Source organism: Pagrus pagrus (genome assembly GCF_965226575.1).
Source record: "Pagrus pagrus genome assembly, chromosome: 15".
NCBI lineage: Eukaryota > Metazoa > Chordata > Actinopteri > Spariformes > Sparidae > Pagrus > Pagrus pagrus.
This window is the reverse complement of record NC_140199.1, coordinates 8,380,410-8,502,305: the sequence shown is the minus strand read 5'-3', so window position 1 is coordinate 8,502,305 and position 121,896 is coordinate 8,380,410. Positions and strand designations below refer to the sequence as shown.

Sequence of the window (121,896 nt, the reverse complement as noted above, 5' to 3'; positions counted from 1 at the left end):
AGTCGTCTGAAAGTGATGAAGGCGGCCGCACTGACAAAGGTCTTTGTTTGAAAAGAGCGGCGTATAAAATAAACCCATTTAACTGTCATTGCAGATTTCACGCCTTATGTGTAACCACCATAAATCCAGCATCCGCCCCCGACTGCCCTCATATATTCGCCCCCCTTCAGTAAAGCCTCCCCTGCGTAAGCGTTTTGTTAAGATCGTTAAGCAGCTGCTGGCCCCGCTGCCAAGTTGACGATATTTACGCGCGGATCCAGATGCTTCTGTCTGGCTGATGACGACAGAAGCTCCCACCATCATCATCATCATCATCACCACCACCATCATCATCATCATCACCAGCGTCCAAAGCCGCCGCCGTCTTCTCCCCTTCTCTCCACCGGTGACATGATGATTAAAGCTGACCATTTGTAATGTGTCTGGGGCTCCCTTACAAAGCAGTAAAAAGAGGGGTAATGTGCCCGAACCGCCAGCTCAAGCCCCGCAGCTGTCCCGCAGCCAGACACACACACACACACACACACACACACACACACACACACACACACACACACACACAGAGAGCATGGGGTGGTGGAGGTGGGAGGAAGCGCGCCACCCCCACTCCTCTCTCTCTCTCTCTCTCTCTGTCTCTCTCTCCCTTCCCCTCTCTCTCTCACACACACGCGCGCGCACACACACACACACGCGCACAGCCCCCACCACCTCCAATCAATTAGTCAATCAATTAGCCGGCCTCCACTCCACGCGCGGTCATCACGAGGCAGATTAGCTCAGTAATGATCAAATTAATTCTTAATCGCAGATAATGGACGCGGAATGAGTTTATTATTTTCAGGAAAAATGAGCGAGGCCTCTGTATTAGTTCCAAGGCTGCGTGCGTGTTGCCGTCAGCCCGGACGATTTAGCATGCAGAGGATAATAGAAAAAAAAAAGCGACATGACAGTTCGTGCATGAGGTCATCCTCAGCTGACTGAGCTGTACAGGTTGTGTGAAGGATTAGAGGCAAGTTGGTTTTAATTTGTTTTGTTTGCAACTTAAGTGGATATTGCAGGAAAAAATTTATTATATTCCATAAATAAACATATTTTTCAAGCTATGATTTATCTTTAATTTACCCAGAACCACATTGCTTTTGTTTCACAAAATAAAAAGTAAAGGCTGCTGTTTCCCTGAGTTATGACTATATTAATATACTTATTAATTTAAGTGTTCCGAGTGAAACTAAAGGCAGAAGTGAGCCCTGCTGCTCTTCCTCGACTCTCCCCCTCTCTAATCTCATCTCAGAAAAACCTTGACAGGAGTTTGAAATTTCCGGGCTCGTGTCGGACGCAGCGATTGGTCCAGGAGGAGCTTACCTACATGCAAATGAAGCAACGCAACCTTGCTGCCTCCGATCCAGAGCGTGAGGAGGAGGACCAGGAATACACTCATGTTCCCCGAGCTCTAGAAAAAACACCTTCAACTCCCTCAATGTTAAAACTCCACAATTAAGCAGGCAAGAGGGGGGAAGAGAGAGGGGGAAAAAAACAACAACACCACACACAGGAAGACAAAAACCCGCCGCTTTCGTAATTTTTACGCACCAATCGTGTAGAAACCAATAACGGAATACAAGGAGGCAGACAGATTCAGTCAATACTTCAATACTGGTATGAGGCGAGAATGAGTAGCGCAGAAGACAGCGGGAGCAAGTGCTCGTCGGGCCCGATTTCCAGCTTTACCATCCAGTCGATTTTAGGCACGCCGTCCGATGCGCCGCGCTCCGGGACCAAAGAGCTCTCCAAGGGGCCGCCGCCGCCGCCGCGGAGGCGCTCACTGTCGGTGTCCTCCGAGGAGGAGTGCAGCGGCGGGGAGGACTCAGCGGACTGCTTCTGCTCCGACACGGGTCACAGCGAGCCGTGCAGACAGCACCAGAACTTCTCATGTTTAGGTAAGGCTATTATATTATTATTATTATTATTATTATTATTATTATTAGAGAAAATGGGAGGAAACCTGTTTTTTTTTATCTTATTACACAGATTTTAATATTTTTTATTTACTCTGACATTAGTTCCTATTTTCTGGCCTCCAGTTTTTTGTTTTTGTTTGCACTTCAGCTCACATTTCATTAGCTCGTGTTTGTGACTGTAACACTCACATGCAGCTCATCCAGCGCCACTTGTTTGTCATGTGCAGACTATCATCATCATCATCATCATCGCAGCAGCAGCAGCAGCAGCAGCGGAAGAGTGGAAGGTCGAATAATTAGCCCTCTGTCTTTTCCTCTCGTTTCAAATTTAATTGAGCCTGCTAATTGATGAAACATGTTTCTAAAATGGCTGCACTACACGTCGTCAATTGAGCGTTAAATAGAGCGGGATTTAATTAATAGCTTACTGTACACCGAGCATACTCGTGCTGAATTGTTTATTTAAAAAGTCACCGGCTTTCAGCTGCCGATTTAGGGAGTCAGAGTTCACACTTGACGAACTCTCAAACTGAGTATGTGGAAAAACTGTGAAGGGATTTTTTTTTTCCCTTTCTCAGGCGCTGTTTAAATGGAAGCCTAAAAAACATAGATGCATGTGTCGGATCAGATATTTCACCTCCTCCTTCTCCTCCTCCTGCTCGCGTTTAGGTCCCGCTAAAGGACTCCTGTCTGGGAACGACGGGCTGGCGCGGCGGGCGCACCTGCCGCAGCCTCTGCTGCAGGATTACAAGGAGGAGCGGGAGAGACCGTGCCATCAAATGTCACCTCTGTCCGAGGAGAGACAGTCGGACGGTGCGGACAAGCAGGGCAACTCGGCCAAGAAGAAGACGCGCACGGTTTTCTCCCGGAGTCAGGTGTACCAGCTGGAGTCCACCTTCGACATGAAGCGCTACCTGAGCAGCTCGGAGCGGGCCTGCTTAGCCTCCAGCCTGCAGCTGACGGAGACTCAGGTCAAGACGTGGTTTCAGAACAGGAGGAACAAATGGAAACGGCAGCTATCAGCCGAACTGGAGGCGGCCAACATGGCCCACGCCTCCGCACAGACTCTAGTGGGGATGCCGCTGGTTTTCAGAGATAACTCCTTACTGCGCGTCCCGGTGCCCCGCTCTATCGCCTTTCCGACGCCCCTGTATTACCCCGGGAGCAACCTGCCAGCGTTACCTTTATACAACCTGTACAACAAGATCGAGTACTGATTGACTCTGCTGTATGTTCACCACTGCAGTCCACGTTAAAAAGAAAAAAAAAGAAAAAAAGACAAAACAATACAACATGCTCATAAATGTCTCCACATAACCGCTGTATATTAATTGTATCACTTTATTTGTTGAGGAAATTCTTATTATGCAGCAACCGTGCGTCTCACAAGAAAGCAATCAAGCTTCCCTTAATGTATAAAATACACCATGTGTATAATTAATTATAATAATTTTTTGTACTTATTATTTTTCCTTCCCCTCCCTGAAGATGAAACCATGGAGTTCAAGCATTCATATCACATCCACCCTGTTTTTTATTGATGATTTGGTTTGTTGGAAATATTCAAAGCATCCACATTTTTATTTCACCTGACAGGGAGAAAAAAAGCAACATAATTATTCCATTTAAAGGAAAAACATCATTGTTTCTATTGTAATTTAGACCTTCAATAACCTTCTCATTCAATAAATTTTCTATTTCAGTGAAGATTGGGCTTGCTTGGTTTTATTTTTTATGCACTGCAGGTTTGAAGATTTTAACACAGGAAGTATTTTGCAGTTGTGTGTTAAATTCTGCTGAACTGTGTTGACACAAACTAATAATGATCCATGAAGTCAGAATGGATGGTGGATTTTTTGTCTCGTAGAGCTGCAGTTATTCTCACTGGGATGTTTTTTTAAAAACTAAGAACAGCTGAGCTTTAACCACAAAGAACCTGGAAGACGCTGGCGTTAATTAACATACATGACATTTACTGTTTATACTGTAGTTTACATTGCTTTTGGCTCACACCTCTCACCCCCACATCTTCTATTATTACATCAAATATGAGGTTGGGAGCTTCTCGACAGGTGCATTTTATAAATTATATCTGTGCAAGGAAGAAGTGTTTGCAGGAATGCAGGTGTGTAAAATACACAGCTCAGCTTTTGTTAGCCTCACAAGCAGAATTAAATATGAAGCTGTATGTTGGTTTCATTATTAAAGGACCTTTAAGTCGTACTTCCAGATTAAAGGTGCACTAGAAATTTTTATCAGACGAGAACAATCAGACTGATTTTTTTTTTTATGTCTTAACTAAATAAATAAATAAACTCTCTCTGTTTTCATGACTGAATAAACTGAATAAACAAACTGACCTTAAAGGATAATTTCATACCGTCTTACTTTGTTTATATTTGGCGGACCCTGCCACCTTTCTAGCTTAAAACTGTGTTCTGGCGACCTTATTTTACTCTGAGATCAGCTTGTTTATTCAGTTACGGCAAAAAAAATATATTTCAGAGTTTGTATTATTACCTCATTAATATTGTAAATATTAAATTTCTCAGTTTGAATTTCCTCTCCAAAACTACATAGTGTCCCTTTAATTTTTGAACTTATAAACACTGCTGTTAGGACTCAGGAGGTGAACGAGCAGGCTGCCTTTAAGGTAACACATACAGAGGTAACTAAGAAGCAGATAAAGCACACTGCAGGGTGTAAAAGAGATGCACACTATCACAAGCTAATCGTGCCTCCGGGTCGGATCCTCTCTCGTCTGAAGTCTGCCTCCCAGCATCGGGCCATGTAAGGGGAAACATAATAAAGAGGCATATTGTCAAAGTTCGAGACTCTCATTAATCGAAGCCGCTCTCTTTTCTCCATCTGCGTAATTAATTACTGTATCAGTTACACTTTGAGTTCTAGACTCCACACACACACACACACACACACACACACACACACTCAGAAGCTAGTTTAGATTTTCAAAAACAGGGGTCCAGCACAGTAAGTCACCTCACATTGTCAGGATTGAGTATTTCATAACAATGCAATGCATCTAAACACTAAACACAAGCCTGAGCACAATCACACACACTCCCAGAAGGCACACACACACACACGGACACACACACACACAGATGTCCTGTTGTTGATGGGAAGCGATAAAACCGTGTCATTTGCCAGCTTTTCTTGGGTGTCACATCATGTACAAGGGACCCCCACCACCACCACCACCACCACCACCCAACCCCTTCCACCCATCCAACCAATCTCTCCCTGTGTGCTAATGGCTACATTACCTAGCAGAATCATGACTAGCCAGGCTCTGCTGCCCTGCAGATTATGCCTGACCCAATTTCTGCAACAGCCGCCCTGTGTTTCTGGGAAAATGGATAGCGTTAGACAACAGCAGTGATTTATGGGTAACTCCGGCACCAGCACCAGCGGTGAGGTGAGGTGCAGGAGGATGAATTTGTGACAGATAGGAGAGGGGAGAGAAAAGAGAGATAGAGAGAGGGATGGGGGAGCGTAACGCTTATGAAAAGGAGCAATAGCTTTGGTTGAATGAAGCTGTTTATTAGTTTCCAAGTGGTCATTATGTCATCAGGTGTGACGGCAACGCGCCGCTCTTTTCGATGGATGTTTGCACCCCAGTGACTTGTGGGAAATCTGCATGACCTGTCACCTGAGGTTTGTTTGATTTACAGGAAGACAGGGAGAGAGAGCGAGAAGGAGGGGAAGTGAAAGAGAGGGATAGGTGGGGGTGGAGAGGAGGGGGTTGGATGTAACTATGTATCACTGCAATGGCAGGTGTGAATTACAAATTTTAATAGCAGGGCAATGAAAATGATTTGAAGTGGTTTAAACTGCAAAGAGACAGCGACTGGCATGGTGATGAAGATTTGTTGAGATGATGTGTTGTGCCTTAGGATTCATCAAACCTGCCTGGTAAGGTGAAAAGCAAGTGTAATTCACTCTGTGGTATAATTTATGATGGGAGTAATGGAAACTGTGGGCTACACACAGTGTGGAGAGGGAGAGGCAAAGACACAGAGCGCGGGGCAAATTGATTCTCAGGATAGTTTTTAGAGCATATTTACAGGATCATAATGAATTATACTAAAAACCCGCGGATATCACCTGTTTTACGTCTTGAGATAAAAAGATGTAGATGAAAACTAACTTAATAGAGACCCCATTAAATTTAAACAGGCTGCAACAACACCGGCGTTCGCCTCTAATATTTGAAGAACTCTCCCCATATTCCAGCCCTCCATCGTGTGTTTGGATGTAGGCTTTTCAACTACCTCCCATTATATTTACAGCCATTTGATTTAAAGAGGGTGTGTTCTATGTGTGGCTTCATATTAGAGCCGGGGACGGTTATGGAGTATAACACCAGCAAGGAGCAGATGCAGAGCCCCGGGTCTGCTGCCTCAAGACAAGAGTTTTAAAAGCGATCGCGATGCATTAAGCCAGACAACTCTCAAGACCTGTTTGCTCCCTAAATGAATTTGAGGGGAGCGTAACAAGGTTTTTGAGGCAGGCCCTGTCATCCGCTGGCTTTAACCAGCTTCTGTATTTATGGGTTAATGGTTAAAAAGGAGAGCTCGGACCAGAAGTGATTTTTCATGATTCTGTTTTATATCAACTGGAAATGAAGGAGCTGAAGGGAAATTGTGTTTGTCCCTCTCCTCCTCCTCCTCCTCCTCCTCCTCCCTAACCCCCTACCCATAATCCTTAACAGTAGAGGAATATGCTTCTGTAGAAAGGGAAATGCAACATATGAATAAAGTACGTTAAGTTGGATATGGTGAGGTCAAAGATTTGGAAATTATTTGGGGTTCTTGTGTGAATACTCAGCCCAGTTGCCGGGATATAATGTTAGCAGTTTCTGCTAAGATACGTCCAAGGTTGACATCTGTAGGAAACGTGGCACTTCACATTACATGTTTATTAGCTGACGTCCACATGAGGAGGTGGAGGAGATGGTGGTGGTTTTTACGCTTGTGCCGATATTAGATATTATCGAGTATCGCAATATATATCGCGACTTATGCAATATTTTTCACAAGCAGCCGTGTGATTCTTCACCCGAGAGGAACTTCTTTTGACTGTATTTTAACTTTTAATTTGAATTTTATGACAGTGTTATTTATAATCTGACTGGTTTTTAAAAGTTTAGGGGGAAGGAAACCAGAGACAGACTAGCTGCACCCGATCTATTATGCTTGCAATTCATTCTTAGCACTTAAGCTCTTATTTAAAATTTCTTCTTTAATATTATTTTGTTATTGTTGTTAAAGTGTTGTATGTGTTGCTGCAAAGCGTGAAGTAAAGAAGTGAGCAGCATATCAACCTCTCAATCCTTTATTTATTCATACTATTCACGCCGCTAATTAACATAAAATACAAACGATGCTATCGTGTATCGTGATATTCGGACGGGACAATATCATGATATAAAATTTTGGATATGGTGGTGCTACTACAAGCCAACAACGCTGCCAAATGGCCGACTGCAGTTTGAGTCACACAAGTGGATATTTTTAAAGATACCCGGGGACGTTTCCAGCTGTTTTAGTGGCGACATGAAGCAGCTATTTTTCACAGGAAGTTGGACCATCTCCATCTGTGATCGAGGCGACTAAAATTAAAGCCAAAGCATAATGTTTTCCTGGCCCTAAACCTAAGTAGAGGATAAGTACGGCATTGTGACAATAGAGGAATACAACATAAACAAATGTTCTGTTTTAACATATCTGTATTTATGCAGAAATGTACTCAGCTAACATTTATTCTGGCGACCGGGTTGAAATCCTAATGTGAATGTGTAGTGAAACAAGCATAAAAACACCAAGCTTTGAATAAAAATTGCTTTTGACGCTCGCCATTTGGTTAAATCCAAACCAAAGAATGGGTTTAGTCTTAAAATCCATTTGTTTTAACTCATAATTCTGTGACTGACAGAATCAACGCAACATATTTTGAGACGTGTATAACCAAAGGTCAAACACAACACAGCTCTGCTATTTGAACCACAATGAAAGCCTTTCCATCTCCAAATTGAACTCCCCGAGAACAATATTTAACCAAAAATCCAGATTAGGGCTTTAATGGCAAAATGCATTATGCTTCATTGTTAAATTACCAACCATTTCTTGAACTGCCTGTTCTGAAGTGCCATTCGCTGTCCAATATGCATCAAACTATTACAGGCTACAGCAGAGAACTCGGCTATTACTCTCGAGATAAGTCCATTAGCATTACCTTTGACACAATAGTGGATGTGAGATACAATTCTCTGCTCTCCATTTTGTATTTGTAGGGATAATAGGGGGATTATCTTGAAGGCCTTATGCTACACACTCAAGAGTGAGACCACACTGAGGACAGAGGGCTCTGCAACAGTTGTTTTCACATCCTCCCCTCCTCTCTCCCTCTGCTCCAAGACCCTCTCAGAGAAGATAAAGCATGTCATTATTCTATTAAAGACCTACAATTTTTGTAATGGGACTTGCAGCGGTCGGCAGAAGTGCAGGCAGCTTCTTCAATATCCTGGACATTATTTGCTCGTTTAGTTAAATGATGTTTCTAATTCCCTCATAATTACTTGTAATGAGGCTGCCTCCCTCGTTTTGATGCGGCTACATCTTAATACAGCATGGCATTCTTTTTTAGGGATAATTACCTCTCATGAGGCCGGGGAGCAAGGCTGGGGTTTGTTGTGCGCTGCACACGTGGCAAATTGGCTTGTTTCCTGCCATCTTGTCTTCCTGCAAATTGGTAAATTAAGTTTCTCGGCTGGAGCATTAGAACTGTTAAGTTTGCTTTCTCGGCTCCTTCAAATTATTGGCTTCACTGACAGAGAGATGGCTGTGTGTTCTGCGTTTCGCCTTATTTACCTTTTGTGCCGTTTTATTTACAGTATGCAGCTGATGTAAGGAGAGCTGAGTGTTGGAGAGATTTGATAAGGGAGCGGTTTTTAAAATGAATGAGCAACAAACACACATATATATTCATAAAATTATATAAATCATGATCTTGCATGCTTCATTTTCAAGACAAATCCTTGTAACCGGAGAGCTTAACCTGTTATCGAAAGTCATTAGAAAAAATACCCTTCATTTATTGCAGGGCTAACAGACAACGATGTAGTGCCATAAAATGCACCTGCACTGCGGCTGTGTCAACAAAGTCAGTGAAGCAGTTCCATGATATTTATCTTTATGATATCATCAAGTGAGATCTGCAACTCTTTTTAATCGAATACTTAATAAATAAATAAATAAATGCTTTTTTACATATAAATGTTCAAATTGGAAGAATTCAAATACAGAACTCAGATGTACGTATGGATTTTCCCTTTCCTGTTTCCCGTCTACCGGCAGAGCTGTCTGTGTTGTCTGAAATGATCCAGCTGCCGTTCTCCAACCGCAGCCGTCGCAGGGTTGGCTGAGGGGTTTTTATTTCTAAGTGCTGATGTGTCGCAGACAGTTTGGCTCTACAAGGGCCTGTTATACGCCGATTAAAGAGAGGGAAGGAGTGCTCCCGCAGGGCGGCCTTGTACATTTACCCTGACCACAAAAAGGTCTAACGTTTACGCCCCGGTGCTGACATGACCTTCAAACAAGGTCCCTCTGCTGCCCGGGTGGATACTGGAACTGTCTGGAGGAGACCTGCAGTGAGACTAACAGACAGACAGGAAGAAATCATATCTTTTATATCAGGAATTACCTGTCTGCCATATCCTGTGAAGCTAGAAGATACGGCTTTTATTGGGGAATACAGGAAAGGATAGTTATTTTTCGCACTTAAATGGCAAAATGTGATTGTGATTTTCCAAAAAGCTTTTGTCAGATTCACTGAATGTTGGAACATGATATAAGAAGTATCTTTTCTCCATTAAAATCACCAACATTGAACAAACTGACAAACACAAAGCGCCACTAAATAATTCACATCCGAATCCAGTCATCAGTCGTTTATTGGTGCAGACAAACACATCACTGGCTGTTGTTTTTATTTGTGAGACGCGCAGACGGACTCTCAAGTGATCCTCTTGTCTTTTCTGGGTCAGTGATCTGTTTGTTATGAGATTTGATATCGAGTTCTTCTTAATATGGAGCGTTGGGATCTCTTTGTAAGGACCAAGTGGTCTCTTTCAGCTGCAGGGGTCTGCTGTATAGAGAGATGATCTGTCACTTCAGTCTGAGACTGACTGCTGACCACATAGCCTGCAGCGCAGCAGCGGGGAACACAATGAAAGCAGCACACTATCACCTGACAGCTAATTAGGGATCACTCCCCTGGAAGGGAATACATTCTCTTTGAGGGAATGAGAGAAAGAAAGCAAGAGGTCGCTGAAATCCGTGTGATGTGTCAGTCAAAGCCACAAGCCACCTGCAGTTTCTAAAGGCGATTCCTCCAATAGTCGACTTGCTGATATGTTTGATTATCATTGCAGTAAATTGTTGATGTATTATTGTTTCTAATGACCTGACATCAGTTCAAATATAAAGTGTTTTTCCCTTTCTGTCTTTCCTCCCACAGGACTGAACTAAAATAAGAACCTCATATCTTGATATTCATGCACTCCTTTTAAATCTCCCAGTTCAGCAACAATAATTGTCCCCAACTGTGTGTGCCAATGAGTGTGTGTGCACATACAGTATATGCTCATCCAGCAGTGTGAGTCTATGGTTTTTACGGGAGACTTGGGACTTCTTTGAAAACACATTTGTAACCATTAGTTGAGTGTAAGGTTTCATGTGCAGAGTGCATCCTCTGGACTGGTGTCAGGGTTTCTGCGAGGCTCTGCGGCAGCCTCTCTTGGAGGGACAGTGCTGAGAGCAGGAGGAGGAGGAGGAGGAGGATGGAGGTGGCGGTGGTTGAGGAGGAGGAGGGGGAGCACTGGAGCCTAGGCGTCCCACCAACAATGCATCACGGCAGGCAGGGTGTAACCTGAGCCCCCCCTCTGGCCCTGGTGTGGCCTGCCACAGTGCACTCCCTCTCGGCCCTCTTTGCACCCCCAAGATGCTTTTAAAGGGATCTGGTCAGCAAGAAAACATCTCTTCAAAAGAATTGTCGTCACATTAGAAAGTAATTAGCCCAGCCTGAGGCCGAGGATTCCCTGACCTGACTAATTCTGCACCCCTAAACAATCCGTCTTGGTGCGAGGCAGCTGGTCAGGCACGTTCTCGGCGTACTGGGGAGGAGGTATTTGCACTGGGGAGATTCCCATGGTCCTGCAGGTGAACAAACCCTACAGAGGTCATCGGGAAAGGTTACCGGGTAATCCATCTGAGTAACGGTCTGCAGGTAGATTTAAAAGATGTCTCAGGTACAGGTTGAACTGTAGTCACGATACAAGGAAACAGTCGCAGAATTACAGTTACCAAACTCAAAATTTGTTACGACTGATTCAATAAAGAAGAAGTATTGTCGGAAAAGGTTTGCTTCAAAGTTGTGAATACTCCGATCTCATAAAGCTGCACTAACACTCGGATATTTGCGATCCAGGATCAAACACAGATGCAGACCGCCACACTGTTTTTTGCAGCTCAATGCAGAGAAACCATTTCAGCACTCGGCCACCTGTTCTTCCGAGCCTGCAGGGCCCACTGACAACAACCTTTCCTCTCACTATTAGACAAACTAATCTGATTGGGAAAAAGATGGAGGTGGGGAGGGGCAGAAACTTACAAACCACATGCTGCAGGGTGGGACTCGACACCGCCAGTCCTCTCTTCCAATGTCTCTGATGGTTTAAGAGCTACTATAGCCTTCAGCAATATCAGGCTAACACACAGTGGGAGGTAGAGTGAAAGAGAGAAAAGAGAGAGAACATGCGGGAATCCCAACGGCATACACAAACAACACTGATTTGAACAGATTTCAAAGATTGGACAGAGTGGTCCTGAGACTTCAGGGAAGGCTTCACTTATAACTGTAAAAGAACCTTTTCCTTGCATGATGACCCTGTAGACTCCTTCAGCAGAGTGTATGAGTCTATATTGCGGGGGGAAAGACTCACTTCAAAGCCATCAGCACTGATGTGGTAAGACACTGGAGAGCGGGAAGGAAAACATACACTTGTTAAACCAGCAGGACCCAGAAATGAGGCACTGAGCAATTGGCCAATTAGGAAGTGGTCCATCATGTCAAACTCATTTGCAAAGGGAAGGCTTAACCCTTAGGGTTCGAAGGTCGGGATCAAAGGGTGTCCCCCATGGGACCGCACAGAGATCCTTGAAGAAACGCTGATCCCAAGCTTTTGTAAAGGAATCTTCTAATTACAATAAATCTCCACTGCAAGGTAAAGACAGGAGAGCTGGGTACAGTGGCTATATGATAGCTCTGGCCCGAGGGCCTGCAGGTAGCCTATAGATGTCTGGAGAGAAGACTGATAGGAGATAGTGGTTGCCACTAGGGTAGTGGCCTCTCATTTGCCCAGGTCAGAACCTCAGAGAGTGATCACAGCTTTGGCGGCTGAGGCTGACCAGCACCTCTGAGCCTTTATAGCCTCTGGTCTGTAACCGGGTCTTTGACCTTGCCCACAGATTAGTATCAGTATCAGTATTAGTACTGGCTTTAACTCTTGCATTGTTCGCCCTCTTTCTTTCATTGTCTTGTTTTCTCGCACCGGCATTTCATGGTTGGGTTCCTCTGAATGGAGCACAATCTTTAAATAGGGATTTTAGCCTCTCTTCTATGAAATTTAGTGGATTGGTTTGTTTTGCCTACTGATCTCTTTGGCCATACTTTGATTATTTCAAAGAGATTTTTGTGTGTGAGAGTTGATCACAAAGTACCATCACTGAGTTTCATCAATCTTATCTGCATAAAAATAAGTTCTTAATGTGAAAAGATTAGCAGATGTTTTCATCTTACTACACCTGCAATCCTAAATACTTACATATAATGTTCCTTTGAGAGGAAATGTCTTTCAAAGGCTGCCACTTGAAAGGAGACCAATAAATATACAGTATTTCAATCCAACCACTAGAATATATTTGTCCCTTTACATTTCAACTTTTCTGTTTCTTAAGATTAAGTGTTAGCGCAGAACCCACTTGGTTATGGTGAGGAAAAGGTCTTGTTTTCACTGAAAGTACACGACTTTGTTATTTCCTGGCAAACGCGACGGGAAAATGTTCTTATGTCTCATTAAATACATACTGTTTTTTTGCCACAAAGACGGCTGCAAAATGTCCCGATGTTCGCTAAAATGACTGGATATAACAGGAAGCGAACATCCCCTCCTTCTCCCAATGAGAAAGTCAGCGCAGTGTGAATGTGATATGACTGAATTGTAGAAATGTTGATCTGATATGTGAAACTTGCAAATTTACTGTATTCGTGGTTTGCAGAAAGGTACAGTATAATGCCAACATTTTATTCAGAGTATTTAACCTGACATGGTCAAGTTAAAACTGATGCCTTAGCTTAAAAAAAAGGAAGATTTCCACTGATCAAGTGTAAGTGTACTGTTAGACTGTTGTGTGAACCCTCACTCTGTACACTCTCATTGAAGGGCATTGAAGACAACATGATCGGGGGATATCGACAGCTGTATGTTCAACTGTGTTTTCCCTCTACATATTGAATCTCGCTCGCAGAACAACCTTCTTTGTTCCTGCTCTGAGCAGCGCTGTATGACACTCTCAGTGCTTCTCAGCCGGCTCTGCTGTCGGCCAAGGGGGAGGAGAGAGGAAAAGGAGGGGAGAGTAGTAGTTTGTTCTTCCTGCAATTAGCATTCACGGTTAGCTAAGCAGAACTAATGCAGCGAATCTTTGAGTCTCGCGTTACCTGTCCTCCAGTTGCCGGAGTACCTGCAGGCCAGATTAAACTGTAGCGAGATGACAAACCCTCTATGTATCCGTTACAAGCCTTTTGTAGTGTTATTGGTAATTCCCTTTGAATGGCCATGACAAAAACTATGCATTGGCTAAGGCGGACTTCAAAAAAACAGGATACTGCATGGGTGTGGATAATGTGCTACTGATACTGTAATTATGAAAACAAACTGAGAGTGAGAATTACGCCTCCATTGGCGGTGGTATTGTTTGGGAGCGCTGACAGAAGGTTTAAGTCCCAGCGGCACATTTTGATCTGACCTGTTTTAAGTGATAGTGACGCCAGTCAGCGCTGTCACACGTCAACACGAGAGGCATCTGCCCTCAGATGTCACTCCCTCGTTGACTTCATTCATATTTCATGGTCCCTTCCCTCCACAAACATTTTTATTTTTTCACAACCAATAAAAGCTCGTCCTCATTCAAATGTTCTGTGCATCCGTTTTATGTATAACTTTTGTGTCTGGGAGGGTCATCTCCGGTACGTTCTTAAGCATCTAGGTCAAGACTGAATGATCTCATGGGTCCCTTTTCATCCGGGGCAGGATCAGGATATGGGCTCTTCGTGTCACCATTATGGGCTGTGGATGAAACGGCAATGATCTCATGAGTCTTAAGTGACACAACAACATGGCCGCTCAGTAGACCTTGTCACGCATTTCCGAGAAACGCAACGCAGTTTTTAGCACCAGGATTAAGGTTCTTGTTGGCGATTCTTTTTCTGTAGTTAAATATATTAATGTTTAATTGGATTAATAATTATGAAGAGCGTAGTGAAATAGTGCTGCATTTTATTTTCTGTCGTAAAAGAAAAAAAATGTTCAACACGGATGTGCCAGGCCAATTCTCTTCCATGTTTCAGCCCAGTCGGAAGAATGAAATGTTGGCTTTTTTACGTTTCTGCAAGCACGATACATGACTTTTTTTAACAACATGGCAGGACATTTTCCAGCAGTGTTGGAGGCAACCAAAACAGATATTTTTGATGAGATTGGGACATTTTCAAGCCATGCTAATGGCAACAAAACCTTATATTTTTGACTATACGTGGGGACATTTTCCAGCGGTGTTGGTGGTAACAAAACCAGATATTTCTGATGAGACGTCGGGAAGATTTTTGTCTGTGTTTGTAGCAACAAAACTGGATATCTTGGTGAGGTGTTGGGACATTTTCAAGCCATGTTAATGACAACAAAACTGCATATTTTTGACAGAACATTGGGACATTTTCAGGCCGCGCCAGGGGCAACAACACAGGAAAGGTTTGATGAGGCGACGTGACAATTTCCAGCTGTATTTTTGGCGACAGAAAATTTTACGTAAAATTTTAAATGTAAAGTTTCAGAAATTGACAACATTTATTCTGGCAATCATATTTTTCTTCCTTTTCTCCTCCCCACTATGTTGATTAGCTGTGTTTATCCTCAGCTAATCATTATCAGTCCTCTGAAGTGTTGTCTTATCAGTTACAAAACAGGTACAAGTGGCGCAAGTGATCCCAATTGATCCACTAAAGACTCCCACCGTGATGAGGACACTGTCTAGTCACACAGAGCCTGAGGAAGACACTGCTCAAAATCAATAAGTCTCCCGGTGACACTGGCTCTGCTAAAGTCTACACTTCTAGTAGCCCATCGCTGTGAATGTGGGAGGCGGTGTAGGAAATCATTGAAACAGCAGTGATACTCTGTGCCGCGATACAGCTGCATTGATGATTTTAATTGCATAAGTTGTGCAAGATTTGAAACCAAACTGCTGCAAATACAAACAGGCTTTTTTCTGACCTCGGGGACATGATCTGGATATATACTTGGTTTTTCACTCCTTTGCATTAAACATTTATCTTTTTGTGACCAAACAAAGGTCACACTTAATCACAAACACGTCTACTGCTTTGCCCACACCGTGAATTCTCCCATCTATTATCGTAAAGGGCTAAAATTTGCTGTTCAGGTTTAAAAAAAAAAAAAAAAGTAATAGTGTCTGCAATCAATGCGCTGTAATTTCGGGAAAAGATTGAGGCGCATTCTACCAAATGGTTTGGGGCACTCTCATTTAATTAATGTTGTATGTCTGTGTTTAACGTACATGGTTTTAGCAGAAAATTGATAATGTGGCTGGACAGCCGGGCTCGGAAAACTGAAGCTATTTGCAGGGGAATTACAGGAGAAGCTCATGGCAGCGTATGGGTGACAAAAATTCACATTTCGCCGCAGGGCTTTTATTGCCCAGCGGACACAGTTTGAATTTGACTTTAGTTTGAATCAGAGACATTTTGACGGGCATTAGACACGAGTATTTCATGAATACATTTCAGTTTCAAATCAAGACTGAGGTGCAACTCCAAGTGCTTCTGTATCTCACTCTAATATTTCTGTTTGTATCACCCTGCCTCCTTGTTGAACCACAGCTACTTGCCTCTACTTGATGTCCAATCTAAATAAAAAAGATTGTAATATAATAAAGGACCCATAGTCCCTACTTATGCAGTACTTATTGAGTGGGACATTGAGATTTATATAACTCCTCTCAATGAGAGAGAAAGAGAGAAAAGGAGAGAAAGAGGGAAAGAGAGTTTCTCTATGATTGCGAGGGGGGTTTAAGGTTACCGACTAATTTCCCAGTCGTTACCTGCCGACAACGCCACATCCGGTCTCCTCAGTGTTTTTCAACAGGGAACAGTACAATCTGTTATACTGTAGTGATCATCAGCTCTTCCTCGACCAATGATTACCAGTAATTACCTGTTTTTCTCTCCATCCATCCATCCCTCCTCCTCCTCCCTCTCTGTCTCTCTCTCTCTCTCTTCCCCTTTCTCCCTTGAGCTATTACCCTAACTGGCTGTTGTGGAGCAAAGAGGAGGTGTGTAGAGAACAAGGCAGGCTTTTATGGACTCCCCACCAGCGCCACTCCACACCGCTCCATTTTGAAATTATCGGGTCCCCTTGCTTTTGAAGTCTCTGTAAGCGCACCCTCCTATTTACGAGATGGCTATGTACTTAAAGGTCACAGATTGATCAAGAGGTCCTAAAGATGGCCTTTTCCCTGAAAGCACCGCAATACTGTGGCTTCCACAGGCCACATCTGTGGGAGAAAGAGGGAAAATAAAATGTATCACTCCCCCAAAGTCAGGCATATTCAGACTTTAATGTACAATTCCATTTACCCTGGAAAATGCCACAATTGAGGATGGAATTCACAATGAGCACAGCAATTTATCAGTGCTTTTTTGTCCATTTCTGTTGTCTCGGGGCTTAAGCATATTTTACTTACTGATTACCCGCAGGTCATTTTGTAAAATGTGTCAGACTGTAACTTTGGTTGAACGCGAGACCTTCGCTACATTGTTTTGTCCATTTCAAAACTACATTTGACACAGACAGAAAACAGCAGCATCGATATTTTGACGGCATCCACGCAGGAAAACAACGAAGACCAGGTGGCGGTGTTCTTATTTAAATATTTAAAGAAATTGTTATTATAAAAGCCCTGGTTACTGTATGTTTAAGCACTTATTGTGCATATATCTACATTTTCTAAGAATGAATAAGAGTTATTTACTTGCTATACTTGAATTTACAGCAACCACGGACACAGTTTGCGCTGTTTCTTTAGATAACATGATAATCTGTTTTAACGACGAGGTGTTATTTTTTATGTCTAGCGAGATTTTTTTTAATGACTTAATAATTTTAATGGGTTGCTGTTGGCACAAGTTTGTGTTGTAAAACATGCAGTTAAAGCCTGTTTGTATGTGGTTGTGGGCTCTCTGGTCTGTTCTACTTTTGATGTGTTTTTGCATTTATATTAATAGCTTTTACTAAATCACAGAATAAATTGTGACACATTACATTACATAAAATGACGAGTGCAGAGCGTTTTGTCATTATAGAAATGGCAGAAAATGAAATAAAAATTAAAATAAATACATATGTCACAGCAGTTTAGCCTCAGTCAGTTGCATACATGTTATAATGACATAATTGGAAACTCAAAAGGATACACTGAGCAAGAAATACATGAGGAGTTGACGTTCCTTCAAAGCATTATCTCCACAAAATCAAGTCTCAAAGGTTTGACGAACTGTACCCAGTGTTTTATGAAAGTCTCCATTCAAGTTAAGAGAAAAAGTGACCTTTTCCATAATATACATATCCATTATCACATCTATCCAATTATTTATCATAAGCCCAACATACCTCATCCGTCTTTTGGTCAGAGCCTTTTTCTTCCAGCTGCCAGCAATGCACCCATTAGATATTTGTCATTTCCTTTTAGTTCTGGGGAGATATAGCCTGAATATATCTATTATAGAAATCTAATGGTATATGTGTACTAAAGATGTATGTCTGTATTGCCTTAACAAGGTTTTAATATGAACAACAAACTGAACAGTACAGATGGAGTAAGAGAGAGATGATTCAGTTATATATTTGTTTAACTAATGTAATCCCCTGAATCAGAGTGTTTGTCTGAGACTCACTTGCTCATAACACCGATGTATTATCGCCAAACAAAGCTGTACAAAAGCGCGCAGGCTTCATTCATCATAGGGTCCCAAACTAAACTCACTCTGTTATTATTATTGATAGTCAGTGCCTTCAGCCTGTCTTATTTATTAGTCAGCTGGGGATGAATGAGAGAAGGCCAGACGGCACGTACGATGCCAATTTGACCCTGTGTTTTAAAATATGCACGCTGCGAACACCAAGCCGGCTAGCCTGGCAGCAGCACGGACTTAAAAACTTTATTGATTGCATCACTCGCCGATAATATGACGCACGTCACATTTGACAACACTATAAGAAGAGGGGTCAGAGCGCCAGGACTAATGAAACTGTTTTGAGATGGGGGAGCGGAGAGATGGATGTTGTTTTCTACAACATTAACCTTGCAAATGGCTGCCAGAGAGCAATGATGCCTCACGCCACACACACACATACACACACACTCGCTGTCAACTCTGGCAACTTCCTGATGGTTGACATTAACACCGAGCCAAAAATCTCAAACCATTAAAAATACCTGTACTCATGCAGGGAGCTAAAATGAAGTCATATATTTCCAAATAAATGAAAATCTTATTAGCATCACAACAGCGCACGTGGCAAAATACTGGGTGATTTGAAAAGTGTCCCTGCTGTCTGCGAGTGGGGAAGACAGATGAGGTGAGGACGATGTAAAGGGATTGGTGTGGAGCTGGGGGGGTGGGGGGGGAACAGAAGGAACAGACCCCGAGTTAAATCTCTTGAAAATGAGTAATCTTACATAATAATATCCTCATGTGTCTTGATAAGAGCAAACCCCGAACAAGCCGACAGCATCCGTCAGCGTGGTCTATGAAAACTCACTAACAACGTTATGGATCCTGAAGGCAGCTATTGCCCTGGCAAATATGCTCTGTGAACCTCTAATTTGGCAGCTATATCTTCTTTAACGACACCATTACCAGTGGCTATCACCATAACCGCATCCACAGCAACAATCCTCACAAAACCCATAATGTGAAACCACATCGAGATGGCTCCCGTGGACTCGTATCGGAGTGCTGCTGTGCTGTTACACACATGAACAGGCTGCTAACCCACACAACCACAGGCATTAAATTGTCTCTGCTGACTACATTAGCTATTTGGTATTGTTTTAACTGGGAAGTAATTAACTGACTTGGTCAATAGGTGCGATGGAGAGCCAGTCTGAGAGGTGTTTATAGGTCCCAAGAGTCATGGCTGGTGAAAGAAGGCACGACAGAGCTCATCTATCCAAACTCAATGACCTGACAGATCCTCCACTAAAGGCTCACACTCATATCAATTATTGATAAGAAAAAAAGAGACTTTATTTGAAAAAAAAAAATACGACAGATAGAGCTGCTGCACAATTTGAAAGATACAGATTTGTGCCTCTTTCAAACTGTGCCCATGTGTGCTGCATGTTTGTTTGAGAGTTCGCGTATGAATGTGCGCAACTGTGTAGGTGTGTGTTAATCAGACAAGCTGAATGCGCTCCCTTTTTATTTTTTAACACGCTGTACGGAAAGGCGCCGCGGATCAGTAAATGGCTCCCTTTGCTAATCATCTCTGCTGTAGCAAGGGAAAAAGGGAGAGATAAATGTTTGAGTGGAGAGGTTGAGGGCGTCTCTTTCAGACCTGCCCCTACTGTCTGCGAATAAAAGCCTGAAAAGGAGCCACAACGACAGGCTAGAAGTGAATCCAACTGGGCTTTGAAAACGCTGCCTCTTCTCCGGGCCTTGGTGCTAATGCATCTGACTCAAAGGCTGTAAGCCAGCGAGAGAGAGCGAGAGAAAGGCGGAAAGAAAGAAAAAAGAAAAGAAAAAAGGGAGAGAGAGAGGGAACTGGTGCTACAGAGGACAAAGAGCTCCAAGGTGTGCACTCGGTATTCAGTAATTGGTAAAAGAAGCTTCATTTCTTACAGTGATTTCCTGTCTTTTTACCGTCTCTGACAATCCTGATGCTTTTAATAGGGGTATGAGTAGGGGCTATTCTGTGCACCCACACCCCCCCCCCCCTGCTCAGTCCCCTCGAACACCAACCTGTCTGGCTGCTCAGCCTGACCACCCCTCCCGTCTCCTTCTCGCCTCACAAAATGGAAAAAGAAAAAAAGGCATTAACCATATTCTTTCTGCCGTTCTCTCTCTTTGAATACCTCAAACCCCTTTAGCTTTAATCATTTCTGGATCAGGCTCAGTCCAAATAAGCCAAGCCATTTTCTGCACTCAATTACTCCCTTAACAGCATCAAAAAGAGAAAGGATTCAGGTATAGTGAGGAGAGAAAAGAGGGTGAGAGGGAGAAAATTGTGAAGCATCTTCATCCGCCGAAATGCTTTGAATGCTTCGAAAGGCTTTCTTTTTTAATGAAAAACCAGTAATAAGAGATGGTTCTGACTATAACAAAATGTTTACTGTCTGTTCGCTAGCTGTGAGCTCTTCACTCTCCCCAGATAAATCGTTGAAGAGGGAGAGGGGGAATAAAGGCTTGAAGAAATGGGCCCCCAAATTACTACATTTCCACCGAATCCTGCTTTCATTACCAAGGAAAATATATCTGAAGGTACTTCACTCCGAAAGGTATTTTAATAATACATTACTTTTCTCATAACTACTCTTAACCTTTAAATACAATGCATTTTGGATGAATGCAGCTGTCACGGCTTGGTGATCAGATAATGAGACATCCAACTCTTATTTACTGTTGTCTGCCTGAGTTACAGGAGATTTCAAACATTGCACGGCGAGTCTGGCTCCTATGCAGCCATATATATATATCTATACTGCAAGTCAGTCCAAGCCACAAATATTCTCTGATGGGCCTGAATGAGGGCACAGCTCCATCCAACGCTCCTGGGTATTTCATAAAATGTATGCAGGAAGTGCATCTAAATAGGTTGCTCTTTTTCGTAAAGTAGCACTCAATCCATAAGCATGGGCTTCAGGCTCGAAAATGCTGCCCTGTTTTTCCTCATTGCCCAAATTGCCCACATTGTTCTAAACGCCCGCCAGTAGATACAAATCAAGTATGAAATGTGTGAACACCAACAGAGGTCAATAAAGCATGTCCACAGTAATATAATGTGATTGATTTTTCTCTGCAGCCCTTTCCATACGGGACTCTGCTGCTGTGTGCACGTTGCCGATGATTACACAAAAACTGCTGATGGTTAATCATAATGGCTCAGGGTGAGCACTTTACTTTGGTGCTCCCTCCTTCTCATACCCTGCGCTCATTTCCCCTCTTAGCCAGCCGATGGTCAGCGAGGTCAACGTGACACGCATGCATCCCAAAACGGCATCCACAGTAGGGGCGAGAGTGGAAGCCGCTGTTCGCATGCCGCACCAAGAGCCTCTACTGGCGCCGCTAGTTTCTCTCCACAGTCTCTCATTATATCAGTAGTGCTACAGCGGGTGCCGGGGTCGAACACTGAGCGCAGGGTGGCCGCTTTTCTAGGGTCCTCGACGGAGAAATAATATCTTTGCCTGCCAGAGGAATGCAAACAGTAAACAGAGAAAGTAAACAGGTAGATGTGAACCTCTTGTGTTGCAATCAATACTCAGGTCTGGACCGGCGAAGGAACAATTCCATGAAGTGTCAACATATTCTGTTCGAAGCTAGTTTTTCACGTTCTGCATAGCCGGATGTCCAAACACATTCTTCCTGTCATAGTGAAAAAACTTTTCTATCTCCCGTTCAATTTGTTGTTGCACTTCTGTGAAATATCTTCGGCTGGAGTCAGGAAGTTGCGTGCCTGTTGCAAACAAACCCCTGATGACCACACACATTCTACAAATGAAGGCAAATTACGAAAAAAGAACAGGATGAGGAAAGGTTACTTTTGGCATCAAAGTGGGTGAAGAGAAGTTGGGCTGTGAAAAGAAAAAGGCCTCTGCAAAGCACCTTTTAAAAACATACTCAAAATTATAGCACTGTCCTTTTCTAAGATGATCATTTACAGCACATGAACAAAGCTGCCAGCTATCTCGGGTGTTAATTAAATCTAGATGCCTTTAATGCATTTAAACACCCACTTTATATTTTCCACTTTTCATCTGTCCACAACATATTTTTACCATTCCCTTATTATGCTCTTTAAAGACGAAAATCCAGGCCAAATGAATGTTCGCAGAAAAGAACAGAAGCTTTGACTCTTAATGGGCACGTTAGCTCAGCAAAGTCGCTAATGGACGATGCTAATTATCACAAGCTTGGAAGGCCTCACAAAGGGAGTGGATCAATATGTGACGTGGCGTGCTCCACTCATTCATAGATGTTGGATGATGACATTCGCTCGAAACATGGCACTAGACAAGAGTGCATTGTAGGGGGTGGGATGGTGCTGGGGGGGCGGGGGAGGGCGAGGACCAAGAGTGTTCGGCTCTTTCATTTCCAATGCGCGTTGGCTCAAAGAGGATACCTAATGCTTTCATAAAGGCAGACAACAGGCGAGGGGAAGAGCAATGTGTGCTGGTGAATAAAGGAAAACAAGAGAGTCTGGGTCTTATTGAAACTGGTTGTACTGGAAGGTTAACAGGTAGTCTCTGGAGAGGAAAGTGGTGGAAAAACTGTTGAAGTAAACTTTGTTAGCGAGGGTTAGGAGCAGATTCACCATTTTTTCATAAGTTACAGCGTATTCATAAATGCTTTATGGAAATACTTGTTAATGGACTACAGAAAATGCCTCTTCAGAAAGAAAACAGCAGGTATCGGTAGTCCTTTTTACACAGCCTGTTCATGGCTGGGAATGTTGTGCCGTTATACAATCTTGGCGTTCTGTATAAACCATACAAACACGGAACGGGGAGTAGGTTGTCCCGCCTCTGAGGCGGCAACGGAGGTAGTCACAGAGCTGAATGAAAACGTGACATGCCGGGACAGGAGACTCGCTGTTACATGCACTGTTGTGGCAGATGTCCAAAGCACTGGCATGCTTTCCAAAATCACTCACTTGGGCAGCATCGTGCCGCCGATGTTTGGGTCAGTGTAAAAAAGCAAAACCGTGACATGGTGACAGGTCTTCTTTCCGGCAGTTTTGCTGGATCTCTGTTTTCAGAGGGTTACTAAAATCTTGAAATACAGAAGGAAGGCTGGTTAAGTTGTAGATCCATGAGGACAAAACACCGTTTATAAAACCTATGATTCTAAGTTATCAAAGTGACAGTTATTTTATCCTCTATCTCAACTATTTTGAGGTGGAGTGGTAAGGTTACATCAGTGTGCGCTTGCATGTGTTTGATTGGCCAACACTGTCAGATGACACTGCATTTTATTGTGGCAAAAGTTGTGCAAGGTTGAACGTTTGACAGATGACCATACACTTTTTTCATTGAAATAAATGAGTGCACTGCAAATCATCCCTTTGAATTAAACTTAAATTTTTTACTTCATGTTTATCAAACCATTTTTAAAATGTTGGCTGTCATGATGGCGGCCTTAACACAAGCGAAGAAAAACGTTTTCGTGTTTCTGTCGATCAACACAATCACAACTTAGTGCTGTTTGTAAAGAGCACCAGCTATGACAGATAAAAAGATGAATTCTGAAGCACAATTAGGGACTGTTATTTGTTCAATCCAAAGTCTTTTACCAATAACAGTTTCCATTAAGATCTAAAGATGCATAGATGTCTAGTTCTCAACTTGTGCTTTACGTAACGTTGTGGACCTCAATGGAACAAAGTTGCTGGACAACTCTGTCACTATAATCTGTAATATTGGTTCCAAAGCCAAATCCTTGGTAGGTGTGGCATGGGCATGCAGCCAAAACCAGCAAGTGAACATTCAAACTAAAACATCTGAACAGGTAACAGAATCCCCACACAACTTTGGGGGTAATTTGGACACAGCGTGGCACACTTTCTTTGGTGCAATATCCTGCTCTGGACCCCTCCTTCTTCCTTCTCCTCCCCAGAGAGACCCATTGATCCGCTGTCTGGTGAGCCCTGTGTCTCCAGTATCAGGATAATTCCAGGAGGGATTGGTTTTCCCTTGTTACCTTGTAGTTGGGAGCCCTGTTCCTGCCCCTTCCTAATTCTCCCCGCCTTAACTTCCCAATGGCACTGGGCACGACCAGCAGACAAGGATGTCTTTGTCCCCCAGTTTGAGGCAGGAAATGGAAGAGATGTAGCTGAAAGGTCTGAAGATGCTTCTCTGCCTCTATCAGCGGCATACAGCAGTAAAATCTAAAATGTTTCATAAAAGGATTGCCATGGTATATTTTCATTTTGAAAATCCATGTGAAGTGTCGATCTCCCAATCGTGTCACTGTGTGTTTGATTACTACAACCTCCCTTAACGAAATTCACCGCCGGCCGTCCTCCCTTCAAATGAAGCAATTTTCTAGCAGTTTTTTATGACCCATATTTGTGTTTATTGCTAGACAGTAACTTCTAGTGGCTGTAGTAAGTATGACAGGAGCAAAGGAGGTAGTCAGGTGACATTGTATGAAGGGTGACAAGGTCTGCATAGGAAGTAGGTTGGGGTTGAACAGATGAGACAAACACAGGACTATCAAAAAAGTAAATGTCAACATTAGATTATTTGCACTTGCGTACTTAACTTGCGTCACAAACTAAACATGAGTTAACTTGTAACTGACCTTATGAAACTAACATACTTATTTTAAAAGGTAGAGCAGGTGATTCTGGAGAAAGATAGTTGATTTTTGAGTCTCATTCCCAGGTCTTCAAATACTGACTCCCAGAAAAATAGTGTAAGGGGAAACTTGTTTTTCATGTGAAATGGCGAGCCCTGGCATTGGAATGGTTAAATCCCTGCAAAAGAAAAGGTCCGAGGTTTTTATTGTTTTTCGTTGCGGAGGGGATTTTAAAAACAGTTACATACAAATAGTGGAAGTCCCTTGAAAATAGATGCCCAGTGGGCAAATAGGTCAGACTCAAATAGGTATAAGGACGTGTTGTCTACTGCGCCCATCTCAATCGGCTGTGAATCGCCAAAGCACCATAATTTAAATAATGATGATTTATATAGAAATGATCTCTGTAAAGACCTTATTTTTCAACTTAAGTTGTAACTCTGATGTTCCCTTTGGTGGTTACTCATCACCTCAGCTCTTTATTAATAATAACTATATCTCAATCATGTCCTCAAACGTCCATCCTCTCTGCCTGTTTTTCTGAACAATAAAATTTGGTCCCCTCTTGCTATTTTCTATATTTGCTGCCTTTACAAGTCATTACCAGTTGTTATTGTGCAATGCCCAATTTCATCCCACACATACATGTGAATATAGATAAGGAACTTTGATATGATTTTTTGTTTCCTTGATACTACTATACTAATAGAATCTGAAAGATATCTGGCTTAAACAGCAGGTCTTTTGTCTGCTCCATGTTAGGACACAAAATTATAACAAATCCCATTTTAAAATGTTCTATTACCTCGTAGAAATACTGATTAGATCAGTTTATTTTCTCCTGAAGAGAATTTACACAAGCAAAATCAATATTGTTACAACCGAGGGAGGTCATACAGCCACATTATTATTTCATCTTTAAGGTGGCATGTGCATATGAGCACAAATAGTGCAATCATACTCTCAAACAACTGTGTACTATTCACCAAAATGAGAATTTAGGCTGCCCGTGACACTGGACATCTCTTTCATCCAGCCCTCCTTCTCCTCTTGCCCTGAAATAATGCCATGAGAGCTTCCCCTGCAAAAGTTCCCAGCACACACGCAATTCTTATTTTCCTTTCATTGTCCCTGCCGGACAAGACAAACAAGCAAACAAGGCTTGAGAGCGCATCATTTCATTTCCATATAGATGAAAAGTGTGCAATGAAATAAACAAGTGTCCATTTGTACACAAGGCACAATGGTTTTCATCTTGATGCTTCAGTATTGTTCGAAGTGCTCTATGAATTACCTGAACAAAACACTAGATGGGATGATATTCACTGCATTGTAATTCTAAAAAGGGCACTAATAGATTTTGCCAGTGTCCGAGCACTTGAGACATGAAAGAGGTTAAAGAAACATGTGAGCTGAGATGATAGTGTCCCTCTTTGGTCTTATTCACACAAGATGTCATTATACTCACTTACCCACACTTGTGACCGCATCCAATTCCTTTTGGGTTTTGTACAATCGAGGATGGATTATGTAGCATATTAGAAATTGCATGGACTGCTTGTACTCATTGAGCGTTCATAATATCTGCACGACTGATACGACTGATAGACTTATAGTGGTGGAAACGTCCAATGACAACTAATAGTTTCTATTGTACACCATACCTGCAGCACCTATAAACTTCATTTTAAGAGAAATTAGAAAAATTGCACAAAATTTTCTGTTGCAATACGACAATTTACCTACCAGCCCAAGTTTGGGTTGTGGTGAGATAGTAAGCAAGATGGCGGCCTAGGAGACGAGCATTGTTTGAGACCACTGCGATTGGATTTTTTGCCGATACATAACCAGACCTGAACCAGAGTTCTCACAACTTTAAATTGAAACATACATATTCAACATATCTGTGGTTTGGAGAAACGTTTATTTTTGTGAACAGGTTGGTCCCCCTAAGAAAAATAACAGCATCTGTCATTTAAAGACTTAATTTGTAAGAAATGGACAGAATTCGAAGTTCACTCCAAAACTATAGGAAGCAGTATAACCACTTACTGCTGCAGAGTATACTCTTTATTGTAGCCGTCTTTGGCTGTAGTGACCAGCTGCTGTTAACAAGTAGCTCAGGTAGCTGTGGAGCTGCTGGCCCCATAAGCTGCACTGCAACCTCAGATGATGTCAACTGGCCTCGGCAGCCTCCCAGTGAACCAAGCTGGAGCCTAGACTGGGAATAAACACAACCTCTGAGGCCGATGGAGCACAGGGGATACATAATGGAGTTGATTTATAGTAGTTCTGACCAGAACTGTGGCTTCAAGACACAGCAGTCAGACAGGAGAAGCATTGAGCATCAGAGATGAGAGTGCGAGTCGGTCATCAGCAGCCGGAGAAAACAGCAAGAAGAGCCAGAATGCTTTTTACATTTATTTGTTGAAATTAGTTTGAATAAAGTGTGTTTTACGATGTGTTAACGAGGCAATTATGCTCGTCTTAGTTTGATAAAAGTGATGGTGTATTGTTGTATTTTTCTGTTTAGTAAGGCAAATAAATTTCTTTTCTTGACATTTTGTGAGTTTATTTTGCTTACTTAACAGACTAAGTAGCGAACCGCCAGTTATCGCCTCTTGCAGTACAAAGTGGTATTACGAGACAGGGCAGGCTGGGGCTAACTTGCTAACTTCAGTAGACAACTTTGCACCACAGTACAAAAAAGTATTTTTTTTATGTTTTAAACTAAAATTCTGGCCATATCTTTGAAATTAATCTTCTAAGCAAATGAAAGAAAGCAGGAAGTCAAAAGTCTCCAGATGAAGATTGGGACTTGTTGGCCAAAGACACGTCTCCGGGGTATAGTGTGAAGCCTGAGTAAAGGATAAGGTTGGAAATATGCAAGTGCACCAAATAAAGCATTTTTGATGATGATTATACTCAATCCTAAGGAAAAGACGGACTGAAATATCAGTGAAAGGCCCCTTGAATCAGAAAATAGTTCAGATACAGAATCCTATAGGGGAGCTCTGATAGATGCAATGATCAAGGTTTATATTCCTTTGATCTGGACAACCCCAGTTCTTTACCAAACCTCTCAAGACCAGTTTCAGGGCGTACACACACCAGCATCTCTCATCTTCCGATGAAAAAGCTTGTGTGGTACACACGGCTAAACAATATTTCGCTCCCAGGTTCCAGGTCCCATTTGAAGAGATCACATCGGGACATGAAAGCATTCTTTTTTCCTTATATCCAACCCCACTCATGTTCGCCCGAAGCGTCGATCCTCTGATGGTGGTAAATGAGTTAGAGACAATCCAAGTCTTGGGTTAATGGAGTAGTGAGCTGTTAATGCTGCTCGAGTGGTTGTAACAAAGCACTGAAGAGACATAAAATGCAGAAATCGAAAAAAACACCATACTGTCTTAGACATGTTGGGTGATTGCAGATAAGCACATTTGCAAGATGCTCAGAACTGAAGAAAGGCAACGTGCGCTTCATCCATTACGACCGAACCCTGAACTTACTTCGGTTTTAGTAACCACCTGTTGACAACAGTTGTTAGTCAGCTGTCATGATTTTTGCGGCGATGTCTAATTAAGCATCCAGGGATAAATTATGCTAATGCAGTCGTTGAATAACTTTTCTCCTCTCATAAGAGGTTAGTTGTTTTTAATCTCGCCCAATTAGCACATTAAACACAAAGTGCTACAGAACCGAGCAATACTGGAGCAAATGAGCCCACCAATCTAATTGGGAATTAATGAATGCTTTAAAGTGCTAGCAGCCAGTGCAATTGTAATTCAAAACAAGAGAAAATTAATCACATTTCATTTCTGGGAGAGAAAGTTAGCATTAACATAATTGAAGCAGAGAGGATAAAAAGGCCACGGCAGCGTTGGGGAGCACGACTAATCAGTAATCGTCCATGGAGGAAATTGTTTGTTATTCCAATTAATTATCCACTGTACTTAATCACCTAAATTGCAACTGAATTTTTCCCCCCCCTTTTTTCTAGCCTCTATATCACAAAAGATGAACTGTCCAAGAGTGTTTGTTGGTGGGTGGGAGAGGGGTCACTTAAATGGCTTCCGAGTTTAAATTTTTACTAACTTTTCTCTTTCATTTCCCTCAGCTTCACTTCTTTAGGAGTTACTGCCTGTCACCTTTGTGTGAGGCGAGAGACACCTTTTAACACCCCTGCTTCATGAATAAATGGCTTGAAAAATTGGAATTCATTGGCAGTGATACAGTCGGCTGTATATCCTTTGTGTTTTACAGTCCCATTGCAGGTACGATAGTCCTGAACAAGCAGCAACATTTATCCTGGACATGGGCATGATTGTAATGATGTTGGGAGAGAATGTATCTGTTGCTTTCAGAGCATCTGTTGCCAATGCAGGCGCAATGGCATTAGCAGCAAAAAGCCATGGAACATTAACCGCTCCCAACAGAACTTCCAGATGGATTTTGTTCTAATGGCATCATTATACGCTAAATTAAAAGGCGGGTAAATGGAAGTGCAAAAATTTAAATGACTGAAAAAAAAAAAAATCTCTCAAGCTTGAGCTGTCTTTAGTGGAGGCCTCCGACAGAGAGATTGGGAGCCGAGCCATGCAATGAGTGTTAATCATACGCATATATAAAATAGTAATGAAGGAATGAATAGTACAGTAGGGTGGCAGTACACATTACGCTCTGTTATGTTTAACGCACCAGCTGAGGCTGTAATGGCTGCTTTGCAGATGATGCGTTCAGCTTACATTTCACTTGTTAACCTGTTAGATTAAGTGATTTCTGAAGCTAATGTGGTGATTTTATGAAATCATCTTCACGCATGTGTTTTGGACATTACTTCATTGTTTTCTCAGTATATAATAATATTATTATTATTTTTTCTCTGTTAATTCTTTTCTTTTTCACTGAAATCTTGGAGTATTGAAGCTGTAACCTTTCCCTGTGCCATACAAATCGAACAACTAGATATTGAGCAGTGTGAATGTAGATGTTTTAATCCATTTTAATCACATGGGTGATTTTAATTAAAATTATATCTATTGCTTCACATGTTTTGCTGAATTTGTTTCATTGTTTAAATTGTACCGTAATGTTTATATGTATTGTTATCAGGGTGTCTTTGCCAAAGAGAGCTTGTTCTCAATGGCCTTCCCTGTTTAAACAAAGGTAATAATAATAAAAATAATAATAATGCATTTGATTATGGTGATAGTATATGATCATAAAGCTTTGTTGTTACACCAAATAAAGAAACATTTCATGTTTTATCAGCTATAGGGACTATGTATGTATGTTTGTATATGTTTCCCAAAAAGACAAAAGAAATATACAACTATTAACTATTATAAAACTGATAGCAGAAATCCAAACAGACTTACAGTATTTGAGGAGTATAGCTCTGTAAGAAGTAGGCTCAACACACGCATAAACAATAAAGAGCATGTGAACAACCATTGTATGTTTTATAGAAGGGAAGTAATCTGTCATTTTCTGTAGTTGTGAATCACATCATCAGTTCAAAGCCTTTTTATAAACAAGTAAAACTCATAAAATCAGCCCTGTCCTTCACCAAAGTAAGGAAGCCAAAGTGACAGTAGTCCATGAATGCAACACGCAACTGTGAGCGCAGACTTGGGGTCACCTGGGGTCCTGACCCTGACTGAGACCTTCTGACCTGTGTCTGGGCCTCGACAGACACTCGTGGCCTTAACCTTTACCCTTTGACAAGCTGTTGTGTCCAAGACCATCTATGAGCTCCCTATGTAAGGTCTGCTTCTCTCCTGGATCGATCGAACACGAGGAATGAACTTCTGCAAGGAAAGAACAAGGTCATCGGCATATAAAGGTCGCTAGACGACACGTCACGTTGTGGTTTTCACTTTCCAATTTGAAGATTTTACCACCCTTCAAATAAAGACTTGTTTTTTATTTCTAAAAAAGGCAAGTTGTCGGATGAGAAGCAGACAATCACAGCTATCACGCCTGATTTCTCTGCTTTTCATGCTATCACCATGTTTCTTTGTTCAAATTGCTCTCAGAAAAGAGCTTCAGCGAAAGTAATTGAGGCTATGTTTTACACCGGAGGTACAGAGCATTCTGTATTGCTGTGGGAAGGGTCGGCAGCACTCACTGTTGTGAAGAGGGATGAAAGAGAGGGAGTTTGAGCTGCTAGCCTCTGACCCGATAATTAAAAAGGAGAGATTCAACAAAACGCCATTATCAAAACAACTCTCCTAAACCCATTCAACATGACTTATTTCCCGAACACATAACAGCTAATGTAACTGAGCAACCCTCCTGGTAATGATTGCTGCTAATGTTCATATTGTCTACATTTAGCATGTTTTTTTTTAATTGTGCGGGTCATTTTTTAGTCACCGCTCTCATGTGGCTGTGACTGCTATCATACGCTCTTTATCTCTGCAAATAGGCAAATTTCAGCTTCACTGTTTTCGCTGGACCCTGCATCACAGCCGCACAAACATTTATATGAATTTAACTTTTACGTAAAAGATAATTTTTGAGTGATTTCGCCACGATCTTCGTCCTGCTCCTAACTCCTCTTTTGAGTGTCTCTCCACTATGTTTGCCTTGACAAAAGCTTCATCAGAGACTCCCAGCCATCTCGGTAATTGGGCCCATTTATTTCAAAGGTACATTTAATGGTGTCTCTTATTTTTCAGCAGCGTGCTGAGGATTAAAATAGATCACAATGCCCCTTTTCTCATGGTTGTATTTTCTTAATTTTAGAGATGGTCAATTATTAAATTATTTTCTCTTTTTCTTTCATCTCCAGCGTACAATAAAGTGTACAGACCTCTTTAGATAATAGTGGCGGCGACAGCGGGTGTGTGCGCACGCCTGTGTGCACTACCTGCATGTGTGTTAGCGGGCATACTTGTGTGTCTGTATTTGTGCATGTGATTTTATACCTTTTTTATGTACTAGATTTGATGTAAATATGTGGCGTTTTCTTGCGAGTGTGTACCCTGACCACAATTTTTTGTCTGTATCTTCTACATTTACTTGTGTGTGTGTGTGTTTTAAAGGGCATTTCCATATCTACTGTTAACACTGCGGCAGAGGGGGGAGTCGTGCCAGACACCCCTCAATCCTTTTATTACACACCACAAAACATCAAAAGCCACGTAAGCAACCAAGGTGGAGAGAAATTACTTGTGTGTGATTTCTCTGCCTCGGACTCTCATGTCAGCTCTCCCCTTTATGTCAGTAATTGTGGGTGATTATTTTAACTGTGAAAAGGGTAGCAGGTAATAGAGGCTGATTAAATCCAATGGACAGCAGCCCAGACAACCCTTAAGACACAGCCGTGTAATAATAGTGAGAGCTGGCATCACCTACACAGCCCGTCCACTCACCTTATTTTCCGCGACACGAGGCCAGATGCAATTTAATGCATTTATTGTGGTGTTGGTCCCTATATTGACAGCTGTAAACAGTTGTGGTTAAATTGAATCTTGCAGCCCTGCTATGGCTCTCTATGGTAAAGCTTATGTTACAGTGACAAAATGTGCTGGCATAACCCAGAATGAGAAGAATGCACTCACACACCCACCCACACAAACACACACACACACACACACACACACACACACACACACACACACACACGCACGCACGCACGTACAGGGAGATGATATACTATCATTTGGCAACCACAGGCTGACACAACAGGGATTAGTGTCAGCGCCGAGATTTCGTTCTCAAAACACCTAATATGAAAACTGTTACTGCCAAGAAGCATGAACTCCTCATTTTTCATTCCTAAACAAGACACCTTGTAATATCAACTCCAGATATCCAGTTAAAAGGCCTGTTGGAACAAGTGCAGTCAGTCATAATAAATAACCAGATAACGCCTTTATGTGAGCTGCTTATGATGTGTTAATTTGTTTATCTTAGTCAGGGATAATGTTTACATGACAGATTACAAGGTGAAAAATGTCTCATTGTTCATACATGTGCTCAACATTACACGCTGTAAAAAAAAAAAGAACATTAAAAATGGCAGAATATTCCATAAATGAGTGTCTAAATTACTAACAAATGCTTTTACGCTTGTTAGGATTATGCTTGTATGTAGATTTTTCAACATGTTTTCCTTGAAACTATTACGCCAGCTTCACTTTTGCACATGCAGGGCTCCTGGGTCAAGATAGCGATAATAAATATGGTTAAACATTCAAAATAAAGCTTGCAGACAATCATTTCACATATTAACGTTTATATACTGTTACTGTTGTGAAACGGTCACAGCGTAGCCCGGTTTAGGCATCAAAACTACTTGGTTAGGTTGAGGGAAAGATCATAGTAAAAAGCATAAATTCAGCTCCGTGACTAATGTTATGTATTGTTACTTTAAAAAATGTATCTGTTAACTTTTGGTTACACAACTCAGGTCCGAGAGAAATGTGTAACTATGTATCTATATGAAGTATAAACCAGGATGAAGCTCAGGAACACAGCTAAGATTGCAAAAAACACAAAGACAGAAATTACGAGGAGAAAATATTGCAACACCAGGAACAAAACAGGCAAACCGTCAAAGAGGAAGGGAAAAACACAGGCGTAAATACACAGGGACTACTTCACAAGTGAAAAACAGTTGAACAGGAAAAAAGCAAAACAAGACACGTGAGGATAGAATTACAAAATAAAACAGCAAATAACCCAAAACCATGACAAGGTCTCCTGGGTGGAAGTCCCAACCACCTCTTCATATGAACTGTGACAACAGTGACAACGGGCTGGGATTTTTACTGAAATGTATTTTAGGATTGCGATTAATGCAAGTTGCCTTCACCAGAACAATGACCATATAGTTCAACTATGAAGGCAGCTTATTATGACCCATACACATGTCTCTGGTTAGTTGGCGACCTCTAGTTGCTGTAGTAATTATTACAGCAGTAAAGGAGGACGTCAGGTGGAGTACACAGAGTGCCAAGTACGCACAGGGAGGAGTTCAGGTCAAGTACTGTAACGCAGGACTTTCACGCAGGAGACCGCTGTTTGTGTCCAGTATGAAAGCAAAAGTCAACAGTGAGCTAGATAGATCATTCACGAAGTTACAAAAGTAGCGTAATTGTTTTAAGCCAAGCCAAGATAAGTATGTCAAAATGCAAAAGAAAAATAATATGTGGAAATAATGTATTCTGTGGGTAACAGGGGCGGGACTAGATAAGCATTTGCTTCTCCCGCTTTCCCTTTCGGCCATGTGTACTATATGATTTTAACTAAGATGATATGTGATGATGACTGTCTAACTAACATGCCCGAAATAAACAAATAAATAAATAAAAGATGTTTTGCTAAACCTAACCGAGTAGTTTCCTTGCCTTAAGCTAACCAAACTGTGAGCATATGACATTGGTGCGGTATGCCTGTCTGTGGCACATTGCAAACATGGGAGCAGTGATATATGTCATTTTTGGACGTATTCAGTCGTTAAGGTATGAGGATGTGTTCGATTAGAGAGTAATTTCTTGCAAATCATGTCATTGTGTTCACAATCTCACCGGTATTGAAAGAGTGCAGCTTAAAAATCTATTTAAACTGTTGGGCATTCAAATTTCCTTTCTGTGTTGTTGGTCACAGGGCTTAAAATGGCAACTTCCTCTAAGAATACATAAAATATAATCCCTCTCAATGTCCTGCGTCTTTTCATGCATGAATTTCCAAAATCCAAAGCAAGAGGAATGAGTTCCATCCTAGCTCTAACATATCGATATTTCACACCACTGTGTTGTGTTGCATCCTCTTTATAAAAGTTTTACACCAGCAACTGTGAAAATTCAGCCTTATTGCCTGAAGTTACTGCCGAAACATGACTGACTATTTATTTTTTTAAAAACTCTCCAGAAATTAAATCAGCATCTACTGAGTTTGGAGTGAATTCTAAATGTGATCTGTATTGATGAACGGTGCTGGTCGAGCAGGCCACGAGCACAAAGAAGTCAGACTGTTGGTGGTGCTGCCATGGCTGATATAAATCACGTCTCCTCCATGCTATTAACTTTTGAAGCTATGGGGAGGTTAGGAGTGAGGCTGCTACAGGAACATCCCCTACAGAGACCCTTGGTGGATGGGGGACTTTACACCCAAGTAAACAACTCTCCCTGCCCAGAGGGCAGCACCAACAATACCCCATCCATTACAAAGAGCAGAGAAAGAAAGAGGGTGGGAAACAGGGAAGGGAAAAGAAACAACAAACATTTATTTACTGTCACTGTTGTCACCTTTTTCACCATTTTTTTCATGATTTACGATTGGCTCTGTGAAGCTTGAGGTGAATTGATTGGGTCAGGTGAGTTTAAGAAAGAGGTATTGGTTCTGGTGTGGAAGCAGCCGGAATATACAAAAGAATAAGAGGTGAAATTTTCATCATATTACTTGACAACATGTGAAAAGCCACTTTTTCAAAATCTTGCAGCACTGTGATACAATAAACAAAGGAAGAAAATGCATGCTTATTTCCAAGAAATTACCTAGAAAGTAAAAACTGCAGCACGAACACCTACTTAATATAAACATGAATGCTTCAACAAGAACGTAAAACCACAGCTATCATTACAGAGGGGAAAAAACGCCTTAGAAATACATTTCTCGTTATTTGGCGAACAAAACCCCAAAGAATTTTTCAATCAAACACAAGTCTTCCTATTCATGACGGAGAGTCACCTGTCATCTCGGCGGCTGGTGTGAGTTGTGAATTACGTCTCGGCTCCTGTGGGTTGTGCGATAATGGGAGTATGATTATTTTAACTACTGCTGTTCGCCGGTCACCTCACCTGAGGAGGATAAACTTACATTCCAGAGATATCTGCACAGTTGATGTGCCACAACTTCTCTAAATAGGCACATTACATGACATAGAATAGTTACTGGTCTTTAAACCCCTTTATTCCTTGACCAGAATGAGCAGGTGAAGCTGAAATCGTATAAAACAACAACCGCACATAGTGAACAATAACATTTCTACTGTATGTAATCAAAGGACTCTGATCTTTTGGTCATTTTCTTGGCAAGAGTGAGTGAACAGATTTAGTCGTGTTGTGTCTGGGGGTACACAGCATGTCTGGGATGGAAAGTACGGTATAAAGTAACCAAGTCTTCCAGCTATGAACTCACCTCCATACAGTGACCTGATACAGGATGTATCATGTTTATCTTCAAAGGCCAAACTATTCTTTTTTTATTATTGATTTAAAAGTATGCCTGGACTTTTTACTTTCATCTTTTACATCTTGCTTTCAAAATTCACTGTAAAAAAAACAAAAAACACCACCTCTGCATTTTTAGGTTATTTCCCAATTATAACAGCCAGGAGAGCTTTAACTGTCCTTGTAAATACTAGTACTTATTTGTAACAGCAAGTAATGTAGGAATTCTGCATTAAAAAAGACCTTTGTTACATATTTTAAACTCAGAGGTAACAGTCTGTCTCATTAGGGTCGCCGTCGCTGGAAGTGCAGTGTTGGTCTGCCCCAAACAGCCAGTTTACTTCACTGTACACTAGCCATAAGCTAACGCTATCGAGCAACTGAACTCTGATCTTCAACATTTTTTCTGGCAGTTGGGTTGATTTTTACAACAGAAAAAGCTTAAAGTACTGTTAGATGACATTATGCCTTGTTCAGCACAATCACGAAACCCTAGTAGACATTAAAAAAAGGCAAAATTAAAGTAGAAGATTGATGAGATTTTGTATTTATGTTGAGAAAAGACCAAATCAAACACTTGATACTTGCCAAAATCTCCAGCCTGTGTATGACTGTCAAACCCAAGACATAAATCTTTAAAAAGTGGGAATGAATATGTGGACTGAAAACAGTTGACCTTTGAGCCAAAGTTGCAGAGAGGATTGGGAAAGTAGAGGCAGAATGGTACCGTTAGTGTGGAGAGAAGGAATGGAAAGAAGAGGTACAGCAAGTGATTATTGAGAAGACAAAGACCCCGCTGTCTCGGGCCTGACAGCACCCTCTACATCAGGTGCCCCCCATCCCTCCCTCCAAGCTCACCATCCAATTCCATCCAGACAAGGGAATTTCCTCCTCCCCACCACCCACCCATCATCCATTTATCCCTCCATTCATCTCTCTTTTCCCCAACAAATGGAAATAATAACACACAACAACACAACAACCAACAGTTCGCCGTCCCTCCTTTTCTCGAAAACCCTCACATCCAAATCTCAGCTCCTCGGGATGACGGGTCTTTTGATCAGACCTCTCAAGTCGCTCCCAATGGTGGAAAGAGATACGTCTGAATCACGCAAAGAATGTAACTGGCAGGTTTTGGTGTGGTCTCGCCATCCTGTCTGCCAGCGAATTCCGCACGGTGCAGGCCAACAGTCGAGACGCCTGCGTTAACGCAAGTATTCGGTGTCGCAGACAAAGCTGGTTTTGCATTACATTAGATTAATCAGACACTTTGAGTCAACCGGCCAACTCACAATAGAATTACAGATGAAGCGCTTGCTTATAGAGGTTTACATTCTTAAGATAAGCAAGGACAGGAGTTGTTGACTGTGTGCCTAAACATTGTCTGGGTCGCTTCCAAGGGACATGAACTAGAAGGCTGACTACTCTTACCTGTGGATTTCCCCATGCCTTCAATCACAGCTCGGGCTGTTGTTCTTGAATAGGTGTTTGTGAAGCATGAGTCACCTGACAGACACATTTGGCTCACATCACCAAGTATGACAAGGAGTAAAAGGTGAAAGCAGAACGCCCGTCAGAAACGCTGGTCAATTAATGGAGCAGGCATTCTTTAGAAAGTAACATCTGCCTCTTTATCACCGAGTCAAGATGTAGACAGATGTATGCATACTATGGAGTCAAGTTTCTTCTGTTCTGCTCTATTAAAAGACTTCTTCCTATAGACGAGACTTTTTCTGTGTCTTATTTTAACATGCATATTTTCAGTGACAATACGTCTTTGAAAAGTAAGATTCTGGCACAGGTTTTAGGAATGAATGTTTTGCTGCAATGATCAGCTTACAAAAAATTGTGCTAAAATGTCTTTAAAGTAGATTTTGTTTGTTGCATTGTATATTTTTCTTTGTTTGCTCAGCTGTAGCAACTCTCCCAACAAAAGCTAACAAACTTAGCCCAGTAGCCCAGATGTGTTAAATTTGCAAGTTTATGAATCTTAATTTTCTAAAATGTGTCATATCCCATTCAAAATAGTTTGACCTTCATGTCAAGAGGTGACATGACAGCTGTTGAGTGAGAAACCATTGTTTGACGCGCCGTTTTGACATTTGTAGGTGCCAAAACCACTGAATGCTTTCCAGTCACGTTTGTGGCAACAGAACCAGTTAAGCCAAAACATGATCGTTCCTTATTGTCACCAAGTGTTTTTGTGCTTTATGTAACCAGAGCGTAAAATTGGAAATTGAACATGAAGAAACGTAAACTTTCAACATATGAATGGTTTCAAGAAACATTTATTCTGGCGGGTGGGTTTATTTTACAACAGCAGATCATTTGAATCAGGTGTGTCGGAGCAGAGGGCCACCAGGAACACGACGGAAGAACGTTGATTTATGTTACCGTCACCAAAACCTGTGGAAAGACTCATGTTTTAGCCCATCTCTTAATACTCTGACAGTCAAACACAAAACACAAATCTTTAAAAAATTTGGTCATGAATATATATTTCTATTTTTTTAGAAAATATCACTCAAACTGGAGTAAATTGTGTGTTTGTGAGGGACTATTTTCTGCTGCAGAGTCGGTGTACTAAGCAGCATTGTGAGGCAGCAGGATGGTGTGTAAAGGGTCAACTCAAAATAAACTACAGCGCTCATTTTCATGGTAATAAAGGAACATGTCACTCAGTGCACTGATGTGTCTCACTGATGTGTTTTAATAGTTTTTGGACTACAATGGAGGTGTATGGCACAGAGGAATAAGTTTTAAAGGAAAAACGTGTTAGTGGGATTGCTTCATTGTTGGTTTTGGTCTTTTAAATGGAAATCGTTGACAATAAGAAAAACATGCAACATCACCAGAATTATCCTTTAAGTATAACGGAGCAGTGCATCAAACCCCGGCCACAGCCAACGTGGAGGAAGAATGAAGTGTTAAAGAAAAAGAAAAAAAAGCACATTCAGATATCTTTCCCTGCCAGGAGATCGGGGCCCTCGGGGCTCAGACATTGGACAAAAGAGTTTTAGCTCACACTTGTGACCCAGTGAGCTATGTGCCCTACAGCGTCAAACACAAAGGGAACAACACAGGTGATTCTACACATGCTCCTGTCCTGCTTTTTTCAACACTTGTACTCTCTGTCTCTGTCACCCCGTGCTACTTAGTGACATCAACCTTTGGCACACTGACAACCAAGTCCGGGTTTCAATTTACAGAGCGACAGTGAACATCCAAGAGGCCTTCTTAGCTTTCTATGAAGAGTCTATCTCTGATAGGATTTGATGAGAAAAAATTCATCATAGTGTTTACTGCAGAAAAAACACAAAGTGTCGTGAACTATTCCGCTGCAATCAATGGAGAAAACCTTTGGTTGCTTCCCAATTCAAGGGGATTTTCGGACGGGCGGTGTCACTTTCTTCTTCTCTGAATTTAGTTTCAATTGTACCAATGGACAATACAATGGTCTCTGGAGATGTGGGGATAAGAGGTCGGGACCTGAAACTATACCCATGTGCATAGAGTTTCAGGCAATCTTGCATTATTTTCATCCTCCACACCCAAATAAATTGGATCGCTGACTTAATGTCTTAAACGCTTCTTAACTGCTCTTTTCCTGATTTGATCGCCTGTTAAAAGCTGCGCACGTAATGAGAGCACCACTGTCCAAGTGTGAATGAGTGAGACAGAAAGGCATGCACAGATTGGAGAGCAATATCACAGACAGTTGCTCGACTGACAATTTAACAGGCGTTGAGTAATGACACATACTTTGTGTGTGCCGGGGGATGTGTCATCACCTGCATGTTTGCCATTCAATCCGCACAGCCTTTTCCTTGTTAATTTACACAATAGCTGAACATGAGCATGCATGGGGCCGCAGTTTTACCTGGAGCCAACAGTGCCGAGTTACAAGTGAACCCAGGATAGAAAGGTAAAGCCACACCAGCCAGGTCTTAGAAGCAGAGAGTTCAAGGAAGGAAATGTGTGTGTGTTCATGTGTGTGAAGTCAGTGTGTTATAATATCTAAGGTATGTGGTGTGACATTAAAGGATAAGTTCACCCAAAAATGAAAATTCAGTTATTCAGTCATTATCTACTCATCGCTGATGGTAAGACAGGTGAGGTTTCGTAGTCCAAAAAACATTTTGAAAAGACGTATTTACACTGAAAGCTAAAATCTTCGCTGTAGTTGCTAAGCTAAAAGTGTTAGCACACCGCCTGTCTTAGCTTAGCAGCTACAGTGAAGATTTCAGTTTTAAAAAGGGTGTAAGTAATGTCTTTTTACATCACTTTGGGATCTTGGGGCTTCCAGAAACTTGGATTATTTGGAGCTGTTTAGGTTTTTTTTTTTTTTTTCTTTTTTTTTATATTTTAAAATAAGTCCCCATCTACTTCTTTTATTGAGGAGAATGCTGCAACTTTATTTTGCTGTGAAGCTCCAGAAATGTTATGTGGATTATGAAATTATGAACGTAAAAAACGCTGAGGTGGTGATAAAGTCTGCAACACCAATATGTCAAATAAAAAAAAGCAGAGTGAACTTTTCCACCTTTGGCAGTTAAACTTAAAACATAATCAGCAGTAACTGTGTCGATGGACGACGAGATGGAGTGAAATGACGTATGACGTCATCGTTTCCCCAAATGCTGTGTTTTACGCGTATGCATGGAGTGCACTGTTTGCGTGTGGATGAGAGGACAAAATGTTCAGGAAAATCTTAGTTTTACAAAATATCCCCATTAGTGTGGACATTTTACATTTTATTTTCATTTTTAGTGAACTGTTCCTTTACGTGTAAAATCAGTGGATCAGGTTAGAAATGTACAGATGATGTTACAGAAAAGAGAGACACGTCACGGCAGTGCCCAGAAATGTACATCGTTTATCAGTACTTTATCATTATAATATCACTATACGATATATAACCACATTATACTGCATGATATGGACGCTGTGTCTTTTTTTTCCCAGTCTTTTGTCAGATTTTGGGAAAGACAGTCTTAATTTAATACAGGTTTGGGAATTCCCAGAGTATTTACGGCTATCATTACCGTCTGGGCTGTGTTGTGTGATGAGCTACCTGATGCAACCAGACAAACAGTATGCCTGCACTGACAGCATTAAGGAAACTGAATGAGGCACACACATGGGTGGGCTTTACGTGCACTCTCTCTCACACACACACAGATCTCTACATTTTGGCAGGCTTTATCACTCACAATCCACATTCTGCTGCATTGTTTGGTCAAAAGCCATCCACTCCAGCCCACACCTGCTCTGCGACACACGACTTAGCATGTAGAGCACTAAAAAATCTCTCCACAAACATCTGTTTTCACCAAAAGCCCCATTAGATGTGTTACGTGCTGTTTGGTGACATGCACCCTTTGGCTTAATCACCAGATTTGCAAAGTTATGACCTCAATCACCGTTTCCAACTTTAAAATAGCTCTGCCTTCAGCTTCGACTTGGCTAACAGGAAACCATTAAAGCACCAGCAATTACCATTCCCATCCATCCACACGGTCCCTATTTTATTTTAATCTGTTTAAGTGCATTTTCTACGCAAGGTTAAAATATGAATCCCCGCCGCCCCCTCCTCTCCTCGACGAGGCAGGGTTTTTCTGGCTTACTTGAGAGCACAATTTACGACTGATTTAATTTAGCCTCCGCAAACATTTCTAATGACATTAGGCCCAGTGCATATACTGACTGCCTCTCCCTCTTATTCCATTAACTCCTAAATCAGGTTTAAAGACCATACTGATGCTGGATGCTATTATGGGTGATTATCAAAACAACAGACAATGGGGCAAAGTGTTTACTAACTGGTTTAGCCATAATTTTGCGTAACCAGGACAGATGGGAACACTACAAATTACAAATCAATCTTTTCAATAATGAAGGACCTCACAGTGTGCTCCCTCGGTCACATCTATTGTCACACAACATGTACAGTTAAACCATTTCTACCTGAATTTGTACTAACACGTCATAAAAGCCGCTCCTGGTTGGACTTTGTGCGGATGAGAACAAAAAAATAACACCCTCCATCCTGTGATTAAGCTGATCTCAAAACAAGCTAAATGCTGGACCTTTTTCTCAGCTGTTATTCATTCATGACTAAAAACCTCAAGTGCTCTCTCAGATCACGCCTATTCAGCTTGTTTGACAAGGACTAATGACGGCCGTCCATCTGCATACATGCTTACAGCTGTCTCCCGTCCTCATCCAGGTAATGATTGTGTTATTAACCCTGAACCCTTTTTCAAATTGTTATTAACTGCTGAGGGAGAGAATGGGACTCAAACTGTCTCCGCTCACCTGTCACCAAAGCCCCGCTGAGGATGGTTTGATCCCGCCTGGCTATCAGTCATTGTCAAAGACAGGGGTTGGATGGAGAGGGATCACACCCGCACACAGACGAGACCCTGCAGATGAATTTGTTTTATTGAGTGTTTTGGTGAAATCGTGTTTTCTGTGACTCATATTTTTGTTGCATCAACAAATCACACACATGTCACCAAAATGCTTCAGTTGGTACGACTCCCATCAAGTCCTGCATTAGATTTTTTCCACAATGGATAAAAAACTTCTTCTTGCCCTCAATCCTTGCTATACATGTGTGCTATATACAGTTTTATATACATTAATCGATCTCCCTTATCTGTCCACATCCAAAATAAGTAACAGAAGCAATGAATACAAGATGTTTCTTGCTTGTAATGAATAAAAGCAAAAAAGAATCTCTGCAATTGTGTCATATTAACTCAAAATTAGTTAAATATACTTGGTGAGATTTGCTGTTTTCCTGTTGTGTAACTTGTTGATGAGTCACATGCCCTCTGGACATAGTGTTATGTTATATAATGTGCCATATGTTATGTCTGTTCACAGTAAAATAAATATTAACTAATGTTTAATTAACTATAAATGTATCATTTATTATAAAGTGCTGTATGCGGATGTCCCAAGTGGACCTGATAAAACAATCCTTATCTGATATGGGTTATATGATTTTGTCAAGCTTGCTTTGATTCTCAGTCTTTAGGGAACTAAAGTGTGAACTACTGGATGACTTCAGGCCATTAGACAACATGCAACAACATGAAAGTGTTGGCAGCTGGAGAGGAGGAGTTTACCTCCCTCATCCCAATAGATTTGTGTACCAGACATGAGTGAAAAGTAAATGTGCACGGACACCTGAGTGTATTCACATCAAAAATCAGAGAAAGAGACAAAAAAGACACAATCTGATTGTGGTTCTGTGTGAGTGGTTCTGCAGGGTTAGAGGTGAGGTGCACAGCCGCAGGTTGGACAGGACCTTGTGGCCTCTCCCAGTGATAGATATGCTAATACCCTCCCATTCACTCCACTTCACTCCCTTTATTTCCCCCAATTAAAGCAAACGCCAGTGAAACTGTAATTAAGCCATGTCCAGGCAAAAGACTGCCTGCTGCTTTTAATGAAGCCCCATTGATTTTCCCTTTATTTGCTATTGGTCTCCCTATAACATCCACAGGCCTGAAATAAAAGGAAGTTAAAAGTGCAGCTCGTCCCATCCAGGCTGTACATTGTACCTGACTGTTTAATTAAAAAACCCAGAGACGATAGCTCTGAGCACATACAGCATAAAATATCATGTGTGTATGTAAATTTCTGTCTCTCATGCTCCTGTATGTGTGTGTGTGTGTGTGTGTGTGTGTGTGTGTGTGTGTGTGTGTGTGTGTGTGTGTGTGTGTGTGTGGCTGCAAATCAGGACCCCAGCTGGTCTGTGGGCTAATGAGTAGAACTACAGTGTCCCATCTCTTAAGTCTGAATGGGTGAGAGCTGGACAAGTATCCCAACAAAAGCGAGGCAGACTCTCTTATTTGTGAAACAGAGATGACCTTGTGTAATCAATACCGTGCAATTAAAAAAATGCAGGAACCAATTAGCAGGATTGAGCTATTGCTAGAGGCAAAAATGGTCTGATTGGAAGTCCGATGAGAGCACAATTAAAGATAAAAGGTTTGGTCAGGCAGAAGGGCAGAGTCAAACTGTCAATTGACTAGAATCACAGCTGGAGATACAGCCAGCGTGAAACTAAACTATATATTTCACTTAGAGGATTTGAATCTGAACTAGAAATGTTGGATGCTCTAGCAGCTGACGTATGAGAAATAGATGTTTTGCTGCTACTGATTTCAATGTTGATCATATTGTACAGTACATATAACAAAAATAATATCTTGAAATAATAAATATGACACTAAAAGGCTTTGTTGTCTTTGTCATCGATGCACATAAAGCTATAAAGCACATCTTTAGCCATCATTTTCATTTTTCTAAAAGTAGATATTGAGCGGCTCAGCTATATGTGTATATAAGTGTAGATCACGTGTTGGGCACAATTATCTTGGTATAAAATGTCTCGCTTATTGCTAAAGTAAGTTTAGTCAGGAGTGACTTGTGCACATCAGATGGGAAATAAGAGTCTTTGACGATTAGGCCCCCAATGTGATGTCCAGTAGATTTTGAAAAGGAAGGTGACGCCATGAGAACATATGGAGCCTAGATGCTGGTGGAGGTGATGGGTTGAAGGATATGACCCGATATGACAAACTGGAGGTGGAGGGGGGTCACAATGAAACTACAGCTGACAGCAGCAGAGAGAAGAACTGATGTAAAGTTTGATAACGACATGACTGGTCTATTTAATCGTGGCGAAATCTGATTGGTTTAACTGGAAGAGTAAAGGCTCATAGTCAGCTGATTGAGAAAGTGGAGGTCTTCCTGATTGAATTGAAGATGAGCTTAATCCAATAGAATAAAAATCTTAAAGCAACATTAACACATGTTTTTGTTTAAAGACATTTTTTCATACAAAGAATGACAAAATAATGAACAAGTCAACACTCATTGTTCTTTATCCATCTCTACATACAGAGACACACTGCTTGCTTCCACATGACGGCCTTTTGCTGCAGCATTTGCTTGTGTCAACTTGACTTGACAGGTGTGTAAGACAGGTGTCACCGTGAACTCTAAATGAGATCAGCTTTGCATGGTAACGTAACTGAGTGTGTGGAACTTGTTCAATCCTGGTGGGTCCATTCAAGTGCGTGTTAGAGACCTTGTCACAACCAAGAAGGTTGTTTAAAGATTCTGTATATTACATTTTGCCGTAATGGCATCCTGACCAGATAATAAAGTCTCACTTCCTACGTGTGTGTTGTGATCTTAGCTCCTCTGTTCTTTGTTTTGGTAGCCGGGCTGGCTGGGCATGCACGTTAATGCATGCGAGTTACAAGGTACAAGCTTTTACAGGTCTCTAACATTACTTGGAGATGGTTTTTCCTCTTCTCAACGAGTAAGTAACTTGATGGGTACATACCTTTACAGGCTAGAGTAGGCATGATAGCTAATAAGCTGTTACCGATATTATGAATTTGTTTTGAAAATGCTGGCATCGCTAGATGTCGCTGAATGTTGTATAATACGTTAAACAGCAACCTAGTTAATACCTAATTGCTACCAAATTGACATTATCCCGTCTGCTGCTGGTTTGGGAAAATACAAATGCAAGTACATTCAAAAATCTAAAGAACTGAATACTTTCCAAAGCATTAAAGAGGTTATGCTTGTGCCGGTGTCTGTCTGTTGGTTTGTCATCAGGATTACACGAAAACTACTGAACAGATTTCCACAAAACTTGGATGGAGGATGGCTCTCAGTCCAGAATAACCCCCATAACTTTTGGTGCAGATCTGGATAAAGATTTTTTTTCTCACTTTCGTTAATATTGCAAGATAGAGCATTTTTCAATAGTGCATGAATCTTGATAAAAGCAAAACAAAAACAACAGCATTTACGGAGGCTGTTATCTATGAATGAATCCCGATTAAAATCCAGATCTAGCTGATTTGAATATGTTTTATTTGATATTGGATTAACTTGATTTAATTAAAAGGGGCTGTTGGGCCTTGGTGGAGGTATGCACTCTGCTGAGTGCCACTCTAGTTTGATTTGCAATTCAAAAGTGTAGATTCTTGCAGCGACAGAAACACTGCGGCTTTGATTCATATACTTTATTGACTGCAAATTCAGTGGCATTACAGTCATTAACTCTGTAAAAGACAGTCCCAATCCTTGTTCTGTAAATCTGCAGCTCTTCCTGCTCGCTGTGGCTGCAGCTCTCTCTGTTGACTGTTGTGTTCAGTGACTGAGAGCACGTATAGTCATGAATCAACTGCACATGCGCAAGCCAGCATTCCTGACTGACTGCCGCGGTCGCAAGCTTCAACTTCTTTGATTTAGTCTACAGTATTTTATCTGATTTGAGGCCACTGATCTTAAAAACCCTGATTCATAAATTAAACTGTCTTATTAAATTTGTTTATACTGTTGTCTGATACCTCCTCATTCAAATTTCACTACCACGGACGACACACATCTCCCTTTCTTACATTAGGTGTGGATTTTAGAGGTGCAGCAGCATGAATAAACATCTGTTCAACTTCGTTCGAACCGTTTGCGTCAATTGAAAACATGTAAATACAGGAGCTTGTTTGAATGGCGTTCCCTCGGTGTAGCAGCTGGTTACATACTGGTCAAATAAAAAGGACACTCAGAGTAACTGTTAATAAGCAGCTAAAATGTAAAAATCATGTCGGTGTTGTAAATGTGTAAATGGTTTGACTATAGTCAGATAGTCTCACTTTCAATGACATCTTATCGCCACTTCTTCAGCACACATTTGGATATGCAAATCACTTATATATACATGCAAATTAGCACAACATGCAGCATGTCTCTGTTTCGGGCGGATTGAAAGGCTTCTGCTACAGTTTGTGTCACATTTCACATTTCTGCTTTTCTTTTAAAATTTGTCTCCTGTCCATCACAAGCAAAAGGAGGAAGTAGTTGTTATAGAGCCACAAAGTCTCTTTAAAAGACAGGAGGTCGGGGTGGTTGGATGAATGAAGCTCAAAGTGGGTGGTACTGGCCACCGCCTTACTCCCAGCCAATCATCTCAACTGAACTTTCTTTATGAGGCACTTTACACAACATAGTTGATCCAAAGTGCTTTACAGTGCACAGAGGAACACAAAAACAAGAGACAAACACAAGAGAGATGACAGAAATAAGAGTGATGATACAGTAAAAGTAATAATACATTATTATTGTTGTTATAGCAAGATCATATTGTAACAGCACCAGCAGCAGTAACAACAATAACAGAATAAAAATATGTGTGCAGTTAAAAGTTAAAATTTGACAAAGAATTAGGTAAAGCTAAAGGCTAATGAGTAAAAGTGTGTATTAAGATGGAGCTAAAGCAAGCCCAGTTAGTTAAATGGGCCCACCTGTCTGGAAGCTACCAGGCTAGCTAACACTAACAAGATAAGCGAAAGTCACCTCACTCAATTTACCCCAAACAGCCAGATACTCGATTCTTTCCGTTACCTCCTCTATGTACATTCATGAAGTACAGTGACGTTACATTTCTCCTCCATTAAGCAGTTGAATAAGAGAGTTATAGGACATTGCAGTGGCTCATTATGGAAGGCAAGAGTGAAAATAAATCCAGTTTGTAATCCCAAAAACTTAAAAAAACAACCTCTGTACCCCCCACTCCCTCCAAATCCTGCAGATCCACACCAAAACAATCTAAATGGATAAATAGCAATACAGCTAAGGGGAGAAATGTGGGGTGAACTGTCCTGTTAGTTAGTTAGTTCCCAGTTTCCCTTTTCTAAAACCAAGTCTTTACAGTGCATAAATCATCGACAGATAAAGTCACACTACTGAATGAGGCTTCAGATCAGAAAACGCTTGTATGTGTCGCAGGGTATTCTGTCATTTAATTTGGAGAACTTGTTGGACCCACCAAAATCTGTGATCCAAAATAAGCGAGCAGATATTACAAAAGCTGGATAAAGACTCCGAAGAACAAATCTTACACAACTGTGAGCAAATTACTTTTCAAATCCAAAGACCACTCTCAATTTGGACTTATTTTTCTCTGCTTGGACAAAAGTAATGAAGCGTGAATGCAGAAGATACATGCAGAGAGTGCTTTCACCACCCTTTTTTTCCTTTTTATTCAGTCAACTGGCATGTTAACGAGGCCAATATTAAAAACACATTTCTCAATACGCCGGCCTGTGTGTAGCATTGTAATGGGTATCACATCAGAATTGAAGGCACATTAGTTTAAATGCGGTGCAGAAGCTTCTTGCTCATGCCTCCCATGCCTGAAATGTGCACTGAAATTACCCCAAACGAATATCACCCTCTAATGGATTAATAGCAAGATTTGATAAAAAGCTATTATGAAGAGTAAACCAACAACAAAGAAAGATCAGGATGGCGGAGAGACAGAAAGAGAAAAAAAAAAAACACAGATTGGTGCACCAAGCTTAATGGTTTTCCACCTGGGGAAAGAGTAATTTAAACACATATATTGTGCTCTTATTGAGTACATTTTGTCTCGCTCACCACAGAAAATGGCTCCAGCCTTCTTTTTTTTTTTTGGTCCCTTGATGAACAAAAGAAGCCACACAAAGGAACAGAAACATTTTAAAGCCCGGCATCATATCTACAGAAGACACCGTCAACAAGCTCCCCCCCCCCCACCGCCCTCTCCTTTTTGTCTCCCCTTTCTCTCCACTAAGTAACCACCCTTGTTATATAATTAAAAGCACAAGTAGTTAATGCAACTGTTGTCCTGCGAGCCTGTCTTCCTTTAAACTGGTTTGGGCACCGGCCAATGCGGAGCACGTCACTGTTGAGTAAAATTAACAAGCTTAATCCAAATGCAAACCTCTGGAGACAGATATGAAATGCATTTTCAATAACAAGAGGCTGATAATGTACTTCTCTTTCTCTGCCAACCCCCCCCTCCCCTCATCTTCCCCCTGCCCTGCTGTTTTTCTCCTCCTTCCCCTCCTTTTCATCCTCCCTAACAGATCTTCCGATAAATTAACTGCTTTTTAGTTTGCAGCTCCGGTCCCCATTAATCCATATGGGGAGAAGTGTAGTCAAGTTACACTAGAGAGGAGAGAACTGGTACATTTTAGCGATGCAATTAGGGCCCATTAGTCTTGGCTTTAATTAGAAGGCTGGAGCGTTGATATTTCAAGTGCTGGTTTGTGCTGGTGTTGTGTTTCCCCGCAGCGTCGCTCGTCTCCGTCCTGGAGTAGGAGTCTGTCTGGCGCGTGTGCCGCTTTCAGCTTTCCTTATTCTGTTTCTATTCTGAATCTGCAACTATACTTTACCTTTAAGGTTCAGCTGAAAATCAGAGAGATGTCATGTCTGATCAAGGGAGAACACATGGGAAAAGGACATTGAGGAAAGCTGGTTAAACATGGGCTGCATTAGACGAAATTAGAGGTGTTAATGTGCCAAAAGGGAGAATTACAAGAACTGCAGGAGAGAGGAAGAGAGCAAGACAGAGGAAAAAACAGTGAGCGAGAGATGAGTGAGGAGTTAAAACCTGAAGCCTCAAAGTCAAATTGATCTGCTTGAGGTGCCACATTTAATTGTTAGCCAACAGACAGACATGACATCTTAGCTCCGCTGCTCTCTCCCCGGCCACATTAGCCGACCGCACCGCTTCATGTTCACAGAGTGGAGGCAGACAGTCTGGAGGAGGAGCAACAACACTCACCGTCCCTCCATCCTCCTTCCTGACTCATCACTGCTCCTCTCAGGACTCTCAGCCCGCAGCAGCAGCAGGGACAACAGGAAAGGTCACGGCATGACCAAAATCATGGGGCCGATTGACATTTCTCTCCTGGTTTATATGGCGGATTTGTCCAATTCATGCATAAAGATGTGAAATCTTACTGTACGGATGTCAGGAGGAAGACGCACGGCTGCCCTTGTAAATGATGAAAAATCAGTTTAAATTAAAACATCAACAGGATTTTTCAACTAGAACCGCTCCATCCTGCGCCTCCCACCACTCCACTCGCTCACGTTGCCAGGAATAGTTTATTAAAAACAACTGAGCTCATTAGAGCCAATTAAGTCATGATTCATCTGTTTAGATAAACAAGCGGTGGCATGGCATTAATGTGATAAGCAGTCTGTTTAGACTGCGCACGTGTTTGCACACATGCACACAGAAACAGACGCACACATTAGGTAAAACAGACACGTTTAGCTCTGCACGGTGGAGCTGCGAACAGAATAAGAACTTATAAAGGATCGTCGCGATCAGAGGTGGCAAAAGTACACACATTCTGTACTCAGGTAGAAGTACAGATACTGAATCAACGTCTTTACTCAAAGTATAAAAGTCAAAAGTATTCCTCTTAAGGACATTTCTACCAGACATGTCTGTGCAAAGCTAACTGAACCTCAGGTCATATTGATGCAACTCAAAGACTATTCAACGTAAAGGTAGAATCAGTAGGATTCATCCAAGCTGTTCGTAAACACACCACAAAGATCTCCAGAGACCAGGCTCATTCCCAGGACCTGAAATTTTCAGTTGGTAAAGCAAAATAAGAAAATCCAGGCAGAGAGCTGCAGGGTCTGCAGATACGAGATACTAACACACCTTTCTCCCCATTCGAGTCTCCCTCCCTGTGTGCGTCCATCTTGTTACGTGTCTTTTTCGTCATTCTGTCTTGCCTGCGTGATGTGCACCGGTTGGTTAATCAGTCTTGTGATGTTGGGATGGCAGCGTGCAATGATGAAAGATGAAAATATTTGATGATGCCCCTCGAAAGTACAGATGTTTGTGTTAAAATGTAGGATTTTTACTCTGGTCATGACGGCACTTTTGAATGAACAGTCAAAATTATTAACAGCGTCATTTATGTACCTGCTCTGTTTAGTTCAGCAAAACATCTGTAACTCTGCTTATGAGGCCATTTTTGAAACAAAGTAGTAAACACAGTAAAGTTACGTCTTTTAACCTAATATTCATGTATTACAGTACATTTTCGAACAGTACTTGTTCTAAGCGTAGCTGCTATATTTTACTAAAGAGGTATCTTTAAATATAGTTAATTCATTAATTAATATTAATTATGTTAATTAATATTAATTAACTGCAGCCAGCCTACTTCTTTCTTATTAATTAACTGCAATATTAATCTCATTAAACTCTACTTTTACATTGCTATTTATTATTAGTTAGGTTACATTACATTAGTGGTCGGTTAATGAATATACAGTTTATGTATTCACATAACTCCTGCTCGTCTTTTTTTTTACTGTTTCATGTATCGTCTTGTTAACACACAATAAAGGTAATAAGCAGTCCTTACAAAGCTGTATTGTGTGTGACATCTGCTTCACACTGCAGAACCTGTTCAGTCTGCTCAAGGCACCGTCTGTAACAGAAGTTATCCTGCACTCAGACGACAAACCTGTAACCTTCCCAGATTACAACACACCCTCGACACTTCCTTATCGCTTCATCTAAAGCTAACTATTTTCCCATAGTGGTTTTATCTTTCCTTTGAATATGTTGTACAATCTAATCAGACTTCCACCGGTGGCCCGGCAGCTTCCCCCCCCCGGCAGTAGGCTGTCAGCCCGTTCACGGACCTGTCGTGGCCCTCACGCTGACAGGCCAAGAGTAGGCCCCAGGGGACGAGGCAACCCAAACAACAAGAATCTATGGTGTCTTAGCGTCAGTGTGTGTCTGAGTGTGTCAGAGTGTGTGTGTGTGTGTGTGTTTTCAAATCTGTGAGGAAAACAGGATTGTCATCGTGACATGGAATAGTGAAGAAGATCTTATATTGTTGATAAGTTGTTGGTCAGGATTTTAACTGTCAGCTATGAACAGAAGAGGGAGAAGTATTCAGATCTGTTACTTCGGTAAAAGTACCAGTACTACAGTATACTGTGAAAATACTCCACTACAAGTGAGTCATGCAAAACCTCACTTAGGTAAAAGTATATAAGTATTGTCAGCAAAATGTACTTAAAGTATGAAAAGTAAAAGTACTCATTGTGCAGTTAAGTGTTCTTTTACTTAAATATCCAATGTTTTTGGGTGGAATAGCAGTTAGCAGGAGCTAACATGAGCTTTAGATGTATGAACTTTAAGGCCAAATGTTTGTGATTTGTTAAGAAAGAAAAACAGGCTTGTGGTTTGAGCGATGGTGAGGTGAGAAGAAAATCAACGTCGCCCATCTACAGTAGAAGTGCTTCTGCGCAAGAATATCAAACTTTATACCAAAATAAAAAAAACACACACAAACATCAATATGGGTCAAGATAACCTGCTTTCACAGTCGACAGTTTTTACGGTCGCTCTGCAAAAGTAACATAGCGCACCTTTAAACCTCCTATTTGTAAGATCATTGAGTATCATTCCCAACTTGTCACATACTCTCGCTTGATGGCATCTGACCCAACCAACAATCCCAAAGCGAGCGTCAGAATCTGACGAGTTGAAAAGGAGACTCAAAAATCAGCTCTCTGCTTGTTGCATATATCAACTCACTTGTGATGGTCATGGAAATACTGAATATCTGATCTGATAATCAGCCAGGCTGACAACCGATCAACCCATAGTTTATGCATAATTAACTTTTAACTGTACATTTCATACCTAATTACATTTAATATCAGATACTTTAAGCGCTATTCATATGGGTGACTTTCACTTGTACTGGATGTAACAGTGCCTACATGTGCTGTATTGTTCCTGTCAAATAAACTAATAAATAAAAAAAAATTCTACTGTACTCGTGTCTTGGAGTAGAAGTATTAAGTTGTACAAAATGGAAATACTACTCATTAAAGTACAAGTGCCACAAATTCATACTCAAGTACAGTACTTGAGTAAATGTACATGTCAATGTTACATTCCACCACTGGTTATAAATATATTCCCTTAATACACATGACTGTTTTAAGAGAGTTTTCAATTACAACCACACTGGCAAAACCACGGTTTCATCATCCGTCTAACACGACAGTCCAGGGTAAAACAGAAAATGTGTCAGAGTCAGGAGGGTGACTGTGTCCATTATTCAGCCGGTGAATCTTTGGCAGCTGGGAGCAAGGCCGAGACCAGAGCTCCTTCATGTCTCTGTCTGTTTACAGGGCAAGCAAATCAAAGATGCGTCTCATTTCAGAGGCTGTAAAAGTGCGCCTGGGGATGGATCAGGTGTCTCTGATACATCCAATCCTCCCCGAGCTGCCTCTACTTACAGGCTACCAATCCATGTATCCTCCAAATGAACACTGCAAACAAGCAGTATAATTAAGTGTCCTCAGGTATAAAGAGTGTTATCTTTTCAAGTTAGCTAAAAAATGTCTTCAGGGTCATCATAGCTGCGTGTTGCGTTCCTGTTCACTGAATCAGACTAAACACTAATTTAGAGGCGGCAACCGACAACCCTGAATATTGCGAAATGATAATCGACTGAAGCTGGAACATTTCCGGGTTTACCAGATATGACACTTTAAACTTTCCACTGCAACAGTAACACAAACAGGGCATATCAGTTTATCATATGCAGCTCTATGAGTCCTTTTAGTGCATCATAGCTATGGGCTTTTTCCCCTCATTACATGGGGGAAAAAAAGGAAAATCAATGGAGGTTTTCTGTTGAGTTTTCCCTTTCAATATTTTGTTTCTTGTGGTGTATTTATTTCCTGAGTGGTCACGAATAAAGCCCATCTAATCGAAACATCAATTTATTATCTGAAAGTGCTTGTTCGAGAAAAAAAAACAAAAAAAAGGTTACATTTTTTACTGGAAATTTCACAGCCTCACATCCGCTGCGGCGTCGCTCGCACAAGCTGCCTGAAATGAAATATGACTTAATGTTTTCAATGCACTTTCAGTCATCAAAGTTCTCGGGGATTTCATTTCTGTGGCGGTAAGTGAAGGAGCTGTTGGCTTGTCTGTAGTTGAGTGATTTAAAGTCGTGGAGAGGACGTGTCGGCTGACTGGATGAGACAGTAGCGGTCCTGGCCAGGCGTCTGGGGCACGCATCTCCTGACATTCATCCTCCTCCTCCTCCCAAAGATGGCAGGGTGGGAAACAGCAGCATGGACGGGCCCATTACAGACAGCCAAGAGGCCTCCATTTACAAATATTTTTTTGTAAATACCATATCATGTTCTTAACACAGCAGCTCCCCTGGGCTGTGCAAAGAGCCCTGCGAGAGTATGGGTGGATGTCAGTCTTGGGGCCTGTATCGAGCTGCAGGCATCTGGAGGCTGGAGGTGTCCGTCCCATGTTCATGAGGGCAGGGAGCCTCCATGGGGGATCCTGCCTTCTGCTGCTTGAAGAGATTAAGAGATGGAAGCAAGGCCTTTTCTCCCCCCCCCTAACACACACACCTGCCACCACATGGACACACACACATTATACACACAACACGTGGCGGCTCTCTTTCTTTCCATCCTTTCCTCCCCCGTCTACATGGACACACATGGTCTCACACACAGCCACACACCCCCCCTCCTGATTAGATCATAATGGACGACTGATGTCCCCGAGACCCTCAGGACCTCCCCAGGGAGCCCTCCAACTCTGACCCCCATCTCCACCCTGCACGCCACCTTCTTAAAACACACTAAATAACCTTTCATTTGACAGCAGCGTGAATGAAATTCAGCTTAGAGCCGCATCATTTGCCCTGGACCATAGAATATTGATAAATGAATCATTGTCTTGTTAGATTTCTCTCTGCCTTTTTTTTCTTACGGCTAAAAGAAAAGGAGATGCAGGTTGTGATGAGCAGATTATGTGATTATTAAACAGCTATTGTTACATTTGGTCCATGATCACATTGATGACTTGAAGGGACTTATTTCCGTCATTCTTGGTAGTAACATGCACAATAGTACGGAAGCCCTGAGCCATTTTCTAAGTCGGATCCAAATTATTTTCTCTCCTGTGTTTACTTGAGACCTGGTGAAAAAAAAGGTCTTGCCAGGATAATCTTCCTAAGTTCCTTAATTGTCTGTGAAATCTGTGAAAACAGGTGGAAAAAAATCTTCTATGTGTGAAACCAAATATGTATTTCCTCCGGGAAATGTTCTTCAAAGATGGAAAAAAAAAAATAATGAACTTAGAAAAAACAGCAAAACAGGTGAAAGAAGACAAATTATTGGAGGATTTTTTTTTTCCATGCAGAAAACAAAATTCCATGTGTGAAACCAAGTGGGAAAAAAAATTCAGGAGGGGAAAAAAAATATTCAGAGGTGGTAAAAAAAAATGTTTTTTCCCACCTGGTTTCACACATGAAAAAAATGTTCTGCTGAAAAAAATTCTCCTGAAACATTTTTTTCCACTTGGTTCCACGCTTGAAAATAAATCCTGTTTTCACAGATGAAAAACTTACAAAGATTATTTTGGCAAACATTTTTTTTTCCCCCACCAGGTCTCAAATAAGTTAGATGAGACTTAGTAAATGGATCACCAGAATAAAAATTGTTTTTCTCACTTGCCCCTCAGGGCGTACCATTAGTCATCACCACTTCAGGGTAAAAGACTTGAATATCAGTTAAAATTGTGGGCTAAGTTCAGTCCACTCCATGTTGTTAATGTGATATTTCCATGCGCAAGTCCACAACGGCAAATAAACATGAATTTATAAGAGCAATTGGGCCCATGCCGCCATAGAGACAATATCCGTCAGATTCATCAGAGCAGGCAATTAATCACCTCACTCTAAAATAAACAAAACAGGGATCCTAAACATGCGCCTATTAAATCAGCAAGCGGGGCTGGATGGCTGCTTTTAGATGCAACGTTTACGTGTAATTATCTTCTTATATAATTAAGTGCATTCAGTTAACAAGCATCTTGCTAACGGGCCACATTGCTTACCCAAACGAGCGGCGGGCAGCCCAGAACGCTGAGTGAGTGAGTAATTAGAGCTCAGCATGCCGGTGTTAATGGAAGTGAAATCATCACCAGAGAGAGGCAGGGAGGGAGGGAAGGAAAGGAAAGGAGGGACAGATCAGGAAAGGTGAGGCAGCAAAGGAAGCTTCAGAATTTGGGATGTTAATGGATAAGGGGGAAGTTTGAAATAGCTGAGTGGATGTAGTCGTCACATTTTTTTTGGTTTGATGACCCCCAAATTTCAACACCGCTGAAATTAATATCACTCAACATGAAGCTACATTTTTGCAGTTAAGTCGGAATACGCTGCACCAACTACTTCAGAATGAGCAAACATACTGAACCTGAGCACTTAATCTCAAACTACAGCATAAACCAACGGACTTTGAGCACTGATTAGCTTAGCTACATTCTCTGTTTGATTATAATGTGTTGAAAATAAAAGAAACAAAATACTGACCCAAGATGAAGACTTGATTTCAGTAGACATCATTAGACTCCCTGCATCAGTCTGTCCCTTAACAGAATAGTTCCACATTTTAGAAATGACCCCTATATGCTGTCTTCGCCAAACAACTTTAGAAATTACGTTAATTTATTCCCACATTTTTTTCTGATTTACTTTGTTCAGAAGCAGCTGCATCCAGTCTCTATTGTGTGGTTTGGTTTAGGCAACAAAGGCACTTTAAGGTCAGCAAAAGATTGTGGGTTCAATTAAATGTTCATAAAGTGTTTTTGCATTAAACCAGACCAAAACGATCCAAACCTTCACACAGGCAGTCCATCCCTGAAATGTTCAGGGACATTTACCACATTGGTAATGTGTGAATGGGAGGAGGGATCGATATTCAGGGAAATACCACCAATTTTCTTCTTTAAGAACTAACATTTCAGGGAAAATGCCATTACAGCTGCGTTGTGAATGAAAGCAGTAAATTGCACGGACAAGGACATAAAGGGTTAAGACGCTTTCATGTGGAGTGAGCCAATCGATCACAAGACTCCGGCGTTGAAGTATTTAAGTCTGCGACTTGTTTACAGTTGCTTGATCCAAGTAGATCATGAAAAACACTACCTGTCTCACAACCATGGTGAATATTAAGTACATTACAAGAACACTGGCACCGGACAAAAACAGCTTCTTTTGCTGCTATGTTCCCAGAAATAATCATCTGAATTGAGTTTTATGGTAGATGTTTTTTGTTTTTTTTACCTTTGGACAGAGCCAGGCTAACGGTTTCCCCCTAATTTCAGTCTTTATGCTAAGCTACTGCATGCTAACCATCTCCTGACTCCAGCTTTATAAAGAGAGGTATCAAGGTTCCTATCTAACTCTCAGCAAAAAAAACTAACACACATATTTCCCAAAATGTTAAACTATTCCTCTAAGAAACTTTGACAGAGATATTCGAATTTTAAAATCTGCCATATTAGTAACTAGAGTCTTCATGTCCTGTGTGCAGAAAGGTGAGTTTTACATGACCCGTTAATGTATAGTGATATAACCATTCAAAAAAACAATGGTGAGTGACTGGTGTGTTCTACTGATGTGATCTTTTCAGCCAAATACGTGTCTTTGATTCCATACTGCAGAGCCATGAGCTCATCCAGCCTCGGGCAACGGAGGGGACAAGGGAGTGAACTTTGTCACACTCTCATCTGCTATATCACTTACTTATCTGTCTGGGAGAGAAATGTATGGACATTTTTTGATTCCAGGTGTATTCCTGGCCCTTGTCCTTGTCGTCTTACTCATGATACAGGAGCGTAAAGAGCTGAAGATTTGTAGAATATGAACGAAGATGATTGGATGGATTGTTTTCTCTTGCCCTAGTCGAGAATAATTTGCTAACTGGAATGCTTAAATTGAATTTTATTACTCCAACAGAAGAAGGCATGGATGCAAAAAAATCATTTTAATTTTACAGTAAATTTACAGTAAATTACTAGCTTATAATTATAGTAAAGATGAAAACCACAGCAATATATTGTATTTCTACAGGAACCCTGACACAATTTTACTGTGAAAATACAATCATGTGATGTAAAATGACAGTATGATACTGTAATAAGCATCTGTAGTTATTGTAAATATAAAGAATTACAGTAATATGACAGCAATATGAGTATTGTTATGTTAACCCAGCCATATAGCGTTTAAGATTAGCCTGTTGTTAGCATGCGTACCTTGTTGGACCATTTGAAGGCCTGTTGTTAGCATGTTAGCATGTACACTTTGCTGTAAAACTACACCATTTTTTCTAAGTAACTGTATGTTGCTGTACCCTAATTACAGTATTTACTTGTAATGCACCAGTTTTACTTCAAATTCACAGCAGTTTACTGTAATATCCCAAATAATTACCCATCATGCATCGCAAAAGCCTAATGACAGCGTGACTTTAATGTTTCGGGTATAAATTCTGTATACTGACGAATATTTTTGGCTAAGAAATCCAAACACACTCTCTCCAGTTCTTCGCCTGCAGCTCCACATCACAACAATGGACAACCGCCTTCACATGTCATGTCAAAACCACAACCTTTTCAGCGCTCACCTCACTTTGTCAATCCTGTCACAACCCGGCCACATAACCTTCTAATTCCACATATAAAATCCTTAATACCCTCAAAGTCAACACCATTGTTTGGGTCTATGTTGGTAGGTGGAACCCAAAATATAACCGGGCCAGCGAGGGTTCAGAGCCGCACTGAATGGCTGCCAAAGTTCTCCACACAGCGTCAATTGGAACAGCTTCCAGTGAAATTATGATACAAACTATGCAGCAAGTGAGTAAGGTATATCAGGTCCCTTTGTCCCGGCGCTTTCTATTGAGTTCAATAAACACTTATGCACTCTAAAGGACTCAAGCTCAAGAAGGGACAATGGCTCCCTTCAGAACTCGACACCAGACCTTTAACAATACAAAAATACTCTATCCTCCAAAGACTAATTGATGTTATTCGCCTTTTGATAAGTCAGAGGTGGGCAGACGTAATAGTAAAGAATATACGCACTGCTTTTGATGGCCCGTAACCTGAGTAACTGGACTACAAAGAGCGAGAGACAACAAAAATCCTCCGTTTTTGGTTGCTTATCACCAAAGCCACGATCAGTTGTGTTTTCAGGGCAACAAGAGTGTAATTTGAATAGGGACCGACTCTAAAAGGGGAATCGCCGCTGTGTGCTTAGAGGACTTGGAAGCGCCGGCCACTGGCCTGTGAGCATATTGGTTATTGATATTCTCTCTCTGTGTCACACACACTGCATCTGGCCTCTGAACACAACGGCTGAAAAAGCCCTCAGAGCCAGGGTGAAACAAATACATTTGCACTTTTTTCTTTGGCAGCTGGAGCTGGCAGGTGAAATTGGTGGTTGTGGAGGCCTGACAACTTGGCTGCAGTGCCATCTACTGGTGACAGACACCAGGGCTGAGACGACCTCAGCAGGGAGAATGAAAACAAACAGTAGAAACAGCAGAAAATGCTCATATTCAAGCTGATTAGGTGTCATATTTTTATCTCGTACGATCAACTTGCATAAAAACGTAATTCAAACACAAAAAAACATGTATTTTATTTTAGAGCTGTGTGGGCCACATCTCATATCTCTCGTATGCTGAAACGATGTATGTGCCATCAGGGACCAAAAAAGGAGGGGTTGCGGTGGAGGGCAAGAGAACGACAAAAGGATCTAAACTTCGACTAAACTGTTAGCGAGCCCTCCAGGGAACCAGAGAAGTTTAAACTTCACCAAACCACAAGACGTGGGGGAACTTCAGCACAAAAGCACCATTTAAAAAGGCCTTTCACTGCAGATGACAAGTCTAATTGAGGCCGTTGATGCACCTGGCAGTAAAAAGTAGCCCTTCAGTCATGTGACAGCCCCAGACACACAATTCACTCTGTGCACGTGTAATACAACATGTAGCACTAAATATATGTGTGTCGGAGAAAAAACCCATGCACATATGGCTCTGTGTTTGATCTATTTATATGCTATTTTTCTCCTTTACCATATTGTCATCTCAGCGTCTTTATCAGCCTTCAGTCAAGAGTTTTCCCCACAGCGTGCGAAGATCTGCAATATATCACTAACCGCCACAATGAAATGGGACGTTAAGGCTGCGATGACATCATGCAGCGTGCCCCGAGGACAAATATAGATCATGTTTATCTTGAACAGATGATTCATTTGTGACATGGTAAAAAGATCTCCGCTGACGGCTTGAGAAAATGTCCAACTGATCGAGTTTGGGTTTGTTTTTTTTGAAGTACAAAATTCAGCATTAAATGCTCCTTTATTTTCTAAAGATGGAATATTTTAAATAGATGTTTGTACATGTTTTGTCTTCGGTTGTTGGCGAGCCAAAATTGCACATTGATTAACAATTAAACAACCAAGCTGCGAAAAGAGATTATTATGAAACTTAAACTACAAAAATAGATGAGGGACAAAAACAAAAGGCATAATGCAATCTCTCTTATACTTCAGTTTTTTTCACATCTTGCCTCCCTCCTCATCCCCCGAACCCTTGGGAAGCAGCACTCCAAGGTCTTTCATTTGAGCTTGTATTATGCCCCCGTATCTCTGCTCATTTTTCATCCGCATTGCATTAAGTATTGATATTGATTTCTTGTAAATGGTGGCGAAATGGATGGCTCGCACTTTTTTGTGTTATTGTTCTGCAGCACTTGTAGGTAATTTATTATGGCTGAGGGTCCGGTGAGGCCTCCCAGTTCTGTGTCCCTCCTCCTGATGGAGCGTGCCAACCCGGCTAACAAAACACACCGTGCACTGAAAGGCCACTCACGAGGAGAATGAAGCATGAAGAAAGTGCGTATGCACACTAGCACCAGCGTCACTCTCACCCTCAACATCGCTCACATTCATGGTCCACCATAAACCAGCACACATGAGAGGGTCCCTTGGAAAACACACAGCAATAAAGTGAAAAGCGCTAACTTTACAGGCATTTCTCAATCTTAACATGAGAGTTGTGCAGTGGGCAACTATTTTATTTCTCCTTTCCTCCTATTTTTGAATATTATTCTTTTTAGTGCTGTAGCAGCACTTGTACTGAAATCCATTCCCAGTTTTGTGACAAAGCGTGGCCTTCTTGACAAACTGGAGTGGTTTACTTGCATTGTCATCCTGGCCAATTTCTTTTCCCTGCTGCCGCGGCCCCAGCAGTCTATTTGCATTTCAATAGCCTCTCTGTCTGCCTCTATATTGCCTGATATTATGTCTGCCTTGTATGAATTCGAATTCAATGTCTGCATCTGCTGTTCCACTCCCAAGCAGTCCTCGTAAAAGGTGAAACATGAAATAAGGCTCGCAGGCGAAAGACATTGATGGTGTGTGATGATGTAAACCGAGACAAACGCGTTATGGGTGCTTGTATATGGATTTCCTTTAATACAAAACCTGTTTACATACATGTTCTGCTTTTACATAAAACTGCAACAGAAAAACCTCATAGCAAAGTGATTGTATGATACCCATGGCCCTTAATAGAACTATTAGGCCCACCTATAGGTTTTCACTCTGTCATGCTCTTTCAGCTATAGCTGCAGAGTAAGATCTGAGGCACAGAAAGGCGCTGCGGTAAAACCGATACGTCCTGTTTACCGTCTCTGTCACCACAGCACCAGCACTTGGCCACAAACCCTGGCTGGTGCCACAGTGTCGGACACCCCGGGTCACATGACCCGCACCAGAGTCCCGCGGAGGTCCCTCAGGTATCCCAGAATCCCCTCCTCTCTGGCTGACTCTCTCTCTCTCCCCTTCTCTCTCATACACGATGGGATATATGGGATGTCAGAAGGCCACAGGCAGCTAATGTTAAAGGCAGGAGGATTTACTGGAATTGCTGCTTTTAAAAGATATAAAGCACCAATGGCTGATTAATCTCCGTTCATGGGATATTGGAGAGACGATGTAAAGAGGAATATCAGTTGAGCTGCACATCCTGTGCTCCTTCTAGCAAACTGTGTTTTGAATTTCACCTTGAGGCCACCATGAAGCAACCGATACTTTCCAATAACTAGAAGATTTTTTTCTTTTTTGTTGTTTTCCCTGATATTTAAATGAAAGCATAAAAAACTTGCTTCGTTTTTAGTCACAGGCATAAAGGCATGTTTCTGCCCCTCCTCTTAATGCTAACCTCTGCCAAATGCAGCTTCTGTTCAGAAACAATTAATGCCAACCAGTGTTGGGGTGCGCAGGCAGGCTAACAGCTGTGTTTGGGCCACTTGTTGTGCCTCCAGCACAGATAATTACAGCAATCCAAAAGCAGAGCAGCCGCTCGGGGAGTTTAATAATGTACAAGTAGTCGCTATCTCTTTATAGATCATGTTACTGCAGCACTCACTGACGTGTAATTTAGATCAATCAAAAAATATGGCAGGGCTATGAAACCAGTGCCTTTGATAATAGTTGGCAGGTAGTAGTCACCCCCTGTTGTCGAAGCATCTGATATAAAAGGCTTCATTCCGCCCTCCATCAAGGGGCCTGGTGTGCTAGGATGTGTAACCCAGGCAACAGATACATAAAGCATTATGGGACTTGATTTAATTTGTCTAAATGGGAGCTGGAGTATCTTGGTTCTCAGTTCGAATGTCCCTGTTAACCACCACTACAATGTAATGGGCTCCTCAACTTGGAGCTGCTGATTGTGTCCTGCTGGTATAGGGAGCTTTTCCACTATATGCTGTTTTCTGACTGTGTGTGTATACGTGTGTGAGGATGCTGCGTGCATGCGTCTTTGTTTGTTGATATGAAAAAAAAAAAGATACTTTAACAAACATCTCGGTCAAATGCGTCACCGGGCGCCAAACATACAGCCGTAAGAATAGAGCGACATCATAAATACGCCATAAATGATCCCGGCTGGGCTTTGTTCCCTTGAAGTTCCCACCACCTGCCTTTAAAATATTTTGGGGTCAGTAATTTAACTGGAGGCCAAAAGCTTTATTAAGCATTATGTAGCTTTCCATGTATATAAAAGCCATGAAAGTCATCACAGGTCAGGCTTTGTTGTGAGGTATGAACTCCTTTGCTCGATTCGGTCCATTGTGTACTTTCAAGCCTATGAGCTCCTTGTTTCAGCCCATTTGAGGAACTATTTGAACCATTTAGCCGGTAATACCTGGGTATCATTTTCTGCCTTTGCATGGGACTCTCCTTGCCTCTGGCTTGTATTAAACTATCAGTACAATTCAAGTAGCTTCCTTCCTCCTCGTCCTACTTCTAACTTCTCCCTCCTCCCTTCGCTTCCAACCCATGGGTCTTTGTTTTAAATGGCAATTCATCCCATTCGTCCGCTCAGCCACATTAAACATCAATTTCCTCACCGAGCACACATTACGACCCAATAGAAGAAATAAAATCTCAGCCATTTATTGTGCAACTCCCTCCTCCCTTTTTTTTTTGGCACCGCTATCCACCACTGGCACCCTCATCAAAGCAGCCCACATCCAACAACAAGAGAGCAGCTACACAACAATGCCGGAGCCATTCGACTTCCTCTTAAGTCGTTTTATACTTACTGCAAAACAGTAACGATTTCAAGGGCCTTTGAATTCCTCCAAGAGCCACCGGGTTTATAAAACATGCATGAGGTGTTCAGTAAACAATGCCCAATGGTCTTATTCCTTTTAAATAAAACTATTTCCATGAGATGTAAGAGAGACTTTAATATTGCCTTAAATATTAAAAGAGAGAACTGAGCCTCATCAATTTTTCATTTATTGGGCCCGCGTGTAAGGAGTCATCAATCTCAAAAGAAATTACTGACATTTTCATTTCAAATAAAAAAGGGTACACTTTATCCAGCGGTAATAGGGATTGCCACTCTTACACAGGGAGCATTAAATGGCTTCTGGAGTGCTGAAAATGAGAAAATTTTCTTTTTTTGTCTCAGAACAGATTGTGGTTTTTAACCTTGCGAAGCAAACATGCATGAAATTGCTAAATAAAATGCGACGTATTACCCCGCTAACACTCCAGCTTTTCGGGGGGGAATGTAGCTCATTACAAATCAATAATAGTCCGCCTTAACAAGTGCATATTCCCGTTTCCAACAAGCCCCGACTCACTGTGAAGTAATAACCACCTGGTTGTTTTGCCGCTCGTTGATATTGATATCCTGTGACATAAATTCATTGTTTGATTCCATTGCTGTTATGATTTATTGTTATAAATGTCTCCATCATTACTGTGCCTCTCTGCCTGTTTGCCTTTAGGCTTGAAGGTTTGTAATTACTGCACAATAAACAAATGGTTTGGGTAATGGAGGGGGAAAAGGTCCGGGGCCTACAGGCACTGGGAGAGGATTACAGGAAAGGGAGCCCACTTTTCACCCCCAAAAACCCCTCAACCCTCACTGCCAGGCCTGTCCCACGTCTCGCCACAACTCCCCCTGTGGAATCACCCTCGCTGAATTATTAATCGCTGAGCGGTGTTGATATATCATCAACCGTGTACATACATCGTAGAGGGGGGAAATAAGGGTTACAGTAGGCCAGGATTTATAACAAAAGCTTGACATATGCTGCTAATTCACCTTGACAACACTGTCACTTCCTGCTCGGTGAATAATCGTCCAACAGAAGAAGAGTTTGTGTGCAACCTCACTGCCAGGCACTTTCCGACGCACACTACTCCGCCCATAATGGATGAATATTTGTTTATAATTTCTGTACACAAGTCTGGTTGTCAGTCGCCCGCTCACCCCGCGCGCCGCTGTCTCATTTGCATAGGTAGATTGAGACGCCGCGAGCGTAACGAGGTCGGCCTGCGTGTTGGTGATGGAGGACGCTGATGAATAGAGCTCTCTCCCCATCATGGCACCTTTGTAAATGTTTGATTAGTTTTGAATGGATTACTGTTAGATTATCGGGTTTGGGGCCCAAACCTAGACACGGCTCTGCTACTCGGAGACAGTCCCTCACGGGTGTCCCGTGACAGAACGGCGGCGGCGTGTTGACAAAAAGAGCGGGAAGGGAGGAGGGTGGAGGCCATGCTTGTTTATGCAGAGTTGTCAAAATGTTTGATAACGCTGCGGCTCACCCTTGGAACTTAAAATTTCTGGAAGCAAAGGGGTTGAAGCATCGTGAGGTTAGAGACATAAGTTGACACAGTATAGACAGACAGGTATTATAAAAAAGAAATGCTCTAAATTTTTCAATCTGCAAACTTTTATTGAGTCTTATTCCATATTTCTGCTTGTTCCATTGCTCCCGTGTTGGCTCCACATTCCAGCGATATTTAACGGGTTGGTGGGAATCTCATCGTCAGACAGCTATAAATTTCCCCGGGCTGCTGGAAGACGCTCTTATATTGCTTGTGTGGCAATCAGACTGGTGATTATATGGGTAATGAAACATGTGCCTCCTCCCGGTGTCTGCCCCTTCCATTGCCTGTCTCTTTCCATCTCTTTCTCTAACTTTTCTTTCTCTCTCTGGTTAAAGCCCGTGATGGATGGGGCGTAACTATTAGAGGGAGCAGTAACCCATCAGTTCCGAGGCCTATTATGCACAGTTGGATGCTGGGTAAAAGGGGGTACGAGGCGTGGAGCAGTGACACCGTAGCGGGCTGCCTGCCTGCCTGCCTGCCTCGCGGGATAACGCTAACCCCGCCACCCACCCCTGACGCCCCCCTCGCTCCAATCCGTTTGCTCAGGAAAAAAAAAAAAGTCTGTCTTGCATCTTGACAGCGCCGCCGCCATTGTGCCCCCTCTCCTCTCAATCTGTTTAGCTTCCTGTTGTGACCTTTCATACAGTCAAATATATTAGCGAGTGGTGCACTCTCATTAAAACAGTGCATTAACCAAAAGACTCTTTGGAGTCTAAATGACAGCCGAAGGAACTGAAAGCTAATAGCCGTGGGCAGTTGGGGAAACTTAACTCATGAATCAGTGCGCTAATGCCAGAGCAGCAAGCCTGGAGCGCTGTAAGCGTATGGCACAATCTCCATCGCCCCCCCTTCACTCTCTCCCTCTCTCCCTCTTACTTCCTTGATCTCCTTCATTTTCCTCAGCGACTCCCTTTTTGCTCTCACTCTCTCCTTTCCCCTCTCAAACTGCTACTTATCTCCCATATTCACCATCACCGCTATGTTCATATTCCACTTCTCCCTGACACATTTATTCTCTTCTCTCACTCTTTGACTCGATCATCCCTCCCCTGTCCTGCTATCTTGTTTGTTCATTTCATTCTTTGCTCATTTCGTTCTGTGATCCCCTTTTTGTATCGCACTCGCCGGTGCCATCATTTCTATTTTCTGCCTCCCCGCTCCGACAGTTCTTTCCCCTGAGCTCTCCCCTAACTCTTTATCCTCTCTTATTGTTTTCAAAGAGTGGGGGGAAAAAAAGACAGAAAAAAGAGAGAGCTAAAGAGAGATGAAGATAGAGGAAAGAAAAAAAGAGCGAGTGTAGGAGAGAGGAGAGGGAGACGAGTAAAGGAGGAGAGACTAAAAGCTCATTACTTTCCCCCTGATGGGAGAAAATGAGTGAGGGGGCAATAATAAAGCTTGAATTTTTCAATACTGTTAAAAATGGGGCTCTGACAGCTCACCGCCAGTGCAAGGGACAGGCGCCGACAACGCATGGTGAGCCACCGAATTAGCAATACCATACATCATAAAATCTAATTAAATCAAGGAGCAGAATCAAATTAGTTTTCTGTGACTCAAACCGCCCGCCAAAAGGGCTCTATTAAATGAACTGTAGAGAGGGAATTAAATAATTCACAGTGAGGGATTTTGCATTTATACAAAAATTGTGCACTTAATTGTCCGTGCTATATTACAGATTTGGCCTTATGTTAACAATGAGCCTAAAGCACACTTACTCGTGCGCACTGGGCACACATTAGGGCCTACATGGTCGACAAGGCTTCAAACTAAGGGGATATTAGAGTAACCATTGGCTCGATGCCACTAGTATAGTAGAGCATAGAGGATCTAGAGCAGGCAAAGGCTGTACCGATTATACTCCAATGAGCTGTTATATGTCGAATGAAAGACAGCAGCGGCGGGTTAACCTTAATCCTAACGACCGGGTACCTGTGGACTCAGGAGGTACTTCTGGACACATCTCACAGGTGCTTTATACTATCACTTCAGTTTTGTTCTTATTGACTTCAAATCATTGTTTCCATATATTATATATATCTTTATAATTCCTGCCAGACATGTTTTGTGGTTATTTGCTTTTATTGAACTATTTGCTTTTATTGGGCTTGCTAATGTCTTTATTGTTATTACTGTGTAACCATATTTGTATCATTCTGGCCCGTATGAATGTGTTCTCAGATCACTGCTGTAAATGTAGTAGTTGATGATGATAATATTGGTGTTGTCGGGGACACCCACACTTTATAATAACATAATTAGTAAATTGTATGTATTTCTAGTATAAAAACAATCAAAAGTGGTTTAAAAGTGTCAACAGAATGTGAAGAAATAATACTTTTTCAACATTATGACGTATCTCTATTATGTTAAGGTGATATCGTCAGAAGTTAGCATGCTAACCAGCTAGCACCAAGCTCATTGCATGGGCCGCTAACTGCACAGCTAACTGAGCTAACTAGCTAATAGCAGCTGCAATTTGTTTTAGGGGTGTCGCAATATCACAATATTCAGGATAACCGTGATATTGGAAAATGAAATATTGATATTGTGATAATACATATATAATAATGTTGCACAAATAATCCAGCAGAGGTGTTTAGGCCTTAAGCATCTTTTGTGTTTGAGTTCATTTGGTTGCCTTTTTACTAGATATTAAGTGTAATTGTTCTTTTTGTACACTTTCTTTTGTACAATTATGAATACAGACTCTCTCTCCACTTCCCTGCGCTCTTATTTTTTGGGTAATTTGTTTGCCAAAAAAAGAGCCAAAACACACAGTAAACATAGCTAAAGACAGATTTGGATTGCTAGCATTTGTTTCTTAATTTCTATAGATATCGTTATTGTGAATTTGTTTGGCCACGACATATGTTTGTTTTACACAATATGCAAAGCCCTGCGATGAACTGAATACTTGTCCAGGATGTACACAGGTTACCTAAAGTAATAATAATCATTTTTTTCCCCAGATGGCATTAATAACATATCTAAAAGTGTTTCAAGAAGAAGGAAGTTGTCGTTTCTCAGTTGTTTATTTTGGGGTCCACAGGGACCTCTGTTGGCGGTCTTTGTATGTTAAGTATGTTGTTAGGATGAGGCACAAACAGTGACTTAGATGTGAAAGAAGATATTACATGTGTTGCTTCTAAACTTCTGTGTGGATCTACAGTATGATGTAGACTTACTGAGAAACCAACAGGTAGACCATCAAACGAAACATGCCGGATGAAGTCCTGTCATGAAAATGGAGCACTTTTGTTACAGCGCCGTGCGAGCGCTCAACCATCCCGTCTATTCTCTTCGTCTCTCGCCCCCGTACACCCTTTCTTTCTTTCAATCTCTCCATCTCCCGCGCTTCCCTCCCTGGCATCAAAACAGCACAACTTTATTATAGTCGCTGTCAATACCGTAATAATAAAAGAACGCGGAGGGGAGAGACTACCATATTACACTTTTAACGAGAATATAGCAGATGCACATTGAGTGAATATTGAGTTTTAAAACTTGTCGGCATGTGATTTGTGGCCTTGTCAGTGCAAATATTTTTCAATGTCACAGTGGCGAGCCGGGGCTGTCACTTCGGCGGTCAGCTGGGACGGGGGGAGGCAAAACACAATGATCTGGCCCTTAATGGAGAACCGCTGGGACTGGCATGGAGGTGATGAAGCACTGTTTAGTTTGCGGCTGCCATATTTCAGCTCGGGGACGCTATTATAAAACACAGTGTTATTTTGTCAGATTTCAATCATGAGCCAGGTTATTTGTCACCTGCTGTCACATTGTTGGGGCAAGTCAGGCTGACGGTGAAATATGAGCCGTCCCAGCCCAGCCCCCCGCTCTGGAGAAGACCAGAGTTTTCTTTAGTCTGGAGGTAAACTAAAAAAACAACTGTATAGATTTGTTGTTCCACTTCTTTGTCTCATTAGATCAGCACGGAGGTAAGAAAACGCCGTGAAAGGTTTTACTTAGGCCCACAACAGGGACATTTTATCGTATTTTGCATCTTCCCTCTTCATTATCTGCCCAATTCCTTTCTTATTTTCCTTCTGCTGGTTTTAATTCAGTTATAATGTCATGGGGTGCCATCTTCTAGCGTAATCACAGGTCTCAGTGCGTCTTTGTTTGGAACGAGTGACAGTGTCAAGCATCCTCGCGGAGGAAGCCCCAAGGAGGTTTAATTTCCTCCGATAAAAAGTGGGTTTAGGTGGGCTTTACTCGAATATGACCTCATTGTGCTTCCATATAGGATAGGTATTAAGATAATAATAGTGTTCGCCCTTTTTTTAACACCCCATGTTGATCCTTAGAAGCCACAAATGGCCAGCTGGACACAAGAACATCCAGGTGGGGGTCAAATTCAAAGGCCCCTCTGCTCTTGAAGATGCACTTCTATTTCTATCTCTAGTCTCGAGACATAATCCCTTTTGAAGCATTAACACCTTGCTGAAGATTTCAGGCGCATTCATTCTTTGTTGGAGGAGCCGCTGGATTACAAAGTGATTTAAGTTTAAGCATGCAGTTCAGTGACATATGATGAGCATTACGCCCCCGCACACTCATCCGCCATGCAGAATGCTATTTCATTTGCTATTTAATTTTCCTTCTCAGCGGCTACATCTCCTGTGTTTGAAATGTGGAGGAAAACAAGAACCTGGCTGCTCGATTTGCTTATTGACATTGAGATCTGCTTTTCAGTTCACTGTACATGTCAGCCACTCAGACACCCCTCAGTAACCTAATCTCCAAATTATATCAGTTTTATTTCTTTGCCGCCCTTGTGTTTGAACGTCATGGCCTCTAGCAAACATGGAAAAGGTACTGTTTAATCCCCACTCATTTCCTTGACTATCTGCCAAGTATGCTATCCATATGCACCATTACTTTAGACTGTTTGTAGATGCTGTTGATACCAAACTATTTACTGAAAATATGCAAATAGGATTTGATTACCATCCCTACCTTCTCTTGGCTGAGAGACAGGGGTGACATTGTGTAGCTTCGTAATCCTTCCTAGTCCCTGAATAAAGCTGTGTTATTGCCTCTGACTGTGGGCCCGCTCACTCTGCATGTTCCATCCTTATTATTGCAACGTTTAACAAACCGCTTGTGTGAATTCATCCAAATATGTAAAGCGAGACAAACTTTTTCCTTGTTGTCGGCTTTCTTCATTTGAATACCCCCGTGCATCAACGAATAAGCCGGTTTTGATCGAAGTAAATGTTGCTTTCGCATGTTCAAAACAGCATAAAATACATACACACGCAGCACAGCGCACACATAAGCAAACACACACAACAACCATTAGCTTTGGCTGACACGATAGCCATTAGCACACTGTCTCTAGTTGTGTGCGTTCCATTCCAAAAGAAGAATCATTTACATAATGTGTGTTTTCCCCAAACGGTGTGAACAACCGGCACTCTGTGTAGGTTTCCTGCTGGCAAATGTTTCAAACTGACCTTGGGAAACGGTCCATCGGCAAACGCTACGCAGTTACATCCATAATGGGCCTTTTACTTGTTTTCGTGTATATATGTGTGTCGGCAAGCATGCAGATGTGCGTTGGAGGGAGTGTGTGTAACTGCACACTTATGCATTCCTGTGTGTGTCTGCGTGTGTGTCTACAGCTGATGACTCTGTGCCAGCCGGACGGCTTTTATACGTATTAATATTAATATGTGCCTGAGCTGCAGCCCATCACATCCCTGCCCCCTTGGTGCAGAGTGTCCAAGGGCGGCCATTATCATCCTGTTCTGACTGTCAGTGAACCTGGAGGAAAGTAAGACGGGCACGTTGACTAGCGTGCCGGGGTCAAACAGTCAGGCTAATACAGCTCAAACCAGCAGCAGTGTTGAGGATACTGGAAAATGTTGTGCATCTATTTGTGCTGCAGTTCCATATGAATTGCATACGTGATGTACACAGCAACATAAAAAGGAATATGTGTAATCCCCTCACGCTGATGTTTATCAGGCACCTCACCATGTATAATCTACGACAAGTACTATTCTCTCCCGACTAAGTTGGTGTCGTGGTCCAGAGGGCAGTATTGATGATAATGTTAACCATGTCCCATAAAATCAATCAATCAATGGAATATTAAATGTATATGTCTGGGAGGTTGTCAGTGAAGCGCTCACGGGTGAATCTCCAATAGCCTGTCAAGGTTTATTGCCCTTTATGGGGGATCCACCAATGCACTGTTTCCATGAAAATACACCTGTACAGTATATCAAAGAGGCTGTGACATCAGAGCCACAGACGGAAAGTGAAGACAACCAAACACGCTCCATCTCCATCTCCTTCTCCTTTTTTCGCCCTCTCTTTTATGCACGCAGGCAGAAACACACCCCACCACCGCTCACCAAAATAGATGAATTTTGCTCCAACAAAGGCAGTATGGTAATTAAATGTAAGATAAGGCCATTCAGAATGCCCAAGACTGTGCCAGGCAAATATCCTGATCAGCTTAAAATCAACCAAGTGGGACGGAATAACAAAAATCCAAATTGGTTGGTCTAGATCAGCTTGATAGGCCTTTCAATATAATACACAACAATGGCCAAAATGAATAGGAATCAAATTACGAGAGCCGTGATATGGCATGAAACTGCATGGGGGAATTCAAGCACAATCACTTTTCAATGCGGCTTCCAATATTGCAGCCAATCCTCGCACGATTCATATCCGATCACAAATAATGTTTATCACCCTCATATCTCTCTCCCTAATGGAAAAGGCCTAGTGTTGGGGTTTAAGGAGTGCATTCATTTTTAATGAGGTCTGGGCATTGGCCAGAATGAAATGAACAGGCGGAGAGGAGAGTTTTGGGCCACAGCATAGCAGCGACTCGCAGTAAAAGGTCGATCCATTCTTTCTCATTTGACCAGGTTATGTGCGACTATAAGTTGCTAAGTTGTTTATTACAGCCGAGCAGCATTTTCACTGTAATGTTACAGAACTGTTTAGAAAAGCTGGGAAGCTCAGTCGCACCCGCAGAAGAATTATTTCTCCTGGTGAGAACTTGCAAAGGGTTAATCTGACAAAAAGAAGGAAAACATCAACAAAAAGGAGGATTTTATGAAAGGTCAAAACTTCTGCATAAGCTGTGCGCTTACTGTGTGTGCTTTCCATTTGTAAAATCCCCCCACAGTCATATTACCTATGCTTGTATGAATTATATATTCTATATATTCATCTGATTTTCAACCAACAGAATTATGCATTTACAGTCCTGAAAAGGGAAGCTATATCACTTCAACCGAGCAATTCTCGATCGTGTTTATGAGTTCAGGAGGACCATCAAATTTCATGTAAAATAAGCTCTCACGCAGGAGAAGACACTCATATTTTATGTCTAATTCTGGAGGAGAAGATGTATTTCCTGCTTCCCCAGGAAGCATGATTGGTGTGTGACTGCGTGTCGTGACGAGATCACTTGGCGGGGCTGAGGATAAAATGTCGCTTAGGATAATGTGATTGCCCTTAAGGTACAAGGAGGTGAATTATATTCCCTGATTTATAATCTGAAAATTAAAGACTCACTCATTTTCTAATTTAATTCCACCTTCAATGGAACAATGTTCACTCTGAGCCAAATTGGCGAATAATGTTACTAATTCAGATGCAGATGTAATTTCTATTCGGGGGGCTGCGGCGCGTGGTGATGAACGAGTCCCGGATGGATCGTTGCCACTCCTATCTCCCCGTCTCGACAATTCCCCAGCAGTTGTGATAATAACCTGAGCAATAAAGGAGGGAGAGGCAGTGCTACCCTGTTTCAGTCCTCACACCCCAAGTCATCTGATACTTCATCTAATAGTATTTCTGTCCTTTCCTGTGTCACTCTGTCTTAAGGCAGCTGACACGGCGCTCTTCCACACAGGAAAAACGGAGCATGCAGAATATTATCGATGGAAAGCTGCATTAACATGAGGACTCTTAATAACCTGCATAATTACTGCTGCCTTCTGCAATACAAAAAAGTCATCGCAATAAATCTGCTGTTAAAAACTTGATTGAATGCAGGGTAAATGTCAAGGTAATTATGAGGCGGTGAGGGTTAAAAGCAACGTTAAATCCTCCCGCAGAGTGGTGACATTCACGCGAAGGAGGAAGAGACGGCGAGGGAGGAAGGAGGCGAGCGAAAGAGAGAGGGCCGAGTTTGTAAATGTATCAGCCAATACGAATCCAACACTTCCTCACTTGTCTCTGCCCTTTTATTTATGACTGCGAACCATTTGAGATATGACCTCTGTACGACTGGTTTCTTCCTGCACGCTAATGGGTCCATTAAGGACAGGATTCATCATGTGAAATAATGACACAAACACGTTCAGCGTGCACGTGTGAGTGTTGAATTCCTGATTTAGCCATTTCCATGTTAGCTCACTTGACCCGGCGAGGGAACACTGACCATCAACACACAATTCTCTCCGATACAAAAGGGTGGGAGGTCAGCAAGTGGAGACGAAAGCACGACCCGATATCGCTGTGTTGGTGTTGTTCCCACGACATCGCGATGTTGCTCCAGGACACTTGCAACTGACCAATCACGGTTTTGTAAAGTTGTGGCGATTTGAGAAACAGACTGGAAACATATTCAGGTGGGAGAAGTTGGCCTTTTCTAACACTCAGTGGTTAACATTGTGAAAAGGGCTATTTTAAAAAGGTGCCATATGTAAAGGTGCAATATATGTGACGAGTTTTCACATTATGTCAAAGACTTCTATGTATTGTTTTGCAGAGATATCTACTGAAGTTAGCATGTTAACCAGCTAGCTCCAGCCAGTCCTTTCTTTCTCTCTGAGCTTCCCACCCGGACCACTGGCTGCATGGTTGACTGCACCTACAGTTAGCGGCAGTTACTCTGGTGATATCCTCCCCCCATTTGCTTGGTGTACAAAGAGGTGGCCAATTCTTACATATTGCATCCTTGAAAGTGCACTAATGTATGTAGTTTTGGGAAAAGAAGAATCGGCAATACTGCAAACAAGCTGTTCTCAGAGGAAAATAAGGTCCCCAGAAAACTGCAACGAGACAGGTGGCAGGGTCCGCCAAATATAAACAGAGTAAAACAGTATGAAATTGTGTCCTTTAAGGTCAGTCCATTTATCTAGTTTAAGCATGAAATTCAAATAATGACGATTTTTTTCTCTTCTGATTAAAATTTCTTCCCAAAAACAACATGGTGCACCTTTAACCAAGACCATGATCTATTCTTAAACCTTACCAAGTATGGTTTATTGCCTAAACCTTACCAAATTAATCAGAAAACTGAAAATAACAACAAACGAACTGTTTGACACAGAAAATGAACCCCAGTGACCCCAACAATGCGATAAACTGGAGATGAAAAGGGGGCAAAAGGAAATGTCTTCATCCATCTTAGCATCAAGCAGCCATACAGATGCCATAATGCAAGTATTTATCAGAGGAGCTGGCCGAGGTCAGGTCATTTACTCACCGCTAAGCCTTGGTGAGGAGTGAAGGGGTCTGGTTGGGGGGGGTGGTGGCAGGTTGTGGGTGCTGTGTCGTGTGCCTCCTCTTCAGACTCTAATGATCTGCTGAACATAATGACCCCGAGACGACGGGGCCTCCACAAGCCTCGACTCGGCCTCCTCTAGCCCCTGCTCACACTCACTTCACTTCAGGAATAATGTGAAAGAAAAGATTTTTTTCTTGTCGTTTTGTTCTCCCCCCCCCCGTTGCCATCCACCCCCAGCCACTGTACAAGCCAAGGCTCCATGACAAAAAGCCAATAGAGTTAGCTGCCAAGGCTTGGAGCTCTGAGAGGGATAACTGGCGCAGAAGGTTAAAGCAACAATGTGCTCAGGCCCATTGAGCTGCTCCCTCTGTGTTGATGGTGAATGTATATGTGTGGGTGCATGTGTGTGTGTCTGTGTCTCAGAATCAGTGTGTATGTAAGGTGTCAAGGGTTGTTAAAATGTATATGCTCTGATATATCCAAAAGAACACCTGTTCACTCGTGTATTCTGCCGCTACCCAAATAATGAGGGCCTCATTTGATTTCAATCAAACCTTAGTTATGCGTTTAAGACTTTAGGAGCAACTCAATGTGTTCATTGTGTAGAATGGAAGAACGTGAAGAGTAAAGCACACACACAGGCTTCTTAATTGCCTCAGCGGAAATGCTAATTATTTGCTTCTTTCATTTTGAAATGCCGAGCGAAAGCGCAGCCATTTGACAGACTCTGGAGTAAAAAAAAGCAAATGTCTGGATTTTCAGATTACAAACGGCTCTCTCTCGCAGGTAACAATTTCAAGGCTGCTGCTTTTCCACAGAAGGCACGCGGCTACAGTGAAAGGTGTGATATCCCCTCTCTCTGCAAACCATAATGGTGCCTTGTTTGAAAATGACAGGTGTACGAATGAGGCCCTCTCTTTTCCTAAGTACGGCAAACCGTGGTCATTCACTCTGCTTTGTTTTTAGCGTAATAGCCCCATTTACAAAATGTCGGTGAAATTAATGTGGGACAAACGCGGCGGTAACCGAGCCAACTAATTTTTGCTCATTCAACTTGAATTATTAATAGGTGAGAAATATACCATATGCTTTCAGAGGAACGGCATACATTCATTTTATACAGAATTGCTGCTGTTTTGTGAAAAGTATAAGTAGCTTAACTGCTCTTTTCAAAAGGGGTGACTTATATGGAGGCCTTAATGATGTATAAATCAGCCCGCGTAATTACGCTTCCAGCTGCTGCCTTGGGCCGGGCTGAAACTATAGGCCCTCAGCACCAAGACTGGAGCCTTCATCACCTGAATCCCTTTTAATCAACCGGCACTAGTTTTCTCTCCTTACATCACATTATTATGAGTTATTGAGAGAGAGGGGGAGGTGGGTGGGGTGGCAGAGAGTGTTCAGAGCCATATATGTGCGTATAAAAGAGGTATAAAAGTGTGGGTATATGTGCACATGTGCTCACGTACCAGCACACAGCCAAAGCCCTTTTACGTACAACTGAAGTAAGTCATTGTGCATTTTACTTTCTCATAAAATATAGAAAAACAAATTGATTGATCATCTATCAGTAACTTGATATGTCACTCACAATGACTAAAGCTTCATCACTTCATGCACGGCGCGGTGATTACAGGTTTAGTTCGAGCTTTAGCAGAAAAGTACCTCCTTGTGGTTTTTGTCTTGGTGAAGAGATGGGGCACCACCTAGTGCACAGTCGCCGCCACAGCCTCGAGCCATCTCTCCTTCCACTGAAACCTTTGTCGGTGATTAAATTTTAAACACACAATGCATTCAAGGCACATGAATATAGAAGCAACAACTTCAGCTGCTGCCTTTTTGAAGCCGTTTGCCTTTTTGTGAGACTTTATCCTCTCTGTTGAAGAAATCTGAAACATGCCCAGCTCTGCTCTGACTGCGTTATGGACGATGGAGTAGGTGTTACACATCTGCATTAAGCCTCCAAATTGAGCTACTTCCACTGTCTCCCCCTCACATCCGAAAGTGGTGAAAATTAACCCCACCTTGGCAAAAACATGGCAGGGATTTCAGCTGCCTGTCAAACTCTGTTCAAGAATCAGATTAGGAAACATCGTAGTCGTCGCAGGGATGTTGAGGAACGTGTGTGATGTCTTTGTTTGTGTGAGGTTTTGTCTTTGCAAAGCCACGTGCTTTGCATTTACAAACTCCATTTGCAAGAAAGATGCAAAGCACACTGACCTGGAACAAGGGTACTGGATAACAACAAAGGCCGCCCCATGACTTACTGTAAATGTAGCACAATGTGTTTTGAAATGGGTCCCTTCCTGGGAAAAGGTTAGGTAAATTGTGGTGAATGTCTCTCTGTATCCTTTTGTTGTGCCACACGCAGCATCAGTTATCATTTACATGTAATCCTCATACTGAGGTCACAATTATACTTTTCATGCAAATGACTTCTGTAAAAGCCTGGCAAATATTTACGGTCATTGTTCAAGTAATTGAACACAATGCGTCCGAGTCTGTTAATAAATATCCAGAGCTTGTGAAGTTTGAGTGTCCGGCTATACGAAGCCACCGTGTCTATTTACATGTTTATGCAGGGCCAGTATTCGATAAAAAGACTTATCTTCCAACTCTAAGGCAGTAAAAAATTCAAAATAAATAATCTTAATACACAACAGTTCAAGTTTTACCACAAGGAGAATCGTGTTCATTTGTTTCTTCCCTCAAACAGACTCTTCTCTGCATGTTTGTGACAAACATGGACATCTTAATAGTAAGCAGAGTGAAACCATATTGGGATTAATGACCAAGCGCCTCCTTGTTAATTGTCACATCAAACAAACAGGTCCTAATTGGCCAAGGTTCCAGCTTGGTGCTAAGTGGACACGGAGTGGGCGCTGCCTCTAGATCGCTCTCTTTGTCTGCTTTCATTAGTTGGTCAAGCCCCTACATTAAGAAGCCCACACTGGAGTCTTGTTTTCTTTGGCTGGTAATGAAACACACACCTGCTACTCTCAGGCGATGAATGGAAACTTGAATCTAATATCACCGTCATGTGGCTCCTATTAGTGTTTACAATGCCTCTGTTTTGTGTTGATTTTGTCTGTGTTGCCGTGTGCATGCTTGTGCTTCTATTTGTGTTGCTGTTTTAAGAGAAAAGAAGACAGACGGAAGAGAGAGACAGAGGGATAAAAGAGCAAAGGGACAAGGGAGGGATGAAGGGAGTAAACCTCCATTCAAGCGGAGAGGTCGGTCCAGTTCAACTTCTCTCTCAGTGTGCAGTGCATCCTCTCTGGCCTGCAGCTGCCACAGGGAAGATTTACCAAACTATATGAGTTTTTTATATCACAGACATTCTTATATTCATGATTTAAAGACTGGTGAAAACATTTGCTCGGAAAAACATTTGGTTTGATTGTTTAGCTGCAAGAACGTGACCCGATGTGAGAAATGCAAGAAGAAACCAACATGAATTTGTCTTCTGATGCATTTGAGCGAACCGGTGATGAAAATTAAAATTAGATTGCTTAAACTTTCTTTGTCAGATTTATACACTCCTATGCGCGCGCACACACACAAACACGCTGCTCCATCTTGAAATGCTAATTTATGATTAGCATCATTATGCGGTAGTGTAATTTCACAAAAGCCTTCCCACAGTGGCGCACAAAAGACTCATTCACCGCCAGAGCTGCTCTGTGTGGGGAAGAATTATGGCACGCAGATGAATTCATTCATGTGGGAAAGGATTTATTCGATAATTATAGACCTTCACAGTTTTAATGCCACTTAATGAGGAGCTTGCATAGTGTGATTCCTACTTGGGCTGACGAATGGATGTTGGTTTTTATTCTGGTGTTTTTTGTTTCGCTCCATGCAACATCTGTTAGCCTTTCTGTGCTAAGGACTAGCAGAGGCAGTGCTTGTGGGTCTCTGTATGTATTCTACAATAAGTCACATTAAGTAGGCAATTAATTAATAGGCTGGTGGTCAGGTACCAATACATATTGTGATAACGGTGCCAATACAAATACAAACACCACTACTCCCAAACTACTACTGTAACATAAGTATAATATAATTACTATTATAAATTTAATAAAAAATATCTATTAAATAACATTAGTTTATTACTTTTCACCTGACATTATTGTATGCTTTGTTTACCTCTTCCAGCAGCTGGCGATAAACACGGACTCATACATCACCCGGTTCAAGGCCGACGCTCTCTGACAACAATGTTTACCATAATGCCAGTCTTAATGCCTCATAGCCGTGTTGTGGCGGCGAGATAATTAAGTTGCCAAAGTTTAATTGCTCAATCATCAGCGGTTAACAAAGAGGCGTCAGCGGCCCCCTATACTTTCAACGTACTATATTTATAATGGCTAACAATTATAGCAAGGGCCCTTTAGCTGGGGTTAGCACTAGTAAAAGCTGCCGGCGCTAATGAAAAGCTATAATCACTCCACCCACAGCAGTTATTAGTAGCAAATTATGGGTCAGTTGAAGGGCCAGCAGTTATATGCATTAAGATAAATAACGCTGCTGCTTGTGGCGAGTGCAGCAAATGAATGAGTAGCATATGTACCTCTACTTCTCCCCATGATGATTTTTATTCCTTGGGTTTGAAAATTGAGTCCCTTTTTAAAGGTAACTCCACCAATTTTACACACTTAAGTGTGTTTACAGGTCTTGGGGAGTGCTACTGCACATGTGAAAAAAGTAGTATAAAGCTTTTTTTTTGGCTCCAGAGGAAGTTGCATGTAACCTGAAAAAGTGCCTCCAGTGATGTCACTTAAGTTAAGTTGCATTGTGGGTAATGTAGACGACACGTTTAGAAAAGCAGTCCATTGGTCCTCTAACACTGTTTGGACTCATGGAGAGCAGAACCAGAGATATTGCCATTTTTATTCCACGCTTTCAAAACTTGCTGCCTACATTACCCACAATGCAACATAGCTGCTGAGTGACATCACTGGAGGCAAATTATCAGATGACATGCAGCTTCCTCTGGAGCCACAAAAGGCTTCATACTACTTTTCACATGTACAGTTCCCCTCAAGACCTGTAAACACACTTTGACACTCCAGTGATGTCACTCAGTTGCATTGTGGGTAATGTAGGTGCCAGGTTAAGAAGTTGATTTGATCATTCGTTTTTAAATTGTCCGTCCAACAGTGTCATAGGAGTGCGATGCTAGATCAGTGGACTGATTTTCAAAACCTGGTTCCTCCATTACCCATAATGCAACTTCACCACTGAGTGACATCACTGGAGTGAATTTATTGATTTACGATTACATGCAGCTGCCTCTGAAGCCACGAAAGGCTTTAGATTATTTTTCTGTAGTCCTCCCCGAGACCTGTAAACACACTTTAATGTGTAAAATTGATGGCATTACCCTTTAATGATATCGCACTGATATATGAAAATTTTGCATTAAAAAAAATGTGTTTATTCATTGAAATCAGCTGAACAAACATGAAGACATACTTATTGCAGCTTTTGATTCCCACAGATAATTACACACACATATATATGTAAAATTGAGCACATAAACACATGAGTAAGAAAAGTGATGTATTCTGCATTCGCTATCAAAATCAATTTATCAACCTCATTCTGTCGGGCACTTTCCAAATCTTTATGGCCAGACTTCCAGATCAATGCCTTTTTGTTTGCCAGCAGAAGTATGCTTTGCAAACTCTCTAATTGCAGCATTACTATGCAGAGTGGCGTATAACCCCTTCCTCCTCGTCATTCCCTCTCTCCATCTATTCCTTTCTCTCCTTGTCTGTCTTTCAGTCCCTGCTCCCTCATCCTGTTCGGTTGCTCAGCCAGGCCCGGTGGAATGCCACGTCTCTTTGATCAAGTCTTCATTATCGGTGACTCTGTGACGCTCGGCTGTCCGAGGCTGAGGGGGGCTAGCTGAGGGAGAAGCGTGGCCTCCATGTACAAGAGGCCTCTCCACACAAGACTGAACAGTCGCCAGGCATCCCGCCTCCGTTAATGAGAAGCATCCCCATCCACCGCAGTCCCCAGGCAGCCTCTGCCAGGTGGAATGCTTGGCCGCTGTCACTCATAGCATTGCTGAGGGCTATTAGCAATTCATTAAGTGACTGACTGACCGCCTAGCTGTATCAATTAGGGGATAGTTGATATGTCTGTTATTGTCAGACTCTGTTTGAAATTGCACTGCTTTTCATTCAGTGTCTGCTTTTGGCTAGTTTGTGTGTGTGTGTGTGTGTGTGTGTGTGTGTGTGTGTGTGTGTGTGTGTGTGTGTGTGTGTGTGTGTGTGTGTGTGGTCTAGGCATGGCCCCGGTGGACAATAACTCAAAAATGAGAAAAAGAAGTTGACCAATGAAAGGATAGGCATTGATTAGCAGAGAATAAATTAAGCTCTGTGCATCCTTAATAAAATATTTTTAAGACTCTGACACTGTGTTTTTTTTTTTGTTTGATTTGTTGTCTGAAATCCTCCTCTGAAAAACAGGAAAAGGGAAAATTGTTGCCATCTGGAGGTAAAATGAAGTATTGTCAGAGTCTCTGTTGAAGGTTAAAAGTCTTCAGCATCATGACAAACCTCCTCTGCTAATGCAGGCAAACTGAGGTTGAACCTTTTCTAAAGTCAAACTGCCTTTGTCTTATTAAAGCACAAACATTCCCCTGTAACGGACTGCTTCAACTGTCATTTGCGGTAAACAGGTAAATTTGGCTTTCCATGGTTCCAACTGACACCCTCCTGCCAGTAAATCGGTTATTTGATTTATTCATGGATTAGCAGGAACAAGAATTAAAAAAACAACAAAATATAAAGCAATTACTGTTAATATTGTGACAGGGTGAAATACAATGTATGTAAGAATTTGTTTAACCGCCAACATCCTTGTGGCCTCGTCTGGCTAATATAAAATAACACCATAGAGTCGACCGTTGTTTAGAGCCTGCTAGGCAAATCTCAGGCAAATTCTCCTTGTTGTTCACAAACACGATTCCTCATTTCACTCTATGCATTTAGATAAGAGCGTGCTTCTTTGCATGCATATCTGATGATTTTACATGGAGATTCAAACTGCGATGTCCTCCTTTACTGTTGATACACAAGTACAGAGGGAGGCACTCGATGAAAAAATAAAATAAAAGCGTTGTATGAAAGTAGCTGTGCACATGTCTATTTACTCACCTAGGCCTTATTTGCATTAAAAACTGCACAGAGATAGAGTGTCATTGGCTCGGTGGCCTGAGTTGACGTCCCCTCTCTTTAATTCTCTGGTTTCAGCTCTGTCACACCCGAACTGCTGGAGACTTTGCATGTTTTGAATTCAGGCCAAGAGACCTTTTTGAAACATTTGGTACATTTTGCATGGACGAATACGCAAAAAAATGTTTTAAACATGGAATGCAGTTTGTGTTGTAACGAGCGGCCGAACAGACTGGGACCTTTCTGTGTGGAGTCTGCATGCTCTCCACGTGTCTGCGTGAGTTTCTTCCAGGTGCCCTCGACCTGCTCCTGCAGTTTAAAAGACATGCAGGTGAAAAGGTGTCTCTAAAATACGCGTAGGAGTGAATGTGAGCATGAATGGTTGGTTGTCAGCCCTGTGGTGAACAGGCGACCTGTCCAGGGTGTACCTTACCATTTCCCGCATCAGCTGAGGCCCTCTGCGACCTTCCAAAGGATAGATAATGTATGTAGCACTGAGTGCTTTGTTATGGTGCTTATTTTTCATTCTTTGAAGTGTTTTCTCTGCGTGGTGGCAGTTCATGTATTGATGATGCAACTGCAAGAGTGATGAGAAGACCGACTCTTTGTAATGAGCCAGATCATTTAGCTCAGCTCAGATTACAGAAGTCAACTCTTTCAGCTGCCACACAGCTCTTCATTTAGTGTCACTTCTGGCTCATACGATTCAGCTATATTTAGCAATGTTTTGACTTATGATGGGATTGTCGATTAAAAAGGTGTTATTGATAACACTCAGCCACTAAAGGTGGCATTCCATCTCCCCCTATTGTATTCACATCACAACACCGCTGTGGTTAAATCATCTTGCCAGTTTGTTGCACTAGCTGACATTGCTAACGGTAGCTAGCTAGCATAGTTTTTATTCTGCACCTTTCTACAAGCTCTGTAGGTGTAAAATGTTATATCATTCAATGTAATTACACAAAACCTTATAATTACCAGAATACCATAAGTCTACATTATGTTTAGTATAAAAACCTCAACAAACATCGAACACTATCATGTGTATTTTATTTATATTCATATATTATGTTGTGTATGTTGGCAACCACTGCAACATAAACCCACGCCTGAGTCTTAATTTTGTGTAAGTTTGAGTCGTTTCTTGAACTTATTTAACAAATATGTTCATCATCCGCTTATTTCTGTCTCGAGTCAACTCCCATTGCTCATGAAGCCAATTTGTTTAAAACAGAGACATCTCTATACAGCTTACACATAATAACTTTATACATAAGCGAGATATACACACCTGTAACTGTAAGAGTTTTTTGTTCAATTTCTTCTTCCTCTTACGGTAAGTTATCTGGTTACTCGAGTGACGAAGTGAGGCCATCCAGGTCAACTTACGCTTTGGTTTGAATGTATGCAAAGCAGCCGTTGAACCTCTGCTCGTAAATTCTAACAGCTATAAGTCGAGATGTTTTTGAGATGATACACAGTCACGCAATCCCTAACGTGCCGACAAAGCGTGTCACAGTCCTTTGGGCTCAGTCTGCAGTGCAGAAACACTTGGGTAGGTGACAGCGAAACACAATCAAAAACTTAAAATCAGATGTTCTGATCAGAACGATACGCGAACAAGCAACAAAAGACACGCTGATGATAATAATGCCAATTATCACATTTTGCTCAGGGGTCAGAGGCAACAGCATTAAACCAAGTCACCATTACCTGATAAATGGCTGAACAAAACTCTTTTCTCTCCTGTGAAATTGTTTGGCAGCCATTAGCAATGCAGTGTAATGCCAATGATTGACGTTGATGTCCACTTAGCAGTGACAAGGGATGTGTGTGTGTACGGGGAGGGGTCAGTAGGCTGGTGGAGGGGGGGCAGTGCAGGGGATTGATCGGGGTCTGCGTTGTTGCCAAACGGGGGGTGAGGGTGTATTGGCGCGTAGACAATGAGCCCCGGCCAGCGCTGAAAGGCCCATTCTGCGGATCCCTGTTAGCTGTCTATTATCCGCGGTCTCCAGGGGGCTGCTAAATAGAGGGCATGTGTTAGGCAGACATTTATCATGTAATTACAGCACTAGGATCCGTTTCTGATGGTGTGTGATGATTACTAATAATTACTGTGCATTTCACGCCTCCAAAGGGCCCAGATGGGGTCCCAGGGCGTCAATACAAAGGAAGGGAGGGGAGGGGCAGGAAAAAAACAGGGGACAACAGAGGAAAAATGTGAAGAAATGGAAAGACAGATGAAGAGAAAGTGAGGAGCGATAGCGTCTCGCCTTATCCATTTAGAGCTGCTCATTAGCTAAATGAATTGAACCATATGTGTCCGATTCCTAATTAACCGGATGAAAGGAAAGGAAACAGAGAGGGAAGGAAAAGAAGGGAGAGGAAACGGAAAAGACAGGAAAGGAAGTGATAAAAAAGGAGAAACTGAGCATTTCTTAACCGCAATTTTTGGCCATTTTGATCTCTCTCAGAGCAAAGATTACTTTTATTTCATAGAGTAATAATTGTGCAAACTGTAAAAATGTACAAGAAATACAATCAAACAGAAAACTGGAGGGAAAGACACCGTTTTTGATATGTGATTTCCCGTAGGCACCCACCTACAACCATGTTGCTTTGCTTCAGAAGCAGTATACACATTTACACTGCACAAAAATAATAGCGAGGTTTCGTCTGGCTTGATTTGTGGCATCATGACTGATCTACAATTGTACTCAAAAGGTTTCATATCTGTAGCAGGGACTGAACGAATGGGCTGAGACTGGGGTTTAAATAAAAAAGAGAAACACCCTCTTGTGAAAGCAGCCATCTTGCCTCTGTCAGAGGCGGGGGAATGGGTCTGTGCGGTATTGGAACCAAAGCGGGTGAAATACAGTAGCTCACAGTTGTATTTCTGCCCTCTACTGGAATCCGGATAAATCAAAGAGGTCAAGCTGCCACTGCTATGATGTAGTAAGGAAGCAAAGGGTGTGTGTGTGTGTGTGCTTTGTGTGTGTGCACACAGGGGCTGAATTGCTCGGTGTCACTGAGACGTGCAGCCATGAACTGGAAAGGACGGATCAACAGCGGTACAACATTTCTCTGAATGCTGCAGTCAAGTTTTCATTCTCCTCCGACCTTTAGTGTTCATTGTACCTGGAGCCCCATGTGCCCCTCATAAATACTCACATTAACCTGTGCAAGAAATAAGGGGGTCCTCTTTTGCTCTTTCAGGAGGCCCCTAGTGAAGACTGCGAGGTCTCCACCTGGTCAAGGTGAAACCCACTGACTGGCAGGGTTTTACCTGCAGCACAAAAGCCATCTGAATCAATATGGGTGGGGAGGGAGGGGGGGAGGGGGGTGGTCGGTCGGGGAAGATGAGGACCGTCCTGTTTAATAGAAACAAATTGCTCTCCACTTCCCGGTGACACAGATAGCAGACCATTTGTGCCTGCTGGCCTTTGTTGGGAACAACAGAAAGGAAATGTACTCATCCTGGCCGGGGATAAAGTTCGGGGCTTTTTGTTACACGCCAGTTACCTTAGCCTCCGTGCCCACCCCCTTGAACAAGCACAGCGGTTAAGTAGTTCAGGTGCCTGCTACATTCTGTTAGATTAAAGGTCCCTGCTTCTGGTCCGAGTTGAATTGCCTCAGCTGGAGTTGAAGGGAGAGGAGAGGGAGGGGGGGAGGGAGCGGTGAAGTTGTAGGACCATGGGGCATGAATGGACATCTTGTGCATGCTCACGGAGGCGAAACGCTTTGGAACAGCCGGCCGGCCTCTCTCTACACCGAAAACCTGAAAGAAAGTCTGTAGGGTGGGTTGGTGGGCAGGGGTGTGTGGGGAGGGAAGGGGGGTAGCCCAACCCCTCCTCACCCACACTCCTTTACTCACTCTATATCCTCACCCACATTTCCCCCAGGTTAGAGGAAAAGCTGTACGTTTGGTTGCCACAGGGACGAGGGCAGGTGGGTAGGAGCTCAAAGGCCTTTTTGAAAGCTGGAAACACACATACTGTTGCCCCTATGGAACGCAAAGAAAATGGACACAATGCACACAGGACACGAGGGAGGGGGTCTATGTAACTGTGCGCCAATGTGCACCTGTGCTGCAGAGGATGCAGGGTCCAGAGGAGAGTGGGTTGAACCACTGAGGACAGAGAACAAAAGGTGATTGACATCAGGTTTAACTTACACACCGATTAATGATTGGCAGTTGTGTGTTTGCATCCTTTGAATTCCACAGCTGTGTCCAGACTGAACTCTGAAGACTATTGCTGCAATTTCAAGATCAAAATCGATTGTACCAATGAGCTTTGTGTACTGTACAGGTGTGTCACCAGTCAGTTATTCAGTGTGTCATATCATGTGTACTGTGAAGGTGTGTCACTAGTCAGTTATTAAAATCTCTCAGTCACACACACATAAACACACACACTCTCTCTCTCTCTCTCACACACACACACACACACAAACACTCCTGTCACTGTTACTCTCTCTCTCTCTCTCTCTCTCTCTCTCTCTCTCTCTGGGATTGTTCAAGCAGAGATGCATAACAGAGTCTGAGCATGTCTGACTTCCACAAACTCATTCCCGTGGTTCGGGGTCAAGTACAAGAGTCAAAGGTGAAGTCTGCCTCACAGGATTAGATTCCAGCGTGCAGGGAAATACTAGGAAATGTTTGAGAGTGTGTGCATAGACAGGAGTTGTCTTTTAATGATCCCAGACGTGACTTCTCACAGTGATTTAATTCAGCAAATCATAAATAGACATTTGTGGTTGAATATGCATTTCAGTCATAGAGTGCGTTTGCATGTGCTCTAGTATCCTGGTTATGATCCCTTTTTTTTCAGCATCCTGTTTTGTGCATGTAAATGTCATATCTTGGTTTCGGATACTTGAATAAGGCCTTATCCCCTAACCCAGGCCAGTCGCCAGGATGTTCGCAGGTAACATTTCTGCAAACCACAGATAAGTCCAAAGTTGACATCTGTAAGCAAACATGGTGATTGTGTTCACATAAAATGTTTATTAGCTGACTTCCACATCATAAGGTGGAGGTGATGGGGGTTACAGACAACAAGGCTGCCAAACGGTTGACCGCAGTACGGGTCACACCAGTGGACAATTTTAAGGACAGCAGGGGATATTTCCATTGGTTTTTGTCGTGTCAAAAGCAGGTGTATTTATGTAGACCTGAGGACACTTCCAGCACTTTTTAATGGCGACCAAAAGTTTGCTATTTTCACGGGAAGCCGAAATCTCCATCCATGATTGTGGCGATCAAAACAGGTAGTTTAAGCCAAACCATGATATTTTCCTAACCCTAACCAAGTGGTTTTATGCCTAAGCCTAGCATAAGCACATCGTTGTTACAGTAGATAAATAGAAAATTCAACATACACAGACATAACGAAGCGTCCAGTTTTAAATTATCTGTGGTTTTGCAGAAACTTACTTCACTAACATTTATTCTGGGGATTGGGTGAAACACTGTATCTTGGTTCCTAAACGTACAGAAAAGAGGTTTAGAGTCCCCTTGAACTGAAATTGATCAAGACACGCCAGCAGGCAGACAATCAGAAACCCGCATATTGTTAATGTAATTTATTCAGGGATTTGAATAACCAGGTTGTTCATGTTCCATCCAAATGCCATATTCAGAATTTGATCAAAAACAGGATACTCTTGAGCATTTAAACACACTAATCGAGAAACTGCATGTTACCAAACTTCAAATCCAGTAAAATTCACCCCTTTGGATAATTATGTCACATGACAAGATTGCATGAAGGTCAGGGTGGCGTATCACTTTATAGAACAAACCGCATGCCTCCGTCTGTGTGACATGAAGTAAATGTTCAGTAATCCGCATCTTAATCTTGTGCCGCGCTCAGCGCAGCTTAAAGAAACCGATACTCCTGTGACTACTTTAGCGGCCGATTGTGTTACCTTTACAATTCGGCTTCCCCTCCTTCCTGTTTTGTACCCTTGGAATGCCCGATAAAAGTATCCCCACTGTGGCTTTCCACCTGCACAGGAGAGGAAATGGCAGCGGTCTGGGGTCAGAATTAATATGCAAACCCACAGGGAATCTACATATATTGAAATTAAAGACCTGTATACTCTGTTTTGTCGAGGGGAACTACCTGTTAGCTTCATGAATTTCAATCAAAAATTGTATAGATATTTACTCCTGTAGCATTAATTAAGGAGGTATAACTGACTAACTCTTGAAATTGAAGACATCTGGCCATTTGAATAGATAGGCGGCGTCCAAACTTTTTCTGTCGGAGGGCCAAAACTGAAACTTACTGGTGGCTCATGTTCCAAAAGCTGACACCTACGTTACGATGCAAAATGGTATAAAACAGAACCCCCGAGATGCAAATGAGAAATAAATATCTGATGATCCATTTTCTAAATTGTGTTCTCTCTTGTGTGTATGAATTGAGAAATATGTGAAAAAATGTTTCAGAGTTCCTTAATTTTTTTTTACTTGCATCTCAGGGCTTCCATAGATCCTTCTACTTCGTGTGCAATGTGTCTTTTGGCCCACTGTGCTTATATTATGAAAAATAATTAATAATTAGGGTTTCTACATATTTAAAGAGGGTTTTTTTTAACCTAAAATAAAACAGAATAAACAGCGATTCATATTGAAATTTGGGGATTTTTTTTCACTACAAAAATCTGGCGACAAAATCAAACCTTATGGCGGGCCACCTTTGGGCAGTCCTGATATACTGTAGATAGACAACATTAACTAACTGTTCACTAACATTGTGCAAAAATATTTTCAGCCCAGTGCAACTAAAGACATTGCTGCTGTAATTAGATTTTTTAAAAGTGATTAAAGGAAAATGCGCTCAGTGTGGCAAAAGGTATGATGTCATAGTGTATGTAACCAGGTGTTGAGGGGAAAACCTAAAAAAAAAAGATTTATATTTTTTATATTATTGTCACATGGTCACAGCTTATAAAAATCATAATATACAAAAAATAAAAGGTGTGATCTTGTTGATGCTTATGCCAGAGACTGTACAGCCTTGAATTAAATCATCCATCATTTCGAGTTAAATGAATAAAACAAAAGTGCGTTGGCATGTGTTAACAGTTTCCTACACAAAGGTTGAAACATAAAAAACAAATCCCGCTCTGTTGTGATGCCTCGTACATGTTTTGTGTGACTTTCTGTATAATAGCAAGTATTCATATGCAAAGACTGTGGTTGTGGTTGTCAGCAGACAGTAACATATTTCTTTTCTTCCTCTAAATTCAGTTTCAGTCTGTGCAGGGGGGAGGCAATTTATCTGTCATGGCTTCCAAAAGAGGCAGCTCACTTTGCCCCCCTCTGTCCCATTATACTGACAGCAGCCTTATTAGCCACAAGGGAAACCGACCGCCACATGAATTTGGCCACTGTTCACCTCTGGGGCCGGGGCAAGCCTCTTTTTACAATAGCGCCAATGACGCTGAGATTTTCCTTTCAGTTATTAATTTGATAAATATATTAATTATGACCCGGGGATGACAGTCCAATCAGATTGTCAGGCGCCCAGTCGAGGGCCTCCACCCCCCACTTTGGTGATAAGTTCTCTCAGGTTTCTAGAGCTGTCATCCAGTGGACTTGGACTTCTTATCAGCACTGGGCCCATTCTAGGGATAATTTCCTGTGTGTCGTAATTAAATGGTGGCTCTCTGATGGCGAGTGACCCCCCTTTTAAAGTAGGAACCTCTTAACTTCTGTTATTGTGGGGATGAGTTAGGGTGGGGCAAACCCTTGATGGGGTCAACATGATGAAGGTTTTATATGTGTAACAAAACACCTAAGAGACGGCTGACAAAGAGTCTTTGTGCCTGTGTGCAACTTCACATTTGTTTTGGTTGAATTTACTATTTCTCTCTTGTCACATTGCATTGCTTATGTTCTGTTTAGGTTTAGGCACAAAAACCACTTGGTTAGGGTTAGGAAAACATCATGGTTTGGCCTAAAGTACCTGTTTTGGTTGCCACGATCACGGATGGAGATGATCCAACTTTCCGTGAAAAATAGCCGGCTTTGGACGCCAGAAAAATGGCTAGAAATATCCCCAGGTGTCCTTACACATATACGACTTTGACTGTGGTGAGCATTTTGGCAGCCGTATGTATTGTAATAACAAGTGTTTTGTTTTGCCATCCTGCTATTCTGTGGAGCTATTTGGGCTTTTTTTTGCTGTTCAAAAGTTGTTCAGGTCTGCCTGAATCCATGGCATTTAAAAAATACACTGCCTTTCTAACTTCTTTGGCAGAGCACAGCTCTTTCAAAAGTTGAAATTTCATCAGTAATGCTAGGATTTCCCAAGGAAGAGAGAAATGAGTGTACAAGATGGTAGCGTTCCAGGACCTGGAGGTTTGGCAAAGCTATCTGGATCATAATCAGTTGTCATCTAAATGCAAATTAAAGGCTCTGTTGAGTCTATTTTGGGAAAGATTATGCTGTAACCACAACATTAACCAACAGAAGGAAGCAGGACTAAAAGGGAGACAGTGAGTCTGCCTTTTGGCTGGTGAGTATAATAGGTGATACTAAAAGAGGGTGACAAAGGGACAGCTGATTCAAGTTCTGGAAAACACCAAGCCACACTCAGGCCCCATTCCATTTCCAAGTTTTACCCTTGTTTGATAAAGCTTGATAACCCTCATTTTCAAGTGCTCCCTTGCCCCTCAGAATAGAGTTACGTGTGGAAGTGGTTGAAATCTCCCCCTATAAAATGGAACAACCCTCAAGACCCTCATGTGCCATCAGTTACGTTCCAACCAGACATTTCCAAGTCTGCTGCTGAGGGGATTTCTCTCGAGTCACCATGGCAATCGTGGTATTATCACAACGCACAGCACTCCGCCTTCTAACTTTGTTGGCAGAGCAAAGTCCTTTCAAAAGTTGACAGTTGGTCACTTTTGTATTACCAAACGAAGCACGGGCCATAAACCCATGAAAATGCAGCATCTACTGGATTGGTGCACAGCAGTGATGTTACTGGTATTAGCCGGTCGCTGTGACAGAACGTGAAGAAGCCAATTACTGGAGGACAACCTCCAGGCTGTGGTGTGGCGAATGTAGTCAGGAGGGGCTTCTATACACTGAAAAAGCATGATGGACCAGAGATGAGAACCAGGGGGACCCACTTAAGAATTAGACTAAGAGGCAAGGGAAAGTGGTAGATGCGGTTGGACCATTGGTCCAGCAGGTGCTGGTAACAGGTCAAAACACTGTGACTGTGAAAGAGTGGCCCCGGAAGACTGGTGGGCTCTGGCCCCAGTAAATTTGATGTGTTTGGACATGAGGGTTCAGGCTCAACATGAGCTGTAGGAGATAAGACACTAAGGTGGCTTGGTGATGCCAAGATGGCTCTCCAACACATGCACCAGGGTTCGGAGGCTGAGCTCAGCTATCTTAGATATTGGAGTTTAGACACCAGGCAACAGGACTGAGGACGCTGGTTGGAATTGGGATACAAGACCCAGAGTAAGGTTTGACAAGGCTACCTGAGTTACCATCTAAATGCAAATAAGAGTCTATTTTTGGACTGATTACACTGTAACCACAACAGTAACTGACAAAAAGAAGCAGGACTAAAATGCAGAGACAATAGCTGGTGAGTGTGATAGATGATCACTAAAAGAGGGTGACAAGAGGACAATATAAGGCAAGGTCTGGAAAACTCCAAGGCACACTTGGACTAAAGGAAAAGGAAGAGGGAAGATTCTGAAGGCTTTAACACGGCAATACACATACATCTGATAAAATTGTTTTATGAAATGTTTTACAAAAAAATAAATATTGTGATATATCGTTATTATCAACTCAGGAAGCACCAGACTATTCTTGTGGTCCAAAAAAATTAAAGCAAGGCAACACCACAACCTTAAAACAATCCTGATACACATGTAGAAAGCAGCTGTGAGATGCAGTGCAGCACTAGTGGAAAAGGAGATGTGAGACAGGAGATGTGAGGTTACCGTGTAAAGCAGCCCGCTGCTTGAACCATCAAATCTTCTCCCGTGCCACTGGGCCTTGTCTGACAGCCGTCTGGACTTTAAAAAGGGGTGATAACTTAATTTCTACTCATGTCAACACTACTGCAGGGGCCAAGAGGAAACTGTGGGCCTATTGTGTGTCTGTCATATCATCCTGCATTTTGTGGCCCCAAGAATGAAAAATATTTAAGTGGCTTTGATGTCCTGGATCTTGTTGAACTGCTCTGATGGTCTGAAAGCATTTGAGTCCTTGATGCTCATCTGCCTTGTGTTATGCAGATTACCAAAAAATTGTTTGTGAATGTACATGCACTCTTTGCTTGTTGTGGGTCTGTGTGTAGGGCTTCTTGCACACAGCCAGCAATAGTGCCACGTACCCTAGCTAAAGCAAACACAAGTGCAGGGCTTATACTGGAACAACCCTGAGCTTGAGGGCGTTGACAGCAGCTTCTATCTGCCAATCTCCCTGTGGATATTGTTGCAGTACTGGCAGACAGACAGCCAGGGCTTGTGGGCTGACAGATCCCTTCTGTCAGCAGGTTATCATTTCCAATTAAACCCTTTCATCTAAACGTACAGTCAACTCCTTGGCAAGCCAAAAAATGACCCGAATAAGACGTTATTAGTCTATTTCAACAGGTCCCCATTTTTTCAACCTCCGCCCTGTAACTGGAGGGGTTGGTCAATCTTTTAAAGCATTACGGTTCTAGATTCTTCAGCTATCTTGATCCAAATAGCTCAGAACTTCAGCCGTCTGCGGTGGTCACGTTCTGTTTAGAGATAAACTTTCAAAATTGCATCGGATTGACACACCGGCATGTCCTCTCTAACATGTGTACCAGCACAAGGGCCTTTTTGTCTCGCGTTGTTCTGTCGGGTCCCGCTGTGGACAGGGCTGTTCCTATCCACCACTGCAGGAGACACGAAGGAATGTACGCAGAGCTCAGTAACTGTCTGTTGAAAAAAGGCCTCACAACGTCTCATTTCCTTTAATAAGATGGCCTCTAAGGCATCCGGATGGACCAACTAAATACAGATTAACCCTCATCGTCATCAGCAGCCACTCAATCAACATGACTGACTCACTCGTGCATGTGTGCGTGTGTGCGCAAGCGTACTTATACACACAACCTTCACGTCACAAGACTACAAAAAGTTGTTAAAGGTGTTTCTTTGTCTCGATTCCCTGTAATTCATATGTAACGCTGTATAAAAGAGGAGATGTTATTTTAATATACGATGAAATGTAAAATTTGCTTTTTTGAATATAAAGTTCAAAAACCCATTTTCAGGTTAATCATTTTAATTAAGGTTACTACTAGAATAGGTTTTCATGCTTTAATGCACAAAAAACACAGTTTAGTTCTCTCATACTGTCCAGTGCTGCAGCACTGTGTTCCCCCTCTGTCTGAAATGCTCTGTTTTAGTTCCTGCCTCTTTAAAAAAAGGACCCCCCTCCTGATATCCTGTCTCCTCTGATTGGTCAGCTCACAAACGCCTGACCCATGCAATGTCAGACATAAATTAAACAGACGTGTAGCATGGTGAGGTAGTGTGATGCCACAAAGTCACAGAATTAAAGGCGGGACGACTGACGAGGCGTTTCAGGAGCAGCGTTTTCCGTGGGAGAGGGGAGCTTCTGCTTGTGCAGTCTTTTGACCTTTTTAACTTTCAAGCTCTTTTACATGCAAAATAATTTAAAAAACACTGAAGGGAAGGAGAAAGAACAAACAGAAAAAAGCATAAAAGGTCTCCTTTAAAGGGATTTTTACATTTGATTTTCTTAGAAAAAGTCAAATGCTCAAAATTTTTCTCACTTTGTCTATGGAAGTTATCTATAGCAGGGCCTCTTTAAATTTTTCACGTCACAAACCCCTAAACTGACATCAATTTGGACTATGGACCCCCATCTGATAAGACTTTTGCTTTACGATGTTTTATTACAGAAAATATATGAAACCCATTATCAAAATCATGCCGATTTGTGAGCCACTGATTTGAAGCAGCGGTTCAGAGGTGTCCTTCAGGTGGTTCCAGTGGGTCCTGCACAAAGAGGGGAATAATGTATTTTCCAACCTCTACACTGTTACTTTCTGCCTTGCTATATAATGGATACACCACTTTTTTCTTGTCTTGGCGCTGAACGCTGGCATCTGACAAAATTCATGAGGTGCAAATTTGTCCAATATGTTTGTGATTCCTTGGGCAATAAAAAGGCTCCAAACCCACACAGCCTCTCACACAGAGTACTTTTCCTTTAATATATAGTTTGTGCAAGAATATCTAGATTTCCATGCACACTATTATAATCAGATCTTAAAACCAGAATGTCTTGCCTTTGACCTCAAAAGTGACAATGGGAAGCAAGTAAAAGCATGCTCCCTCAGCTTCAGGGCATAACAAGCTGCAGTGCAACTTGGCTTTAACCTATACACCTACCTGCAGATCCTGGCCAACTGCTCTGGCATGTGAGTTTGCTTCGCGCTTCGTCTAGTTTTACAAAGAGGGGTTTTAAGTGCAATTCAATTCACAATTTCCTCTTTTAGCTCTACAGTAAGATACACTCTCCGAAATGTAGCCCCTCTAACCCACACCGACTTCCTGCTCAAAGACACAAAAGTGTACACTATGGAAGCAGTCAAGAATTCAGATAAGTGCAGAATTAAACCCAATTTCAGATTGACTCCCTCTCCATCTGCTTAATCTGCTTTAATCGGACAATAATACTTTATTTATTCAGAGCTGAGGGTAGAGTTGTCCATTGGTGAGATGGAGAGGTTGCACTTTTAAGAATCTAGATAATGCACAGAGTAATCCTTGGATGGAAAGGAAAGTTGAGAAAGGAAAAGAAAGTGAAAATAAGAAAAAGGGAAAAGGTTGAAGAGAGGAGAGGAGGAAGAAGGAAAGAAGGAGAGAGAGAGAGGGGGGGGGAGTGTTATCGGGGCACCTGTTCCTCCTGAGGTAAAGAAACACCGTCAGAAACACTAGGATAATCCTCTTGGTTTTAATGGTTTTGAAATGCTATGAAAGATTAGGTAAACAGCGCATTTGATTAATGGGAAAAGAAGTCAATTGGCCATGGAGCGTGAAGCAGCACACAATGCTCCTTTCATATCCTCGGTGCCGCTGAGAGCAGAGACGGTCAAAGGGATGTCTTGGCACGGACATGATTTTGTACATACCTCCCCGGGAGAGGGTACCGTCTCACACTTTTTCAAGATTTGGAAACTTGAGCGAGCACGAGGAAGTATTTACGTGTGACACTCGGTGAAGCTAAAGTGGACAAGGAAATGGAGGGAGAGCGATTAGGGATGATACCATTCCGGTTTTGACGACAGGATTTCATACGATGCTAAATGCTTCACTTGCTCATCCCTGAAGTTTTGACTCTTGACAAACTGGATCTCCGCAGTCTTCCCCTCCGCCACCCTCCCCTCCCCTGATCCGTCTCCGTTTCCTCTCCCCAGGTAAAGGTCAGCTAGCCCAGGTGCTTGCCCTCCACTTGACTCCTTTCCAACAGACTGTGGCTAAAGCAGATTCCGCAGTGACCCATTCTAACTCAATGTCATCTATGCATGATCAAATCCTCCCCAAACGGCTTAGCTGGGCCGAGCCAAGGCCCCGGGTCCTGGGCATTAGTCATATGGGAGTTAGACAGGTGGAGGAGGGGAGGGGCAGATTAGACTGGGAAGGTCTTTCAAAAGTGTTTTTCATCTGTATTTAGGAGGAACCTAAAGTCAAACTCTTCGCCAAGAATATCAATATTGTGCAATCTTGGAAACATTTAGTGCCAATATTTTCTATGTCCAGTGCCAATGTTTTTGAAGCTCTATCCTTCTACAGTATCTTTGCATGGAAACTATGGTCTGGTAAAGGTCCGAGAGAGATTGTGGTAATGTAAAATAAAATATGGTTAGGTTTACGCAACAAAAACACTAATTTACACTTTCCTGCAACATGCCACACACCCTTTCACCACTTCAACCTCAGCCCTGTTTCCAGAATAAAATCATATCAACATTACTACAAAACACATCACATAACCTATAGATTATATGAGCTGACTTTCTCATCAGGGGGAGAAGGGTGTGATGGTGACGTGACTCCTAGCAAAAGACAGACGTCGGCCATCTCTGTGGTAACAAAACTAGATATTTTTAACAAGACTTGCAGATATTTTCCAGCCATGTTTGTGGCAACAAAACCAGATATTTTAATGAGACATCAGGACATTTTCCAGTTAGTTGCGAGAGAACCAGGTATTTTAAGCCAAAACATGATTCTTTTGTCTAACCCTAACTAAGTGGTTTTGTGTGCCTGAACCTCACCTTAAGAAACACAAAGTTGCACTGTGGAGGGGGTGCAGGAGACTCTCTGCGTGCTGGTGCCCCCCCTCCCCTGCATACTCTCTGAGTGCACCACTGCATAGTTGAAACATTAAGAAGGAGATGAAGTGTTAGGTTTCAACGTTTCCATAGTTTGCAGAAATGTGCATTGCCAAAATGCATTCTGGTGTTTGAGTTGCCAACCTCCACATCCTCACTTTCCATCCCGCTATGTGAAAGACTACTTCCTGCATTGGCTGCATTGCCTGCACAGAACTTTTCATTTATTGGATGTAATACGGTAAAAAAAAAAAAAAATCCAATGTGGATATAATTCCTAGCGATACCGAATTGAAAAAAATCCACCAGTCATACACATACATACATGTATAATGATAATAATTACTATCAATGCCAACACCATTTCAAGAGAGAGGGTGTTATGCTGTGACTGAGGGGCAAAAAATAATGTCTATATCATGTGCACACACTTCCTTAACTTCCTTAAAGGTCACGCGTAAAGGTCGCCCTGCCTGTTTAAGAATGTATTTAAGTAAAAGGCAGGTTAATTGCTGAAAACAGTAAACAAGATGATCAGTTTGGTTCATTGGGACTCTTGACCTCGACCCACGGCACATTCTTGACTGACTGACAACACGGGATCAGAGGGAAAAGTTACATTTACTGACCTTGACGACTGTATTACCTGATATTGTATGTTTAAAAGAGAGGATTAATATTATGGTAAATACAACTTACTCATTGCTCAAATGTAAAGGGCAGGCTTATTTTTTGGCATATTTTTGATATTCAAAGATTAGACAGCTATGACTCAACATGCTTCAGGATATAAGAGAATCCACAATGGCTGCTAATCCCCCGTCCATAGCCAGAGGCAGCACAAGGCAGCATAAGCTCTCCTGTCCTCCCTGCTATCACCTGCCTATTTACTGCCATGACATCCCTTCGGCGCTTTCAGCCACTCTCCTCCTCTTTCTCCTTTCCTCTCTCTCCATCCGCTAATCCTCTTTAAGGACATTACCTGCTAATATATCCAGTCAGAAGGTATAAAAGCCCAGCTATCTCTTTACTGCCATCGGCAGTACGCTAAATAGGCCATTAATGGAGGAAGGCAAATGGGGGATAGTGTGGTTTTGACCCCAAATACCATTCAGATCCTGGTCTATCTGAGTGGCTGTCTGAGGTGTAGCATGTGTTGGGTCACAAGGAGCTGAGGGAGAGGAAGGAGGTGGTTGGGAAAGAGCTAAAGTGTGGTTGGCCTTAAAGCTAAAGTGAGTTTGAGAAAAGATCAAATGCTTTCTGTATCAATTGCGAGGAGATTGTTAAAAGCACACGTAATGCCAGGTTTCAAACTCCGGAAATCACTACATTACATATTTACTTACACTAACATCCCAGATGTCAAAGCCTTCACACACTGCTGCCCCCACATGGCAAACAATGGTAACTGTTTAACCATTTCGACTATTATAAACAAAAATTCATGTCAACTAGTGCGAGTAAAAGTTAAAAATTAGGTAAAATATTAGTGAAACCATCTATTTGACTTATGTTGCTGTTAAGAAGAAATTTTGAGGGGTTTTCCGTTACAAAATCTCCACATCCTATAGTTGAAATTATTTATACTGTATATTTACAGTATATCAAAACTACAGCATTGTTTTGAAATGATGGGATGATCTTCTCTGTTACAGCCTCACACTGTGATTTAGGTTGATAATATGTGTTTACAGGTTATATTAACATACAGTATACTGTGCATCATGTAAGAGAGCAATACCAACATATCAAATCTCACTTTAACTTAACAGTAAAATGACTTAAACCCAGGGTTAAATGTTATCTTAATACCAGACAACACTGAATATTTGACCTGGAAAAGCTTTGCAGACCATTTGAGAAAAACAAAACAGACAAGAGTTTGTTCTGCGTTCCTGCTTATAGCAGGTTAACCTGCAGACCTCCACAACCAACAAAGTTCAGTCGCTGACTTGGCCTCGAGGCAGGGCAGCTGTTCATTTTACTGCTAATGGAGTGCCACTGACATCACTTTAATGAGACGGCACTAATGAGTGCTGACAGCTCAGACAGCACACCACCGCATCAGCTCACCTCCACCAGGTTCAGAGCAGGCAGACTGAACAGAGAGCAGAGAGTGCCCTCCTTTGGTCAAAACAGGAAATGACCACCAAAAGGCCCAGAGGTGCTCCAGCAAATAGATTCCCCCTGTCACTTCCTGTCTCAGTCACCTGTTAATATGAAAAGTTCAATAGAGTAATATAGGGTAACACTTATACAACCATCATTGTTGAATCAACTACAGTTTGATGAACTGTAATTTTACTTACATGCTTTTTGTTTTTGTATCTATTGTCTGTTTTTACTGTGCTATGAACTTTACTTTATGTCCCTAATAAAGCCATTATCTCATCATATCTACCTATAAATATATATTTACCATTTATTAATGATGGTTATCATGAAGTCTCTTAATATTTAATTATCACACATGGAAATAAATTGTTTATAGTTAACACTACAAAAACAACCAAGTAAGCATGGTTAAATGCAAATATCCATATCCTGTACAGATTTTGTCAGCCAGGTTTTAGATAAAACAACAATTTCAACATTAGTTGAATTAATCCAGATATTAATGGTGTCCATTTGAGAGAAATTACTCCTTACATTGATATGAATAATCCCAAAACTAGATCTAGATTTAAAATCTGCAGGTGTAAGGCGTTGTGCAGGAGCGGCACGGCCTGGATTTGTCTCAGTATTCTCTGAGTGCAAAAACAATAACATAACTAAAAGTTTGTGCTTGGTGTTACAGTCTTTTACATTTGCCGTAAATGATGTTGCAGGAATAGTAAAATGCTCCCTCAGCACAAGGAGACAATAGGAGTGAAGATAAGCAGCCATTTTGACATATCCACAGACATCATAACCCTCAGCTGAGATGAGAGCATTAAAGTCATTTTGTAGCAGTCACTGTGGGAAAAAGTTAGATTGCCATGGTTAACTGCACAATCCTCCACAGTACTCTTCATCCTGTGGGAGCATTACAGGAGGAGAAGGTCTGCCAGACCCATAGGGACTCCCAGGAAAACCACATAGTGATATAAAATACAAAACAATCATCAGCGACATTGTTAAAGAGGGGATCACTGTCATTCCACTCAGGATGGGAGGGGAAGCAGGCGTAAAGGGACATCACACAAAGAAAGAGATCCACAGTTTATCCCCTTGGGAAAAGATTCCCAGCAGACTCAAAGCAAGCTAATAGCCATCCACCAAGCAAGCACAGTAGATCCAACAGACCAGTTCATCAGTTAGAAACAGACAATCCAGCATTAAATTCAGTGTTTCACATAGCTGGTGACTCTGACTAAAGTTAAAATCCAGAGGGAAAATCCTATTTCCACTTAAAACATCATCAACCACCTGGCCTGCAAGGCTACATCGCCATGAAAATCCAAAATCCAATAGCTTGGGTGATTCTGTGGCTACAGATCAATACAGAAAGAGCAGAATAGTTAAAAATGTGGCACTGTACCATTTAGAAGATCTGCAGAAGGATGCTTTGTCCCCCTCAGGTGCTGTAATCCAGCAGGTGGATTTCAGGTAGGCCTCAGTCTCAAACAATCCAGGTGGATTTCAGGTGTGTCTAGGCCTCAAACAATCCAGATTTCCAGTTCAGCAAAAATCCAGTAACATCCAAATAAAAACATTTCATCAAGAGATCCCAGACTGAAGAGAAGATGTCGTTCATGAAAAGTACCACTCATTCAGGTACAAATGTCTTAAGCTTCACACATAAAAACAGAAATAAAAACTCAGGCATCAGGCACTGACACACTAACAGTGGACTGACTTGGCTGCCATCTTGGATTCTCATCATTAGAATATATATATGATAAGGATATATTACAGCCTGCCATACAATTACTATTTAAAAGCAATCAGTCATTGCTTTCATGTAATATCTTATCCACTAGAGGGAAGCACTGCATCTAAAATGTTATGCTCTACATTGACATGCTATACAATACTTCATTAAAGGTGAAAAAGACATGATATGTGCTTAATATATTCTACTAAAACACTTGACCTATGTTAGTGTCGTCTGTATTTTCTCACAGAATCAGGAACTCCAGAAACTGTTGCCTGAGGAAATTTGGGAAAGATGTCAAAACCATTTAAACCTCTTTTCCCCCCGCCATCAGCGTGTGCTCAAACAGCTGTATGTGAGTGTAATGAATCGTAGCAGCATCAGTGCAGACTGTCAGGGAGGAGCAGGGGACGGTCGGATCAGCACATCCATCCACCCACAGCCCAGACAGGGTGGGTGTCATGATTTGTGCTACTGCTGCGTGACAGCAGTGGATTCTACTCGCAGCGAGTAGACAAAGACACAGGACAGATCCCACTTTCCTCATTCCCCACGAAGGGGCGCAGTAACTTCCTCCACAGATCACACTGAGGCCTTAAACAGAGCTTTTCACTAAGCTGAGATGAGTCAGTGAACCAGCAGCCATTCAATCACATTTAGTCTCCTCTTTGGAGGAGAACAGACATTGTATTGACTGTCTGAGCGGCACGCACTGAAACATAACCAAGATTTCACATTTTCAACCCTTTTGACATGGTTTTTTTTTTGGTACCAGCTCTGAATGGATAAGTTGCATTAGGCTTCTGGAATAAATGACTCCTCTTTCCCACTTAAAGCCATTACTTCTAATGCTGTGTACACTTGAAACCATCACGCCACAGCCTAAGTGGAAAGTGTAAACAATTCTTTCTCTAAACTTGTACAACCGATACAAAACAAAGCTGTTACAGAAAATATTTACCTCCCACAAGACAGAGAAACAAGCACAGTTACATAATTTTTTTGCAGAAAAATTACAGGTAGTTGCTAAAGTCAAGACTTCACTTTACAGCCCAATGATTTTTCTGATAACTTAAAGTGAGTGCAGCATCAACAACAACACCTTATAATCAGAGATCTCACCTCCTGTGGGGAGGGCAGCCAGCTCAGCCAGGGAAGGAAAGGTTGTTTTCGTTAATTTAAGGCTCAGACGTCTGTCAGTCCTGAACTTCAGAGGGGTTTGGTGTTGGAAATACACAATGCTACCCGAACATTATAATGATGAAATACTCAAATTAGGCCGGGACAGAATAATTTTCAGCATCCCCTCTGTGCACTTTGCAAGTCTGTAAACACATCAGAGAGAAACAGGGAACAGGTAAAGGTTTTAATGAGTTTGAGGTGAGTGATTTCCGATCATACGGCGCAACTATAACAGGAATGACGACGAGGAAAACAGTGATTTGGGTTCCCAGGTGGTGAATCAGGAGAGATCAAAGTGAACAGAGAGCAGCAGTGTGTCTTCAGCCTGGATTTGAAAATGTCAATAGAGCTCGCCTCCCGTGTGTAGTGATTGTTATTGGTTGGCACAGAGAAGTGGAGCTCGGTGGGCAAAGGCTCAACCACCAAAAGAGTTCTTATAAAATCCAGGAACAGTTAAGTAACCGGGATCGAGGGAAAGTTAAGGATGTAACGAAACATATGGAGACATAAGGCTGGAAATACATGCAGGAGACAGTTCATGTTATACGGTCAAATGTAGGAGAGGTTAGAGATTTCTAACTGTGGGTCTGAGAAGTTGTGCAGCCATCAAGGTAAAAGAAAAAATCTGTAAAAGTGTTTTTACAATATACCGCATAAAAACTGCAAAATTTGGTGTATTTTACGATAAAGCGAATACTCTATATCATTTGATACAGTCATAAATACATTGCAAGGACATTATTAAATATATATTTCAACACATGCAGCATGGAGATGACAATAAGCCTGCGTCAACCTAGAATATAATATATCAGATCTACTGTACATATGCTAAATATATTCCTATTGCATAAGAGAAATGTCTCATCGTGGAAGTATCATGTTTATTTTACCAATCTTTATCATACATTTATGCAATATACTACCTAAAAGGGGTTTCCTGAAGTACTGAGTCAAATAAAATGAATTTCTACTTGTATGTACTCATGTGTGCTTCTAGTGATATTTGACCTTCATGGACTGTGCATTTACAACAAAAATACCCTCAAGAGATTCAAATGCAGAAACATACTTGCAAGCTTATGATGTAGCCATTGCTCCTCTGAGTCACCGAAGCGACGTATGAAAGTATGAATCATGGCACGGACAAGTCAGACTGGCCGTATGTGCGGATGTGAGTCTTACTCTACAGAAGTGAGACGGCTGTCCGAGCACAAACAAACAAAGAATAATACGAAAAGACAGCCTCTGAAATTGTGCATGAGCCAGTTGGGGCTGCAGCCAGGCGTGTGTTGATTCCGCCACGGGCACGAGTCGTCTATTGCTACTGCACTGCTCTGCATCATGCATACTGTATAGCATTGGCTTTATATTCTCATGAGGGTGTTGAAATAACCAGCTTGATTTGGTCTGGAGCAAATTCCTAACATTTCTGGCCTTGTGGAAACTTCTAATTCCCACGAGAATTGAAGGTTACACAGAGTCATAGCTACCAGCAGATAACAGCATACACACACATTTACCACAAACCACATATACCCAGTGTATGAAGGTCCTGACACGTGCCATCAGGGTCTCTCATTAAGACTCCTCGCTTCATTTAAAAAAAAAAGAAAAACTACTGGGAGCTGCTTCCTGTCATGCTCGTGTACAGCGATGTCACACTCATTACCAGAGAAAGGACATCAAAGCAGATGGGCGAGCACGATTAACTGAGCCTGGAATGGCGGCGAGAATTTATGTACAGCCAAGATACAACCAGGCATTTGAGGTTCAGCCAACAGAAAAAATATACGCCGCCTTTGTATCTACAGTAAATTCGAGATGAAAGTGGTGGCGGCCTGCATCTAACGAGGGGAACAAACCGACTGTGTACAGTAAGCTCTGCTTTAGGTGTGGAAAAGTGAGACTGTCAGAGGAAGGAAAATGCAGATAAAGATACAAACTGTAAGACTTGGAAATTCAGTTGGCGTGGCCATAATCATCTCATGACTGAAGAAGCAAACCTAAAACCATGATGACATTTCTAGCTGGGAAATAACCTTCGTTTCAGTCCTATTAATGCAGGCTATCAACTTCTTGCATGGTAGGGAAAAGGAAGTCTGATGAGACAGTGACTGCACATGTAGAGCAGAGAAATCCATATCACAGTCATTTTTAATAACCTGATTCGTTCAGCTACACAAAACAAACAGACATATGCTAATTGATAATATTGCTTTGTTAGCAGAACACGCCTGAGTGACTACAACTTGGTCCTGAGAACAGACTCGTATCGTGGGGTAAGAAACTCTCTGCTGGTTGGCATTATGCTTGATCTTGCTGGCCTATGGAAAACTTAAAGGAACAGTTTACCTAAAAATGAAAATTCAGTCATTATCTACTCACCCCCCAGCCCAGATGCCAGGATACAATGTTAGCCAGTAACGTTTCTGCAAACCACAGATACACCCGAGGTTGACACGAGACATATCACGCTGACATTAAATACATATAAACAGGCTTACACATTAGGAGGTGTACGCGATGGGGATGGCGTTATAACAGCCAACATAAAAAAAGTGACGAAAGCGGATGTTTTTTAAAGGAGACCTGCAGACATTTCAATCAATTTTTGTGGGGACCAAAATCGTCTGTTTGTCACAGTGAGTCGGACCATCTCTATCAGTGGTCATCGCGACCAAAACAGGTATTTTAAACCAAACCACGATGTTTTCTGAACCCTAACCAAGTGTTTTTTTTTGCCTTAACCCAAGCAGAGCATAAGCACAGTGTTGTGACAAGAGAGAAATAGCTAAACAGACATAAAAATATGTTTAAAAATATGTTTTAACTTATGTAACAGAAGTGTTCTTGGCTGACATTTACTCTGGTGATTGGGTTGCAACCCCATACCACTGAAAAGTATGGTAAAGTTTTGTAGTTAATAAAAGTTTTCCAGAGCTTCACAGTGAGACAGGAACAAAAACAAAAACATTATTTAAAAAATGATGACAAAGTGAAAATCTCCAGAAGCTCAGAGATTGCAAATTGATTTGAAGCTGAAATCTTCACTCTGGTTTCAAGCGGGTTGCGCGCTAACACTTTCAGCTTAGCAGACATCACAACAGACTGGTCGACTGATCTGGTTGATGACGCTGTTGTCATCTATACACGACAGAGTTCTCTCCATATCAGAAGATTGGCATCATGGGTGAACAGCATGAACAGGAGGGTAAGCAGTGAGCACATGGGCCTGGGGGGCTACGGTGTTGAGCACTAGTGATAAACGGTGGTAGTGTCGGGTTGTAATGTCTGCACTACGCAGCTTCATGAATATGATTGGATGATACCAGCCACACAGCTGTGAATTAGCTAATTGTTGCAAAACAGAAGAGTTTACCTTTGTTCAACTTTGACTGAAAAGATGTGCTCGTTTGGTCAATAGACAAAATAAATCAATGATGCATGATTGGAAATGAGGAAGTTATTTGAGCGCATTTCATCACAATATTTAATATATTATGACACCAGACTCCAAGTGAACAGTTCAATCAATGTGTTGCTGCCTGTTTTGATCCTACCACTGGATTGTACCGAAGAAACACATTTTCAGACCACACTGTGGGTTTAAAAAGAAAACAAAAAGGATAACGTCTTGCTTTAAAGCAGTAAATGGTCTCTGGTTACAGTTTTGCCATGTAGCACAGTAATGAAAAACTGTTCAACAAAGTGTTAAAAAGAAAAGTATGGTTTTGGATCTGGGTCTGCCAAATGATGAAAAACCTCTCAGGTGTCTGCAGAGACTTTCGGAGGAATATATAAATGGTCGTGTGGTGCTTTAACCTTTCACCTCATTAACTCAAAGTCTGTAAGCAAATGAAGTTGAAATCCTATTAAAGGGAGCACTGTAGAGACTTGACGCTGTGTAAAAAAAAAAATAAAAATCCAATGTAGTTTCACCATCTGTTCCATCACTATGTGGAAAGGGCAGAAGTGAGAAAACTTCTCTCTCTGTGGAATTAATTAAAAAATCCAGCAGCCACTATTGTCAATTTGTCATTACTGATAATTTATAGGATGGCTAGACAGCTGCATGTGACCGCCGTCCTGGAAAATACGATGGTTTCTCTTACGCTTGTAGACGGACGGAGGAGAAATCTCTTTCAATTAAACACTATAGATCACATCCATGCTTTTTAATTCTGCTCCTGGAATTAATCTTTTCTTGTTTCTTTTTGAAAAATGAGTAATTTTAACTTTCATCTTTAGTCGGGGGGGCTCATTGAGCATGTTAATTTAAATTTTCAACGGTGGTCTGCGACAGTGGTAAATGAGTCTGTTCTGGATTCAAAGAAGAGGTGAGAGTAAAAACTGCTATGTGACTAATATAACGGCGTCTTCAGATCCTGTACGTTCAAGTTTTGTTTTGTTTACACCGTAGATCACATTGCCCACTACCAGAGCACACCACAGGGACTACAGGATGAGAAAATCATCGACATCCTGACGTCAAGCTCGCAGGGCATGTAAGAAAAGTGGGATTTGTGTTATCTTTACAGAACAGAGTGATCTGATGTATGCCTGAAGCTTCATGCTTTGTAACCAGTACAAGTTATTTAGTTATCAGCAAGGTCGCTGTGAAGGGTGTATGGGTATAGTGAACTACAGCGACAGGCCTGTATGACGGTGTTGGAATGTAACCAATCAAATTTATCCAACAACTGCACTTAAATATGATTTTGAAGCACTTCCACTTTGAGTATCTCCAATTATGCTACTTTATAGAGGGATATATTATTCTTTTTACTCCATTTCACCTGTTAGGCGAGCTTAATTACAAGTTACTTTGCAGATTAGGAGTTTATAATATAAAAAATTGCAATAGATTGAACTACCCAACAGTATATAAAGTAGATAAAAATATGAATGCAGCCATAGCTTCAAGTCAAAATATAAAACACACACAGGGCCATTATTCTGAAATTGACTTTTTTAAGGACTTTTACTGAATACCTTTTTTTTCTACCACTGGTTCTTCATTCGTGACCTCTTGACCCCTCCTGGCCTCTACCTTTGTGTACACTTCAGCAGCAACGACAGCAAGGTTGGTCTTTATGTCTAATTCAACTTTCACTCGCAACCGACACGTTGACTTATTTAAAAACTTAATAAGATAAATGATTACCTTAAAAAATAATCAATAAGGGAGAAACTAATTTGTTTGAGAACAATTATATTACCTCAAATGTAAATTGTTATTTATGCTTAAAGTCTTCAGCAAAATCAGTGTTACATTTGATTTAATTAGTAGTCTTTATATATTATTTGGCCAAGTTGAGAACATGTTTTAGTCTTGTTGACTTACAAACACACCACGCACAATATTCATTCAAATTTGATCAAATATATCATCACAGTTAAACACACAACGTTTGTTGCTGACATATACATCCAAACAATGGATGTTTTGTTTACATAAAAGAAATAGCTTCATACATTTTGTTAGCAGAAGACAGCCCAACACTTGTGAGCTGATTTTTTAGGTTTCTTCTTTTTTTTAGGTGTTAGCTCACCTCTAACCAGGTTCAGCATCACCTGTTGAATACGTCTGAAGTGTGTTGGACAGTGATCTCCAATTTGTTCCATGAAACCAAACCTCATCTTACTGGAGGCGTCTTCAAGGCATCCTCGTCAAATAATTATGTTATTATTGACATTAATTACATAACTTATAATGTTTTTGAGAAGAATAACTTCACATTTTGGCAGGATGGTTGTTTTATACATGTCGTGTATTCTTGGGCTCACCAGTCCAGTACTGATGATGTTCAAAAAACAATGTTAAACATCAAATAAGTGCTTTGGACTGCTGGTAACTCCCAGACAACTTACCCACTGACTGGCTGAGTAGAGGTGAGTGTGTGATGTGACTCAGAGCATGTTGGATGTGAAGTAATGCATCAATATTTTTTTATGTATTCTGTGAAATTGTTGATGCAGAAACACATTCTTGGCTAAAAGTGAGAAAACACAGTGTGCCCTCCCTCACAGGGCTGGAGGCTGTACACACACACACACAGTATTGCTGCACATGCCAGAGGCGGTGGTGCTGCTGGACTGTGGACTAATAATGTGGATGGAGAAGCCCAGTGCCTCCACAGAGCCCCGAGGCTTTGAATGTCTGCACTGATGAAGCTGTGGGTCTCCCTCTGTCGCAGTGAGCTGGATTACACTATAAGTGTTTGCTGCTGAGGAATCTAAATAAAGTGACGATGTGATTCAGTCCAGTCAGACACTGACTGCAAACATTATTCATTGCACTAAATCAGACTGAACGCTTCTGATATACACTCACCTGACAGATCTACGTATGCATTTTGCACAAAACATCTCATCACCAGAACTGCTGTGTTCAACGTGATGCTCGTGACATCAGCCAGCCACGCAGTCTTGCGTCGTGCTTCTATTTTTACACTAAAAAGCTATTTTTGAGCAGGGCCGCACCAGCGTGCTTTACACTCTCGGTTGCAGAGAAGACAATATAAGAAGCTGGAGGCGACGACAGATCCAAGTACTTTTATGTCATTTTCGGAGCTGCCATCATGTCAATGCGCAATTGCGCAGCGAGGAAGCCCTCAGCTGTGAGACCAGTGGCATGACAAGGGTGCTTGAAAACTACCGCAGCGCCTCACCAGCACAAACCTCCCGCTGTGACCCCGTTCCCATGACACGGACTTTGCGATTTCCTCATGATAATCAGGTGAGCTGTGTGAATCCTTCGCCGCGGACGCTGCTGGAGAGACCGCTTCGCTCGCTGAAGACATTTGGTGCTCGGGGAGGGAAAGAATGACAGTGTGCTGGATATGTTGTGACTAAAACTCACGATGACAGTTCGCATCAGGACTGTGGATGCACTCAGCAGAAGTGTGGATATTTGAGAGGAAGCACCATGGACGCAGCGGACATAGTTGCTTCCGTGTTGGTTTTGGGGATTATTATCGTGTCGCTGCTGTCCAACGTTGTGGTGCTGATCTGCTTTCTGTACAACCCGGAGATCCGCAAACAGGTACCCGGTCTCTTTATTCTCAACTTGACGTTTTGCAACCTGTTGCTAAGCGTGTCCAACATGCCACTAACTCTGGTCGGGCTCATCACCACGGGCCACCCCGGAGGCAGCGGCTTCTGTCAGGTTGTGGGTTTCTTCGACACTTTTCTCACCACAAACTCCATGCTCAGCATGGCAGCCCTCAGCATCGACAGATGGGTCGCGGTGGTGTTCCCGCTGAGCTACCACTCCAGAATCCGGCACCGGGACGCAGTGATCGCGCTCGGATACACGTGGATACACTCGCTCTGCTTCTCCACCGTGGCCACCTGCCGCTCCTGGGTCGGGTACCACCACCTTTACGCATCGTGCACTCTCTGCAATGTGAGGGCGAAGGGAGCCGGGACCCAGTTTATCATTTTCAACGTGGCTTTGCACTCTCTCACTTTCCTCCTCACGCTCATCGTGATGTGTGTAACGTATCAGAAAGTGCTGAAAGTCGCGAGGTTTCACTGTAAACGCATCGACGTGATCACTATGCAGACGCTGGTGCTGCTTGTGGATATTCACCCCAGGTAAACCATCACCAGAGGTGCATTCAGTGTCATCCATTTGTGTTTCACTCAGATGTTTGTATCTGTCCCTCTTCATTGTGTCCAGTGTGTGAAGCATGTCAGAAGGAGCAGGTTGATCCAACATCAGAACATGCTCCAGTGAAGGTTAAGTCTGTCTGATACAGAGCATCAGGAAGAGATGGTGGTGGGGGATTTTCTCTGCTTTGCCTGGCTGAATCAAATAGTTGATGGACAGGAAAAATGATTAATTCTGCTGCTCCAGTTATTCATTGAAATTGTAAAAAAAAAAATGTGGCTCTCTTCTGGGATTTTGGACAGTTGGCTGGATAAAATAAGCAATTTGAAAACCATCTGTGATGTACATCGATAAACCAGTTAATCAGTTATCAGCAAAATTGTGGGATTAACCCTTTACCAAGCACAACATGTTCCAAATAAAATGGTTCCTGTTCTTGTGTCCTTTTAAAAATCAGTCTTGATCCTGAGGATGATGAGATGAGGGCCACTGTATGAAAAATTTAATTCTGATCTTTCTTTTTTCTTTCTTTTTTTTTTTTTTTGTTTGCAATTCTGTCTTTTGTTTCTTTGGATTGAGAATAATTATCATGAAATTCAAGTTGGATTTTTTTTTTTCACAATTCTGACAAAAAATGTCAGAATTGTGAAAAAAATCAGAATTCTGAGGAAAAAAGTAAAAATTCTGAGATTAAACTCAAAAACTCAAAAGTTTAAAGACGGAATTCTGACTTTTGTCTTAAAATTGAAAATAATTATTATAACACTAAAGTCAGAAAAGTCACAATTGTGAAAAAAATGTCAAAATTCAGAGTTTAAGCCCAGAATTCTGACTTTTTTCCTCATAATTATGATTTTAATCTCATAATCCTGACTTGCAGGAAGCAGGTGTAGTTACATGGTGATGAAAGTAGTTAGTTGCATCCCTACATAACATACAGTGGACACAAAACCCTCTAAAGTATATCTTGATGTGACTTGATGTGAATTTAAAGTGTTTCTCTGATGATGATTGAAGCCTGCTGGCAGTGACATTATCATGTCTCATGAAGGTCGGCGAGGACTTTCTTGTGTTCTGCGTTTCCGTCATTTGCTCTCCATCCCGATTCAGTCAAATAATTAAACTTTGAATCACTCTCCATTTACATAATTGATATCTGTGCAGTGTGAAATTTCTCCACGGTAATCCTCCGAGATAACAGCAGCACAGTTCACTGCTTCCATCCCCACGTCCATCCCACATGTTTCCTCTGTGGACTGCTACATTATGTCTGCATGTCTCTGATGATGCCTCCTGGGTCGATAATGGTACCTCTGTGCTTTTGGCAGCGTGCGCCAGAAATGCTTGGATGAGCAGAAGCGGAGGAGGCTGAGGGCCACCAAGAAGATCAGTACGTTCATCGGCACATTCGTGGTGTGCTTCAGCCCTTATGTCATCACAAGGTGAGCACACATTTACAATAATGCATGTGAGATTTTGTGCGTGAGTGTCATCAAAACATGTGTTTCTTGCTTTACCTTGACTTTTTTAAATCACACTATTGAAAAGACAAATGATCAAACAGCTCGACCATTGACCTGCAGTGGGATTCAGTACATTGTGTTTTTGCTCAGCAATTAAAAAACATTTTTAAATTATCTTCTTCATTCAGTTTAATAAGTAGAACAACTCTCCTAAGACTTCTTAGAGGGATTCTGGGTTTTCACTTACCTCTCTGTGGCTGCTCATGTGTTTATACTTGGCTTATTGCCTCAGTACAGATGCTGTTGATTATTTTCTTGTTATCTGCTAACATTTTAAACATCTTTAACTGCTCGATTTTCATGATGTCAGATACACACACATGTCTAATCCTTGTCCCTGAGCCTCCATTACTGGGGAGATGAGAGGGAGAGGAAGAGAGAGATAGCGAATGAGTCTGTGATCGTATCGCTGGCTCTCATTAGTATTAGCCCCGGTATTAATGGTGGCAACCTGTCAGAAGCTGTTAGAATTGTGGAATGGAAATAGGAAGGAAGCGCATTAGGAGAGACGCGTTAGATTTAAGGAGATCACACTAATTAAGAAGACAGATTTACAACAAAACAATGCTCATGTTGGTTTTGACTTTGTCTCGGCTTTAATTTGATTTGATTTATGAGGACAAAATAATTGGTTGTAAGATGATTTAAAGCAGCGAGAAAAAATGACACCAGTCCGTTCACATTCCCCAACACAGTGCTGACATTTCAGTCAAGTGAAATGATGACATTTTCACAATATTACAGCACTGGGGGAGGGTCGCATTAGATGTCTTCCACTCCAGTTACACTGATCTGAGAGTTGGCTTAATGGATGGTGTGTGACTTTTTTCCTCTTTTTGCTTGATTTGAGGTAGAATTCTGGAGCTCTTCCTCCCAGGGCCCATAAGCCCTCACTGGGGCGTGCTGTCCAAATGTTTGGCCTACAGCAAGGCAGCAAGCGACCCGTTTGTCTACTCACTGCTGCGTCACCAGTACAGGAAGACCTGCAGCCTGCTGGCCAACAAAGTCCTCAAGAGGAGTCCGCTGAACTCCTCCTCCCTCAGGATGGAGAACAACGCAGGGAGGACCAACGGCAACTCCAACATAACCAATGCAGGGAGGAGCAACGGCATCTCCAACGCAATCAACGCAGGGAGAACCAACGCCAACTCCAACGCAACCAACGCAGGGAGGACCAACGCCAACTCCAACCCAACCAACGCAGGGAGGACCAACGCCAACTCCAATGCAACCTACAACATCCAACCGCCAACCAACAAGCCAGTTGGCCAGTGAAGGTCATCACTTTCAGAGACAATTCAGGTACTTTATCATGCGAGAGGGCATGATTGATCTCTGTGTGACAGTGCAACATCAGAGTGAACAAGCTTGTCTCTTAATTACGTGTTGAAGTACAAGGCTGGCAATATTCTATACTTTTCTTATCATCAACAAATCCCATGAAAAGACCTTCTTCGTCTTTCCCAGCCTGCCTCTGGCACTCATTCTTTCCTACTGACGACATAAGTCTTAAAAATAGGTCACAAATAAATCCATTCATTTTTGAAAAAGTTTAAATAATTTCCCGAAGCAGCTCGGCACTGCAGCTCTTTTGCAAATGCTCAAAAAATGCATATGCAGGAGACGTCTTTCATGAGGCGATTTGGTCCACTGAGTTTTCACCCAGACCATGCATAACTCGAGATGAACTACAGTTGGCATGTTCACATGTTGGAAACACGGGTATTATTCAAATCATTGACAATTCAATCGATTAATTTTCAATCAGTTCATTGAAAAATACAGAATCTGGCCAGCCTTGTCCTTTAAAGAGGAACAGACCGACCACTTTTGTAGGTTGTGTGTGTTGATTGTAACGAGATTTCAATACAAGAGTGACAGTTTCTAACGAGATGATTTTGTAGCATACTAGTAATTTTGTGTCTCTGTAAGAATTTGTGTCATTAAACGCACAACCTGTGATACAAATGTGGACAAGAGTATGGCCCCATCTCCAAACATCAGAGCACAGGAGCCTGCCGTCACTCCCAGATTGATTAGAAGACCTTATATGTAGACTAATGGTGCGTTCAGACCGAACACAAAGCAAATTTCGCCTTTCGTTACTTGCATCAGTTACATCGTGGGATCATTTATATATTATTTTTATTGGCCTTACACCTGCAAGTGTTTTTGTGCCCCAAAAAGCCAGAACATTGTCAGCCATAAGCTAGCGACCAACAGCATGGATGGAGGGTGTGTACCTGTGTGTTTAAATTCAGTTGAGTCTCTCAGCTAAATTCAGTAATCACCATCGACTCCGGTATTCTTTCTTCTTCTACCCTCGCCTTCTCATGAAAAGGTCGCCTCAGCGAATCGCTGCTACAGTCAGGTTGATCAACAGGAGTGAATTTTTTGCAGAAAGTTCAATGTGTTCAACTCACACAAATAGGCACTCCTCATGTATGCAAATTCACGTCTGTTTGCATTATCTTTGTATGTAATCTAGATGGTTTAAAATTTGCCTCGCGTCTGGTCTGAATGCCCCATAACACTAGACAACAGCTTTGGGTATTGGCATTGATGCTGGGTTTGGTATAAATCAGTGAAATACAACACAAGAGTGAATCCAAGAGTTCTTTCATTACCTCAAGTCAGTATAGTTGTAAATTACATGGTCTAAAAAGAAAAAATCACTGTTTGGGCCTTTAAATCTAAATAGTTTTACGTCCCATCCGAACTGAATTTCTTGATTCGAATCAAAGCATAACATCTGACCTCAGTGGTGACTCTCTGGCTGGATCGAGTAGTTCAGGCTACTGTGTTAAAGGAATAGTATAAAGTAGATGATGATGTTGACACTGCAGTCATGTTGCAGCGCGCCACGCCGATGGTTTTAATTGACTTTACTATATGTTGTAGCTGTGAGGCCTGAGATCTAAAGTGCCTTTTAGACCATGAGCTCTCTAATCGAATCAAAACAGAGGAAACCTTTCACATTCTGTCATCTGCTTGGTATTCTGTGCTGTGGTGAAGCGTGGTGATAGAGGTCAAATTGTAAGAACGTTTTCAAGTAATGTTTATTTTGTATACCACCACATTGTATTGTTACATCAGGCAAAACAGGGTGAAATATTATTTGAATGTGGTAGCAACTATTCAGTGATGTGTAATTAACATTCCAGCTCATGTTGTATGAGCGGCTGTGTGACGTCTGGGTTGCTAAAATGATTCATTTTTGACAACACTGGCAAATCAGGATGTTGTGTTTTTACTTTACTGTGACAGTATGAAGCCTTTAAAAAGCATAAAATCTATTTATTTTTGTCAAAAATGTGTCGGATTTTTTGCTAAATACGTTTGTGATTATATTGCAATAAATGCTGTGCATTTTGACCTTTTAAGTTTGTTCTTACACATGTATTAATGTCTGTAGTCATTGCTATATAATTTGAAATGATGCATATACATTGTTTAAGTAAGAAATTGCTGAACTGTATGTTCAGCAATTTCATACTTGAACAATGCTTTACCACAAGACAGGCCTGCCAAGTCTTAGCACCTTTATTCTCCCACGCTGATCAAGTCAACGAGAAGGAATAATTAATTTGAAAAATCATTTAAGATGTGTTCCACCCACCACTGCTGCTGTTGATGTGGCAGCAGAACAAAGACTTTTAACAAAAGCATCGGGCTGAGAGTTAAAGGCTTTCGTAATTGCAGAGCTTCTAGAAGGAGTGGGAAAAGAAGAAAAGGAGGCAAGAAAAAGAGGGGAAAGTCGGCACTACCTCGCCAAACTCAGGCAGCAGTGACAGTATGAAAATATTCTGGAATTCTGCAGCATCCATCCTCCTCAGCCTCATCAGATACCAAATATCTGTCATCTATCATCAACTGTCTGGTTCTTTTCCTTAACCCACTTCGATAATTAGTTCTTGAATCAATATCTATTCTGTTGCTGTCAAATACATGTAACAATCGTGACTTGACACCCATCAAAGCTGCCTCCATTGTTTTATTATAATTCACAAAGGGGGGCCAAAAGCTGCATTTACCATCACTGTCTTCACAGAGCGAGCCAACCCAAGACAATTAGAGGAAAGTATTTAGAAAGTTTGGAAGGATCCCCAGTCTGGAGGTGTGTGTATACCTAATCTCCCTGAGAGACTCAGTGAGTGGGTGAGAGGCAGACACAAACCTGCCATACACGAAAGGCTATGTGCAGACCTTGTGATTAAGCTACAGCGGCGCGTAGGAAGTACAAGAAAGCAGCGGGGGAAGGCAATGAATCCAAGTGCACTGGCTGACTTCACACAGCCGCTGTGTCAAGGCAGGAAGGGTTCTCCCAGTCTCAGAAAGTAGAAGTTTGCCCCATAAAACATCATCAGAGATTTGTGATCCTTGAGCTTAAAATGCAGAAATGTGTGCAAATGCATCATGTAGACATTGCCATTTATTGCTGGGATTCAATTTCATTGTGGATTAATCAGTGAAGTATTATTTCCTCGATTAATTAATTTGTTCTGGTCATAAAATGGTGAAAAATGCCAATCAGTGCTTCCCAAAGACATAGATAATGTTCACTGGTTATTTTTGGGTGGTAACTGAAGTTAGGTACGACAAGGGACCGTGCCGTTTTGTCAGCATGACACTACAGGAGGGTTTTAAGAAGAACTCTGGCAATTTTCACTGGATCATTTTGATGTGAAAGCGGGCCATCTGCAGCTGTGTTTTTGGTGTCAAAGCCGAGTGTTTTTAACAATACTCTGAGACATCTCCAGCAGTGTTTGTGCAACCCAATCGCCAAAATAAATGTTAGCTAAATATGTTTCTGCAAAACCACAGATGAGTTCAAAATGAACGTTTCCTCATGTTGCAACTTTTGTTTAGGTTCAGTTTTCTATTTTTCTCTTGTCATAGGCGATCGACCGAACAGGCATAAAATGTAAATGTCATATGCAACGTCTGCTACAAACGTATGCAGAAACGTGAACTGCTGACATTATATCCTGTTGACCGGGTCGGTTGTTGGCAACCAAAACAAGCACTTTAAGCCAAACATAATGTTTTCCTAACCCCAACCGAGGGGTGTTTGTGCCTTAACCTAACCGGAGCATAAGCACAGCATTGTGTCAAGAGAAAATTGAAAGTTGAACCTAACCAAACGTAAAATTGCAACGTAGAGAAACGTAAAGTTTTAACATATCTGTGGTTTTGTAGAAACAGACTTGACCAACATTTATTCTGGCGACTGGGTTGAAAACCGATTAAGTGATTACCAAAATAGCTGGCAATTATTTTATTCGTCGACATGTACACTGTACAGTGCCATCTTTATTCATTAGAGCCTCCTGGAAAGACATCAAAATATCCTAACTATACCATAAAATAAGTGTACTTTACTTTAACTTTCTTTACTTTAAGAAGAGAGGAAACAAACATCCGTCAAAACTGTGCGAAACACCCAGAGTAACTGGAGTCACCCATGCACAGCAACTTCTTTTAATCAGCGGCTACAGCGCTGAGCTGCCTAAGTAATGAGTCATCCGCCACACACTGAGAAAACTCAACTGATTGATCTTCGTAATTTCTTCAAGCCAACAAAAGAGCAAACAATGCGTTTCACTGTACGCTCCCTCAGGTTTGCTCATTAATCGTACGACTACAACAGAAGGTGTTCGAACGTCACAAATCACTCGATCAAAGCCAAAAACATGAACGAATGAATGGTGTACATATGCTTTTCTAAGTTTTACTTGAACAGCAGGCTGACAGGCTCGTCCCTAACACTGCCAGTACTATAGGACTGACTACTGGCATATAATGGGAGTCATGGGAACGTTGGCTCCAGATGTCATGGTATTCCCCCATGCCCTCGAGCAAACAGCCTGTACTGCTCACAGAAGAAATAAAAAAAGACCGACTATTTCTGTCCAGGAATGCTGTATTTGTTTTTGCTGTGGGCTGTGTTTTTTTTTTTTCTTTCTTTGGTCTCATGCATTTGCAGCAGTGTTTCAGGAGTATCATTGGCTTGAAGTGAAAATCTCATAGCTCCATTATTCAGTTTTGAGGATCCTCAAGGACTTCAAGCAGCTTTGATTTTATACAACCCGTTTGGAAAAGGTTTCATAAGCATAATTGTGTCAAGTCAAAGAGGAGATGATGCAGCTCATGAATGAGTCATGAAGACCAGGAAAAAAACCTAATTCTGAATATTTCCACATCAATAAACATCGACAGAGGAAGTTGTTTTGATATCATGTGTAATCCCACATAAGGCCACAGTCTGCTCCACATATCTACAGAACAAATGTCAAGCTGATATTACGGTAAGACCAAACATATGGTAAATGTTTACTCTGCGCATTGAGTGTGCCTGCGGATGTTTGTGTATATTTGAGACCTTTCAATCTGAAGCACAAATGTCAACCTGCTGATGACACTAGAGGAGGGGTCAGTGGATCATCACAGTGATTAAGATTCATCCTCTGGGGACCATGGATGGTATTTTTGAGGCAGTCCATCTTGTAGTAGATCTGGAGATATTTCAGGGGATGGTTGAAAACCTTTATCTGATGTTGGTGCTAGACGAAAAGTCAGAGGATCACCAAAGTCTCGGAGGACTGAAACTGCCAAAATCAAGACTGAAGAAACAAACAAATTATACAATTAATATGCCATTAAATGTACCAAAATATTTATAACATTTTAATTTATAAAATGTGGCATAAATCGATATTTTTTGGTCACATTTTTCTTACATTTGCATTAATTCTCCTTTTTTATTTATATTCCCATTTACTTTTCTATTTTGTTTTATCTATTTATCAATTTTTTCATGTATTATTTGCATAAAAAATCCAATATCCAAAATAGTAGCAACAAAAGACAGGCAACAAAGCAAGACTAATCCAAGAGCAAATCAAAGTACAAACCAGAATTAACACAAGGACTTGGGGAAAGGAATGCATGCAAACATGATGAGCAGACAGGACCGGGCAACACAGGAAACACAAATGTAAAACAGATGAACCAACGAAGAGTGAAGGGAAAACACTGACTTAAATACACAGGGGGCGATCAACTAATGACACGCAGATGAACACAGAAAACTGTATTATTGTAAATTGCTTTGAACCAAACCATCTCCTAAAGGAATGTGATGTACTTTATATACCACTACTCTTATAGCTACAACCTTATGCCAATGAACCCTGGTCGTGACCATTTATTGATTGTACACATTAGTCGTTTGGTGACAGAAATGTAAAAACTAAGCACGGACACTCACGATCTGATCTGAGTTTCCTCGTGCTCCACACAAGTACCAATCAAGATGTGCTGGGTTTCTCTTCTGCAATAAAAGATAATCGCCTGGCAGCACTCTGCGCGACCGACGCAGCTCATTGTTCCACATTCAAAGCAATAAAGGCAATTAAGAACTTAATCCAGTCTGGCCTTTACCAGAATAGATTAGACCGGTGAGCCGCTGTAAGATCTGTTGGGTCCACCTTTCCAGCAAATGTGTCAGAATGAGCAGAAGGACTCTGTATAAAAATTATTTCTGAATTTTGATGCAAGGGAGAGAAGAAGATAGAGCGACTCACACACAGATATACCTTTCTGACAAAACATACACAACCACAGAGTCGTCTGCATCATCTTTCTGCTGAAGCCAGAGACAATGGCGGCTCCTAGAAGTGTAGCTTCATGTCTGAGTCACATCCACAGCTGAGTTATGCTGCCCTGAAATCAAACAACAGCTCAACTCCAGGGGAGGGAATTCTGCTACACTTTGTGCTTAAAAATAGATCAGAGGGTAAAAAATGCTCCATATTTTCTTTTCCTTTTTTTCCCATTCCTAATCAAAATTCAAGAAAAGACAGCAGACACATTAATGTGTAACCACAAGGCGTTTTATTTGCATGTGAATACCAAGTGAACTGATTTGCATTCAAGTGCTCACTACAGGTATCATGAGTGCTTTTTAAAGAGTACTCAAGAGTACTCAAAGATATCCTGCACGGGCACGTTTACCACTGCGAGCCCAGTGTGGATGTAGTTTCTTGTCACTTTAACTGTGCCTGTTGCCGTGAAAGATGTGCTGCCGACAGTTAATGAGAGTATGATGTATGTGGCTTCAGTCTTCACGGTGAATCATCTCCAACCATCTGTTTCATGATCTGAAGATACAATAACTGGAGAAAGTTTGGCTGAAAGTGATATTTGGATGTACAACAGATGGTTCTCAGTGAAACTTCTGATTGGTATCAAATAATTAAAGCGCCATGATCCATTTTTAATGTTTTGATTTATCTATTTAAGTGAGCTCACTTGACAAAAAGAAGAATAGTAGGAAATTGAATACAGATGTCACAACAGCCAAACGGTGAGGACACCGGAAAAAAAGGCGAGTTGAAAACAAAAAGCAAGCTTTAATTAGCTGAAGTCTAAAACAAAAAAAATCCAAAGGTGCAGGCAAATGTGAAATACCAAAGTATTCGAGAAAGGGATCACACGAGGACCGCGCAACGAGCACATGAGACGCGTGGACGTAAACAGACGAACCAACCAAGAGTGAGGGAACAACACAGGCGGATGAGGTGCAGGGCAGGGCAGTGCTCACGAGGCCGGTATAGGTGAATATCAGGCTGTGGAGGAGCACCAGGAACACAGGAGGGAGACAGAACACTGGGAACACAGGTGAGCAAGAAGTAGAAAGTGCCAACAACACACCACAGGATATAACTACACAGTAAAACTGATAATGAATTAGTAGATAAAGTAAATGCGGCTTTCTTTGTATTAATCATATGGCTTGACTTTCCCTATGGTGAAATATCTCATGTAGGGAAAAAAAAATGTTTAATTTATCTAAGTCAGTGTTTGCAGGGCTTGTGTGGGTGGCAGGGAGATAAATATTCTGCTGTGAGGGATGAATAAATGTTCCATAGAGTGGAATTTAGATGACTCTCGTCTGTAAAACAAAACATATTTGTCCTGAGATAAGTTCTAAAAATAAAATCTTCCCCTAAAAAGTGATCCAAGCCACACACCGTGTACTTGAATTGGCTTATGGTATATCAGCGATAACACAGCCACAAATCTGTTTCAAAAACCGAGCTGAGAATGCTGTCTGAGTCTTTTCTGAGTCTTTTCTGACCTTCATGTCTCCAGTTAGCATGCTGCCCATGTTTACAAGCGCTGCCCAGTACACAAGGCACATATTCAGACAGCCGCCTCAGACTTCATTGATGGAGCGCTGCACGCAGACTCCCAACTTGCTAAAATCCATTAACATGACTCGACGGCGAAATGAAATCAATTTCTTTTGCTCGACATCCATGAGACTTTTTTAAATGCACGGCTTTATTTGTCAGAGGCAATAATTGGAGTAATTATAATGTGATTATTCCTGCGAAAATCCCATCCCATCGTACGTCCATTCACAGCCACTTTGCTTATCAAACAAACACACTGTTGTACCTTTGCCTTGCGTCATTCTGTCATAAAACCCTCAGATAAACCCCAGGCTATGAGCGGATGCTATGAAATGCATCTGACAGGTGATTCTACCTTTTTCATTACGCTGCTGTCAGCAGGAGTGAAGGCTATGTGCGATAAAAACGTGCCAAAAAGAGCCTCTCTGACATGAGGTACCATTAGAAAACCCATTAGACAATAATTGAGACCAAAGAGGGGCACATCTAAACTGACAACAGGAGGACATATACTTTTTTAAGGTGCGTAAGAGCTCAGAGAAGGTTAAAGGTGAAGCCGGAGTGAAGGCACCACTCAGGGTTGTGTTATATTTGAACAGATAGCATTCACAGTTTTCATGCCCTCAGAGAAAAGCCAGAATATCCGCTAATGCTGAGTGAGTGACGAGGGTGTGACGTTCAAATGCAGCAGTATGTGACTTTAGTTCAGTTTTGTTTCCGCTCAGTCAATGTCCTCAACCACAGAGGAAATCTAAAAGAGAAATTTAAGGAGATTCCCATTAAAAGGGACAGAGAAAACCCAACTGGAGGGATTGGGAATCTATCAAAAGGACAGAGAACAAAACTGATCCACGCAATCATTGTTTCAGTGAGCTAAAAGACCACGGCTTAGGGAAAATCCATCAAGTCATTTCATTAGGAGAGACCTCAGCAGCGAAAAGATCTGCAGACAATGGAGCCACTTTCTGAACTACGGTGGTTACGCATGAATAAGCCGCTCTCGCAGAGGTCAAATGAACAAGCAAGCTCATGTCCTGTGAAAAGGAGAATCACTGTCAAGGGAAAACACTTGATAACAATAACCAAGGGACTGGAGCTGTCGATGCCTTTCCTCTAATGTCCATACAATGAAAATGTTGGCTCAAGGTTGACATGTTTTTGCCTTTAGTGAAATATGTAGACAATATTTCACTTTTCCTGCGAAGTATCTCAACATTCACCAGGTAATTGTACAAAGCCCCTAAAGCCCCATAAGGTAATATATTTTTATCTTGTGCACACATTATATTAACTTGTTCACATGAAATAATAACGTGTGCAGAAGTTATTATCTTATTTCTTGCATTTCTTGCGCGCAAAATAAAATAACATTGGCGGCTTCAGTAAGCAAGGGCTGTATCGCTCCTGATGCCTCTGCCATCAGTTTATGAATGTGTGTGTGAATGGGCAAATGTGGCATGTGTTGCAAAGTGCTTTGATAATAAATAACATAATTGCATGCCCTCTATTATGTACCATGTTGTGCACACAGGTTGTGCACAAGATAAAATAAGGGACTTTAGGGGCTCCACAACTACAACTTGAACTATTTCCACAATAGTTGGATGGATTTCCACAGATTCCTTGATAAATTCGTATCACTGTGAAGATCACCTGCGTTCATCTAGCGCCACCATGTGGCCAATATTTACATTCGTCCAATAAGTTATTTGATGACAAAATCTGCTCCACTAATGACATTCCTGTCAACCTAATCGCTGTATTTTCTGTGAATTGCAAATTATCAAACGTTAGCATGCTAGCACGCTAAAGGAAGATGGTGAATGTGAAAAACAATCATATAGATCGATTGTGAAGGCAGCTTATTACCACCCATGTTTACGTTTTGTGTTTGGCAGTGGTCTCTAGTTGCTGTAGTAATTACCATGGCAACAAAGGAAGATGTCAGGCAAATTAGTATAAAGAGCGGCAATTAAGTCTGCACAGGGAGGACGAGATGGATGGTAACTGAAGTTAGGTACGTAATGTAGGTCCGTAACTGGGGTTATATAAGTAACAGTTATATTAAGCCAAAACACAATGTTCCTCAACCTACTCAAATAGTTTTCCTTCCAAGACTTAATGACGACGGTCTGGTACGCTGCAACCGTCATGTTGTTTCAGGAACGATGATACATGTCGTTCTGAAAGTCACTGGCAATTTAACCTATTGAGTCGTTTAGGAATGAGCTGTGCATAGAAGTAGACAACACGTATCAACGGTGTGCATGTGTTATGCTAACTACTTCGGCTCTCCCTTCAAACCCTCTGGACTGTGCACGCAGCAGCATCAGTGAACGTGTAAGACGCCATTAGGCCTTCACTCAATCAATATAAACAACACCATCAACCTCTGGCATGT

The 121,896-nt window shown here is 41.8% G+C and overlaps 2 protein-coding genes and 1 long non-coding RNA gene across 3 annotated transcripts; 2 read left to right on the top strand and 1 right to left on the bottom strand.

Annotated features, from left to right (window-relative positions):
* The first annotated feature begins 1,431 nt into the window (after positions 1-1,431).
* On the top strand, positions 1,432-3,621 carry hmx2 (H6 family homeobox 2). The gene is made up of 2 exons (XM_084375426.1): positions 1,432-1,937; positions 2,628-3,621. The coding sequence occupies exons 1-2, from the start codon at positions 1,670-1,672 to the stop codon at positions 3,173-3,175; spliced, it is 816 nt and encodes a 271-aa protein (XP_084231552.1). The 5' UTR covers positions 1,432-1,669; the 3' UTR covers positions 3,176-3,621.
* Positions 3,622-38,392: 34,771 nt separating this feature from the next.
* Positions 38,393-99,950, bottom strand: LOC311270662. The gene is made up of 3 exons (XR_014624280.1): positions 99,637-99,950; positions 42,419-42,525; positions 38,393-38,506 (listed from the first exon to the last, which is right to left on the bottom strand). It is a non-coding gene; the product is annotated as an uncharacterized lncRNA (long non-coding RNA).
* A 7,566-nt stretch (positions 99,951-107,516) lies between these two features.
* On the top strand, positions 107,517-112,165 carry LOC311270227 (G-protein coupled receptor 26-like). Its single transcript, XM_084374972.1, has 3 exons — positions 107,517-108,756; positions 110,101-110,214; positions 111,150-112,165. The coding sequence occupies exons 1-3, from the start codon at positions 108,086-108,088 to the stop codon at positions 111,568-111,570; spliced, it is 1,206 nt and encodes a 401-aa protein (XP_084231098.1). The 5' UTR covers positions 107,517-108,085; the 3' UTR covers positions 111,571-112,165.
* Positions 112,166-121,896: the final 9,731 nt, after the last annotated feature.

Excerpts from the sequence above, each read along its gene's own strand:
- hmx2 (XM_084375426.1), top strand. The coding sequence starts at position 1,670 with ATGAGTAGCGCAGAAGACAGCGGGAGCAAGTGCTCGTCGGGCCCGATT. Across the intron at positions 1,938-2,627 it reads CCAGAACTTCTCATGTTTAG|GTCCCGCTAAAGGACTCCTG; the intron begins GTAAGGCTATTA and ends GCTCGCGTTTAG.
- LOC311270227 (XM_084374972.1), top strand. The coding sequence starts at position 108,086 with ATGGACGCAGCGGACATAGTTGCTTCCGTGTTGGTTTTGGGGATTATT. Across the intron at positions 108,757-110,100 it reads CTTGTGGATATTCACCCCAG|CGTGCGCCAGAAATGCTTGG; the intron begins GTAAACCATCAC and ends TGCTTTTGGCAG. Across the intron at positions 110,215-111,149 it reads AGCCCTTATGTCATCACAAG|AATTCTGGAGCTCTTCCTCC; the intron begins GTGAGCACACAT and ends GATTTGAGGTAG.